The 136,269-nt window shown below is 52.3% G+C and overlaps 1 protein-coding gene across 5 annotated transcripts; it reads left to right on the top strand.

The window, feature by feature from the left end:
* Positions 1-18,221: 18,221 nt before the first annotated feature.
* On the top strand, positions 18,222-78,258 carry PCDH19 (protocadherin 19). Of its 5 annotated transcripts, none has more exons than XM_072877533.1 (5): positions 18,223-20,770; positions 23,808-24,135; positions 46,617-46,675; positions 49,790-49,962; positions 50,466-50,856. In XM_072877533.1, exons 1-5 carry the CDS (start codon positions 18,630-18,632, stop codon positions 50,510-50,512), a joined length of 2,748 nt encoding a protein of 915 aa, XP_072733634.1. In that variant the 5' UTR covers positions 18,223-18,629; the 3' UTR covers positions 50,513-50,856. The 5 variants fall into 5 exon arrangements, with proteins under 5 accessions (XP_072733632.1, XP_072733634.1, XP_072733633.1 ...); XM_072877532.1 differs by having other exon boundaries at positions 50,507-50,855; XM_072877529.1 differs by lacking the exon at positions 50,466-50,856 and adding an exon at positions 73,342-78,258 and having other exon boundaries at positions 18,225-20,770.
* The last annotated feature ends 58,011 nt before the right edge of the window (positions 78,259-136,269 follow it).

Genomic DNA, 136,269 nt, shown 5'->3' with positions numbered 1-136,269 from the left:
GCTTTTTTCCAAAGCATGAAGGATCTCTGGTGGAGGCTGCTGGGGGTCCTGCTGGGCTGGAGCACCTCAGGCTGGTGGGGTCTGGCCCTCCAACGCTGCACCCCAAAGCTTTTGGGGCTCCTTCACTGCTTTTCTAGCCTTGCCCTGACGGGGGGACGCTTTGGGCATGCCGGAGGGAGGGCTGCAAGGGGGCTCGGCTCCTGCCAGGCTCAGGCCCTGCGCTGGGTGTGCAGACATCAGGCAGCAGCACCCAGAGGTTCCCACTCCCCCATCTGACTTAATCCCACCATGCAAATGCTGAACGCGAGGCACAGGGAAAGCAGCTTAAATAGCACCTAAAGCTAGCTCAACTCCAACTGCTGTAAATAGATTAATTTAAAAAATCAATTGAGCTCTGCAGGGGTAGGTTTTCCAATAGAGATGCTGGCGCCTGCTCTAACCTCATGCCCTTACGTGTGCCCTGGGAGGGGGAAGAACCCCCTCCCTGCCCCCAGCTCAGCCTGCTGGGGGGGAAGCAGCTCCCCTGCCCGTATTGGGCCGCGCGTGAGGCTGCCCCTCCATCACCCTCGCCTCCTCCCGCCCATGGTGTCTGCTGAGATGGTGCAGGTGAGGAGTCATCTTGCTGAGGAAAGTGATGTTGCTCCTCCTCACCCTAATGAGGTGAGGGTGTGGGGGACTTACGGGCTGCTGGTGGGGTGTATAGGCAGCGCAGTGCGATGCTGATATCCCATGGCATTGCAAGTGCCACGGACCTGTCTGATGCTCGAGCGAGGGTGGGGAACCTGGGGCTCATGGTGGTGCCTGGCCTTGGCTCCAAACATTGCCTGACCATGGTGGCCCTGAGCTCTTGCTTTGTCTTGGTCCTTCTCGATGCTTGTGATGGTCCTGGGCAGTCAGCAACAGCTGCCCATGCGTCTGCTCCCTGGGCACGGCTCTTCCCCGCGGTTTGGACCCGGATCTGCATTTCAAAGCTACAAGTGTTGGGCTCTGGGCTTTCCATCAGTGCGTGGCAGCCGTCGGCTCTGCTGAGCCCAGGTCCGCGCTGCTCTGGGTCCGTCTGAGCCGAGAGCCAGCTCCGTCCTGCTGCAGGAACTGGGGCACCTTTCTAGCCCTGGATCAGACCCAGAGCGGGGCTTCATGCTGCTTCGAAGCCTGGGCTTGCAGGGTTTGATTTAGTTCACTCACCAGCAGCAGGAATTGAGCGCAAAAGGGAAAGAATAAAGCCTAGAAGAGAACGTGTTTTCTGTTAAATAATGCAGAGAAACACGGGGGAGGAGGTTGTACAAATGTGGTTTAGTCCTTTGCCCCTGTGTTATTTGCTGCTGGCCGCCAGCGTACCCCAGCTGTGTCTCACGGGGCCAAGGGAATTGCTTGCCCTCTGTAACGTGCGGATGCCCGCGCTGAGCCTTCTCTCCCAAGCCGCCAGCAAGGAGCTGGAGCTGCTTTTTTTTGTATCTTTAATATTTGGTTGGCAGCTGCTGTGTTTGATGCTACTCAATGTGAGAGCAAATTGGATTAACTGAAACATATTTACTGGGATAAGCAGGCAAAAAAAATGTGCGCAGGGGTTGTTTGCAGAAACCGGTGGCTGCAGAAGGTGGCTGATCCCCTCGAGGGGCTCCTGGGGCATGGGGCAGGGTGAGCCCTGGCCTTGCTCAGAGGCTGGGATGGAAAGGGGGAGATGGGGGTATTGGGGGGGACCACAAACCCAGCACCAGGTGCCCCCACAGCCCTTCTCCAGCAGGATCTCCCTGGCAGTGGCGGGACCCAGTGATTTATTGGTGTTATCTGCCACGCATGCGAGAATGCTTGTCTTCAGCAGATAATGCTTTCAATAGTGCAGTCAATAAGAAAGGGACATGGATACCTCAGGAAAATTTGCAGAGGAATTTTGGAGATGGCTTCTGTTTGGATAAAGGAGTCACAAGCAGTGTGTATTCATCACGCTGCAAACAAAGCAAGCCATGGTTTGGTGTTCCTGCACCAGCCATAACCGAGCAACATGTCGTCTCTGCACCTGGAAATGACCCTCCCTCGCCCAGGAGGGGACAAGGGCACAGGATAGATGCAGACAGAAGTCCTTGCTGCTGGAAGCAGAAGGCCGGCATCCGTGGTTTCCCCTGCCTGATGCTCAGCTAGCTGGCAAGAGCATTGCCAGGGCAATATCCTGCCCTGCTCAGCCCACAGAGCACTATTATTTCATTAATCTCATGCCATGTCCTCCTCGGTTGATCCAGTTGCAATATTGCAGAAATAACTTTTCGCTGCTCCCCGAGGAGGAGCAGACTTCAGAGGCCAGGAGAGCTCTTCCCTCTCCTCCCTGCTCACAGTGGGCTGCGATCCCTAAAGCTGCCAGAAGGTTTGCAAAGTCTTTGATTCCTTCTAACTCTTACAGTCAGGGATGCATAAAAAGCAGCTCACGCAAAAAAAACAACCAGTTATTATTATCATCAAACCCTTCAAAATCCCAGGGCAACTGAGCAAGGTCTAGATGAAGAAGTCACGTCCCCATCCCAGACACGAAAATGTCACATCGCATCGGCCGATGCCAGCAGATGCTGTCAAGCAAGTGGCGTTGCGGATCATTCCCCATTCTCTTTGTGTACCCGTCTTCCTTGGATGCTTGGCTTGCTTCTCCCCCGAGTTACTACCCAGACCACATGCTGCTCCCTCTGCTTGTGCCATCCCAGTGTCCTGGTCCCTCCGGCTCTTGTCCGGGCAGGAGCGTTCACGGGGCACTGATTTTTGGAGCCTCATTAGCTGCAGATAAATGAGGAGTCAGGTGAATTCTTACTCCAATTCCTAAAATACCATTTTAATGCATAATATATGTCTGGGGGTAAATCTCTGTTTCTATTTAAATGCGGGGAAGAGTGTGCTGCTGAATTTTAAGTACGTTATCACAGAAAACAATGACTGTGCCGAGTGAATGACATGTCTAATGAATATAGCGAGGGGAGCAGGGCTGGCATCTCCACTCCCTCGTGCTGGTGCAGCCTCCACTAGCTGCATGGGGGAATATTTTCCCAAGCATAGTAGTGACAAATTATACGATCAATGTGGAGGCTGATCTGTGGTCTAATCTTGCTTAGCCCTGGTAAGCCCGGGATTGATCCAGATCTAATCTTGCTTATCCTGGACAAACCCAGGAGCAGATCCAGATCCTAAGGTAACGCATCCTGTGCAAATCCAGAATTGCTCTATCGATTTGCTGGTATCGTTGCTCCAGTTTTGCCTTGCTGCGAAGGGGTTTATCGGCGTTATCTGCCCCTTGATGTGTAACACAATCAAAGCGGTCATCTTGATTAATTGGTGGCAGTGAGTGCCTGGTGTCTCTGGCTGCAGGACTGCGGAGCAATGGGGCTTCCTACGTAAGACTGGCACAACAGAGGGAGGAGGTTAAATGCTGGCTGGGAATCAAGGCACCCTCTGTTTGTGTTTCACCTGAGCTGCAAGAGCTTTTCTTTGCTGTCAAAGGCGGTCATGGAGCCGTGCATGCCTGCAGAAGGTGCAGTCTGTGTAGATGAGGCTCCTGCTCCCACCTAGAGCTGTCTTGGTCTCCTCTCGGGCCCTGGAGGTCCCCTGACCCTCCACCTGTGACTTCAGTGAGCAGAAGGCCCATGACATCCAATGGTCCCCTTACTTTGCTGCATTGCCCTGCAAAAGCTGGTCCCTGCAGCCCACCAGCCCCACCTGCAGCCCACAACAGTGGGCTCCAGGTCTGCTGCTCCTGCGACAGGGCTGAGTCAAGGGGCTTCTGCTTCAGGGCCTTCCCGCAACTCTAATAACTTCAGGAAGAAAAAAAAAAAAAGCAATTACCTTCTGGGGTGGAATTTCTCCAGCCTTTACTCAGCCCACCAGGGAGTTTGTCAGGAACATGGACTGCAGTTTTATTCAGCTATTCCTGAGTTATAACAGCACAGGGAAAATGGCATGTCTTGCCGCTTGATGTTTTTCTGATGTCTTTCTTTGCTCTCAGATTTAAAAAAAATACCAGACCCCAAAAATCTCTCTTCAAAACGTAAAACTTGCCCTTAGCTTAATTCAGTGGAGACTCTAGCAGCTGCTCCTGCATCTCAGAGAAAAGAGGCCTCGTGCTATTAACATGTCTAAAGAAATTGAATGTAGAAATATGAAGGTCCCCCGTCTTTTAAGAGCTGCACTCCGTGCCCGCGGCTCCTGGCTTTTGCACGCGCGGTGGGGCACCAAGGGATGCAAATACGTTGCAGGAGCTGACCCTGCTGGGCTTAAAGGGGGGACTTGTGCTCCGGCCCCTCGAGGAGAGGGTCCCCGGGTGGGGAGGAGGTGATGAGGGGCTCTCCCCCATCCTACAGCTTTTACAGCCCCGTGCAGGTGTATTGTCGGAGGCTGGGCTTAAGTGCTGGGGGACCAAATCCTGGGGGCTTAGTGCCAGAGCTGAGCTACAGCTGCATCTGCAGCCTGGACCTGTATTTTGCAGAGTGCTTTGAGCTGAAAAGTGCTTTAGCGGTGTAAATATAACCTAGAAGGTTCTCAAACACTCCAGAAATGTTCACAGAGAAAATACGCTGCCTTTCCCCCTCCCTTCCCTCAAACGGGAAATAATTCCAAATTCATCCAAATGTGCTTTTCTAATCAAAGGGGCCACTTTGTACTTCTGAATCCAAGGGGAGGGGATCAGAGCACGAACAAAACAAAACTCCTTCTCAGTGCTGCGTTTGCGAGATGGATCTCCCGTGGCTAAATCCATCTGTGTTTCTCCTTTGGCGCGAGCAGGAGGATCTTCCCACTGCAGCTGGGCACTTCACAGGCTTAGCTGCTGCACAGGGAGGAGGAGGAGGATGAAACGCTGGAGCAGCACAGGTTTCTATGGCAGTGTGTGCAGCAGCCGCTCCCCTTATCTTTCCAACTTGATCGGGAAAAATTGCTTTTGTCAATTTTAATTTCAGCTGAGCTGAGCAGGATAAACAAAGGGAGGTGCAGGCAAAGCAGATGGTTTGTCACAGAGCACGGAGCAGGCAGGGAGACTGTGCAGCTTTTTATAGTGTATAATGGCCTTTCCTTGCATCTAGCTATCCATCACCATATAATTCCCGAAATAAACTGGGCTTGTGCGATATATGTGAGATGCCCAAATGTTACAGCAGGTCTGGAATATTCAGGCCGCAGAAGTTTTGGCAGCGGTTGGGAGCATCCACACAAAAGCTTTCTGCTGCTCGGTGTCGGCTCCTTGTTTGGAAACCCCCGTGGTGGCTGCTCGTCCCGCGGCCGAGGCAGGGAAGCTCCACTATGCCCAGGGTGAGACTTTCTTCTGCAGCTTGGCAGATGTGGCAGTCACCGACGCTCCTTTGTGGTGTAACCAGGATCAACAAGGGGTTTGCGTCTTACCCCGCGGCTCTCCCTTCTGATTACACCAGCCAGGGCCACTTCAGACTCCCTGGCCCAGGTCAGGCAGGTGCCTGACGAAGCAGGGAAAGGAGACAACTCATAGCCCTGCTCTGCATTTCCTTGCCTGCATGGTGGTCCCACATGCATGGAGCTTTGCTATCCATGCAGGTGTTGATGGGAGCATGGAGAAGCTGTGCTTGGTGCCCACAATGACCTCCCACTCCATTGCCTACCCTGGCTTGGGTGCTTCTACCACATGGGACGTTTTGGTGATGGGGTGTCCTCTCACACCCTCCAGCTGCATTCACCTTCCCCCTTTCCCCCCAGCGCTGGCAGTGTGGTCCCGTCGCGGCTGCATGCCAGCCAGGAGGCCAGCCGGGATGCGTGCCCCTCGGCTAGGGCAGGGTTGGCAGGAGGCTGCGGCAGCCAAGCGGCTCTGACACCGCTGCCGTGGCACCATGTCCGAACCAGCTGGGGAGACCTGATCTTTCCAGGAGCTTGTGCTCTCAGAGCACGGTGCAGATTGGTGGATATTTGTTTCAATAAGAACCATGCTGGTGTTTGCAAACCCTTTTAAATTGCTCTCAGCAAGCGCTTCTGCGTCTGGAGCAAAGTCTGCTTGCAGAAAAGCCTGCAGAAAGAGGAGGTCTGGGGGGCGGCGGTAGGAGCCTGAATCCTTGCCAGGTTTCCGTCCCGCAGAGTGTGTCGGGCCGGAGCAGGGACGTGCTGCGGCTGCTGCCTGCCTGCCTTTGAACAGCGGGCAGGCAGTCCCTGCTCCCAAACATCCCCATTAAAGCATCCCTCTGCAATTTCAAATAATGAGCAAATATGAAGAAAATCAAAGTGTGTTTGAACTTCATTAATGAACAGAAAGAGGGCTAAATGTTTCCAATAAACTGTTTGCTGCAAATTTGCGGAATACCTAAACCAGCTCCGTCCGTTCCAGCTCAGGTTCTGCAGGTGCCCAAAGCCATGAAAACCTCAGCGCGTGAGTGATGGCAACAGCCAGACCCCGGTGGGCAGAGCTGCTGGTGGTGGCTGTGATTTCTGGAGATAGGTGACTTATTCAAAATCCGAGCAAGCGTGTTATATTTCCATGTGTGGGCAGGAATGTCCCCTTGGAGAGAGCAGCAGGGGACAGCCCGCCTGTGCTGCTGGCCTCGATAGCGGCGAGGAAAGGGAAGATATGGTCCAGGGCTTGGAAGAAAACAGAGTTCAAAGGAGGCTCCGGGGAGGGGGAAACGGTCTCGTGTTAAAGAGGATGGTCCCCGTGGCATTTGTGTGCACTGCAAAAGACTTATTTGGTATTTATTTCCCTGTGTTTGTTTAGAGGAGGCTGAGCAGCAGCCTTGAGGGCTACGTGGGGTCCCGGTCCGGGTGCAGGGCAAGCCCAAATTCCCATCCGCACGGGCAGGGCTGCGCGGGCAGGGCTGTGCGGGCAGGGCTGTGCGGGCAGGGCTGTGTGGGCAGGGCTGGGGCACCCAGCCCAGAGGCAGCCATGGGATTTGTTTGCGAAGGCAGGCAGAATTTCAACGAGCTGCGTTTTTATTCTTCAGGGCTGGAAACCTGATCTCGGTCACAGGCTGGTTGCTCAGGCCTTCCCCCATGGACGGACGGAAGGACGGACGGTTGACCCGGGCTCTGCGGTGCTGAGCCCCCCACCCGCACCCCTCCCAACTTAACGTAGGTTGAGGGATCCCCTGTGTGGGGTGCGGAGGGGCCGTGCGGGCAATGGGTCATGCCGGTGGCTTCCTCCATCAGGACCCTCAGCCATCCCCCAGTGCCAGCCCTGGCTCCACAGCGCCGTCAGCCGATTAGCTTGCTAATTAAAGTAAATCATAATGATAAGGTTAGGGTATATGTTAAAGCTCTACCAGGAAGGGTGTTTTTTCATGTAGCGTATCATGTCATCCTGCCACATGGTCTAGGCTGTAATTTCTGCTTTTCCCTTTGAATGTAGTACTTGCTGTAGCTTTAATGATTATTTATTCCCTGGCTGCAGGAGAGCTCGGTGCCCTGAGTCACAGCCTCGGGTCAGCTGCATGAGGGTCTTGGGCACCGCGTGGAGAACCAGGGAGGGGATATTTCAGGAGGATGTGCACCCAGAGTTACGCTCCGGGTGACCGCTTTCTCTGGGATCCCGGGGCATTCCCCATCGGTCCCCAAGCCTGGGTCTCTGGTCCCAGCTCTGCAGGCCGTCTGGGTGTCTGTCCCCGGGCTGCATGTCACCCGCTGCTCTTTAACCAGAGCTGGGGCGATGGCAACGGTGTGTCTTGTCATCGCAGAAGCTGGCTGGCAGTCTCAATGCAGCACGCTTTGCTGCTCCTGAGCGTGTCTTGCTTAAAAGGCAGCTCCTCTGTCAGGTAGGATGCCATCCCTCCCCAAGTGCCCTCCTCACTTTCAGGGGTTGCTCACAATTGTGGAAATATGGAATTTCCAAAAATGCCCTCAAATAGCAGACCAGTCCCTCGGGATCGCATCACCTGTAAACAAGATGAACCCAGAGAACAGATGCATCTTTCACTGTTAATAGATTAAACTTATAGATGATCACAAAATAGCAGTGTACAGAATAAATGCTTAGCTGATGTAAATTACTTTTTCCTCTATTTCCTTCCATTAGCCACCGACCATTTACCCCAGGCAGAGCTCTGTCCGCAGGAAACACCCAAGCTGGATGTGGAGCAGCGGGCTGGGTAAGTGCTGGGTAAGATAGCAATCCTGATGGACTGAGATGAGATGAAGTGTGAAAATCAGAGGGACTGTGAGATGGAGGATGCTACCTGTCATATTACCTCCAATTCTTAAAAAAAAAAAAGGCAGAAAGCTGTTCCTATCTGATTTGTCCTCTTTTGTTCTGGGCATCGCTTGCTCCAGGAAAGGATTTGGCCTGCAGACCAGCAAGGAAAGTTTGCAGCATTGGCAACAACGCTGTGTGATTCAGGAGCGATCCCTTAAACAAGATTATTACTCATTTTACCAGGCACAGCTATCCATTATGTTAATAAAACATCGCATAAGTGATTCTCAGCCTGATCCAAACAATATATCTTGTGGCCCAGCTGGACTCACTTTTATCCTTAGCCTCACATTGGAGGATATGTTGCCATCAGCAGACACTGAGATGTTGGTACCTGATCGCATGGACAGCCAAGATCTGCCTCTTACTTTCCAAGGGGATGAGCGACGTGAGCTGTTGGATGGGCACAGTTGCCACCTCCCCGCTGTGTCCTTCTCTGAAGGACAGGGTCCGTGTTGGCCATGGCACGTTGGCCTGGGGTCTCGGGGGGAAGGCAGCTCCATCCCGGGCTGGGTGCCCTGCCCACCCGCTCCACGGCAGGTGGGTGCCCTCTCGAGGGACCGCGCTTCATGCTTTTGCACCACCGGAGCTGCTGTTTCGGCTGCCTGGAGGGTGATGTCTCATCACCCTGGAGCAAATGAAGTCCGTGGGCTGGGGAAGGGGAGGAGGACCAGCCTGGGCTGTGGGAGGAAGGCTTCATCCTGGCACTCCTGCCAGAAGTGAGCTGCAGGAATTTGTTGTGGAGATGCACCTGATGCAAGGGTGGTGACAAGGCTGCCTTCACGTGCGGCTCAGCAGCCTCGGCCGGCGCTGCGGGAGGACGGGAGCCAGCCACCCTGCCTGCACGCTGGCCTTGCACCCGGCGTTACGCCTGTTCTGCAAGGCGTCGGCAACAGCTTGAGGAGCGCTGGGGCCCGGGGCAGCGGCAGGAGCCGGTCCCTGCCAGGACGCAGTTACCCCACAAATAAGGAGCAAGCACCGCGCGGCTCGGGGTGACCACCTGTGCCGGCACCAGCGTTGCCAGCACCTGCTCTGCGGCGTGCCGGCGGCTGGCTGGGGGGCTCTGCTCCATGCCGTCCATCTGGCATCTTTCTGAGACACCGCGCTCGGTTTTTTGCCATGCCAAAACAAATCCTAGCAGACTATTAATCACTGGCTTGGAACAGCATCCACCCCAGGTTCAGTTATGATAAGCTATGCCAGCCCTTTCCCCCGCGCCGTGTCTGACATCGTGTAGCCATTTGAAGAAGCCATAATTACAGCAATTGTTAGGCATTTTTCTAGCCTTTTCTCCCTTCTCTCGTAGGTAATGTTATGTGACAAATCGCTTTCCCTGACATTTGCATCTCCGAGTGCTCTGCTGAAACACCACTGGTAGCCTGGCTGTGTTGCGGTGCGGGAACATCAGGCTTGCCGCAGACAGCACAGGCTGGGTGCCATAACGTGTGAATCTCAGTTTGGTGGGTGAAAATGATCCACGCGGCGATGCTGGGGGAGAGCTGGGGTTTTGACGGGTATATTCTGCAATTTCCCTACATCTGCAGTTGCAGAAGTGGGAGGGGAGGAGGGAAGCACGCCGGGATCGGTGCCTGGACTGCTAATTGCCCGGTGTAGGATACAGGCAGGCAGTGCTTGAAACGCCAAACTGCGGGATGCTGCTAAGTCAATACCAACAAGGAACCGGAGCCAGATTCCCCGATGCAGGCACCTTGGTGGGCCGGAGCTGGAGCCTGGTCCCGGCCCCGCGGCTGCTCCTCAGCTGGTGCCACACATCTCCATCGGCTGCTCCGGAGCCGGGGCAAATCGTGCCAGCTGAGGAGCGCTGCCTAAATCTCCCAGCTGGCATTCAGTGCTGCGGCAGGAGGCTGTATATCCCAGAAATGCTCTCTCCTGCCTGTTGGCGTGCTGGGCAGGAGGCTTGTGGCTCGGGTGTGAAAGCAAGCGAATATTTGGGAGCTGTCAGCTCTCCGCCAGTGCCAGGTATCTAATTTCTGCTGAAAGAAGGAAGCATTGCAGTCTCTTTCCCATCCCACGGGGTCAGCAGCAGGCTAAGTAGCGTGCTGCAATAAAGGGGGGAGAAAAATAGAAAGAAAAATGTAGAATAAGTGATTTAGCTGTATTCGTGACTGTTTTGAAAGATGGAATGGATGTTGCTGGAGCAGCTGCGCAGAGTTTGCTAAGCTCTGTGCGTTAGCCATGTAGCCGTTCAGACCAGAGATATCGCACTGCCCTATTTCTCTAAATCACTGTCCTTCCCCAGGTGTCTATTACCCTGACCTTTGCAATCTGTCCATGTGAGGACCCGGAGACTGAATTAAGATGTGCTATTTGTAAGCAGGGTAGGAAGAGCAGAGATTCTCCCATCACCTAGGATAACCTTCGCCAGCAGGTGGATCTCCTGCAGAGAGAAGTTTGGTTGCCTCTTAATTCATCCATGGCATTGCTGTCTTGTAAACCCTAAGGCCGTCTGTTCTTCACCTGTGTGGGTAACAGCACGCACTGTTTGTAAATCCAGGCAGGCGTCCAACGCGCAGTCCTGAAGGTCCACCACGCAATTGTGCGCTGACCTGCATTGCAGCGCTCCCCCGGCTCTGCTCCTGCACACGCTGACGGCACAGATTGCAATTTCCTTGTGCTTCGTTTTCTGCCCTCCCTCTTCTCTCGTCCTCGCTTTTAATCTTTGCTTAACTTGTTGTGCAGGCAATTGTATGGCATTTAGTGCATGGTGATGTGTGTTTGGGGCCTGTGCTGGAAATACAGCTCATTATCTGGAGTGGATAATATTAAGCACTTTTCTCTGTTGGCCATTTGATCACAAGGTTATCCTGTTTGATGGTTTTATATGCTGGAATTGATTGCATGGAAAATATTTAGCCAGCACAGCTGAAACGCCTGTCTCCCCGCAGGCTGCCAGACGCAGGTGTGCTGCTGCACCCGAGGGGCTGGCGGAGCGTCTCGGAGGGTGAGCAGCAGCCCTTTTCAGACCCTCAGGTCAGCTTTTCTTGTAAGATAGGGGATTGAATCGATCAAGCCGCATAGTTTTTTGGTGTGATCCTGCAGCAGGCAGCGGGTCGGCTGTCAGTCACCTGTGAGAATGCTGCTTGGTGCTTGGTGCTGACCTCGGCCGCGGTGCGGCTGTGCCGGCTGTGGGACCGGCTTGCTCAGCAGCGTGCCCGGCTCTTGCTGCGGGTCTCCTGCCTGAGTGGGAACACCTCCCCACCCCGCTGGGTCCCGGCATCTCAGCTGACGCGGCCGGCAGAGATGCCGATTACAGCAGTAGCTTTCCATAACGTGCCCTCTGGGAAGTGGCCTGAGAACGAGCGCGCTCGTTTGCCACAGGCCATCGCGTAGCTGCTGGGTAATGAGCGCTGGCAGCAGCCAGCGGGACGTGGGCCAGCGAGGTGGGGGGAAAGGCTGCATCGCCTCTAATGGCCCCCCAAATCGCGCAGCACTTTTTGCATCACATCTTAATAGACCGTATTGGAAAGTGAGCGGTTGATGATGCTGGCTGCCGTTCGCCTTAACGTTGCCCTGTGCACGCTGCTGAGAGCCAGCCTCTGCCCAGCTCCTCGGCCGCCCGTCGCACACAGCAATGCTGTGCCCTGGCTGCCTTCGCACGGGGCTGCGCCTGCCTCGCTCCTCCGGTACCTCCAGAAAACACCATCCTATTATTTCTCCCCCCTCCCCACGTTTTGCTGCCAGGCAAGCTGTGTAAATCAGGAGCGGCTCCAGCGGGCTTCCTCTGGACTGACACCAGTGCGGGAGCGGAGAATTAGCCCTGCACCTGCCACTTTATTAAAATAGGCTTTAAATCTGATTATAACTGCCTGTCTGGCTCTGCATTATGTGCTTCATGATTATTCAGCATTATGTAATCTTTGATAAAAGATGCTGCATCAGTAAAAGTGAATTAAACTATTGAGTGATAGGAGTTTATCGAATTCCTCAGAGTGATGCTGTCCTCTCTTTGGCACTTTAACCTCTCCTGTGGAAGGAATGTGCCAGACGCTGCCCTTGCTAACAGCCAGGAAACCCTGCTGACTTGGGTGGAATTGCGGGAGTACAAATAAAGTTAGATTTCAGCTTAGAAAGACAGTTTTTTATAGTCTAAAGACTTGATATTTTACAGCAGTGGTCCCTTATCTGCATTATGTGCAAACTGCTAACAGAGTTACACGGACAGATGTCTGCAAGTCCCGCGGATGCTCGATGAAGTTTGGCTCTTAGAGGGCTGACGGGCAGAGCTGGCCAGGCTGTCCTCACTCCCAAACCTCTTGAGAGTGGACACGCACTGAACTCCCACATGATGGGGGCAAAAAAAAAGCGTGCTTAATTCTAAGCTGAATACTTTGTCTTATTTTCCAAACACCCTCCCCAAATATAAAATATTGTATTTTTCTCCTTTTTAGGTCTTCCCGTTCTCCACACACAGCAGATGTCTGATGGCTGAATGGTCTAGGGATTTTGCTCTGAGTTTTCCTAGTTCTTCATTTCCTTTTTCTATGCTACAGTTTTTTTCTACTTTGCTGTGGTATTAGAAACATTGCTAGGGGAAAAAAAGCACAAACCTAAACTGTAACTCCCGACACCCAGATGCTTTGAAAAGCTTTCAAGTTTTGCAGAACTGGATAAGCAAAGAAAGGAAAAAATAAACCTACATCATTTATTTTACTTCACCTAGTAGCTAAAAGGAAAAGGTGCCGGAAAGGGGAAAAACAACACTTCAGAAACTTGAAATTAAAAGAAAGGTTCTGAAAAATTAAAAAGATAAAGTTCCTCTTTGATGTTTAAAACAAATTTCAAAATTTCAAACTATTTTGTGCATGTTTTCTCCAGTTCTGCACCGCACCTGGAGAAATGGGGTGCCGGGGGAGCTGGGTCCAAGCGGGCTTCGCTCCCCTCTTGCTGTGGCAGAGGATGCGAGTGGTGGCTTCGGTACCAGCGTCCGGGCAGGGTACCAGCATCGTCCGGGCAGGGTACCAGCGTCCGGGCAGGGTACCAGCATCTGGGCAGGGTACCAGCGTCCGGGCAGGGTACCAGCGGGAAGCCTTTGCTGCAGGGGGAGGCAGGGCGTGCATGGAGCCCCTGAAGCCCGCTGGCCTCTGCAGCAATGTGCCCTGAGAGGGGCAGGGAGGAGAGGCAGGGGGGCGAGCAGGAGCTGCCCAGAGGAGCCGGCCAGGCAGGAGGTGAGTCCATCCTGCTGCCCCGGCTGCGGGCGATGGCGGAGGCCAGTTTGCCCACGAAGCAGGACAGCCTCTGCCTGCACGGTCTGGCCAGGTGTCGGGAGGCTGGTGGCTGCCTCGCTGCTTTGCTGGCCTTGCCCCGTGCTCGTCCTTTCCCCTCAGCCCCTGCACAAGGAATGTTTAATAAAAAGCCCCAGGCTTGACAGCCCGCTGATACTGTAGTTTTAAATATACATGTTTTAGATCCTGAGATTTACTTTTTGACAGGTACAAGAGAGACAGCTATAAATGCTGGGCTGGAAAGGAAAGTCATTCGCATTAGCGCTCAAACAAAGGGCTGCAAGCTGCACCACTTGCTTTTAATTAAAAGCTTTCCTTATTTTACAGCGTGGGCAGAACCAGTATCTTTGTTACATGCTGCCGGTACCCATCAATGAGCCGGCTGAGTGATGGGCCACGGTGCCGCCCTGTCATACCAGCCCCTCAGCTGCCAGGGGCTGGGCTGGCCCTGTGGTCCCCCCGGACGCCCAGCCTGATGCCGAGGGGCAGCAAGCTGGCACCAAGGGGGACGATGCAGCTCCCTAATGGCAGCATGACCGGAGGAGGGTGCTACGAAATGGGCTGCTGTCTTGCACGGAGAGCTCTTGCAGGGCGTTTGGCCAAGAGGGACACGGCGACCACCACGCCACCAGCTGCCTCCCTCCCAGCCAGGCCACCACACACTGGTACTGGGGCCATCGGCAGGCGCATTGCGACGGGAGTGTTGGGCTTTGGATAAACTAATTGTGTTGCAAGGAGTGGAGCAGAGCTTTTAGATTTCAGAGCCAACGTGTGGCATCTTTATTAATGTGCCTACTTGAGTTCCCTGGGACGCGATGTTTTCTCCTCACCCTGGCCATCCATCTGAACTGATAATAGGACTATTAATCCATTTTGTTGACAGCACTCACAGACCTCCAGCGAGGCAGGAGATGGGGAGGGGTGGGGCTGCAATCGATGCCTGTTTTGCTCCGAAGGGATCCCGTCACAGCCTCTGGCAAACTGAGCATTAGCTGGGGGTGAAAGGATGGAGCGTTAACCAAGGTTACGGGTGCCATGCAGCTGGCCAGCCATGGCCTGGCTTCTCCTTGGTCACCTGGAGAGCATCCTGCAGAAAGCCATTGAGATACGAGAGATACTCTACAGAAGCCAAACCTGCAGGAGACCTCGTGCTCCAGGGCACGTCACACTGTGCAGGGCCATCAACATCGGGTTCTGCCATGGACCTGCTCAGCAACCTCGTGCCAGTCACTTAACCACCCTCTAATCCCCCGCCATAACCATACAGAGGTGAAGTTTCTCCAATTTCAGGGCCTTTTCAGCCCTGCCCGGCTACAAGGTGCCTGGCACAGCATCCATCGTGTCAGTGATTTCCTTTACAGCAGCAGAAATGCATATATGCAATAAATAAAAAATGCAGATCTTTTATATATGTGATATATAAAGAAATATTTCAGAGGAAAAAGAGCTGGAAAATGAGGTGCGTCCCTGCCCAGCTCTCGCTCCTCCGCACATCCCCTGCCAGTGGCTCATCCCAGCCGCCTTTATATTCAGACTGATCCTGTCTGGTTTTAAATATCTCAAGCCACAGAACTTTCTTCCTCCAGGGAACCACGTCGCAGCCTCATAATTTTTGCTGTCAGCAGAGGGGATTTTTTCCCCTGTGACATTCAACCTAAATGCTCCATTTCTTTATTTCCTGTCATCCCTTCTGGTGATGCCCCTTGAACTCTATTAAATAATTCCTTCCCTCCCTCTCTATTTACACCAACCAGATCTGTAAGGCTCTTAGTTTGTCTCCCCATGGACAGCTCTTAGCCAAGCAATATATATATTTAAGCCTTTTAATCTTCCTCCAGAAATCATTCTCTCCACGCCTTTGATCATTTGTGTGGCTTCCCTCTGAACTGCGGCCAACGCATCTGTGCCGGGGGAGGCCCGCGCTCCGGCTGCAGCCACACCTGAGCCTCCCAGCACCTCCACGCCATCCTCGGACACCAGTGGCCGATCTGACCCTGCTGCCCTTATGCTCGGCAGCCTCCTGGGTCCCCCTCGCTGTCCCCCTCGCCGCAGGCCCTTCACTGGGGTGTCACTCCAGCTGCGGTGCGGTGCTGCCCGCTTGGCTCAGCCATCGTTGCCCCTTCTGCTGTCGGCTCGTACGTGCATTTGCCTCCCAGCTGCACTCCCTTACATTTGTCCAAGGCACAGCTCCTTTTGCTGTTTCCTGCCCATGTTTCTAATCTCACTAGGCCCTTTTTGTGTTAATTTTCTATGCTTGCTGGAGCTCACAGCACCTCCCAATATAGCATCATCTGCCAAATTCATTAATGTGTAGTTTACTCCCTCTTTCCAGGTCATTAATGAGGGTATTAAAGGAGAGCAGACCTAACCTAGATCCCTGCAGTACCCCATAAACACCTCCCCCTGTTTCTAATTACCCTTTGTTTATGAGCCTTCAGCCAGGTTTTCAATCCACATGGCACCGTTCAAGTCATCAGAATTAATTTTTCCAAGGAAGACTTCGCGAACGCGGGAGCGGAGGGTTTGCCCATTCGCACCGTCCCCACCTGCCGCCTCCCCGCGTCCCGCCCCCGCGGGTCACGGTGACCCACGCTGCTGCTTCCCGGAGAGGGGAAGAAAGGCCCGGCAAGGGCCCTTCTCTCCGGTGGCTTGTGCTCCCCCCGCTCCGGGACACGGCAGCCAGGAGCAGAGGGACCTGCGGCCCTCCCGTGTGCCGCGGGGAGGAGCGGGGATCCCCCCGGGTGTCCCGGGGCGCGGTGTCCCTGGAGGGGGTGGTGTCCCTGGCCGGACGTCGTCACGGGGGACAGTGTCCCTGGAGGGGGTGGTGTCCCTGGAGGGATGTCGTCACGGGGCTGGTGTCCCTGGAGGGGGTGGTGTCCCTGGAGGGATGTCGTCACGGGGCTGGTGTCCCTGGAGGGGGTGGTGTCCCTGGAGGGATGTCGTCACGGGGGACAGTGTCCCTGGAGGGGGTGGTGTCCCTGGCCGGACGTCGTCACGGGGGACAGTGTCCCTGGAGGGGGTGGTGTCCCTGGCCGGACGTCGTCACGGGGGACAGTGTCCCTGGAGGGGGTGGTGTCCCTGGAGGGATGTCGTCACGGGGGACAGTGTCCCTGGAGGGGGTGGTGTCCCTGGAGGGATGTCGTCACGGGGCTGGTGTCCCTGGAGGGGGTGGTGTCCCTGGACGGATGTCGTCACGGGGCTGGTGTCCCTGGAGGGTGGTGTCCCTGGACGGATGTCGTCACGGGGCTGGTGTCCCTGGAGGGGGTGGTGTCCCTGGCCGGACGTCGTCACGGGGGACAGTGTCCCTGGAGGGGGTGGTGTCCCTGGACGGATGTCGTCACGGGGGACAGTGTCCCTGGAGGGATGTCGTCACGGGGCTGGTGTCCCTGGAGGGGGTGGTGTCCCTGGACGGATGTCGTCACGGGGCTGGTGTCCCTGGAGGGGGTGGTGTCGCGGCCACCCTCCGCGGGCTGGCCCAGCCCGTGGCCGAGCCGTGCCGCCCCGGAGCCGCCGAGGCAGCGCACCGCGGGGCCGGCCCGGGGCCGGGCGGTTTCCCGGCTCCGCCGTGCGCGGTGCGGGCCGGTCCCGGCCGCTCCGCCTCCCCGCGGCGGCCGCTAGATGGCGCCCTTGTGCCTGGGAAGGCGCGGCGGGGCCCGACGGCGCGGCCGGGCCGGGCGGGGCGGGCCGGGCGGGGACGGAGCCGCGGCCGCGGGGCGCCGGGGCTGTGCCCGCGGGGCGGCTGCACCGGCGAGGCGTCGGCTCCCGCTGCCCACCGCCCCGACGGGTCCCCGTGCCGCGGCGGCTGCGGCCGAGCACCCCGTCCCGCTGCCTTCTCCGCGCGGCGCCGGCTGGCCGCTATCGATCGGCGGGCTCCCGGGGCGGTTTGCCGCAGGGACGCGCCGGCAGCCGACCGAGCCTCTTTTAACCTCGGGGCGGGGGGGCGGGACGGCGCGTCTGAGAGTTTGCAGCCGAAAGGCTCCGAGCGGAGCGCCGGAGCGCCCCGCCTGCACCGGCCGGCAGCGCGTCCGCAACCCGCCGGGGCAGCCCCGCCCCCGTGCCCGGGGCACGGTGACACCTTCCCCGCGCCCCCCTTAGTTACACCCCGGGAACTTGCGTGCCACGCGCGGACACCCGAGGTAAGGCACCGGCACACGGACAATGGAAGTTTTATTTCCTTTCTAAGAGAAGACGGTACCACGGTGCTCTCTCCAGTCATTAGCAGTGAGCAGCGAGCGCTGTCGGGGCTGGAGCCGCCCGGGAAAGCCTGGCGGTCCCGGCTCCCACGCCGGCTCCCGGGGGACCCTGCCCGGCGGGGTGGGGTAGGGTGCAGCCGGGGCGCGGCGGGCTCACTCCTGCCCCGGAGGGAAAGCGCCTGAAGGGGCCTGGGGGCGCTCAGCGCGGACCCGGCGGTCCCCTCGGCCCGGCCCACGCCGGTGCCCGCAGGGGCCCGGTGTCCGCAGGGGCCCGCCGCCGCCCTGTGCGCCTCCGCGCCGCTGAAGAAGGAACCGCCGGTGACCGCGGGCACGCAGCGGCTGCCGCGGCGCCCCAAAGCCCCGGTGCCGCCCGCAGCTCCCGGGCACCGGAGCGGGCTCGGCGCCGCGGGGCAACAGGCTCCCGGCGCGGCGGAGCCATCCGCGCCGCCCCGCGCGGCTCCGCGCCCCGCTCCCGCTCCCGGCCGCGCCGCTCCGCGGGCCCCGCCCCGGCCCCGCCCCGCCGGCCGGCAGCGCGGCTCGGCGCGGCCCCATTGGCGGCGGCGCGGCGCGCCGGCCCCGCCCCCGAGCGCCCATTGGCCGCAACTCACCGTCGCCCGCCCCCGCGCTGCCCGCCCCCGCGCCGCCCGCCGGCGCTCCGGACTGCGGGCAGTGGCGTGCGGCCGCCGCAGCGAGCGCCGGCGGGAGCGGGCTCGGCTCGGCTCGGCGCGGCTCGGCTCGGCGCGGCGCGGCACGGCTCGGCACCCCGCTCCAGCTCCAGCTCCAGCTCCCGCTCCCGCTCCCCCACGCCATGCCCGGCCCATCCGCGGCGCCGCCGGCTCGGAGCGCCTGAGCGGGCGGCGTTGGCGTGGGCGCGGGGGACCGCGGCTCCGGTGCCCGCACCCGCCCGCCGCCGCCGGGGCAGCCCGGCGGGCGCTGCCCGCATGAGGGCGGCGGGCCCCTGAGGCGGGCGGCCAGCGGCCGTCGGGGCGCGGCGCGGCGCGGCGGCCGGAGGGGGCGGCGGCGGCGATGGGGGCTCTCCCGGCGCTGCTGGGGGCCGCCTTGCTGTGGGCCGGCGCCGGGGCCCTCGTCAACCTCAAGTACTCGGTGGAGGAGGAGCAGCGGGCCGGCACGGTGATCGCCAACGTCGCCAAGGACGCCCGGGACGCCGGTTTCGTGCTGGACCCCCGGCAGCCCGCTGCCTTCCGGGTGGTCTCCAACTCGGCCCCCCACCTGGTGGACATCAGCCCCGGGTCGGGGCTGCTGGTGACCAAGCAGAAGATCGACCGGGACCTGCTGTGCCGGCAGAGCCCCAAGTGCGTCATCTCGCTGGAGGTGATGTCCAGCTCCATGGAGATCTGCGTGATCAAGCTGGAGATCAAGGACCTCAACGACAATGCGCCCAGCTTCCCCACCGACCAGATCGAGCTGGAAATCTCGGAGACGGCCAGCCCCGGCACCCGGGTGCCGCTGGAGAGTGCCTATGACCCGGACTCGGGCAGCTTTGGTGTGCAGAGCTATGAGATCACCCCCAACGACCTCTTCGGGCTGGAGACCAAGACACGGGGTGATGGGTCCCGCTTTGCTGAGCTGGTGGTGGAGAAGAGCCTGGATCGCGAGACACAGTCCCACTACAGCTACGTGATCACGGCGCTGGACGGTGGTGACCCGCCCAACTTCGGCACGGTGGAGCTCAGCATCCGCGTCATCGACTCCAATGACAACAACCCGCTCTTTGAGGAGCCGGCCTACACCGTCAGTGTGCCCGAAAACGCCCCGCCGGGTACGCCGGTCATCCGCCTCAACGCTTCCGACCCGGACGAGGGCACCAACGGCCAGGTCCTCTACTCTTTCCACAGCTACGTCTCTGAGCGGGCCCGGGAGCTCTTCCAAATCGACCCCCAGACTGGCCTCATCACGGTGAGCGGTGCCATTGACTACGAGGAGGGTCACGTCTACGAGCTGGACGTGCAGGCCAAGGACTTGGGGCCTAACTCCATCCCTGCCCATTGCAAAGTGACTATCAGCGTCCAGGATGCCAACGACAATCCGCCCCTCATCAACCTGCTCTCTGTCAACAGTGAGCTGGTGGAGGTGAGCGAGAACGCCCCACCAGGGTACGTCATTGCTCTGGTGCGGGTGTCGGACCGCGACTCTGGGGCCAACGGGCGGGTGCAGTGCAAGCTCCTGGGCAACGTGCCTTTTCGGCTCCAGGAGTACGAGAGCTTCTCCACCATCCTGGTGGACGGGCGGCTGGACCGGGAGCAGAGGGACCAGTACAACCTCACCATCCAGGCCAAGGACAATGGCGTCCCCTCCCTGCAGGCCACCAAGTCCTTCACTGTCAAGATCACCGATGAGAATGACAACCATCCCCACTTCTCCAAGCCCTATTACCAGGTCATCGTGCAGGAGAACAACACCCCGGGGGCCTACCTCCTCTCAGTCTCGGCCAGGGACCCTGACCTGGGCCTCAACGGCAGTGTCTCCTACCAGATTGTGCCCTCCCAAGTCAGGGACATGCCTGTCTTCACCTATGTCTCCATCAACCCCAACTCTGGAGATATCTATGCTTTGAGGTCTTTCAATCATGAACAGACGAAGGCCTTCGAGTTCAAGGTCTTGGCAAAAGATGGGGGTAATCCCTCTCTGCAGAGCAATGCCACTGTCAGGGTGATCGTCCTGGACGTCAATGACAACACCCCTGTGATCACGGCCCCGCCGCTTGTCAACGGGACCGCGGAGGTGTACATCCCCAGGAACGCGGGGGTCGGCTACTTGGTGACGGTGGTCAAGGCAGACGACTATGACGAGGGTGAAAATGGCAGACTTTCCTACGAAATGGTGGAAGGAGACAGAGGATTTTTTGAGATAGACCAAGTCAATGGAGAGATAAGGACCACCAGAGCCTTTGGGGAGAACGCAAAGACAGCCTACGAGCTGATCGTGGTGGCTCACGACCATGGAAAAACGTCTCTCTCGGCTTCCGCCTTGATTTTGATATACCTGTCTCCAGCCCTGGATGCCCAGGAGTCCATAGGATCTGTTAACCTCTCCCTGATTTTCATTATTGCCCTGGGGTCTATCGCAGCCATTCTTTTTGTCACCATGATCTTTGTGGCAGTCAAGTGCAAAAGGGATAACAAGGAAATCAGGACCTATAACTGCAGGTAAAGACATCTTTGTTTCTGTGCACCTGCCGGGTCTGCTTTGATTATTGCCGGCACAGTTACTTTTCCATTTGCTGCTGTATACCTGGGGGGGTGGTGTTAAATTTGCTTTGGGAACAAAAGTGAGGTTCATGGCCCTCTAAAGAAATTGCCTGCGAAGCGTTAAAAAATTGTTCTCTGGGAGGAGAGCAGAAATCCATGCCGAGTAACAAATCGACTTGATTGTGCGGCTTGACAATCTGTTGCAGCATCCCTGATTTTACGCGCTCCGTCGCAGGAAGGGGGGAGAACAGTTTTACAGCGGCATGGCTGGTTCCCGTGGGCAGCCCCCCGTCCCCAGTGCAGCTCCCCGGGCTCGCGAGGGGGGAAGGCCCCCCAGCCCACCGCAGCATCCCCGCAGCAGACGGGGCGAGCGGCCGCAGTGGCATCCGTAAGCCCTCGCTCGCCGTTCAAAAGAGCTATTGTGTGCCCGATGCGGCTCCTCGCCACGGCTGACGATGGGGCCAACTGGAGAAAATAGTGGTGAAAATCATCCGGTTCCCCCCGATGCGCCGCGCCAGCACCCGGCACGGCGGTTGGGCTGGGAGCGATGGGGTGAGGGAGGATTTTTGCAGCGCTGTGTTATTTTGCCCTGGCTGAATGCGTGCTCCTGGGTCCGAAATGCCGGAGGGGAGGTCAGCCCCGTGCCCGGAGCCGCTGAAAGGCTGATAGGGGAAATCCAGTCCCCTGAATATGTAACAGCCCGGCGATTATTGTCTCTCTTTTACTATTCTCTGTGTTACACAAGTTAGGAGACAAATGCTAACCACACATGAATATCAATCAGATGCCATAAAAGAGCAGCTGCAATGCCTCATAAATGGTTTAATCCTGTTACTAGTGAAATAGCCATGACTTCTCCATTCCTTCGGCACCGAGTCGTTTCGGAGGGGAGGGATGGAAATTAATTTTGCTCTACCTTGGAAACGCACGCTGGCCCCCGGCAATTCTGCGGCGCAGGGGGATGTGTGGTCTTTGAAGTTTTATTTACGCAGAAATAATGCCGGAGAGTTTGGTTTTTACACCCCGTTTTCACAGCGTAAAGTGCGTTTATAAGCCTTTTTGCTCGATGGGGGAAAAATCATCTGCAAATAAAGGTCAGTCTGTGCTGTATTATGGGATGTCTAGCTTCAAGTGAAAGCTCATATACCAGATTTCTTGCCAGCTTGGCCCATTAAACAAGAATAGGACCTGAATGGATAAAAATCACGTTGTGGTGGTGCCCCTAACCGCTTCACACATATGTATAAGCCCTGCGTTTACTGTGACGGCTTAGGCATTAATGAAGTGCAGTTTAATTAAATAATTGGTCAATAGAGAAAGGACAGCAAAATGAATGCCTGCAGGAAATAATTGGGCTCTCTCATTGCCAAACTTAAACATTTAGGTAAACAAAACAATTAAAGCTTCATCAAGCATTGTTAGACGAGTCAGCAGCATATAGATTGTTGGCACAACAGAAATCCTTGCCTTCCGCTGATTTATTTGCACGCTCAGGGGGATGCACGGGCTGTTATCAGTGTGCATCTGAGCAGGAGAAGTCAGCTGCAGGGGTAGAAAAGCACCAGGTAGGCTCAGCAGCAGCTGTGACCATGGGGCACCCTCTCCCCACACTGGGTGCGTGCCTTCAGGCTTTGCCAGTGCCTTATTTTAGAGGTTCTTCGCAACAGCTGCTGGAGAGTCTTCATAAAATGTGTTAATTTATGAGGCACATAAGGTTATATGAGAGCTGTTCGACTTGGTGGCATTTTCATGCTCAGGCAATTAGCTTTCTGGAACAAGAATATTTGTCCAATATTTGCCTTTCTAGATAAACTGTATTATTTATTCATCCCATTATTTCTGTTGCAGCTATTGGATTTTTTTTCTTTTTTTTCTTTTTTTTAATGCTGTTATCATAACAAGAAGAGGAGCAAAGTCCCGACTTGCAAATGTGTATTTCTGACTGTGGGTAGCATTCGATGTGCTTCCCTGGGAAATACCGAGCTGCCCAGCGCTGTGCATGCACAGATTCATCTGTGGGGCATTGGCTGGGGCTGTGTTGCTCCCTGTGGAAAGAGGGACTGTGGCCACAGTCACTCTGAGCCGAGCACACCCGGTTAATGCAAGGTGCAGTCATATTTGTCATTATTTGCTCGGGTGGTGTTTTACGATAACTTTTTTCCTCCGGTGTTTTGCAGAAGGCATTCAAGGCACTTCATCAGTTGATTCTTTTGGCAGGTGGGAAGCAAAAGGGAAAAGAAAGGCAGAGAAAAACAAGCTTGCAGTAAAAAAAAAAAGGTCAAAAAGGATCATTTCTCTTTGCAAAACACAGTTGTTGTTCTCCAATTTCTAGAAGACAAAAGCGTTTCCCAGCAGAAGGGGGTGTGCGTATTGGGGGGGCGAGGGAGGAATAGGATGCAGTTGGAGAAAAGATTTCGAGTTATCAGGTATTATCAGGAGATAGTCAAAATACCAGCAGTGTGGATAAAGCATTAATAAACAAACAGCCTTTGGAGTGTGAGAGAATAGAGCTTGCCAGCTAGGATTGCTTCTGGGTCTGCCTTATTTACTGCTATGGAAAATGAACTGGAAAAAAAATCCGCTATTCATTTTGAATTTTCATTACGGGGACCAAATTAAATCACTTTTAAAATCCTTATTATGCATGGAAATGAATGCAGGTACCCTTTTCAGTTCATGGATTTTAACATCTCCATTTTTCTCTTCTGCAGGCTGGACTTTACTCCTAGTAACTAAATATCAGCAATTATAAACACTAGAGAAAAACAGAGGCATTCTCCCTTCCCATTATTTTTCATATTTGACCTGAAAGCATTATACATATGAAAATAAGCTAAAGACCGTGTTGTGCCACCAGACCCAAAACATGACGTAATGTGCATGACTAAGAAGCCTACACAGAGATGGGGGCCAAGCCCTCCGGGTTTCTGCATGTGTATTTAGCGGGGCAGGGTTCGGGATGCTCTCAGCTAGTCATTTTCCTTCTGTCCCCCAGAATCGCAGAATACTCCTATGGGCACCAAAAGAAATCAAGCAAGAAGAAGAAAATCAGCAAGAATGATATCCGCTTGGTACCGCGGGATGTGGAAGAGACAGATAAAATGAACGTTGTGAGCTGCTCCTCTCTCACTTCATCCCTCAACTACTTCGACTACCACCAGCAGACCCTGCCGCTGGGCTGCCGCCGCTCCGAAAGCACCTTCCTCAACGTGGAGAGCCAGAACAACAGGAACGCCGGCTCCAACCACATTTACCATCACACCTTCACGGGGCAGAGCCCCCAGCAGCCCGACCTCATCATCAACGGGATGCCGCTGCCAGAGGTGAGTGCGGGTGGGCAGCCCGCGCCCCCGGGGCATCGGTAACAGGTTTGCACGTGGACCGCGGCGTGGGGGTCTCTTGGTATAAGCGCTGCTGAAACGAGTGTCGAGCAAACAGGCAGTGGTGGTCTCCGTGTGTCCAACACCCGGGGCGAGGGAGCAGCGGAGGATAGGCAGGGGGGAGCGGCGGGCACCCCGCTTGTGGGTTCTGGGGCAGCCCCGCCACGTGGATGTTTCACCCCCAGACACTGCAGAGACCCCCAGAAGCGCTCAGGCAGGGATTCCGGCATGGCCGGCCAGGCCAGGCTGCCTCCGTGCTGCCGGGAGGCTGGAGGTGGCTGCTTTGCAAGTGGATTTTGACTGTGGTGATGTCAAGGGAAGAGACACTCGTCGCCTTCACAGGAGTTTTTTAAAAGGTTGTGTTGGTGGCTGTTGCTCTGGAGGCAGCGGGCTGTGCTGGGGATGCAGGCAGCGCAGGATGCCCCGGTGTGACCGCCCATACGCCTGGCCCGGTGCTGTCCCCTCGCCGTGCAGGACGGGCACGCACCGGCCGGCGTGGAAGGGATGCGCGGTACCTGCCGAAGGCAGGGAAAGGGGCTGCTTCGATCCACGCCGTCCTCATCAGGTTCTTCTAATTCATCGGCTTTCCTGTACATCACAGGCATCATTTAATGTTGCTTGTTTGTCTCTCTTTGAATTATTGTTTGGTATTAAGGAAAACAATCAAAGGTTTGTCATGTTTCCTGCTTTGAACAGAATAACAAAGCTGAAAAAGCAGCTAAAATATTTATGGCTTGCTCTGTTTTGCGTTCAGTGTGCTGGTGTAAATGCAAAACGATGCTGCTGAAGACAGTGGAGCTGCTTCAGATTTATCCTTGCGCTATGGAGAGCAGAGCCTGGCCCTCTGCGAGAGTCTGCGGGGCTGCTGGAGAGGGCTGGTGCCGGCGGGCCCGATGCTGCAGCGTTTGTACTGGCAAAACGCTCGTTGAACCCTGGTGTTTAACCTCCGCTAAGGCTACAGAACCAGCTCCCGAGAGGTCGCATACCGGTGTCAGCCCAGTTCTGGGGTGCTCCCAGCCCAAATGCTGGTTGCTCAAAGCAGAGGCGCAGCTTTTAATGACCAGGCGGTCGGGAGGGGGTTGTCGGGATCTCCGTGACAGGTCGTGGGCACTTACCCGCTGTCTGCCCAGTCTGCGTTTTGAGCCTCTCCTGCCCTTGCGTGTGCAGGCTCCTTGCCGTACGGCGTTGCCTTTTCAAGGTTACCTGCTGAGATGCTGCGAGGAGGCAACTTCTGCATGGGTGCATCAGCACAGCCCAGTGCAGCCGCCTGTGGCTGCAGGGCCGGGAGCCTGTCTGCGTTTGGGAGGGTATGTCAGGGGCAAGCGAGCGCTGGTCCCGAGAATTAAAGCTCGATTTAACTTCTGGTGTAGGTTTAAAAGCTGTAATAGAGTTTCTTAGCAATAACTGAATGGGAATGACCTGGATATAGGCACTCATATATTATACTTGCATGTATCCAGCCATAGAGCTGAGCGGGCTCTGCTGCTCCCAAATGTCCCGATGAGGAGAGGCAGGGACTTTGCATCTGAGTCTGGATGGGAGCAGTTTGGGATAAGCCTGTCTCTGGTCAAGTAAGGCAGAAGAGCTGCTACCGAAGCCACCTGCTCCTTGTGCTGTGGCTGGGCAGGCCAGGGGTGGGAAACACCACCCTTCAGGTATTAGGGGATCGCCATTGATGCTCAGATTTGCCCCTGCTCTTTGCGGAGTACCAGCTGGGGCTCAGGGTGCCCAGCTGCCTGGGGGACGCATCCCAAGGTTGTGGGTGACCAAAGCTGTTGGGATGCTGGGGGCAGTGATCGATGAGGAATTCCTGCCTTCCTGGAGCTGTGTCATTTGGAGACGGGTCTCGGGCATGTTTCTGCCTGGTGCCTTGCTGAGGGCACCGAGCAGTGGAGCACTCTGTCAGCCTGTGATTCACTGCCACAGAAAAATTCAGTCATAAAATCCATCACACGTCGTCATTAGCCAGAAGTGCGTGCCGGCAGCGGGAGGTCTGCGGTGCTGGGGAGGAGGGAAGGACCATTGGGAACATCATAGCTCAGCTGATAGAGTTAACAGGCAGGTGCAGGCAGAAAGCAGTGCTGCCCACGTTCCTCCCTGACACAGCAGTTAGCCTGGGGTCCGGCAGGATGGGCTCTCCAAAGAGCCCCCCTGCCTTGTGCATCCTCGTGTGAGGGAGCCAGGACGCTTGTTGCTTCTCCCTGTGCCTCCAGCTCGCCCCATTTCCCCATCACTCGTGCAGGTGGGATGCACTGTGAAGAGCTGATACCTTGCCTGGAGAAATAAATTTGTCTCTTGTAACGAGTGCCATGGAGTGTCAGCTTAAAACGTGCTCTCCAGCAGCCCCACGAGCACACAGGAGGGCAGCTGGCGGCTTCCCAGTCCTGCTAAGGGACCAGCAGCTCTGGGGTGGGTGCTCTTGAGGAGAGCAGCATGTCCTGGCAGGGGTCTGCTCGCTCCCTGGGGATGCTTTTGGACAAAAGGGCAGGGTTAGGGCACGGGGAGGAGAAATCCCAACTGGAAGCTGCTTGGAAGTTTGGTTTAGGGTGGGAACTTTTCTTTTTTTTGGCAGAGAGCCTCTGTGTAATGCTTCCAGCTGTTGCAAGGGAAGTTATCCCGCTGGTGGTGTGGGTTCAACTGGCTCCTAAAAATCCTGAGTGTGAGGAGTCTCAGCAGTGACCAGAGTGACAGCCCTGGCCTGGCACGCAGGGTGACACCGAGAATCCCTAAAAGATGCTTCCACGGAGGAGCATCGCAGCCCTATACCCACTGTAGCCCATCGCTGCCTTAGGAGGTGCTATTGGTGCGATGATATGCTTATAAAGCCTGCTATTGGTACACCTCCAGGTTATGATGATTTAATAAATTAAATTCCTGCCCAAGTCTGGAGTTTCCAGAGCCAAACTGTTCCCTGCAGTGCATCCAGCGGGACTTTGTCTGGAATGGTTTGAAGCACCTCGAGTGACGAGGCCGCCGGCGTTTCCCCCGGGAGCCTTTACGAGGTGTCAGCATCGGGGAGATATCGCTGCTGCTTCACTTGGGAGTGACTTTTCCTAATGGGAAGGCAAAGCATCGGTTGATAAAAGATAAAATATGGAGGTAAACGTGTCGCTGGCGGTGTTGCTTAACGTATGATGGTTGTGTCTGGGAGTAAGCGATTGCCTCTGCAGATGCGCGCGGTCCTAGCAGCAGTGGATTTGCAATGTAGCTGGTCTTTAATGTGAGGCTCATTTACTTTAACAGTCAGGAACCTTGAAATAAAAGTCCCCAAGGATGGGTTGTTTGTGGAGCTTCAGGAGCTGTTTCCTCTGCACTGTGGCAGCGGTACATGCGGTGGCAGGTCTGGGGCTGGTGCTGCTGTGCCGTGCCAGAGGTAATTGGGTTCGTCAGTGCTCCCCACCTTTCCCCGCTGATCCAGAAAGGATTAAACAGCGGCATCTGCGGGGGCTGCAACCCCGCTCTGAGGATGCAAAAAAGTTTGAGACAACCCTTGAAAAGCTTTTTCCTTTGGGTGGGGGCCGGGATCGGCTGCCAGCTCTGCTTGTGCCAGGGCATGGCTGCCAAGAGAGCATCAGGAGGCAGCGGGGAATGTCCCGGGGGGATTCCGGCCCTGCTGGGGTTCGGTAGTCCCTTGGGTGCTAGGGTACCACTCGGGGACTCCTGCCCATGGCCTTTTAGCATCCTTGTGGCTCTAGGCAGCGATGGCAAAACGCGTTTGCGAGCAGCTCTGGTGATCGTGGCTGACAGCGGGAGGCTTGGCCCCCGTTAGTATTTTGGCTTGTTTTGCAGGAGGGAGAGTGGGACATGTTGGAGCTGCAAGGGCATTGCCGGTCAGAGGCTTTGCTGCTGCCAAGGGCTTTTTTTTTCTTCCTGCTGAGCCGGAGGAGAAGTCAGCTTTGAAACCAGAAGGGCTTGTTGTCAGGTTTTGCATGTATATTACTGGAAGTTGTACCAGGAGATTAAAAATCAAAATTAATAGGAGCCATTAGGCAGCTTCCTTGATAAAAATGCACGTTGCATTGGGGTGGTGTGGAAACCGGTCTGAATGCTGAGCTTTAGGATCCCTGGGACACGACTTGCATGTAGAGCAGCCACCCTTGGGTAACACTTACATGCCTGGATTTTGACTTCATGGTCTTAAAAGAAAACAATGTGCGTGTAATGGCTGCATCTGTGTTTCAGAGACAGTTTTACATCCAAAATCTGCTCCACTTTGGAAAACAGTGCCGAAGCATCGTGTGCTGCCCCGGGATGGGGAGCATCCCACGGGGCTCGGCTGCTTGCTCTGCCCCTCGGTCTCGCCTGGGGCCGCAGTGGTGGCCGGTCCCTGGCAGGACCCAGCACGGGAGAGGCGAGGAAGCGTGAAATGGGAGCGGGCGAGTCTTGTTTGAGAGGTTGGACGTCCAAAGGTGGAATTAGCATGGAGGTTCAGGACTGACTCTCTCTGGGGGTCTGGGATGGCTCCGTTGTGGCAGCGGCAGGGAAGGGAAGCAGCAGCGCTGCCGTTACACCGTAAGCAGGGTGTGGATCAGGCATGGCCTTGCTCTGGTGCTGCTTCGGTAGGTCCCACTGGAGAAGGTCAAGGTGGAGCAGCCACCGATGCAGCAGAACTCGAGTCCCCTGGGGACCCGCATGTCCCACAGCTCCCAGACCCGGGTCCAGCCCCGGGGGGGTCGTGCCCGTGGTGATCCGCCGCCTCCTGAGCTGGTGGCCGCCATCAGTAAGATGGGGAATTACTGGTTTTAGTGATAATCCTGGTCTAATCCCCCAACCTTGATACACTCCTGCGTAATCCTCACTCACACTGATTTCGTTTGGGCTCCTCGTGGCAGCAGGGATTATTTGAGTGAGCAACAGTTGCAGGATAAGGCCCTGTTGGTTTCAGATATGCTTTTTACTACCTGGAAAGCGTTCTCCGCACTGTAGGAAATGGTTTTCTAAGCACAATAGAGCAATTTTCGTTTCAGGCGGCACCGGCAGTTTTTGCTCTGGCTATCTGGCGGTGTTAACTAAAGCACATTTCTACAACACACAAAGATTTTTGTTTTGTAAGAAATGAAATCAGCGTGGCTGTTCCTCTTTCTCTGTCATTTCTCTACTTGTCAATTCTTTCTTCCCCTCCAGCTTATCCTCCTCTACTCCGCTAGCCTTAAAAAGCCCCCAAAGTGTCTGTTATAATCACATTTTGTGTGTTACAACCAGAATGAATGTGCTCACTTTAATATGCTGGGTTTGAGGAAATCAGTTTCTGTCTGGTATAACAGACAATTTGTTATAAACCATGCCATTTAGAAGTGAAGGGCCTTGCTCTAGTGTAACGCTGGGGAAACGTCATGATACATAATTGGAAGGGATTTGGCTTGCTTCTGAGTAATACCGTGTATAGAGCAGGGGGGGGGAAGAAAAAGGAGATAATTTCTAACCTGGAGAAAGTTTGCGGTGCTGAGACACGCCAGGCTGTTGAAATAAGGCTTATTTTCAGCAGAGATAATAATTAAAGCGTTATCAGCGATGATGCTCGACTAGTCGGAAGGCTGACTTCGCAGCGAGTGTTGCCAGTCTTGCTTTCTCCTTGGGAGGTCACTGTAACTCAGCACTTTTTTGTGCCTGCGATGCGCACCGCGATGGGTAGGCACAGGTCACGGCTCTCCTTAGTGCCTCTGCGCTTCTGTGCCTGTGCATCCCTGTCTGGGAGCTGGCGGCAGCCTTTATTCTCCCAGAGCCCACCAAAGAGGAGCGATGCTTTCAGCTTCAGATAGTGCCTGGTCATCCCCTCCCTGGGGAAAGCTCACCGGTCCCTGCCGGGCAGCCAGCGGGCACGCTGCACCTCCCGGGGGACCAGAGCCCGCGGGGCGGGAACCCCAAACCTCCCCGGATGCTCTCCCTGTTCCCTCCAAATCTGCCCCGACATCGCAAGTCCCAGCAAATCCCCCGGCTTAACTACTCCCAAACTGTTTTGTGTATCGTTGCACGTTCCCTGACCTCCCCGAGCGTCGGAGGCCGACGTTATGGAAATCAGCGGCTTTTTATTCCATTCCGAGGTCAGCCTAACCAAATTATACATCTCCTAATGTAATTGCTCCAAGCTCTCCGTTTGGAAAAATTCATCTGAATACCTTGCAACAGAGATAAATACGCCAGCTCCCATTCATGTTTAACCACGTCTCTCACTGATGGCCACGCTCGCTGCGCTGTGTCTTAGGCGAGCCTGTAGTTCAACATGCTTTGGCTTTTGTATCAGTGATACGGGGCTGTGACCCCGTCCCGGCGCTTCCGTGGGTTTTCCAAGGGTTTTCCAGCCTGCGGTGAGGTCCTGGCTGGGTGGGACCAAGGGGGTTTTGCTGCAGGGGTCCATGGAGGAATTGGGGCCGGTGTGGGATGTGGTGGCAGTAGCCAAGCTGTATTTAACAGTAAAACCCCTCTCCTCTGATGGCAAGACCTATAGGTAATGATATAATGATTATATCATTATATATTACATGCTGTATATTATATATCATATATTATCTATTATATACTATATGCTATATGGTATGTACGATATAAGGATATAAAAAGTGTGTATAGAATTATTATATATTGTACCTAATTATGTAAATAAGTGTATAATGTGCCATATAACCATGTATATATATCATTTGTTTTTATGCTACTGGTTTTGGTTTATGGTTCACTTTTACTGAAAGTAGAGAGGCTTGTCTTGTTTTCCTTTTAGTAAGTTTTAATTTCTGATGCATATTTCTGCTGCATGACTCTTACTTGTTGAGTCTATCAAAAAAAGCTCCTGCAACTATATTTACATGGCAGATAAGAATCTTCCCTTAAATTAGGAAAGATTTATAGTAAGGGTTTTTTTAAATTACATCAAAAGGGTGGTCTTGCATGCTATTTATGGCCCTTCTTGTAGCAGTTTCCAAGTTAGCTCCTGTTGTATTGAGTGATTTGAACTCTGTGGTTTCTCCCTGTCATTGACTTTGCATAAAGCACACGCTGCATGCAAAGGCATCGTTAAGGCCAAGCGGCACGTCACCTTTGAATAACCTTATCCGCATCTGCTCGGCTCTCTGGAAGAGCCGTATTTTCCAGCTGCCATCTCCTGAAGTCCCTCCTGCGGGCTTTGAGCCAGAGATGCTCCTCAGCCAGGTGGCCTCCCAGGTCCCCCGGCTCCTGCCCTCGCCGAGGGTGCCCCGCTCAGGTCTTTCCTAAATTCCCATCAGCCGGCAAGGGCAGAGCCCTGCCCACCCTTCGTCCCCTGCCCGCCTCCATCCACGGGCTCTGCCTGCAGGCTCTCCAGCGATCAGCCCCCATCTCTCCTGGCAGACCTCTCCTCTCGCCCCTCTGACAGCGGCTCCCACTGTCGTGTGAGGGCTCGGATGGGGGGACCCCAGCCCTGCCCGCTCCCCCTTCCCTGCCAGGCTGTCTACGGGGCTGGTCACGGCCTTGCTTCAATAAATGATTAGATATTGTTCCCAGTAGAGGCTATAGTTGAGTTCCAATAATTTTCTGTTAATTAAAATGCAGGATGGTCTTATTTGTAGCATAAATAGTTGTAATCTGTGTACTTATAAGTGTAATTTTAATTTAAATTAGAGCGTGCTCTGAATTGGCGATGGATGGGGTGCTCTGCAGGCAGCGCTGCCCTCGCAGGGCTGCAGTATGGGTTGTCTCCTGGAGTCCCCCACGGTCCCAGTCCCCACCGTCCCCAGGAGAGCATCGCCCAGGGCTTGGCAAAGGGACACTGAGCCCATTGACAGCTCCCAATTTCGCTGTTCCTGTTGGGGCAGAGCTTGCCCCTGGCACCCATTGGAGGGTTTGCCGGCGAAGAGACCGCAGCATCGTTGCTTCAGTGTCTCCCTCTAGTTTCTAGCCTAAATTTGGAGTGAAGTAATGGCTTATGTCAGCCAGACGAGTGATTAGTACTTAGCCTCGAAGCGACTCCCTGTTTAACACGGAATTACGGTGAGTTCTCATTAGGCTGGCGAAGGCTTGAGTTGGCTAATGCTGTGGCGGACAGACGTGCATCGCAGGTATTGCACTTCATACGCCCTCTGATGGAAACCCTCAGCACGCTGCGGGTAATGCCAGCCGCTCCTCCTCCTTACACCCAATACATCCTCTAGGTCTGTGATAAATAGCGTGGGTCTGCGTGTGTCGGAGCCGTGTGGATGAGGTCCTCGTCTCGACGCCCCGTTGGCCACCGGAGATCTGGACGTGAATCCTTCATGGTTCTCACGGGGATCTGGAGCTTGTTGGATTATACCATCTTTTGTAATGGCAGGTGTATGCCACAGGGCAGGTTTTAAAATTCCCGTGTTGGTGGATTGCATTAACCCATCCTAAGTCAGGTATGTAAAATTCCATTAAGCGAAAACCCTCTGGCATTTTCTCACCCATGCTTGAGCTCTGCAGGCTATGCTAATGCAGTGCGTTTGCTCATCTATTAGGAGGATGATGGCTTTAAAATAATAACATTTATCTTTGGCAGCGGACCTACAATAGTGCACGCTGAGTACAATTTTGTGAAAGGCTCTGCAGATGTTGCCTCATTCAATCTGGGTCAAAAAGAGTGCTTAGAATCATAAAGGTTAGAAAGAGATCAAATAATTTGGAGGTTTTATTGCTGAATAATGTACTTGGAAAATATCATTCACCATTATTAGACTAAGTGAGTACAGAAAACACAGGACTCAATAGTAATTTCTCAGTATTGGCTGATTTTACTGTTTTTATAATGTAGCTAAATTCCCTGTTATTGATTCTAGCATCGATTATCGATCTGGAAATCTAAATGTATGTGCTGGTGGGAGCACACAGGAGTTGGACAATTAGGGAATTAGGCTTCCGCAGCTCCCTGCAGCGCCTGGCAGCGGGCAGCACACCCGCGGGGCAGATTGATGCTACTTTTGGGGAGCTGTCGGGGTTTTGGGAGCCGGCTTCACAAACAAAGATGGAAAAACAGGAAAACACCCATTTTATGTGTGTTCTTTTCCATGCCTGCGAGCTTATGTAAACTTGGTCACGCAAACCCAGATGGGGTGGGACGCCGGCACCGGGATGGGGGCTCGGTGCCCGCGCCTGCGACTCCCATCACCTGCTCCCTCATGGACTTTTCATATTCAGATTCACATCTGGATGCTCTGGCAGGGACCCAGCTTCAGTGACATTTAGTAATCAAATCCACATGGCTGTCGGCTTAGCAACAGCATCCAAACCTGTCTGCCCAGTGAAACGCTTTTCCAAATGTTTGCAAGCGGTGCCCCTGCTTTCTTGTTCAGCCCCCACTGTGGCTGTGTCCCATGTCCAGGGAGAAATACCGGGCTTGGGCTGATATCTTTCCCTGTACATCAATTAATTGCAGGGGTTGGGTTAGTGAGAGACCAAAGCCGTGGTCCCATAAGGGCTCTGCATCCCGGGGTGAGCCCATGGACCAGAGCTGGCAGCATCGCTGTGGGAGCCGTGGGCTCCCGCCGGGCTGGGGCTCGCTCAGCCATGCGATGGCTTCCTTTGTTCAGAAAAAAAAGATGAATTTTGGAGTATGTTCATCTCTTGTTCTCCACACTTAGTTGTTGTCAGCATTAATATGCCATTAACACATGCTCATTAGAAGGAGAATGATTATACCCTGCAGAATATGGGGGAAACCTTCATTAGGCACTAACATATTGAACTGAGCTGCAAACTTCACGTGGGAAAACTGAGGAAGGTTCTGCTCAGCATCAGGTTTCCCTAATTTCTCCTCGTTGGTCTGATAAAAGCACCTCGTCTTCTAGCACGTGCTTTCAGCCAGGGCTGCGGGTGATGCGCAGGTGAGCCTGGGCTCAGGCTCCAGCACTAAAATCCTTCTCGGGACCTCAAACCCATCTTCCCACAGATTGAAGATGTCCTCATCAGAGCTTATTTTGGCACGCAAAGAGGACACAAGCCCCCTCCAAGGGCTATGCTGGCTCTTCAGGCTTAACGAGATGAAATCTCCGTGGAGCTGGGAGATGCTCCGGGAACAGATTTGTTGAGAAAGGAGGTGTCATTTCTACATCCTCGCTTTTCACACTGTAACGACGTTGTAAGAGTTCATCTGGCCTTGCTGCCTCCAGTCTGAAGCCATAACCTGCCATGTGTGACAGGGCAATTGCTCGCCCCGGTAATGATTACAGCGGAGCCCAGCGTTGCTCCCTTGTTTGCTCGGTGCGTGGCAGCTCAAGGCATGTGCACGGTGCTCTCTTAAAGTCAATCAATAAGAATAATTGCAAGTTCAGGTGGGGGTGAGGGAGGATAGTGCTGTAGCAGACAAATATTTGCAGATTAAGACCCTGTTTACATGCAGATGCCTCTTGTGATAGGTAACAGGGGACAGACAATAAGGACCATATGTGGTATTTAATCAGAATTTATTTTAAATGGGGTGATTTCATAGATTTCCATGGAGCTGACAGCTGTCCTCTATTAAATGTGATTGTGCTGCCTCCATCCCTGCCCTGCTGCCCTGTCTGCCCCGGGGTTTTGCAGGATTTTGCAGCATTGGCAGTGGGGCATTGCGTTCTCATACCCCTCTCCTCTGTATGGGTGCAGCCGGGGGAATCGCACGGATCAGTTTTCACCTACAAACCTCAGCAAAGGAAAGATGGCATTTGATGGGCCTGGGTTTCCCGTTGTGAAGGTGAATGAAAGCACAGCCACATCAGGAGCACAGGAAGGCGCTGGGGGAGGTAGCCCTTTCTTGTCGTGCCCGCAGCAGCCTCAGGAGCAGCAATGCTGGGCTGAGCGATGCCTGCTGCCTGCGAGATATGGGATGTGCTGGAGCTGCAGCTGATCATGGGGAGACCCAAACCACAGGTTGGAGGGTTTCTTCCTGCAGAGATGGAGACAGAGAGGGCTGGAGCTGCCCACCCCCAGCTCACGTTGCCTTCAACCCCTTTGACGTGGATCCTGAAACCTAATAATGGGGAATTATGCCAAAACCAGAGAGGTGAACTGTGGTTATCTGTCATTGAAGGGGAGGGAAACGAGGTGGTGAGGTGAGATACCAACATGCGACAGGTCAGGCTTGGAAGCTTTCCGGTGTCTACCAGTGCCTTCATTAGAAGTAGAGTACCATCTCCTGGCTTGTGGTGGCTGGACGGACGGATGGATGGACACCCCGGCTGTCGAGGAGGCAGGTTGGTGGCCGTCCCAGCTTCACCCAACTTCTTGGTTATTTCTCCTCCAACCTTAATGACTTCTCCATCTCAGCCTGCCGTGTTGTCCGCAGGCAGAGCAGCCAGAGGCTCCCATCTAATCGCATCTCGCCACGTTGGAAACGTGGCTGCGTCTGTTTGCTGGATGCTGTGTGACTCATGTAATCACCATGCGAAATGCATCATTCATAAACTGTTTAGCACGACCTTTTGTACAGTAGCACTAATTATTATTATCACAGAAGCCCAGTAAACTAGACTAGTAATTATCAGGGATTTATTTGAATGGACAGCTAAGCTATTCTTGGCAAGTTAGTCAAAGCAGTTGTCATGACAGCCACACAAATGTGTCTTATGAATTGGGTTAATTAGGGTAATTAATAACTGTTGTTTTGCCCTTTTTAACAAGGTATCGCCTAGACACTATCAAAAAATAGCAATTGTACCTAACGGAAATAGTCTTCTTCTAGCAGCAACCTTCAAATCACAAAATCAAAGTAGTAAATACCTGTTGGGTTGTCGTTTCACAAAGCAATGTGTCATCCTTCTCCTTGCGCAAAAGCAGGGAGTAAAAGGCTCTGTTGTAATTTTTCTGCTGAGCTTCCCCTGCTGTGCAGCGTTACCTAGAGATTGGTCATCATCATTATTGATATTATTATTATTTATTTTAATGCCGTGCTGCTCCGAGCCATTCTCGCAGGGGGATCTCTGCCGTGCCCGGCGCCGTGTGGGTGGCGAGGGCAGCCCCAAGGTGCTCCCATCGGTCGGAGCAGGCTCTGCAAGTGGCAGGGCTTAAAGCCAATTTTAAAGTCGTGACCGTAAATTATTGTTGTTTTGGTGGTGCATCGTCACCATCCTCATCAGGATGGCTGGTGCCAAGCCACCGAGTCCTCGCTCAGCAGAGCATCTGCTTCTTTCGGAAGGAGAGCTTTGCTGAATAAATGGATTTGGTTTTGTCGTGGTTGTTGTCGATATTGAGTAATGGTGGTAACTAAAGCTCTTAATAACCAAGTAGCACCAAAGAGCCTCAAAAGGAAAAAAACCCCATAGTCCCCATCCGAGGGAGCACCCTGGGCACCCCCGGCTGCCTCGTAGCAGGTTTGCAGCCTGCGAAGGGGCCGGGCCCCGTCCCACGCTGGTGGGCTGGGTGCTTGCCGGCACAGAGCACCGTCTCCCCGAGGACTGCGAGATTTGGTGCTGATTATTTAAAATGGCCCATGATTACAGATGCGACTGAGGAATATTATGTAAGTTTTGTAGAAAAATGACCTGAATAGATGAGTGAAGGCTCTGGCTGGTTCTCCAGCTGCACCGAGCCCTGTCTATTTATATCACCTCTGGGCTTTCGAAGCCCTCTTTTAACTAAAGCTTATTTGATAACACACATCTTTTAAAAAGAAAAGAATAAAAAAAAAAATGAAGAAGGAAAGGGGGAAAAAACCCTAAAGAAAAACACCTCTATGGAGAAGGTAGGGTTTTAATGAAGAAATATTTTACACCATTCTCCTACAACCTTAGGGCTAATAGCCTGGAACTGGTACTTTGGCTCCTTAAAAAGCCCAACAAGACAAGCCAATTACGGCCTCTGAAACATTTTTATTTTTAGTTCCTTGTAATAGCAATTCATCCTCGGCTATGGTACATTAACTGGAAGGAACAAGAAGTAGTAAGGTTTTGGCATCTTTGTAATAACCAAGGGGCTGTGTTTACCAGGCTGTTAATAATGTGGGGCGGCTGTCGGGCAGCGGGAGCGGGCAGCGTGGGGATGGAGAGGGGCATCGAGTTAGCGCCGGAGCAGAGATCCCCTAACCTGGTGAGTGCTTTATTATAATTTATTTCCCTACAGTTTATTCTGGGAGAAAACAGTCTCCTGTTGGGTGAAATTCTGGTGCGCCTGAACTGGCAGCATGGCTCAGAGGGGAAGAAGGGCTGACTGGAGGGTGCTGGTATGTCCCCAAGGATGCTGGAGCCAGAGTGGCACCTTTGGGAGCAGCGAGCTTCGAGGGGAGCCGGGCTGAGCTGAGCTGGGCTGAGCCGAGCCGGGCTTTGCATCCCGCTCCCCACCCAGGCTCTGCACATGGTGCTGTGGCCACCGCGGATGGCGATGGCAGCAAGGCCAGTCCTGCTTGGGCTTGCAGTCGGTCTCAAGGCTGCAGGATAATTTTGTGGGCTGGAGAGCTGCATTTTCCAGCCCAAGTAGGGAAAACAAAAAAAATTGTGCAAAAGTGGTTTTGATAAATAATTTTGTTGAGCAAAATCCCCTTGAGGCTTAGAGTGGGAGCTGGCTGAGGCTATCCTGATTGCAAGCCTTCCCGTGCAATTACAGATAAACAATGTAAATGATAACACGATGAGCACACGGGGCAGTGTTCGCCTCAGTTTTATTATCCACCATTGCCGGGGAATTTTAGCTGAAGCCAGGCGGGAGCTGCTGGCATGGAGGTTTCACTCCCAGAGCTGGGTGTGGATGCACATGGCCACATGCCGGGGGCACACGTGGGACAGGATCAGGCCTCCAGTGAAGCCGTAGGATGGAAAAATCTGCGGGGTATAAAGTGATATGTGAAGCGCTTGTTGCTTGCTCAGAAATCAGAAGAAATGGGGCTCGTACTGAGACACGGGGCAGGGACGAGGTGCCTGTGCGCCCATCCAGCCCTCCCTGGCTGCTCCTGGGGCTGCCGCCTGCCGTGGCACGGGTCTTGGCACCCCCCTGCCAAATTTCTCCCCGCTAAGCCATGAAGCGGGGAAATCCTCCGTCTGCTGCCGTGAGCCCCCTCGCCCGCCGCCCTGGGTGCCTCGGGGCGTCCCCGTCTCCTCCGGGATGCAGGAGCGGAGCGAGGTGCCCCCGTGGCGGCTGGGCACGAGCCGGGCCTGGCTGTCCCTTTGGGTGCCCGGCCCCGTTTCGGCGTGCCCCCATGCCGGGGCTTGTGCACTCTCAGGGATGCAGCCGGCGGGGCGGCCGCCCCGGCATCCCGTCACTCTGATGTGCCGAGCTGGCAGCGGCATCTCACGCCTTCGCTATTTTTAACTCATCTGCAGTGATTTTTGGTTTTTCTTTTTCTTTTTTTTTTCTTTTTTTTTGCAGTGACAAATCTGTGATTTCTCCTGTTCCCTACAAAACACATCGGTCTGACCTGCCGCTCCAGAAGGTGAATGACAAGGAGTTTTATTTAGCCCTAGCGATGGGAACATTTAAAAAAAGGTTCCTCTGTTATATTTGTTTTCATTCCTAATGGCAGGAGGCAGGGAAAGGACAGTTCTGAAAGGTTTTTTAACAAACCTGTAAGTCATGCCTCATTACCCTGGGGCTGCTGATTAGATCCAGATTGTTTCTCGCACCACTTAGGGAGGGGTGTAGTCCATGCTGGAAGCTGCATGCATGGATCCATTACATGTCTGAAAGTCCCAGGCATAGGTGATGGGAAAGAACCCTTGTATTAGGTTTATTGGCTATTATATCCCCGCAGGGAATTTCCCTCGGTGTGCCGAGGCAGCACCCCTGTGCAGAAGGCTGTGCCCCGGAGGGCCGGCGAGCTCGGCCCCGTGCCCGTTGGTGGGCACACGGGAGGGAGGCGTTGCCCCCCTGCCCCAAAATCCCAACTGTCCCAGCCCTGGGGGGGCATTGGGCAGCTGCCGGGGCATCGCCAGCCTCCTGGCTGCTCACAGTCCAGGGAAGGCATCTGTATCCTCTCCCCTAGAAAGTATGCCCCCCTTTTAGTCAGTATTTTGCTTTTTGATCGATTTTGGGGTGGTGGTGCCAAGCGGGTGCCTGCCCCGGCGGTGCTGCTGGAGGGACCCCTGTGCCACGGCCACCAAAGAGCTTTGGGTTATAGGTGCCATCTGAATGTAAGGCAGGTTTTTTATTATTGCATTTTTGCTCTTCATAACCATACTGTAGATTTCTGATATGTTGACAAATTCAACCGGGTGATGCTATTTGTGGCTTTCAGGAGTGTAATTATGGCTTTGTTGTGTGTTGCTGCTCTCGGGATTCAATCTGGGTTTCTAATCCTATACCCTTTTTCGAAATTACATCACAGCAGCTCCTTTCCTCCTGCCTCCGATCCGTTTTCAGACAAAAAATGACAAAGCCCGTATTTATTTGGGGAGGGGACAGGAGTTCAGTGCGGATTAGTGGGCATGCCTGCGCCATAATACAGTCTGGTTTGATACTTCTGCTCATTCTGATGAGCGGGGTGATGCTAAAGGATGAACTCGCCCAGTGATTTCTCTGCAATGCTTTTTATTTCATCAAGAGAAAATGGAGGCTGGACTCGGTTCCTTCGGTGTTTAATAATGTCCATCAGAACCAAATGCCCTTTATTTAAGCTGCAGTAATAATTAGAGGGTCGGTGGTGTTAAGCAGCCATGGAGTCTGGCTCTGAGCAATGTTCATTTTGCCTCATTAAATTTGGAATTAGTGCTTAAAAGGTCAGAAATAAATATTCTGTTTATATTTCGGGGATAGTAAATCTAAATGGATGCTGTGTTTGCACATCCTCGTCTCTGCTCGTTCCTGCTGAACTGAGCGAGGCACCGCTCCATTTGGTTTAGGCAGCAATCAGAGTGTCTGCAAAAAAGCTCAACCCCAAAACCAACCCTGGTTTCATTGATCAAGGGCAGGAAAATGATCTGCTGTATTACATCTAATTATAAAACATCAATATCAGATGCTAAATGCACTTACTCTTTCAGAGACGCTATGTTGCTAGTTTACAGTTTGCAATCTCCTGTATTACAGGCTTTAACAGCGAGCTGGGCTGTAGGGAGATGGCTGCAAAGGGAGATGCCAGAGGTCAGATCCTTTTAACCTTTATTGAGCTCCTCCAGGTGACTGGCTCTTAAATGCTCCTTAATAAGAGCCGAATTGCTTCACGTTTTCCTTCTGTCTTGCCCGGGGCTGTTGACACAGCAGAGGTGCATCCCTCTGCCCCTCTCCCCTGGCTTGTGCTCCAGCGCCCGTGGAGCGGCTGGAGCTGCTGATGGGGACCGGTGGCCAGCCGGGTCCTTTCCAAAGGCCCTGATCCCGTGGGGGTCTCCAAGCCACAGCACGGCTCGGCTGTCGGAGGAGAGGGTGGTGGGCTCCCTTGGGGCGATGCAGGCATCGCTCACCCCGCCGTGTCCATCAGCATTTGCTGAGTTTCCCCCAAGGTGGAAGCACCAGTAGCTATTCGGGTAGAGTTTGCATGGGGGTTTAACCCTAAGCCTTGGGCTGGTGCTGCTCTTGCATCTCTGATACCCACCATGCCGGGAGGTGTCGATGCTGAGGAACTGGGAAACATGGGTCTGTCTTCTGTTACGTCTTCCTAGGCTGTGGCCATGGTGCTCAGGACCCTCACCCATGGTTGCAGATGTTGCAGATGCCGTCAGCGCCTGAGCGGAGCCGGTGGCGAGCGCGGTGAAGGAGGAGCAGAGCTCCTCAAGTGGGTCATGCACCGCGGTGCTCGTCCAGGCTGGTCTCCAGCCACCGGTCCTGGCCTCTGACCGATGCTCCGAGGCAGCGGCATCCTCGTCAGCAGCTGGTAGCGCAGGGGCTAATTACGTGGCGTCACACACAAGGGGGGAAAATCGCTCCTGACGTCCTTTGTGATCCGCTCCCAGCCCGGAGCTGGGTCTGATGAGTCTCCTGCCGGTGTGCGGAGAGAGGCCAGCCGCCTTGCTGGGCCTGAGAGCGTCAGGTCGAGCCCGGCTGTTCCTCTTGGCGCGGTGGGGCTGGATTTTGGTGTTTGGTGGGGTTTTGTACCGTGCCTGCTCCCTGCGGGAAGGAATCTCAGACCGCTTATTTATTTCCCATGGGGTAAATAAGCAGCTTGCTAAATGATAATGACTTTCCCTCATTGCTGATCTGTACTTCGTTTGACCTGGTCCTTCCTTTGAAATTTTTCCTGTTTCCCAAGTGCAGCTGGAGTGTTTTTATTTAATTTTCATGAATTCTATATTACCCGCAATATAGCTCAAACCGTAAGAATTAAGTGCTGGTGAGATCTCCTAACAGGCAGCAACAGTTTTATTGCAGATGCTGGAGCCTGTGATGGAGTGGCCCGTGGAGAACAGGACCAAGGATACAGGAGGACGAGGAGAAGCGGTCTTACAAGCCCTGCCCTTCCCACTGGGGAGGCCCTGTGGATTTTTGGGAACTATTTGCCATTTCTGTGGTCCCCGACGATGCCTGCAGCACGGAGGGAAGGTCAGGAGACCGGTGCTCCTGGTGAAGACGTGCAGCTTGATGCAGAGAATGAGGAGCCGTTGTGTGTTTCGGGAGGATGTTCTGAAACCCAAAAGGAGAGATGCACATTGCAGCCTTGGAGAAAGGTCCGCTTTGTTTTTTAATAATAAAGGGTGACATGCAAGCTTTATTAACAAGGCACGTAGGGGAAAAAAAAAGGCTCAAGGGATAACCCTGAAAAGTGGCGCTAAATGTGTCATTTTTATGAAGCTGATTTCGTGAAGGGTCCCTACATGCTTTGGCAGGAGGTTGCAGCAGGTTTACAATAATCTGTAGAAAGATAGAAATGTTTTCACCCTGAAGTGAGAAGAAGGGCAAAAAAACCCGCGTTGAGATGCTTTAGAGTCGTCTTCCAAGGCGGAGGCTGGCAGAGGGACGGATACCTGTCACTTCGGGTGGGGAGAGATGGCTCCAGCTTTGAACAACCATGGACTTTGCTGGGGGGCTGATGTGCGGACTGAGGAGCCAGACCCTCCATCAAGAGCCTGGATCCGGACACAGCGGGGAAAGCTGGATTTTCACCTCCATGGAGTTTGGTTTGAAAAAAAACCCAACATTTGAAATAGCTGAAACGAGGGAAGAATGAGAAAGAGCCAGATCCTGGGCATCTGCCCCGAGGTGGGCAGGCTGGCAGGGACACGGCTGTGCTGGTCTGAGCCTTCTGGGGACACGTGTCCCCCACCCTGGGGACCGACCCCAGCCAGCATCCTCTATTTTTCCATCAGCCCACAGCAGTGGTCGTGCCTGGAGTCACCACAGCCCGCTGAACTTTCTGCTGGTACTTGCATTAATTCCCCTTAAACCGCCTTTGGATCCGCCGGGGTTTATTTCTGTTTCTAAGGCAGGGAGTGAGCAGTCGTTAGAGCAGCGCCCTGTTGCTAACGGACCTTTTGCTGATGGGAAGTCACCCCCCCCGATGTCCAGGTCAAGAAGAGTTGTACTGACGTTTGTACATCTTTTTTTTTTATTTATTTAATGAAATAGGCAGTCCTCAACAGAAAGCAACCGTGCGGGGGGGGGGGGGGGGGGAAGTTTAAAATTTCCCTGCTGATTGCTCAATTCCGAGTGTGTCTGTTGTTATATTTCTATTTGTGTTGCTAAGGCAGCAGTTAAAAGCATTTTTCAAATTAGGCACTGGTAAGCTGCGTGCCAAGCCAGGGCTCTCTCTTTGATGGCATTGACACCAACACGCCTGCATCTGGAAAGCAAATCGCGAGCCCGGAGGACAGCAGGGTTTCTCTCCTCTAAGAGAAACGCAGGCTGAGACCACAGACTTTATGCTAGGTGTTATTCAGCACTTCCCGATGTCTTGAATGTATCGTTTATTCATAGCACAGAGGCTGAGGGTCTGATCCTGACAAGCGTGAGCATCCTTTATTCGTGTTACGATGAGCAGGAGATAAGAATTGGCAGTGCCGTTTGGGAGGTCCTTGCCATACCCAGCTCTGGACGTGGAAAGGAGAGGCTGGGTTTGAGGCTGGGCTTCCCTTTGATTTCTACAGGAGCGATGCTGATCAGCGAGAAAGTAAGGGTTTGTTTGCTTTTGCCAAAATAATGAAGAAGATGAGGGCTGGCCTCTCGATGATGCACTTTGTGAAGAGCACACTTTCATCGGCGCCAGCCAGCCTTACCTTTTCCCTCTTTTTTGTGCTTTGACTTTGTTCTTTGGGCCTCATTAAGAGAGGGAGCGGATCCTTTCCTAATTAAAATGTTGACATGTCGGAGACGCTCTCCTTCCCTGTCGTTTTGCCTCTGTTTGTAAGTGATTGCACTTCGCAGGATGAACTAGAATTAAATCAAGTGAACTTCGATTGAATAATGCAAGCTATAAAGCAGCCCTTCTCCATGAAAAATCTCATTTCTTTTTTATTTTTCTGTTTTGATCCCCTAGCCTGCATGGAGATAACCTTGATGGATAATCCCATGGCTGAGGAGAGGCCTCGTAAACTGCTGGGCTGCCTTGTGCACCGGCGGGAGCGTGCCAGTGCGGGCAGGGCAGGCAGCCCATCCGTGTGCCGGTGCGGGCAGGGCAGGCAGCCCATCCGTGTGCTGGTGCAGGCAGGGCAGGCAGCCCATCCTTGTGCCGGTGTGGGCAGCTCTTGCTCAGGGTGCAAACCCCCAGCCCAGGGAAGCACACTTCCCATCCTTGTGGCCATGTCACTCCTTGTCTTGTCCAAAATCTGGAAGTAATTAGCATTAGTCATGCTGCTTTTGGTGGCGCGGGGGATTCGAAGCCTGGGAACGGATGCCGTGACCAACCCCGCGGGAACCCGGTTGCTTGTGTGTGGACTTGGGGGTTGTGTCTTCATTAGCAATGTGGTGCAGAGCATCCCGAGCAGGGGGGACGCACGGACACGTGGACCAGGGAGTCCACACATTACTCCCATCCATCAAACTTAAGTAATGGGGAATTTTCTCGTTGGTGAATGATTTCAGTTGGGCCAGGATTTGTTCTTTTTTTGGGTCAGAATCAATAGCAAAGCTCCAAGTGATGCTGGTCGGAGGGGGATTTAGTGCGAGGTATGCATCTAGGCTGTGGCAGGAGACGTGATGGCAGTACGTGCGGCATTTCCTCAGCCTGTGGTGGGGTTTCGGTGGCACCGGTCGAGCGTTTCCTGGGGATGGCCTTGGGTATCCCTTGGCCCCTGAAGCCTGGGCCGTGCAGCGTCAGTGCTCTGAGCATTTTAAAGCTCTGTGATGTACATGTATATATGGACATTTGCTCTCTGGGTCCTCCCACCCACCCGTTCCTCTCCCGGTTTTCCCAGGGCTGAGGTGCGCATACCTAGGGGTGAAGCTGACGGAGATAATGGTGGGTGCAGAGGGTCTCATGCTGCTGCTGCTGGGCACGGCGGCAGGGCTGGGAGGGAGCCAGCTGAGGCTCCAGGCTTGCTGGAGCTGTTCCCACGTCTGCCAGCGCTGGGTGATGGAGGGGGCTTCTCACCGAGCAGGGATTGCTCCGAAACTGGCTCCGATCCCTCCTGCCCTCCATCGCTCGGCTGCCCTCAGAGCCCGTTTGCAGGGCTGGGACCTCCCGCCTGCCCTGCGGGGCTGCCTGGGGGACACACCGTGGGGTAGCATCCCTCCCCCTGGGATGGCAGCGCCAGGATTGACGGATAAACACAGGATCAGGCATTTTCTGTGGCATTTAAAGTCTTGGACGTCGCATATTTTAAAAATACATGTGTCCGTTTGCTCCCGAGCTCCAACCATCAAAGTCGTCCTGCAGGACCGAGGATGCAGGAACTGCAGGGACCAGTAGTTTGTGCAGTAAATCTCCTGCGTGAATCTCCAGCAGTAATTACTATGTGAAAGTAATAACCGAGCTGTGCTGAGTGCTAGGCCAACTCCCCCGGCTCGCAGCTCCTTGCATGTTTCTCTCTGGGAGGCTCCTGTTTGGTAAATTAGATATTGTGCTGTATTTCAGAAAAAGTCACACTTAACCAATGCTGCTTTTGCTTTATTATCTTGGCAGAGCAGTGTAACCTCTGCCGGGGTACGATTGGATTTCACATTCGGCTCTGCTGCAGCGGCCCCGCTCCCTGCATCCTGCCGTTGTGATTACGTTAGCAGCAGACTCTGCTTTCCTTTATTTATTGAGACATTAAAGATGCATGCATTTATTTTTACCATGTTCATAATTGCCATAAAAACAGGCCATAGTATCCCAGAGCGGCTCTTTGGGAAGGAGCGCGGCCGCGAGGCCGGGGCGAGGAGGATCCGTGGCAGAGAGGAGGCAGGACAGGGCTGCTGGGGCAGGTGGCTGTCCCCGCTCCCGTCCCGGGGAGACACTGCTGCCAGCCCCGAGGAATGGCAGAGCAGAGTCTGCCCCTTCTGCTGCCCAGGGTGCCTGGCGGGGGCAAGGAGCATCCCCCGGGGCCAGGGGTGATGCTGGTGGGAGCCCAGGTGGGCTCCCTGCAGCTCTGGGGGGACTTTGGGTGGACAGACGGACTGGGGTGCCTGACTTACGCAAAGAGATCTGCATCCTCCAGGGTTCCCAAAGCCCAGGAAGGATCCTGGCCAGGCCGTGCAGATCCCACCATGTCCCACCACATGGCTTCCACTGTGACTCACCATGCATCTCCCACCACATCCTACCATGCATCTCCCACCACATCCCAGCATGCAGCTGCCTCCATGTCCTACCATGCAGCTCCCACCACATCCCACTGTGCAACAGCCACTGCATCCCACTGCACAGCTCCCACCACGTCCCACCGTGCATCTCCCACCATGTCCCACCACGCAGCACCCACCACGTCCCACCCCACGGCTCCCACCATGGCCTCCCGGGTGGTAACGCCCTGCTCTCTTCCCCACCTTCTGCCTGCTTTTTTTGGTTCCTTTGGTACCTGCTGCGAGCACCAGAAATCTGAGGGTTTGTAATCTGAGGTTAAAAGAGGGTGTTTCAAGTGCAGAGTGAGTTAGTGGGTTTTGCTTGCAGATGACAAATCCATTGACTTCCCCCCCCCCGGTTTCACTCCCCTCCAACTTTTAAGCATGTCACCCATTGTTTGCTTTTTTATTAATAACAGAGCCCACTGTCTCTGCAAATGAAATGATGTAAAACAAAGAAAAGTGCCCGCATTAAATTCTCTGGCAGGGGATTACCTTGCTGGCATTTACATATCTATGCAATAAATATTTTAACATGTTAATTATACACTAATAAGAAAAATACCTTTTGAACTTTCAGTCAAATTGACACACACAGAACGGAGTCCATCAGGGAATTAAAAGCAATTAGTTTTGTAACAGAGTGTAGTCACATTGTTTCTTCTCTGCAAATTGTTCTGTGGTCACCAGCCAGCCTTTTTTTTTGTGAAAGCTGGTGGAAAGACTGGCAGGGACTGGAGTTTTCCGCGCCCAGCTCCGTCCTGCTCGCTGCGGTCTGTCCCGTGCCGGGACACTCCTTCCCTCCCGCCGGGCTTGCTGGTGGCTTTCGTCCCGGCCCTGCAAACCCGGCTCTTCCCAGTCATGGGGGAATCAGACTTGTAACCGTCTCCCTTTTCTTTTCCTCCTTCCAGACTGAAAACTACTCCTTCGATTCCAACTACGTGAACAGCAGAGCTCATTTAATAAAAAGGTACGTAGGCTCACTTGAAAGCACTTGGGTTGGCCCCGCCAAATCCTGATTATTTAATGTTCTTCCTTACTGTGTTATATATTACTTGCTTTTTTTAATATGCAAAACGTTTCAAGAGTAATCATTTGATTTTAAAAACAGTATTTACTTCCTATTAAGTCCCATTGCTCTTGGTCGGCAGTAAAGGCAAGTCTTTTTTTCTTCTCTTTGGCTCCTTTGCATGGGGAAGTTGCAGAGAGTTAGGTGGAGTGCTGTTACCCTGACAACTTTCAAATTCATAGAGTTTATTCTATTTGAATGCACAGGAATAAAACGATAGATTTGGATGGTGAGATCTCCCTGCTGTGTGAGGCGGGGGAAAAGAAAAAAAAAAAATCTCGTTTGGGGGCAGGTAATTGCGTTGGATACACGCTCCCTGTTTTAGTTTGAATACCGAGGCAAAACAGCACTTTGCTCGGCTTTTTTCTTCCATGGGTAAAAAGGAAATCATCAGTTCAGTTGCAACCTGGCAATTACCCTTGGGGGAGTTTAACCCTTTGGATAAAATTCTGCCTCAGAGCTTAGCAGTGGCAAAGAAATGTCTGTGGGAGGTTAACGCTGGGGTTATCTGATTGAACCCCACCGGACTGTATTAAACGAGAGGTGAGCATCCCGCCGTGGGGAGGTGGCCAGGCTTGCCTCTGCCTCCCCGGCTGTTTCCCAGGCAGGGAAAGGCACTGACACAGCACAATCAATACTCATCAGGAGGCCGCCGCGCAGGGCTGCAGGGCCATCTCCCATCTCCCCACGCAGGATGTGGGCGCAGGAGGTGGCTGGCAGCTCTTTGCCCACCTCCCCTCTGCTCCCCAGGGACCGGCCGAGGCGAGCAGCGGGCAAGCCGGGGCCGTGCCCGTGCCCGCGCCCCGTGGGGTTGTACCCAGGGGCTCTGCAGAAGCCATCGTGGTAGCAGGGGTGTAACGGAGAGCAGGAGCCGGCCCTGAACTGTGGAGATCTGATCTGAGCAGTAAAAAAATCCAATTATCTGCCTGGCTGAGATCCCATTTGTTTACATCTTAAAAATATAAGGAGTAAGGGAGCTGCGAGCGCATTGTTTAAGCAGCTCAGGTTCGGCTCGCGAAGGGCAGGTGTATTTGCCTGCGTGGCTCGTGATGTTTAACGATGCTAATGTGATTGCGAGAGAGATGCCTCGCCTGAGCCACGCTGCTCCTCGCCAGAGAATCTGCAGGCATCCTGAAAAAACCCCAAATCTATTCATCTTTCCTCGTTCACACCTAAGATAAAGGCAAGCGGTGCTCCCGCCTGCCGCAGCAGGGCTTACTCCCAGGCTGTATTGTTTGGGAAATGCTGCTGCCGCCGATTCCCCCAGACCTGCCCATCCTTTAGAGAAGTGTCAGCCGCGGAAACATGTCGTGTGGCTGCTGCATTACGGTCTGGTTCACTGCGGGGAGGATAAATGCGTTGTAACACGGGTTGCCTGCCTATTATGAACAGCAGCTCCGTGTAGGACAGCGTTTCCCCTCGCTTTCTACCTTTGTCTTGTATCTTAAGTACAACGGGTGCCGGGAACGCTGTGCAGACATCTAAGAACAAAAAATATTTTCTGTAACATACCGTGGCATCATTTTCATCCTTTGCCTTTATGATGATGTTGTAGCTCTTCTATCTTTGGTAAGTGAATCTCCTCAAATCCAGCACTTTAATTAATCTATTTGTACTTTTCCTGTGTTGTCTGCCTGCCTCCCTCGCTCATCTACGTGCACACAAATGAACTGTAGATTTGTAGTGCTTTCTTAACTTAAAATTCTTTGATGTCGCCTGGAATCAAAGTCAGTGGCTTCAACAGGGACATCTTTATTTAAAAGGTAATGTTTGAAGGTTTACCAATTTATATGTATTTCAGAGCTCCCCCCTCGCGTGCTTTTGCAAAGCATCAGATGGTAGGTGGTCTGCTTGGTTTCCGTGGAGACGCAAAAGGGCTTTTCAAAGTAATGAAAATCTCCAGCTCTTTGGGGCTTTGAAGCACAGGCCGCGTCTTCCACCGACGGTTCACACCAAATCAGCCAGCGAGAAAGTTTGGGGCCGCGGGTGCAGGTGGATCCCCCCCGATGGGTGCAGATTTCCCATGCCAAGGCTGGGTGTGGAAGGAGGCACAGGGTGGGTGGCCCCAGGGACGCCCCGGTGGCCGTGCCACCCGGGGCAGTGCGTCTCAAGCCGTCCCTGCGGCTCACCGCAGCCGGGTGTCCTGGGCCATCGCCCCTCGCAGGGCAGCGGGGAGCAGCGGAAGGATCCCGAATGCAGCCAGAGATGAAACTCTTCCATCCCTCCAGCCTAGGGGCTGGGTGCCGTGGGGTGATGGAGCTGCCTCGCCCCATGGGGCAATCTGGGGGAAATCTGGGAGCAGATCAGCCCTCAGGTCCCTTGGGGGAAATCTGGGAGCAGCTCAGCCCTCAGGTCCCCCCAGCAGCGGCTGAGCTTGCACGGGATGTCAAGGAGTTTGACTGTGTATCAGATCTCCTTAAAGCTGTGTTAACTTCGACCCAGAATCACCGGCTTATTTTTAAAAATATGAATGGCGTCGTCATCATGAAAAGAACTTCCCGTTTCTAGGAAGACTTTTGTTTCCAAACTTTAAGCGATAAGGATTTGGCCTATAACCTAAAAAATTAGGGTTTAGATCCTGTGTAACTTCAATATGAGGTAACACGACTTGAGGGAGCCTAGTTATAGAAGCAGCTCATTTAGTGTATATTTTTAAAATTTTCTTTTCAAATCCTGCTTCGCTCTCAGCTTCCATAATACCCACAGCAGCCTGACCCGCAGGCTCACGCCATACCCATGGGCAGAAGCAGCCTGCGAGGCGGTGCAGCCTGGATGCTGTGTTTTGGGGTGCAGAGGTGCCGAGCAGGGGGTGCCTCCCCGCACCCCCCGCCCCAGCTCTCTGTGCTGGGGGAGCGGTCCCAGCCCTGCTGCTGGTGCTGGGGGTGACAGGGGACCTCCCCGTCCCTGCAGGCGCGGGGCTGAGCGGTGGCAGCCGTGCCAGCACCGCAGGTCTCACTGCGGGGTGGCGGGGGCCACCGTGTCCCACCCAGTAAGTCACGGCTCTGTCTCCCCCAGCAGCTCCACGTTCAAGGACTTGGAGGGGAACAGTCTGAAGGACAGCGGCCACGAGGAGAGCGACCAGACAGACAGCGAGCACGACGTGCAGCGGGGCCTCTACTGCGACACGGCCGTCAACGACGTGCTCAACACCAGCGTCCCCTCCATGGGGTCCCAGGGCCCTGAGCAAGGTGAGCCACCACCGTGCGCCCTGGGGGGCTGCCCCCCACACCCCATCCGGTGGCTCCGGTGCTGCCTCGGTGGGTGCACAGTAAGGATGCTTAGCGCTTGCTTAGCGCTAACACTGTACATTGTCAGAGCGCTGGGTAGATAGAAATTAATCTTCATGCCACGCCTGTCAGGTAAGCAAGCAGTTAGGATTATCCTCTATTGCACAGGCAGAAAACCTAAGGCCCTGAGCATCCACCTGACAGCGAGCAAGTGGTGGAGTTGGGATTAGGGCAGGAATTACCGGTGCCGCGCCCGCGGCTGGTCCCTGCCCGCGCTCCGCTCCGAGTGCAGATGCTGCACCCTTCCTGACGCGCTCCGCTCGCCGGCTCCGGAGCTCGCGCGCAGGCGCCGTCCAGGCAACTTTTCCAAAAGGTCAGCAGAGCATGTAGGCAATTAGTCAGGCATCCCACGAGGGATTAGCTCAGGCCAGTGGGCGAGGGTTTGTATCTTTTCCCCCGAATAGGCGTCGGCGGGGTTTCAGCTCTTATGCATCCCCACGTGCAGGGATGAAGTCCTGCTCCGAAACCAGACCGGTATTAGCTAGAGGAAAGAAGTCAGAGGAGTTCAGCTGAGCCCAAGCCGTCGTTTGTACTTGGGCATGAATGTCGCTTTTAATGTCTGACGGATGCAAACAACCTATGCAAACATCCTGTCTTTTTCAATTAAGAAGCCTGAATGCGGTTTGGTGCTCGGGCGCAGGGGAGCCTCAGGGCGCTTGGCTATATCTTGAGATAAGCGGTAGCTGAGGCTCAACTGGAAGCCCCACTGCTAAAAGACTTAAGGATATGAAAACAAAATGCTGTGATTATGAACTGGTCTTCAGCTGTTTAATTCAATTCATGGTAAACATCATTAAAAGCCTTTGTTTTGCTGTCATAAAAGAGTCAAACGGGGGAGAGAGAGTTCTTGCCATCTGCGCCGCCGAATGTTTTTTTTTTTTTCTGGAGAGAAGCTGATCTCTGTATTAATTCTCGATAGAGTCTGTTAAATGGCCGTAGTTAACCCTGTAAGACTCCATGAGGAGGGGAACGCGGAGGTCACCTACCCATTCCACGCTGCCAGCCACGCTAATTGGAGAGGGATGGCATCCGCAGCGATAATGTATTTCCAGACAACCCTACTGTGGCCAAAGATGAAAAAAATTAAACATTTATATAACTGTACAGTGGCAGTTTAATTCTCCGCGGACTGGTGCCGTGTCAGAGAATGCAGGCTGATAGCTATCATTTATTATTCTTCTATTACAAAGAAATGCTTTTTCATTTCGATCAGGAGAGGGTTTCCTAAAATGCATTTGCAGTAAGGGATGACTGTAGGAGCAAAAATGTTCATAATTGATTCCCGTCCTGTTGAATGGTCTGAGCAACATCTGTTAATTTTTTGTCACATTTCTTCGGAAAAAAAAACAATCTCAGTGGACTGCAGATAGGGTTTTACAGAGATTACATTTCTGATAAGTCTCCGTGCTGACTCTGTTGTGCACCAGATAACAATGCAAATAAGTTAAAGAGGATGAGTTGGAGGCAGAGCTCGTCAGAGGAGTCAGATGGAAATAAATATGGTCCAATCCTTTGTAACAAGAACTCCTTCTTGCATGTAAAATACCCCCCCAAAATCAAGAGTATTTCCAGAAGGCAACTTCCAAAGGCAACCCCTGTGTCTGGCTCCCGGTCCTGTGATGGCCAGGGGGTTGGTGCTCTTGGCTCTGGTTTATTTTGGGGAGGAAGCCGGCGTGCCGGCGCCGCGTTGCCATCCAGCTGGACCTGCAGGCAGGCAGGCAGGCGTGCCGGGGGGCCAGCTCTCCTGTCCTCCGGGACCCACGCTGCCTCGTGCGGAGGAGCAGGGGGTGCTCGCCTGCGAGGTTATCGGGGTGTTCGTGGAGCAATGAGCAGCGCGGGTGGGGAGGTTAACAGTTACTGTCACAGAAGCTGAAAAAAAGGTTAAAGAGAGTATTTTCTGAGCTGATTTGTCGAGCAGGGACTGCAGAAAATAATCAGGAAAATCAAGATGCTGAGATGATGGTGATAACAGCGGTTCCCGCATGATTAAAGCAATGGTTTTGGCATGGTAATTTTTACCCAATTTCGCGTCAGAGTGGCAGGGTGGGGAGGAAACACAACAAGTTCAATGCCAAGGATGCGCAGGACCAGCGGGCTGACCATCGCCCCGAGCGCGCAGTCTGCAGCCAAAGGGCAGCCTGGCAGCTCATGTCCCCATGCTTTGCCTTCGCTCGCCATCCCTGCCTGAACCACATCTCATGAAATCCCAGAGAAATGGGGTGGGAGAGTTGCTGGGGTTTGCTTGGCGATATTAATGATCCTGCCTGGGAGCCCGGCGAGGTGCCCCCATGGCCAGGCTCTGCTGGGCTTGGACCTTGGCTTGTAACACCACAAGTCCTTCACGAGCGGCCAGCTCTCAGACTTCATCAGATAATTTGGGAGTTTTTATCTGCTCAGTGGGTAATCCTGGATCTGCCAAGGCAAGACGCTGGTTAGCAGAAATCCTTGCAGCTTGGTGGTAGAGGACGATCCCTCTGTGGTGGCACTGGAGGGTTAGCGTGGACCTGTCTGGCCAGCCTTCACCTACTGAGATGCTGGATTTCCTGCAGAAAGAGGTAGGCATGGATGGGTCCAAGCGTCTTTAGTGTCCTTAAAGCAGTGCGTGAGCCTGGCACTGGTGGTGAGTACGTGGCCGTGGGAGTGTCAGGGACCTGCTGCAGATGCTCAGGTGGCCTCGGGGCCCTCTACCCCTTCAACGCCCTGGTGCCACTCTTGGATGGGAGTGACACCAGCTGCCAGTCCCCGTGGCAGGAGCCCCTGGTCTTCCTTTGGGAATGACCTAGATTTCCAGAAAAATGGCAAACTAGCGTGGAGGGGGTCGAGCTTTAGTGGGCAGCAGCAGGCCATCAGAAATACTGCCTGCAGCTCAGCCACGTCGCTTATTTTGGGAGTAGGACTTCTGCCCTGTCCCTCTTTACCTCAGGATCTTAATTATTGGTTATAAATTCATCAGTTGAAAAGATTGCTTTAATTGGTCTAATATGTACCCAATTTGGAGTTCATTATTGCCCAGAATTGTTTTTCTTCCCCTGCTAATTGATACCAAATGGGACGCTGAGGAAGGCGGGCACCGGCAGTGCTCCACCTTTCGTGATTGCCTCGATGCCGTTTAATTGTTTGTTTATTTGCGGAGGTGTTAAGTGCTGCTAGAAGTTTATATGCACTCCTTTCCTAATGGCGTCCTCAGCTGAACTTCCGAACGTATTTGTTTGAGAAAGGGAGGTTTTCAAGCAGCTGTTGGATCTCAGCGACATTTTGGGTTGGCTGGAGAAGTCTGCTGGAGGATGGGGGCAAATCCTGGGGTCCCCCTTCATATCTTGGCCTATTTCACTGCAATATGGGGTGGATTTTCTCCACGTCCTGGTGTAACCTTGACTCAAAGTCCAGCACTGGAGGAAACCGTGATTTCCAGCGAGGAGGTGAGGTGCGCAGTGGTGCCGGGCAGGAGACCCACCCCTGGCATCGCCTCTGTGGACAGCGGTGGTGATGCTGGCGGCCGCGGGAGCTTTGCTGTTGGGTTTGAAGCTCCTGACACCTGTTCCTCCCAGCAATGTGGGGAAATCTCAGCGTGAAATGTTTTCCAACACTGCAGAGCGTGGCAGTGCTTTTCCCAGGAAATGGCAGTGCGGACTAGATGTTTCGCAGGGTAATTGAAAATTCCATTTTATCAGAAAGCATTTGCTGTCAAAAAGTTTTATCTTTACTTCAACAAAGAGGTTGATTAGATCCCTCAGGACTTGAATTAGCATCTTTGAGGCTAGATACTCTGTTCTGTGATTCAGGTAGTTATTCCTCCCTTGGTTTTGCTCATACTGGGACTTTTTTTTTTTTTAATCCCTTTGCCCTCTTCCAAACATAGCATTTGGGCAGGTTTGGCTTGTTTTCTTTGTGTGGGTGTATATGGGCACGTAGATCTGCTTAAATGTTTTCTATTACCTTTTTCACCTTGCCTTGAGCTAGAGCCATACTTGTACTCTGGAAGTCATAGGAGCTCTTGCCAGCATAGAAATCAGAAAGGAACTATTTCAAATATATGTTTTCAATGTGAGAAGCAACAGATTTCAAACTTATCTTAATTCCCAGTGCTGACCAGTATTTTTACCATCAGTTGTAGAAGGAAAACCATTGGCCCAATGAAGCAGTGATTCACTGTTTAAGATAAAAATAGAATCCAAAAGAAAATATGAAAATAATAAACACTAATCATAAAAAAGCCAGTGTTAGAAATAGTCACCACAGCCACAAAATAGTGAAAAAGCTTTAAAATCAAAGTGAGAGGGTTTTTAAGCAATGTCAGTAATGTGTCTCTACAGAGAATTGCTTCTAAAAGCATCACTTCCATTTTTCTAGTGCCAGATCAGCAGTAAAGGTTGGTGTGAAATGTCATCTGGATAGACCTGATCCTGCATACATTTCCACATTTGAGTAACTTTGCTCACATAGGTGGTTTAATTGTGTCTGAGTCTCATAAACTCCAGCGAGACGAAGGGTTCTTTGAATAGAAATGGGTTATATTTAAAAGCTTACGCTAAGCCTTCTTCATGCTATTGCACAGTATAGAAATAGGCTTGGATGTAAAGGAGAGCCGGGCACATGATATTCACTGAAACTTTTCTCGCTGGTTGTATCCCAAATTATTCAGATACATCGTCATTTAGGGGATCAGCTTTTATCTAGAATATTCCAATTGGTTCTTATGCTCATCTCCATAGTATCTGAGTGCATTTCAATCGTGAATTGAGAACATGACTAATGGTATTAACTGGAGGCAAACACAGGTATTAGAAACTGTTGATTTTTTAAGCTGATTTCCAGCAGTCGTTCCACCTGCAACTCCCTTTTACTCTGCAGAAAAGCCTTTCCGTAGAGCTGTATGTACATGAAGACCTGAGTGACATATTCTAGGGCTTTGGAGGCTGGAAATACAGCTGCATTTCTCTGGAAGTTTCTCCAAATTAATAAAAATACCTACTTTCTTGTATTCGTATATGCAGCACAAGACATAAAGTGTAACATTCATATGTGAGTGACAGCACATCCCTTAAGATGGATAAACGCTGTAAGCTTTCTTTACGGGGCAATGTCAATTATTACAGCTCTTCTGATTTCTGTGTTATTGCATGGATCTCTCAGTAAAGCGGCCTCAGTCAGCTCAGTGGTGCTCCTGCAGTGGCCAGCCTGGAGGGAGCAGTCAGCTTCTCACAGTACTTTGAAACCCAGAGGATTTTTATGACGAGCAGGTAAGCTGGGCTTTGGGATGAGGAGTTGATTGTCTTATGATTCCTACACTTTTAAATGATTACCTATTGAGCGTCTAAGTCAGCTTATGGCTGGCTGGCGTGGTGCTTACTGATGCTTTTGTACACGCTCTCTCCATCCTCCCCAAGCACCCGCTCCTGCTAACGTTGCCCAGCCGGGCTCGCAGAGGGACGTAATATCTTTTATTAGACCAGTGACTGTAACTGGAAAAAAGCCGTCAAGCACTCAGACTAACAAGCCTCTCTTCAGGTTGACCCTTATTGTTGCCAGGTACGCGGTGCTTAACTCCATCTTCAGCAGGTGATCTGGGCAGGTAGACTTGGACACTGGGTCAGGCTGCCCGGCCGACGGGCTCAGCTTCCTTCACTGCCGCGTTGTGTCGCAGCAGAGAGGACAGCGGTCACTCGAGGAGGTTTAATCCACGCACGGACACTGTGGCTGGCACGGACAGGTCCCTCGCATTGCTTCTTCCTTGGGTTCGTAGCTCTGTAGCGTTGAGTGCAGCTTGGAGAGGTCCTCCCTGGAAACCGATGGTGGGGCAGGGGTGACACTGAAGTCATATCCACAGCAATAAATGAAGGCCAATCCCTTTCTGCAACAGCAGAACTAAATAACAAACAGATGTGTAACCTCCTTTGTTTGCATAAGAAGCATTATCATATATCCCACATTCCTGGCACTCTTTCTTCAGTTTTCAGGTTCCTTCCATCAAAGATAATTCTTGCAGTGTCTCCATCACTGAAGTTACCCAGTCCAGGGTCACAGCAGTTGTAACCTTTAGATCCTCAAGTCCTTTCTGTCTAAGCACAGAAAACACTCACCAGATGTGAACATTTTGGCAACTTTGAGAGGAAAATGAAAACTTGGATCCGTGCCCCGTTGTGTAGGTTTGTAATGGATGAATGATCAACCCAGAAAGTTGGAGGGTTTCTAGAGTTTTATTGTACTTTTTAATGAGATTTTGTCAAATTTAGTTATTGCTTACCCATATTTTTGCTGGGTGACTGGAGATAGCAATTTATAGGAGATATGAAGAAGTGATCTATTCTGATTAGAGAGTTTCAGCTTCTATTTGAGCTTGCTTTTGTTAACTGCTCCTAACCTCCAGCCCAAGCAGAAGGTTTGCGGAGAAGATCTTTGGCAGGGTTCAGCTGAAGGACGGGGCGGTGCTAACCCTGGCTCTCCCAAAGCATCCTTTTCCAAAACACCACACAATACTTGGTTTTTCAAATATTTCTAAGATAAATAAACAGTTCAGGCAAGCTTGCAGCTTCCTTTTCCCTTATAAACAAGCCAAAAAAAGGCTCACGTGGGCTTTTTTTTTTTTCTTTTGCCAGTAACCTCTAAGGAAACCATTAACACTTTCTGTCTCACAGCAGTTAAGACTAGCAAAATGGTCAAGGTAATGGCCATCATATTTAACAGTAGGGAAGGTATATGAATAAAACCTAACCTTCTGCTAACGCAGCAAGCCAGCACTTCCTGATCTCCTCCTGTAATCAATCTACATCGTTAATGACTCTGAAAACAGACTGAACTGCTGGGGCTGGCACCGGGAAACTTGCATTACAAACTAACCATCTCTTATTAACCTTTTGGTGTTTCCTTCACAACACTAATTAGAGCCAAATAAAACTACTGTTTGTGAAACTCTTAAGTTAAAATACAATTTTCAGAGGAAATATGGTAAACTCCAAAGCTCCTATTTGCTTGGCCTTTCTTTTTAATTATGATGGAGGATGGCTGTTACTTGTTTAACAGAGGCTTACATGATTAATGCTGCAATGTTACTGTAATTAAAACGGCAAAAAAAGATATGATTGGAGCCCGTATAATTTACAGACATCTCGGCTTTCTGGTGGCAGAGCAGCTCTAAGTGTTGCAAAGAGGAATCATAAAAATTTATTCTAATTAAAATTGCCAGATTGACTAAACAACAGGTGACTTATGTAACTTGAGCGACTTGCTCTTGGGGTGAGAAATCATCTGAAATCAGTGAATTATACAAAGCTGTCTATTATTCTACTGAATGGGAAAGTGTGTGCTTACCATGGCAACCTGCATCAATTTTGCAGCCACTGGAAAATACAGAGCCCTTTATTAAAGGAATAATCACCGCAAACAGCACGCTGACCCTCGGCTCCGTGGGCACGGGGTGCACGGCACGGCGAGTTTCAGAGCAGCCTTCTGGGCATGGGCGGTTGCCGTCAGGTTAAATCCCCTCCTGCTGTATCGAAACGTGCACCCGGCAGCTTGGGGTGATTCGGGTACGGCGCTGGACCAGCGTCTCCGAAAGGGTTGGTACAAGTTGGGTGCCTGGTTTTTTTCCCTCCAAAAGTGGTGCATATAACTTTGTAAGTGCAATAAAGATAAATCATTTGGACGTCTCTTAATTACGCTTGCATGCTGCAGAGCTGTAGGGCAGGGGACCGCATCTCCCCTGGGTGCAGAGGAAGGAGCCCACCCGTCTCTGAAATACGGTGTATATGGATGAGTGTCTAAACTGCTCTAGTTCCAGCAGATAACTGCTGAAAGGAGACATACCACTGGATTTGCACGTAGGTTGTTTTACTAAATGATCTATGTAATAATATATAAGTCAAAACTCTGTAATAATTGGCATCAAACAGCAAAGAGAACTTGCAGCTTTTATCCATCGAAGTGAAGTGCTGCCACTCAGAACTCACGAGCACTATATTTTATTTCTCATACAGCATATATGAATGTAAGAGAGCAGATATTTTTAAATGGGTCACAGAATTATTGAGAAGTTGGGCAGCCTTTCCTCATGGTAGACGCACAGGTATGCAGTGGAGCGGGCAGGGCTGGCAAGTAGGAGCGCGGGGCTGTGCCAGGCTCTGGCTGGGTTTGTGTTGCCTTTGCTCAGTGATTTCCCTTTCCATCCTGCACTTAACCCCTGTGTTTGTTTGGAAAATAAGTCTTTAGAGCAAGTATATTATAGATATATGCTAGCCACAATGTGAATAGTCACAGTAAGCATAATATGGCCCCATTTTTGCTGAGTATCTGTAATAGTAATGATCAGCTTCCCCACTCTCAGCATTAGCTCTCTTAGTGTTTTTATTTTTCAGCAGCAACCCTTTTTTGTTCCATTTTCCTTATCGTATTTTCACCCTTTTTCAGTCTTTCTCCAGTGTGGAGAACGACTTGCTTTGTAACCAGCTTCATTAGCTACTCGCACGTTGTGTTTCATTACTGATATCCACAGCTGGCTGCGGGTGACAGCACGTGGCAGCGGGTGACTGGCGGTCACCGCTATGTCACTGCACCTTCGGGCAGTGACAGTCACACTTGGGGCAGGGAAGCGGAGTCAGGTCGAGATGGCTTGGGCTGGAGGTCTGGGTGTAGTAAATAGGAGGACATCTGGATATGTGGAATGACTCGCTGTAGTGGAAGTGGAGCTTTATCCTGAAGAAATCCTGGGTTAACGTCAGGCCCTGTAGGAAAAGGAGAAAACTGAACCACAAAAAAAAAAAAAAAAAAAATGAAAAAAGCCCTCTCTGAATTGAAGCAATAGGAAATGAAAATTGCTGAGATATACTGTCATGTGGGTAGTGGTGCTACCAACCTTGTGCTGCAGTAATTACCTCTATGCATGCAATTTGTGCTCGGCTACGACTGATTTCCCACATCATCCGGTGCCCAGGCTATATTCAATCAGTCCCAGCTGGAGAAAACTATCTTGGATCATTTGGTGAGATTTCACCACAGATGCTACCTCGCATCTTACGGAAGCACTTGAGAGCTGTACGCCACAAAGCCGCCGTGGCACATGGGTGGAGGTACGGGGACAGTCACGGGAGGTTCTCGCGGCGGGGGGGGCTGGCTGCAAGGCAGGGGGTGCCACGTCCTGCGGGGTGCTGAGCACCCGCAGCTGGTGGGGGTTAAAGGCGAGGAGCTTCTGGTCCTTTCTGCGGAGAAGACTCTGCTCTGCTGGGCGCCTGCTGGAGAGAGTAGGTTTTGTGGTTGTTCTTGCACTGTTTTACGTGCAAAATGAAAGAGCGAAGAGCGTTGGTTGGAAATTTTTGCGAGAAGCCCGAGGAAGGTGCGTGTCCGCATCGCTTGCAAATCAAAACAGGTCGGGCACTTGATTTCCTCTGACTGCTTTGGAAGTGTCGGCTTCATTAAAGAGATAAGGCAGGAGAGTAGCTGGTGCGAGTACGGCAGACGGTGCTGCCTCGTCTGCCCAGGCATGTTCCCCAGTCAGCTGGCTTAACAGGCGAACCGCTCCTGATCCAGGCGAGGAGCCTCCGGATTTGCCCTGCGAGAGGAACGGCTTTCTCAATTCAACTAACTGCGCTTCTGGATTTGATACAGCTCAGTGACAGGTTATAAAGGGACATCTCCTGTTCGGGAAGAGGAATTTGGCTAGAAACCTGAAGTCAAAACCATGCATAGTAGTAATTCAGGAAAGGTCAGAGAGCCAGAAGTGTTTTTGGGAGCGGTAGGTGCGTTAGTGGAGGGTATAAATACCTTTGGGGAGGGTCTGGCACACTCAAGTGGGTCCCTGGGTGGGCCCTATCTATATACTGGACTTTCATTTGGTTTTCCCTCTCTGCATTTACCGGCCGAGTTATTTGTGCCGCTGACATTGCTGCTTGCCAGCATGTTTCAACAGGAGCCGTGTCTTCTTGACGCTCCACCCTGCCCGTCCTCGCTGCGTGTCCTACAGCAGGCTCCTGAGAAGCCATCCCTGGGAGCGCAGGGCTGCCTGCTGCCTCCTGGTCCTCGCCGGTTGACTTCCATGTCCTGCATCTGTTCTGACAGGCGGTGCTTTTGCAGCCGCTCGCTGATTAGTTTTGGTCCCTCAGATGCATTGATTTACAGACCTTTCCTCTGCAATACAGCTTTTCTCGATGACAGTCCATGAAGCGCATGATAACTCAGCAGCCTAAATTATTCAGGCAAATTGAATGTGTTTGCCTTGTTCCAAACTTTTGTTTCCTTTCAGTGCTGTCAGGAGAACAGGTAGCCGTGATGCTTGTATCCAACTCATTCCAGTGCCAGGGAGACACAAACAGCTCAAGTATAACCCATGTTTTACCTTGTTCATCACTTAGTTCCACCTTCAGCCATGCTTCTTCTGGGCACTTTTGGGCCTCGTAAAAATGTTTAACTTGCATCTAGGGTTGCTCCCCTCTGGTATGCTACTGGGCTCTGGGAAGTCACTTCATCTTGTGGTGGAAACACCCTTGTAAAATCCAAAGAAAATTCTGTATCTGTTCCACCCTTCAGCCCCGTGTTCTTTTGTGGAAGTATATTCACTCATGCAAATATTTTGACCCATTAGTCATCACTGTAGGATCCAGGAACCTCACATTAATGAAGAGAAGTAATTAAAATGAACAATTCCACCTGCAATTCCCTCATCGCCTGACCTCTGCTTTGTCAGTCTTCCTCCATCATATTGGGTAGATATGTCCAATTAATTCGCTATAAAATCCACGCAAGCCCTTCACTGGGCAGACCTGCCTTGCAGCGGCCAAAGAGCTGTGGCACGTCAGGTGGAGAGGAGATGCTTTGTCCGTGCAAAAATGTCCCCTTGCTTTCTGGAGACTGTTCTGCATCAGGAGCTTCTGCGTATAGCTGAAGACATTGGCTTTCATTCTCCAAACGTGCGTCTGGAGATTTAGGACCTGATTCAAAGCCCATTGAATCCAGCAGGACTCTTTCATCTGAGACCATTGGGCTTGAAATAGGTCCCAAGAGAGATGGCATCCTCAGGGGACGTGCTCTGGACTTTGCTTGAGACATCAGTCATCTCAGCCTGTGTTTGGAAGTGAACTCAGGGAGAAGATATCTGCTACTAAGCATCTCCCTGATTCAGCGAACAAGGCACAGCCGCTGCTGGAGGATGGAGGTTTGCCTTGGAAAATTCTAGCTGCAAATGAGATGCATGATTTTAGGAATTAGAATAATTACCCCCTGGAACAGGTTCCCAAGGGATGTGATATATTCTGTATCACTTAGAGTCTCTAAATCACATTTGCATGTTTTTCCTAAAAGCGTGCCTAGTCACTCAAAGTGAAGGGCTTTTGCTTGAGAAGCACAGCGTGACAAAGCTGAGCATCCCGTGGGTTGCAAGGGAGCAGAGAGTCACTGTGGTCCCACGTGGATTAAGCTCCGCAGATCCCTGGAGGAGTGGGTTTTGGCACGTCCTCGAGGAGAAGAGCTCACGACCGTCCCCTTGGCCAGTGCTGGCTGCCGTGCAGGAATGTGCAGAATTGAGCAAGTAACCACGCTGGGGATGATTCAGGAGTGAACTCCCCCAGCCGAAATCTGCCTTCCCTTTCCGAACACACGCAGTCCCTTCCTCGCTGAATCAGACGTCCCCAGGGGCTGAGCAATCCTGGCTGTATCAGTGTTTCCAGGACCTTCCCTCCCACCGCTCCCTAAATGATGAGAGTGTTTTTGAAGACCTCATTTCCTGGACTTTGCCTTTTATCTCTCCAAACAGCAAGTAAACGAGCAGCCCTTTAGTTTTTAGTTAATGCTTCTGCACCTGGTGAGCTATCAGAGGCTGTTGACGATGACTTTTCTCTTTTCCGTGCTCCTGCCTGCGGGATTTGGGGAGATAATTCATTTGGTCCTGGTGCTTTGTCAACTTTCAGCAGTTGTAATTGCCTAATGATCAGTGCTGATGCTGTTGTTAAGCCTGTTAAAACTTTGTCCTGCTGAACAGCCAGACTGCGGCTGTCTCATCATGTTGTGCCTGCTGTGTCGGCTGGGGCCGCCTTTGATGCTCCCTCCCCGGCCCCGGCTTTGGTTGCTGCTTCCCACCCCACCTCAGCTGCTGCCGGCAACCGCCGAGGGGGATGGATGCAGCAGGGTGCTGCCCACGCTAGGGAACCGTGCCCGGGGGTACAAGTAACTGGAGAATAACCCCACGGAGAGCCAGATGCTTTCCGGAATGAATCCCCTTGTGCCTGCCCCGATGCCCGTGCTGGCCCCGAGAGCCTGGTGCTGGGTGGTGAAGGTGGTCTGTCGCCCTGAGCCCTTGCGGGGTGTCGAGAGATGCTCTCTGGAGGAGGCTGTCACTGGTAGGGTATTGCTATTTAGCAACCTTCATGCCAGTTTTGCTTTTCCATCTCTCAGGTGCCTTTTCCACCTTTGTTATCATTTTTTTAGAGCTCTAATTGGCTGCATTTCGTGCTATCGCCTTCTTTGCTATGCATCCGAGGTGCCCAACTGGCTGGTGCCGTCTCTCGAAGTTCCCGTCGCTCATCCTCGCCTCTTCCAAGGCTGTTTCTTACTTAATGGCACACACTGAACATTAGTGCATTACCATCCCTTTTCCAAGAACAGTCTCCATCCACTCTTCTCTCGTCCCCCAGTGCCTCATCCAATTTAATTAATTATACTTAGTATATTACGCATCCTGTCAAAGTTTTTCCTTTCCGAGGTTTAATGGTTTTTTAATTCTAATGCATGCTGCATGTGTAAGTGTTTTAGAAATGAGGCGAGTGTGCAGTGGCAAAGAGGCAGCATTACATCTGTGTGCCGCAGACAGCCAGGGTGGATCCCTGTAGAGAGGCTCCAGCAGAATTACTGCAGGACCACGCTGCCTGCCTTCCTGTTGCATCCCCCTCCTTGTGCTCGGGGGGGAAAATCAGGCTGATTCCCACCGCAGAGGGACACATTTGGGTTAAACCTATCCGCTTATGGTGCATCTCGTGCTCCTGCCGCAGAAGCGGGTGCCCGGCCGGCAGCTTAGCCCCAGCACCGGCCGCATCTTCTCGGCTGCTGCAGCCCTGTGGTGAACTCCAGTGTAATGAACTCGACTCTTCTCCTCGTGCTAACTCTGTCTGAAAGCACCAAATTACATCAGTCATTTCCGCCTTGCTTTATCCCTTCGAAGAAAGGCCGCGTTAAGCATGCAGTAGGGACTACACTAATCAGGTAACACCGGCTGGGGCTGGTACCTATTGCTCTTTATTTCCCAGTGACAGTTAAAAGGTTCGGTCAGAAAAGTGGTTCAGGAGGAATGACTTTGTGGGGTCTTATACTTACTAGCTTTGGGTATTTCCAGATAAAACCTGCTCAGACTAAGAGGGTTGTGGGTTGGTGGGTTTTTTTTCTCGCCTGTCAGTGTTGCAAAGTGCTTAGGTTTTGAAAATCCAGCTGGGCTCTGTCTGTCTGTCACACCATCACCGGGAGTAACGATGCCATGGTGCAATTTAGCTGACAGCCCTGTGAACTGGGACCGGGAGCCAACACAATCCAGCCTGACCTTGGGGCAGCACTGCAGAAACGCACCTCGGAGAAATCAGAAATCATCGGAGGCTGCGCAGGCAGAGGTTGGGCCAGAAGTCTGCTGTGCTCGAGCAGCGCTGGAGCAGCCCACCTTGGGGAGCAGGAGCCTCCTGCCCCCCGCCTTGGAGCCACAGCAAGGGAGTGCGTGGCAGGACCCCAGTGTGGCGTCCAGACCCCCCACATCGGACTCGGCATCAGTGCCCGGCCGCCCATGGCTTGGCATCAGCTTGGCTGGAGCCACGGAGCCGACTGCTTTCCTTGCGGTACTTACACGGGTCATGAAAATACAGTTATTTTCCACTCCCATTGCTCAGCTGTCTCCCTGCAGCTCTTCAGTTTACAGCCCCAGACAAACTCGAGAGCTTGTTTTCCATCTCGCCCCCATAGCTGCAGGGCCGACGGGATGGGACAGGGTGGGATGGGATGGGACCCCACCTGCATTGCTGGTCCATGACTCACAGGTAATGAACTTTCCCTAGGCTTATAATGAGGTTTTAGATTTGACTCTTGACCTTACAGTAATTTTATGTGTATGTTTATACACTATGATCACTCTCTTAATTAATGAAGGTAAACTTAATTGCCAGAACGAAGTTTTGGCTGAATTAAATGGGCCAGATTCCCAGGCTTTGGCAATGCTGTGACCTCTTCTGGTGGCCATGGGGCCAGTCTAACCCACGGCTGGTGTTCCCCTGGCATCGCCGTTATCCCTCATCGGCCTGGAGCTGGAGCCTCATTTGAGCCCTCGGCGTAGATCCACGGCCGGGGCAGAGAGGAACAGGAGTGTCCTTGTGTCGCGGTGAGTCGTGGTGCTGGATCAGACCGTGGGTGCTGTTGGGTGCTGGACAATGTACAGCAGCTTTTGCAGACCTGTCCGCGTGGCCGTCCCAGTTCCCTGTGGGATTTTGCCACCCTGGGCCAGCATCTCATCATGGGACATCCCTGTGCTTCGGACAAGGGGATCCACCAGCATGGAAAAGCCATGTGTTCATCCGAAAACAAAGAGTTCGAGTAGAACACCAGGGAGGGGATAACGCTGGGTTCCATGGTGGTGGAGCGAGAGATCAATGTCACGATGAAGGATGGCCAGCGACCGCTGCTTTTGGTTTAAAAAAAAAAAAAGGGAAAAATTCCCTAGCTATCTCTCGATGGTGGGGAACGCCCCATCGCGCTGGGAAGCCTTCCAGCTCCCTCCGCTCTTCAGAGCTGCGCACTTTTCAAAAGTACAAAGAGCTTCTCATAATGTTTTGCCTTGTGGGTACGTCTATGATTAATTCCGTGCAAGCATTACTGGTGCAATAACAATACTGGAGGTCCTAAAACTGAAAAAGGAAACACATTTGGCTCGTACTTCATACACAATCACTTACACTTAAGCTATTGATAGTTGATTGGGATCTGTAGACTGCTGGGCTGGTGCCACTGGGTTTCTGAGCGCGTTCAATGGCTGGAACAGACAGCGAGGCTGTAGGTTTTGGCAAGCTGTAGGTCTCATTAGTCAGGCTGACTGTATCTGACACGAGAGATTCCCATCCACCAAGATGAAGCTCACTTCCCTAGGCTTTGGCTGACGTCCCAACAATATTTACATGAAGGACAACAGAGGATCAGTGTTAGATTAAGGCTGTGAGTTTCCAGTAGGCAGACAGTTAAATATTCTATTGAAATACTCTTTTGATTATTTAGATAATAATGAAGTTTATGCGTGTCCTTGAGAATTCTGGGGAAAGGCAGTTGTTTTATGCTAAGCATGCAAAGATGTGTTTAATCTTGATAATAGGAGTAAATTATGTATCAGCATTTATAACCTCAGCTCCTTTATTTCTCACTTCTTGTGTGGAAGTGCCAGAAACCTTGCAGGGATGGGAGAGCCGCATTGGGCGTGTGCGCAGGAGGAGGGGGCAGGCGGGGGTCTCGCCTGCATCCCCGCTCCTGCCGGCACCCTGGCCCTCCACATCCCTGCGGGGAGAGGATGAGGATGGGTTCTTCAGCTTCGTCCTGGCCGGGGGGTGCCGGTTGCGGTAACACATTTGCCGTGACCCCCCAAGGGGTGTACATCGGTACGGCTGCGGCGAGGGCAGGGATGCTGCTCCGACAGGCGCTGGGCTAGGAGCTGGCCCCGTGCAAGCGGCTGGGAATTGCTTCTTATCTCCCCCAACGGTAATTTCTGTTTTGTTGGATTTTTATCAGAATTGTCGAGTAGCTATTTTCTGAGCAACGCCTAATTTTGTATGGGACTTATTGCTGCCGTTGGAATGTGGCTGCCTGGCTGGTCCCACGTTACCCCGACAGAATATGTGAATTTGTCTGGTTCGGATTTGACAATAGTGGAGAAAAGTAACCTTTGGATTCATTTGTTTTAGTGACTAAAGTCCCATTAAACGGAAGGCAGCTGGTGTCAAAGGCATAAACGGAGACAAAGTTTTGCTCCCAATTGTGGGAAATGTGTTTAAACAGACTAGAAATGTTTCCATCTCTGCAGGGTATAATATACTCAAATGGTTACATTAACATGAAAAAAATATAAGAAAGAGTGTATTTAGGACAATCCCTCTGTATCCAGTGTTAATGAAATTGAATTCCAGTAATGAAGTCAAAGGGTTGTATTCTGCACTCATGCAGCAGCACAGTAACTGCCATTAGCATTAATGGGAGCTGTGCCTATGAATTACCGTGCCGTAATGGTTCGAGATGGAAAAGCTCTATCGGATCCCGGAGTGCTCTCCTCTCCGAGGACCGGATCCTGCATCCTAGCATCAGTTAGGATGCTAATGAGCCCTGTATCCAGGCGTGAGTAGCGGAGTTTCGGAGGTGAAATCCCCGCCGCTCAGGGGCCAGCCCGAGCTCTACAGACCACTTAAGAAAAGGATTAATTGGAGTTTAAATGGTGTGTTCTGCCGGCCCTCTGAAAGGGAATTAATTTTGCCATGTGAGTGAGGTGGGGATTGGCCCGTGGTCCCAGATAAAGGGGGGCAGCCAGCATTAAATTGCATTCCAGCCCATAATACCTTCTGGTCTGGCTCCGCTGTAGTGCACGGCATGCCCAAACACCAGCTCCTCTTGCTTCGGGTCATTGCCCTCCTTCCCACAGCCTTCTTCTCATCCCAAAGGCTTCGGCGTGCCTGGGAAGGCGTTTTTCCGGGAAGATCTTTTGCATCAAATCTATCCTTAGCCCTCCGGTGTGTAGTTAGCCAGGCACCCCAGATGTATCGGTGTGTCAGTCTTCATTCACGATACAGGGACTGTTCTGCAGAAGAAAGGACGTTATAAATGGTAATATAGAGCAGGGGAAGAGGTGAATGGGCCAACCCCCTGGCTGGTGTAAATCAGTGTGGGTCCTCGGCGCTTCTTGGGAGCTGTGTGTATCTGCAGCGGCTGGGAGCGAGCCCTGTCGCATCTCTCCATTGACCATTACAGAAGCGCTGCCGTGAGCTGCATTCAGCCATGGGTCCTTATCAGCAGTTGCCTGATAAATTAATCTAATTCACATCCCTTGTTTCATTAAAATAATTCCTCTCAGGCATTTGCTTTGTCCGAGCACTGTTGACCTCCTGTGTTGGGACAGACAATCCAGGATTAAAAATACAGCATTTTTTAGCTTGCATAAATCCCAAACAATTGCGAAAGAGAGGAAAAGAAAGGCTCCTCGTTGCTGTAAAGAGCATTTGTCACTGTCCCTGGTCATTAGTATCCTCTGAGCATTGTGCAAGGGAAGCCACGCCAGGATTACATTTCTGCATAGACTGGAGATTTCTTATTAGGAAAGGCGAAGAAGGCTCTGTAAAAGCCCATAGGTCAAAAATATAATACACTATTCCCCACCTCTTGTTTCCTGATATTATGCTATTAAGGGAGATAAGGGAGAGGTGCAGAGTCTTAATTTATAAGCAGATGATGAACCATGGCTGGGGACTGTTTGTGTTTTGCTCGAGCTTATTATTTGCGGTGGATCGCTGCTCCCGAGCTGGGAACAGCCGCTCCTGGTGGGGTGGAGGGGAGGTGGGCTCCACCGCATGCCGAGGGTGGTGGGTGCTGCACGGCGGCTCGGGGACACCCTCACACCTTGTGGTGTACATTCCCCAGAAAATTAAGGTGCCGGAGTTGAAAAGAAACCCTGAAGTAGCTGGAAGAGGAGTGTTAAATAATGCAGTTGCGCATTGTCCATGAAAGATGGCTAACCATGAGTAAACATCAACAGCAATGTTTGATCCCTTCATGTTTACTATTTATTCATATTTATTATTCATAAATTCTGTCACAAATGTTAGGCCCGCACCCCAGTGAGACATTTGTATTTTATTTTAAGTTTGATTCTCCCCCCGCTTATTTTCGTGAACTGAGATTTAATGATTTGCTTTTCCACATTGTTCCCGTGCTGGCTCTCCCTGGCTTTCCTCTTCTTCTTTCAGGAAGAGATTTCTAACATGGAAAAGTGATATTTGAATAGATTCCCCTAAGGCAATCAATTTACTTTTAATTTGTCTGGAACTAAGCTTTTCTTTGTTGCAATGAGAAAGGATTGAAACTGCTGTAAAATTTATTAGCTTCCAGGAAGATTTTGAAATGAATTTTTTAATGATCGTGCTGTTTGCTGTACCCAGGAGCAGTGTCATCGTGATTACAGTATAATCATACGGTTGCTGAAGAAACACCGAAATGTGGAGATAAAGCCAGGCTCCTGCACGAGGGTACCTGTGGTACCAGCCCGGGTACAGGCACGCGTGCCCTGCACCGGCACAGGGCTGGGGGCTTTGGGCTGGGCTGCTCAGCACGATGCTCACCCATGCACCCCCTGCCCCGTGCACGTCCCAGCCGGGCTGCGATTCTTCCAGTCGCCCTTTTTTTTTCTTATTTTTCATTTTCAAGCGACTCCTCCAGTCCTTTTCCTTGCTCCCCATGTAATAGCACAAATGAGCTCTACTTACTCACCTCGGCAAAGCTGCTCTGACATGGATTGGATTGAACTGAGCGGCTGTTTGAAAATGGAAACTCCAGGGACTATTGTCATCGCCCAAATTGCACCTTAGATTGTATAACAGCACATGTCATCTGGCCATTTATCAGGAATATTACATTCCCAGGCACTTGCACCTTGCTACGATTTAACTTTGTCTCTTTGGCCAGCGCTGCGATTCCTCTGGAGATAATTCAATTGCTCTGAAAGCTGAATTGGCGCCTTGCACACCGGCTTCATGTTGCTCTGCTGCAGGTATGCAGGCTTTGGATAGGAGACGGAAAGCACTTGTACACCCTGGATGCTCGTTAGTCCTTCCATTTAACGAGAGAAGGCCCCTTGCAGGGGGGAGCTGGAGGCTCCGTTGCTCCAGCGCCCACCCCGTGCCCTCTGCCAGCTCCTCCTTGGTTCCTGGCTCTTGGGCATCCCCATCCCATCTCCCTGCTCTTCCGGCCAAGAGCTTTCACAGTGAGATTGGGAAGTCTGAGGGTGCAGGCAGCAGGGTGCTCGGACCCCTTGGATGGGTGCTGTGCTGGGCCCAGCGCTGGGAATTAGGGCACTCCTGGCGTTTCATGTCACCTTCCTGCTTCTTGTGTCACTGCGCCATTGCCCCCGGCTCCCGTTCCCCACCGGCGATGATGGCCGCGCGTCTGTCCGCAGATAAGCCGTGGGTCTCGTCGTTTCTCCCACCAGGTCTTTCTGCAGGCGCTGGTTCTCGGCAGCCCGCTGCCTGGCTCAGAGCCCGCAGGCAGCGCAGGCAGCGCAGGCAGCGCGCGTGGCTGGCTGGGCTCGTTACTAGTTGCCTTTGTGCTGGTCCCTCGAGGTGCAAGTAGACAAGGTTTGAAATCTGGAGCTCAACATGGGTTTTGCTGTACTTGTTAAGGAAGATGTTTATTCCAGGGGTGGCTGTTGCTTTTATTTTATTTCATATTCGCTATGTGAGAGCTTATGTTTAGCAATGACACTTTTTTTTCTGTCAAGCCTGACTTCAAGATAACTCCTCACCTCTTCATGGCGAGGCTTCTGCCAGGGTGTTTTGCACCTGGGGGGAATAATTTTAAAAGCGACCCTGCCCTAAGGAGCTCTGAAACGAGATTCAGGATTTGTGCTGGGTGGAGGCAGACTGGCTGAAAAATGGACGCTGCTGCTGAGGGACCTGCGCACCTCGCGTGCCAGACTGGACGGCCGTCACCCATGCATGGCACCTGCCCCCGTGAGCTGCGCAGCGTCGCTCCGGACGGCCTGCGTGTGACGCAGCTATCCCTGCCGTCTGCTTTGCAATAGGACTCTCCCCCAGTGCGCGCGATGTGCTCGGCTCGTTAGAAAGCCCAGCCCAGCTCCCAGTGGCTTGCACAGCCCCGGGCCGTGGTGTTCTCCTTCCCTGGGCCGTATCGGCTGGCGGGTCCTTGCCAGCCTGGTGCATTGGGCTCCCTGGGGACTCCTGTCTGGGGTGAGGTGTTTGCTCGGTGGCTCGTGCAGAGCATCGCCGACGCCGCGGTGTTGCTCACCCAGCGTGCTCCTCCGTTGTTTCCTCCTCCCTTGGCTCCCACCAGGCCCCGGCGGGCAGTAGTTTCACGCCAGCTTGCTCAACCCCCTGTCATCGGTGCGCCGGGCACGGAGGCGGGAAGCTGCCTGTTTTGGCTGCCTGCCACTCGTCGTGTGGTGCGTGGTGCGGTGGTTATTACCTGGGCTTTGCTCCTTGCATTAAGAACATTTTTTAGTGCAGACAGTAACATATTGACTAGGGCAGGTCTAGGGCTGTAAAAGAATTTCCTGGTGTCCTGTTTCCGATTGTTGAAGTGGTAAAAAAAAAAGACAGAACAGTACAATAAAGAGCCCGTGAATGCGAACGACCGTCCTGGGTGCCGTTGGGGCTGGGCGAGTCAGACCTAGCTGCAAAGGGCAGCGCCGGGAGCGGTGCCCGGCAGCTCCGTGCCTGCCCCTGCTTTGGGGCAGCAGCTGCTCCTGCACAGGAGGAGGATGCGCGGCGACAGCCCTGGGATCAGCCCGCCGGAGGAGCCCAGAGCCCTCGGAGCTTGCCTTTGGACCTGGGACAGCAGAGGAGTGCTGGGGTGTTCGCGTGTATCAACAGGGCAGGCTCGTGGCATAAAAATAGAATTTTATGTCAGTGACAGGGTTAGAGAGCGATGGGTGGGTAGCTGAAGATCCTCATTCTGCCACGGAGAAGCGGCTGCTGCTCAGGGCCCCGTGCTGGTCCCTGGGTCTGCTGCCAGGTCAGGGCTGGTCTGGGCAGCCCGGACACGTGTCGTCCCCAAGACCAGGATGGTTTCTGGCTGCGGGACGTGGTCTCCGCAGAGCAAAGCTGAGACGTGCGGTGGGGACGGGAGCAGGGAGGCAGAATGTGCCGTGGAGCTACCTGTTGTCTTCAGGTCTGTGGATGGCTGGTGACATCCTGCCTGTCAGCCTGGTGTCTTTCATACTCGTTACATTCCCTTCATAAAATAAAAGACTGAAATGGTATAATTTAATGTAATGCTTTTCATCTCTTCTCCTGCCTGCATTTCAGCTGCTGCTGGCGCGACTTGCAGACAAGCATCTCGGTGTCCCAAGCGGATCATCTCCCCAGCAGATAGGCACTGCACCAGCAGTCTTTAGTAAACCTGCTCTTAAAGCACAGGTCTCTTTCTAGGGTTTGAGGAATATCCACTTGCAGTACAGTAATTGGTGAAGCCCTTGATTTGTTTTTAACCGTAAAACGTTCCAGCTTGGAAGAAATGGATCAAGGCAAGACAAAACTGCCTGTGCTCCGTCTGGAGTCAAGTGTGCCTTGGCTGCGGTGATCCCGTGGATGTGGGGCTGAGCCGTGGCGCTGGGCTGGGAAGGTAAGGAGCAGCAGCTCCCCCCGTGCCTTCCCGCGCTGGACCAGCCAGCCCAGCGCGTGCCCACGTCTGGCCTTTCATGTTTGCGGCGAGACTGAAGTGATGTGTGCTCCAGCAACACGCCCAAGGTCACACAGCACAATAAATCAGTGTCTCATCGGCGATGAGAACCCAAGATATTTCTGTAGCCCCTCCAGCCATCACCAAGTCCTCTGCTATCACAGCCAGACTACACAACTTTGTATGCCTGTAGCACCCTTTTGAAGTTAAGCTGTGGATAAATAGGCAGACAGCCACTTTCTGGGCAATTTTTCTTTTTTTTTTATTTTGCTCAAGTACTTGAAAGTAACAGAATCAAAGTATAAGAGCATGGGCTTTTAGATCTCAGTGCAGGTTGTTCTGCATGTAAGGCTCAGAGCATCCTCCTCTCAAACTGCTGTAAAGGTGGCTGCCGAAACCCAGACCTCCTACACAGCCACGCGGCACCATGCTCCGCACCACCGGGTAGTTGCTGTGATGTAGAGAAAAAGCTTATGTTTTACCCATAGATTTTTCAATTAATTGGCTTCTTCTCCTTTAAAAAAAATCCTTTTTCTTTTTTTTTTTTTTTGAGGTCTGCCTTTTACTCGTTTATTCTCTGTAAGTGTTAAGCTGCTCATATTTTGGTGCATTGTGTTATGTGCTGAGAATTTTTATCAGCTGCCCTAGTGCTCGAATGTGGTGGAAATACCAATGCGTCTGAGGAGCGGAGGTTATGCACACAGATGTACAAAGCATCAAAATGAACGGTTTGCAGACGGATGGGAAGCAAACCCAGGCTGAGTCTGCACCTTCGCAGGCTTCGATCCATCAAACCGGCACCGACCGAGCGCGGTCTTGTATGGGTACTGGCATCAGTGCTTTAACGCTGCTTTGCGTATATATAGGTTATGATAGGAAGGAGCTACGTCTTTGCGTAGGGAAAGGTTGTGCTTTATGAGGGCTAGTTGCAATTACAAGTTCTTATCAAATGAAGGAAAATTCGTAAGCTGAGACTGAAAAGCAGCCGGGAGCCTGCGGTGTTCAGCGGGAGCCACAGTCAGACGCTCAGCAAACGCTGGGGAAGCTGAGACTCCTGGATTTGCTTTCCAGCTTTGCACTTGGCTGAGCCCGGCTGCTTCCCTGGGCCCCAGTTTGTCCGTCCGTGATGGGAGGTGAGGCCCTGCAATCCCTTGGGGCTGGCTGGCAGCACGGGGATGTGTGCGAGCACTGGGCACGAGGGTTTGCACCCGCCTGGGAGCGCTCAGAGCTGGGCGTGGAAGGTCCTTGGAAAGGATTAAACCACCACTCCATATTTCAGCCCTGTAAAGTGGTGTCAGGACAGCCCTAAGTCGAGAGAAGGGATCTTTATTGCTCTCGTATGAATAAAGCCCCAGTGCTAGGAATGACACATTTAATCTTCAGTGGAGTGGGCAGTCTCGGAGATTTATAAAGCCTCTGTGGGAGGTCAGTGGGATTAAGCAAAAAGTTAAAACACAAATATACACCAAAAACCCAAAGAAAACCCCCTCCTCCCTCCGCTCCCTTCCCCCCCCTGCAAAAAGTCAAGCCTAAAAGTCACGTCAAACCAAGCTTAAAACACGGTGGCTTTTAGCGCTGGTTACTAAACCCAGAAAGTGCTGACTCGGAGCAGCTCGCCACGTGGGACAGACCCGCCGTGATGGATGCGCAGCTGTAACTCCTTTCCCCAGGTTGCAGGTCTGGTGGCGGCAGATGACACACAACCTGTTGGAAATTGAACTCCAGTCTTTAGAGCAGCAGAGAACTCACAGTAAAAAAATCCCTCTTCCGAGCCCTGCCTTAAAAATGGTTGCTGTTTGGGGTAGGATAACCGCTGCTGGGGTGGGAGTGATGGGCAGCGCCTGGCTTGGCGGGGCTCCCCCCTTCACCGTCCCTTGTGTTTTCTGCACGCAGATCAGAGCGAAGGATTTCATTGCAGGGAGGAGTGCCGCATCCTGGGCCACTCGGACAGGTGCTGGATGCCCCGCGGTGCCGTCCCCAGCCGCGCCAAGTCCCCCGAGCACGGGAGGAACGTCATCTCGCTCTCCATCGAGGCGACGGCGGTGGACGCGGAGCCTTACGCAGACTGCAGCACAAAAAGGACCTTCGCCACCTTCGGCAAGGAGGGCGGCGAGCCCCTCGCCGACGAGCGGCTCGCCAACCCCAAAGGCAAAAGAACGGTGGACCCGGCCGCCTGCAGCCCCAAGGTGAGCGGCGCCGTCCGCGAGGCGGGCAACGGCTGCGAGGCTGTCAGCCCCGTCACCTCGCCCCTCCACCTGAAGAGCCCTTTGTCCGGCAAGCCAGCGGCACCGTACGGTGCCGGGCACTGTGCCGGCAACCGGGAACGGGAGCCCTTTGGGAACAGTGGCCCTTCCCGGCCGACGGAGGCAGAGCCCCGGGGGGCGGACAGCGAGAGCGGCGGGCAGGAGGGCAACCTGCTCCTGCAGGAACGCCGGGAAAAGGACTCGCCCGGTGCCCGGAGACTAAAAGACATCGTCCTCTGAGCGGCACCCAGCGAGAGGAGGAGGAGGAGGAGGAGGAGGAGGAGGAGGATGAGGGACCGCACGATTCCCAGCGCAGATTGTTTTTATCGCTTACCAATGGTTCACAGATTGCTGTATTTAAAAGCTTTCCCTAAATGTATTGTTTATAAATTAAGCTATCGTTAATGTGACAATCCCACTTGTCTCAACAGGCGGCAGGGGTGTGCAGCCGGAGCAAAGTAGCTGGTGTTTTGCTTTTGCCGGGAGGCGGTGGGTGGCGGGGGCAGAGGCGAGGCCCCCCCGGTCCTCGGGAGCGCTCGGTATCCCCTCCTCGGAGTTTATATATTTTTATACCTCGAAACAAAGATCAGTTTCCATTCCTGGAAGTAATTGAATGGCAAATTCCTTATTCGGACATCTTTAGTAATCACCCCGGCGGTTTTGTAGTCTAGCCAAAATAGCGGCCATTTCTTGTGTGCGACTGTTCAAAATGACAGTCCGGTGAGTTTTAATATTCGCCCAACACGAGGTTGTTTGTATTTTAAGATGTTGCTATTTTGCTATTGACACCCCTGCATTTATGAATCCTTTTGCTGTCACATGCTTATCTGTACTATTATTGTATTTGATATTGCAAATTACTGTATGTCTGGTGATGGCAAAAGGCTTTCAAGCTTAAAAAAAAAAAAAAGAAAAATCACAATCATCTTACTTAAACCTTGGGGAACCTGCAGTTTTCAGACCCGGTGGAGCAAGCGCTTCTTCCAGCCCCCACCATCGCCTGCAGCCTCCCCCGGCTCTTGCAGGGCAGCGACAGGGCATTACGGGAAGACGTTTTGGGGAAAATTCTGCCTGGATTGCAATTGTCAGATGCACTGTGCTGAACTTTTTCCCTTACCTGTTTCTTTTGCATAATTTCAAGGCAACGCATGGAAAGTTTTCCCAGAAGTTGGTTGGGTTAGTTTTTTTTCCAGTTCCCGGATTTAGATACCCCGTCTCCAATCATTTCCAAGTCAAAGTGATGGAATTATTTAAGAGATCTAAATTACCTTCTCAATTAGACACACACTTCCACATCAGCATTTCCCAATCGTGATTATGCCAAGTATGTGTGTGTTTGTATGTCACCATGGCATGGATTTTAGACTGTTCTGATTTCTTTCTATCCCTGCATCATAAATAAGTACGGAATGAGCAATAGTGATGTTAATTTAGGGGCAGACAGGTGATACGTAACAACGCTACTAATTCAATTAATGTGCCTTCTTAATGGAGAAAAAATTAAAGCAATTCATTATTTTTTCTCCTAATTAAGGACTTTTTTGTGTGGGTACAAATTTACTCATATAAAATGGATTTAAAAATTGAGCTACTTTAATAGCCATTTTGTAGAGGGAGAGAGGGAAGGGGTTTCACAGCTCTCTGCTCTCTTGCAGTGATAATTCCTCAGTGAGGTATGAGTAAGGTAGGAGGATTTCAGTTAGTGTATTATTATTATTATTATTATTATTATTAACCCTTCACCGGACAGATTTTCCTACCCTAAATAATGTTTCCTAGAATTTAAAATTATGGAAGGGAAAATATATAGCTCTTGCCAATGTTTGCTGTACCAGCAAGTTGAAATTAGTGGTTTCTAGAGAAATAGTCTTTCTAGGTCTACATATCATGATAAAATATTTGTTACTTTGATTTATTTAAATTAAAAACATCAACAAGAAAACAAGCTCCAGTCATTATTATCCTCAAAATAAAATTAAGCTCCGGCCATTCATTTCTTCAGGGCACATTGATCCTGCCTGAAGTCGTAGCTGGTCCGACACAGGTCCGCAGTCAGTCTGTTCCCCCTGCCACTTGCCTAGGGCTAGGAATTGGGAAAGAACCGACAAAAAAAGGGTCATCTAATGAAATTTGTGACGCTTCCCTCGCTGGTGTTGATGACTACCTCATTCACCTCCCATCCCACGCATTAACGTGATGTCCTGCATCCTTCCGGAAAGCGAACCGGGGATTCTCCCTTCTGTTCTGGTGTTTGAGCCCATTTTTCAGGGATGTGTTATTTCTGTTCCTGCAGTGTTTCCTGCCTGTGTACTGTTACTGCTGTCATTTATTTCTGTTTTTTTTTCCCCAAATGTGTGTATTATTATAACACAAGCAAAGAAGAAAGGGGCTGGCTTGGGGCTGTTGAAGTAACTGGATTTTCTGTAACTGTTAGGCTGGGTTTATTCTGATGTTACCTGTTTTTGTCAGCTCTGGGTGGTTTTTTGGGGGAAGCTTCTCGTATGTGTTTGCTGAGTGACAGAGCCTGCGATGCCCCGTCTGTCAGATCCTCTTGGCTTCGCAGGGCCACGGCCCCACGTCGCCCCATTGTCCGCCCCCCACCTCCAGCAGGATGGGACCCGGCTCCCCCATTGCCATCGCAGGGATGGGGAGCGCGGGTACCCCCGTCCCCAGGCGCCCCGTCACCATCCCCAGCTGACCGAAAAGCGCTGGCCGTTAATTTCTGCTGAGCGTTGCCCTCTGCCTGTGGAGCTGCCACCACCAGCCCAGCGTTTTGGATGAAAAATGCTAACTGAAAAAGAAGAAAGAAAAAAAAAAATAAATAGAAACATTTCTCTAATTTACCCAGAGGAAATGTTCCTTGCCACTCTGAATAAAAGCGCAGCCGAGAAGGAATGTGAAATAATTCTGTATTAAAAGGGGGCATTAAAGAGGTCAGTAAACCCTTATGCCTCCAAGAAAATCGTTTAAACACCAGTTTTCTGGGCTGACCCGGGCTGCAGCCAGGGATGCTGAGCGAGGGGCCCTTCCCTGGCACGTCCTCGCTGCGTGGGGCCGAGGGGAGAGCCGGAGAGCGGCCCCGGCTCCGCCGCCTCGTCCATCTCCTGAATATGTTGCTACTCCTGTCACTGTCCCTCTGTGTCACTTCAGATGAGTTCAGGGCTCCTGGGCAAATCGCAGTCTGTCTTGGTTTTTTCCTAGTTGCATCAAAACTGGCCATGCAAAAACATTCAGAGCTGCAGGGCAGGCAGCGTTGGTTTTTTTTTGGGAGGGGGGGTCCAGATGTAATTATTGTGGTTTTTAATAACTTAAACCTGTCCTCAGATTTGGTTTGGGAAAAATCGCTGGGATCTGTTGGTTTCCTCCAGGCAAACTTGCTCTGCTCCCCCGTTATCCCCCGTTTATCCAGGAGAGCAGCAACCTCCTACGATTCTCCCCCGAGCGTGGCGAGGATGCCGTCTGGAGCAGCCCCGAGGCTGGGGACCAGGGGGGATGAGCCCACCCTGTGCTGGCCCCGGGACCCTTCCCTGCTCCCTGGGGAGCCCCCGGCCTTTCCCACCCTCGAGACTGCGCCAGGAGGGCTGATGGAGGGCTGGCAGGGACGACTGACGGCTGGAAAAATACCCCCCGAGCTCCGTCCTGCTGAGGTTGTTGCCGTTCCCTGTTTGTTGTGAAGCTGGAGGTGGCCTGTGGATCACACGTTGTGCAGAAGTGAATTCCTTTTTTTTTTTTTTTTTTCAAATAGGAAACAAGTTGCTTTTGTAAAGAACACACTGTCTGATGAATATGTTGAAATTATTCTTGGGGGAAAAAAAAGATCTAATTATGAATGGAAACACATTTGTCTGTCATTGGGGAAAATTGATGATCTTGTTGCCACAGCTGCTTTTGCAGCTATGGGTAATCTCTGATCCAACCTGTGAGTCGCGGTACCCGTCAGGGAGAAGCCCAGCCGACCACGCTGCAAGCGCTGCTGAGACGGATCCTCTGTCGGCATCAGCTGATGTTCAGCTGATCTAAGCTGGGATATAATCTTCAAACACATCTGACACAAACTGGTTTTCAGCAGCACGCGCCTCCTTGCAGCCTCGCAGGGCGGCAGGTACGAGCCGCGGGTCTCGCACCGTAACACCGGCGCCTTCCCGACGCGGGAAGAGCCAGCGGCGGCACGGTCGCTGCTCGCCTGCCGGCAGCGGGCAGGGCTGCCGCTGGACTGAGCGCGGTACGTCTCGTCATGGTGTCTCCGTTGCCGAGTATATGAAGAATAAATTGTTGTATATGCTGATATGTATGTTATGTACATTTTCACAGTGATTGAATCATTGTAAACAACAAAATGGAAAAAGGAAAAAAAAAAAGAATCACCATTCTGTCTATTTTATGAAGATGATGAAGCAGCTTTATTAAATTATTACGATTCTGTTTCAAAATGGTGTACCTGCCACATTGGGTTTTTTCATCTGATGAGAACTTTGTTTTCCACCTAAATGTGATTTTCTTTTCTCTGCTTTGAGCATCTAATGCATTTTAGTATTAAAGCAATTATTGAATAAAATGGAAAGTAAGTGTTTGGTTAAATAAGCCTAAGTGGGTTTGCTTTGACGGGCTCCAGGTGCTTGTCCTGCAGAAGCCAGCACACGGCTGGGCACCCGCGTGGTCTCCTGGGTGCCACCCCAGCCCCTTCCCCATCCGCTTCTCCCACAGCTGATCCGCTTTGGCACCCGAGAGGCTGCAAACCTCAGGCAGAGCTTTCCTGGCCCCGAGGGGGGGTCATCGATGTCCCCACGGGTGACCCGCTGGGGCGGGCAGGCTCTGAGCCCCGTCACGGCTCTGGCCGTGGCAGAGCCTCTCTCCTCGCCCCCGTGAAACCCGGCACGGTGCTGGTCCTTCACACCACCACCCCCTCACCCTCGGCGGAAACACAGCTCCGAGAGGGGTAAGCGTGGGCAGGAAACACCTCCAACACACGCCACTTCTCCACTGAAGCACGGTAGAGAAGAAAAGACTTATTTTCCCTAGGTTTTCAGGAGGGCACTTTGGAGGCTGTTGGGAGATGGTGAGGAGCGTTCATTGCCTCTGAATTAATGGTCTGTTCATGGACCGCTCTTACGCGTGGAGCATCCGAGCACTTTGTGGCTAGCAGGGGTAAATGCCCTCCCCTAACGGCCTCTGCTCATTCAGTGGCTCAGCCGGGGTGACACCGAGGTGGAACTGCAACAAGAGCAGCGGCACGGGGAGCCCCTTCCCTGGCGCGGGAAGATGCTTGAGCTGCACGCCCAAGCATCACCCGGCATGGCTGGGGCACACGGGGAGCAGCGGGCAGCCGGAGGTAGCCATGCCTGGATGGGTCCCCCACCGCTGTAACCCCACGGTAGAGGCTCCAGCAGTGCAGCGGGGTCTGGCCGACTGCCCTGGGGTCAGCTCCGGCACAGGCGTGTGTTGCACGGGGACCCCGGGCAATGGTTTGCAGCCAGCCCAGTGCCAGGACCCGGGGCCTCATGACACCCTTGTTAGTGAGTCGTTTGGCAGGTGGGTAAAAGGAGATAAAGCCAGGCTGTGGACGGGAGGCTGGTGGTTGTTTGGGGGTTTGCAGCCTGTCTGGGGAGCAGTGGTGCTGCTACAGACCGATGCCCACGCCTGAAGAGGCAGTGAGCTGTGTTGCAGCTTCCCCGAACCGTGCCCCCCGCCTGCTCCGGGGATCGAGCGCTGGAGCCACCATGGGCTCATCTCCCAGGTAGGGACTGACCCCGTTTGAGGGGGGAATGGCCCCGCTGAGCTGCCCTTGAACAGCAGCGGTGGGAGGCAGAGGAAGGAGGGCAGCGGCCGGGGGGGCTGCCCGGACTGCAGCGGGGCTCAGCGGGGAGCTGGCAGCGGGGCAATGCAGAGCCCCAGCCCGGGGGCCAGGCGTGGGCTGACCGCAGGCTGAGAGCCGAAACGGGGCTGAAACCTCCCCAGAGGGAGGACTCCCCTTGCGGCATCCCAGGCCAGCTCTCACCCAGAACCTGCCCGGACCCTGCGGGCGCTGGGCTCTCTCCTGATTTAATAAACCTCCTCTAATGCCAGTCAGCTCGCCGTGCTGGCTGCAGGCTCCTGCTCGCAGCGAGCTGGGGGCTCGGAGATGTCAGGTCGGTGACATGTCCCCGCCATGCTCCCCGGCCAGCTGTCGCCGTCCTCTGTCCCTGCCGGCACACCCCAAAGAGCTGCAGCATCTCCTCTGCTGAGACAGCAGCAGTAACGGCGGCATTGAAGTTTGCATAAATAACAGTGCCAGGAAGGGCCGAGGTGGGCGGCGGGAGGGAACGTGATTGAGAGTCTGCTGCAGATAAAAAAGGGATTCTTCTTTCAAGCGTGCCTGTCTGGAAGCGCTGCTGGCCCGTAGGGGTGTGCTAAATCTTACTGCTCGGCAGGCTTCCTCGCACTGGGGGACAGATCCTGAGCTGAAGCAAGCCCCGGCGAGGTCCCCGGGGCTGGGCTGGCTTTGGCCAGGCAGGTCTCTCCCCAGCACTGCTGGGCTGGAGGCTTTGGTCTGTGCCAGGCATGGCTGACAAGCAGGGGCAGTCGGTACGGAGAGCTGGGTGCTGCAGGCGGGCTGGGCTCTCCAGGGAGCTGCTGCCGCCCCAGGGCTGCCCCACACCAGGGGGGACCCAGCCTGCGGCCCCCGGAGCTCCCCGGCATCCCTAGGAGAGGCTCCCTGGGGCTGTGCCGGGGGCTGGCTGTCCCTGCCCTCCTGTGGGAGAGAGCTTCTAGGGGTGCTGTGCCGCACCCCAAGGTGCGGAGCCCCCCGCCTTGCCGTGCCCCCGGCTGCGGTGAGGGGCTCAGCCGCAAGGACCGGCTCGCTGAAGCCGGAGAGAGAGAATAAATTAGCAAAGAAAGCAGCCAGCCCTCACCGGGCAAGGTTCAGAGCTGGTTCACAGACACGGATCTCATTTCTGTTTCTTCTGGACATTATTTTATATTATATTTGATGTTAAACTAGAATGTCTAAATAGAGCCAAATTGGATTAACAAGCAATGAATTATCATACACTTTGACTGTTAAGCCCACAAAGACAAGAACAAATAAATTGGACGGATCAAAGGCCTGAAAGCACAGAGCGAAAATATATATAATATATTTCTGTTTAAAGCATGGCTCTGCAAACACAGAGTATTGCGGGCAGGGAAGGGGGGAGCGAAGGCCCCCGTCCTGCCTTTCTGTTGGTCCTGGATCTGGGCTCTGCTCCCATGGTGCTGGTGGGGAAAGGCACGGGACCGGCGGCCTGCCGTGTAGCTGCTGCCGTGTAGCTGCTGCCGTGTAGCTGCCTGCAGTCGCTTGCCTTGGGCAGAAACCAGAGTCCAACTTCACCGGCAGCCCCAGCGGGCCTTCCACTTGTTTAACTTGCATCTGTTTTTTGTTTTGTGTTGTTGTCCTTTTCTTTTGAACGTGATGTAACCGAGCGTCCCCAAAGAGCCATCAGAGAACAAACACAGGCAGGTGTACAATTATAGAGCTCACCTCTGCTGCCGTGCGTGGCCCTGCACAGCTCCCTCCTCTGCTCCCAGCCCTCGGTGATGGGAACGGGCTGCGACAGGAAGGATGGCTCTTTGGGGACAAACTCTGGGCTTTAGGGTAGACATCATGCCGTTGGCGGGGCAGCTTCTGCGGGGACGTGGTTGGTAGCTGCTGTGCTGCGGCGTGATCAGTCATTGCAACCCAGCATTGGTTGGGTTGCAAAAAAACCCACCCCAACAATGCACCACTGTAGGACTGCTGTAGAAAACCCTGCCGTGGCACTTTCCATTAATACAGATAAAAAATTGAGACACGTGCAAACAATATTAACCCCATCACTGATCAAGCTTAAAAGCTTTTCCCAAGAAAAATTGTCTCTGGATTGCAGTTAAATAGTGGGCAGGGGGATCGCTGCCTGCGGAAGCCTCTGCCGCGGGTCCCGTGCTGCTTGCAGGTGCTCTGGCGCGGGGCGAGTGAAGGCGGAGGGGATGGCAGCAGAGGCTCAAGGGCAAACACGAGGCTGATCCCTTGCAAAGCTTTAGGACAGAAGAAACTCAAAGTGGGCCCAGTGCTTTGGGGGGAACGTGGCACAGGATCAGAGCAGCAGCCTTGGCAGGGGCCAGTCTGTGCTGCCTGAGGATGATGAATTGTCTTCCGAGGCCAAAATGAAAAGGAATTATGATAATAAAACCTCCAAGAGAGAGAAGCTCAGCGCAAGGGTTTCCAGCTTCCCAGACAGGAGGGGTGGGGGTTGCTTGGTGGGAGCCCACGTCCCCCAAATGTGGACGTAGCTGGGGCAAGAGGCTCCCTGCACCCTTGGGGCAGGGGGCTCCAGCGCGGCCCCGCTCCCCTGCCGCGGCAGAGCTGGTTTCCCCTTTCCGGCCCAAAATCTCTGCCTTCCTCGCCCTCGCTCCCCTGCCCCTTGTGCAGGCGGCTCTCCCGCCCATGCGGACAGATGCCGTATCACCCGCGTATTTCGTCATCTCCATCGCTTGCGGCAGGCTTGGCAGACCTGGGCCCCAGCACGCTGGGCCCCTCCGGCCACCGCAGCGCCGGGGCAGCTCCGCGGGGCTGGGGCCGCCCGGGAAGGGCCGGGCCCGGGGAGCGGGGAGCGGGGCGGGGGGCTCCAGGGCCAGGGGGCTCCGGGGCCGGGGGGCTCCGGGGCCGGGCACCGCAGCGGCTCCATCCCGGCCCCACTGTGCGAAGCCCTCGGCTGCTCTGCTCCCTCGGTGCCCGTGCGGAGAGCAGACAGAGGCGGGGTTGTTTTGACTGGAAAAGGAAAAATGAGCAAACAACATTCTCCAGGTTCCTTTTTTTTTTTTTTTAACTTTCCTGATAAGGAAAGAACCTTTTTTGTAACTCCCCTTTCTGTCTCTGCTGCACACCGGCTCAAAGGCTGTTCTTTATCTGTTTGATTCTCTGTAAAATTGATCTTATTCTCTTTGGAGGAGTTAGGTTTAAATCACAGGATGAAATCCTGGCCCCAGGGAATCAATATCGAATCTCCTATCAACCTCAGCCTCGGCTGGAGATTTTGGCCATGGGGCTTTGGTTCCCCCATTCCCAGTGGGAAATGTCATCTGTTGACGGAGAACGCTTTTGTCCTCGGCCAGCAAGCCGTTCCCAAGGTCTCTGTTACAGCACGTTGCTTCTGCTGTCCTTCTGCTCCAGCCCCACCTGCCTGTGCTCGTGATGGAGGCAGGGGCTGAAGTCTCCTGCTCTAAATTTTGGTGGAAAGCCTCCAACCCACCTGCCAGTTACCTCCCCATCCCTCCTCTGGCTTGCTCACTGTCTGTCAGGAAGGTGCTCGCAGGCATGAAGGCATAGCGTGGCGATGGCCGGCCTGGCTGAGGCAGGAGATGTGCTCAGTGAGGAGCGAGCTTTGGCTGTCTGCAGTCTGCACCATCCCTCCTCCATCGTTTGTCCTGGCCTCCAAACCCCGACATGGCTCTGCACCCCCAGTGCCCCTTCCCTGGCCCATGGCTCCAGCACTGTGCCCCCCCGGGGACAAAAACCTGATTTTTTAAAAAATTTTTTTTTTCTTCCTGTTGCCGTAGCAACCACATCCCACCTCCTCAGGGGGCGATGGGGCTGGCTGGGCAGCCTGAGCACCCAGTGGACCACGGGCAGGATGCGGCCCCGGCAGGGGAAGGGCCGTGCTGGCTCCCTCCACCGCAGTGGGCGCAGCGGCCGCGGCGCTGGGGCTGGATGGCAGCAGGGTCCCCCTCTGCCGAGACGTCCCTGCAGTGGCTGCGTCTCCCCTTCCCGCTGCCGGCGGTGCGAGGTTCCCCTGAGGCAGATGGTACAGCAAAGCTGTTTCTTTATCGGAGGATACCGGTAGCATTCAGCCGCTTTTGAAGTCTCCAAAGAGAGTTGGGATATTTCTTGATCTGCTCTTAAATAAGTCATCACCACTGCTGTTAACTCACATTAAGCACCAAAGATGCTGGGTGCGTGGGGAGAGGCGTGCGCAGCTCGGCACACCGGGATGGGAACCTGCCTGCTCGGGGCATGCAGCCGTGGAGCGTAGCCTCGGGAAGAGACTTTGGGGTATTAAATATTTGATGTGCAAAGTTTATTTTAGCCTGAGCCAGACCGGAATTGCTGTGTCTCCAGAATGCCGTTGGCCGGAGGAACAAGCTCGGCTGGTTTTGTGTTGTTTTTGCGCCTTGATTTCTCTTGGTGCTGCTGCAGTTTCGGTTCCACGTCAGCCCCAGCCCCAGCACATCCACAGCCGCAGAGTCGGTGCCCGAGCCCTGCCTGCTGCCCGCTCTGCTGCTCCCCGGCAGCACGCCCTGCCTCCGTACACGCGGCTACACATACACGTTGGGGCATCTCATCCCTTTCAAAGGCACTGAAAAAGGCATGTCTTGCTGTTTTGGCTTGAACGTGCAACGGTTTGCACCCAGATACCCTTTTTTTCTGGTTCTTTGCTTATGCCTAGCTGCAGGAAGGAGGGAGTTTTGCAGGAGGCCGAAGCAGTGCCTGCTGTCCGGGAGGTATTTGGTGTTAACAGAAATGTTGACAGGTCAGACTGTGTTTTTTAAATGCTACTTTTTTGCTTTTGCCTGTTCCCCTTGGACTCTTTTCCCACCAGCAGCACCTTTAGCATTTATCTCATTTGAGTCCTCTAAGCAAATCTTATCTCTACATTTATTGCATCTTTGGGAATAGTAATTTTCAAGTCAGCTTTCACATTACTCCATATTTGTTACTACTCCTCTGTCAAGGGAAAACCTGGCTCGTTATTAGTTCTCTGCCTGATACAAAACATTTAATTTGAACAGAAACCACCAAGAGAGAGATACATATTGCTTTTCATAACCAAAGTGTCAACATCTTGACCAGACTGTAGCTGAAGCAATCTTTACCATATGGTGGATTTTTATACTTTAACGTCACATCTGCATCCCCGCTGCCTCTCCTTTCATTCCGGAGATGCCATGCTGGTGATAAAAGGCGCTGTCTGCATGTCCTTCCTCAACACAATCACAAAAGGACCCCTCAGCAGATAAGGAACTAAACCAGAGATATAATAGCTGTGGCTTCCCACTGGCTTTCTACTCAATAGCTTTCTGCTATGCAGTAAAAAAAAAAACCAACAAAAAAAGAAAACCAAAATAAAAAAAGAAGAAAAAGAATAGCAACGAGGGAGCATGTGTTGGGAAAATAAGCCCCTGTAAATCCCAGGGAGGGCACGGCTGCAGAACATGCTGGGAATAGCGACTAGAACCGGGCTGAAACAAGATGAAACTGTTTTTTCCAGATTCCTGGTAAATGGGATGCTATGGACAGCTTTGCTGAAGCTCAGGGGCCTTCAAAGCATCCAGACTTGGTTTTTAGGAAACAACTGGGGCTATATTAGTGTTGGGTTTTATTACAATGTATTGCAAAAATGTATTAAACTGTTGAATTCTGGTGGGGATGGGTTGTGCAAAGTTTCTAGTTTAAAAGCTTGTTCAAAGCCACAGTGCAGCGGAAAGCACCGGTACCTCCCACCAAGCAGCGGGCAAATGTTTGGCACAGACCGCGGCCGAGCTGGGGTCGGGGCCGTGCTGGTGGCGGCCGGGAGCACTCAGAGTGTTCTCTGTCTCATCGCCCCTGTTTTCTGCTTGCTCAGGCACTACCTGTCCCGGCTCCCAGCCGAGGCACTGGCTCAGTGCCGGTCCCAGACCCCTCCACTGCTTCTCCCTCTCCCTGGCTGGTCTCCGGAGGATGCCAGGAGCTTCATTCCTTGAAGTGTGCTGTGAGCATCAGTCCCCCTCCTGGCAGCTGAATTTCTTGACATGCCCTCAAAATTGGCTACAAATGCCCATTTTGATTGTACTGAGGTTGCAGAGTCTCTGCCACCAGCTCTTTCCTCTTCTCACCTGGGCTGGCCCAGAGCCCTGACCTGTGAAGAGGGGAAACAGGACCCCCATCCCACCTCCGCACCGCACTTCCATGATGGACATTTTAAGTCTTGCTTTTTCTTATACTCTTGCCTGTCCTTTTTTCTACCCCCTGGGCTACAGTCTCACGTGCCTGCCTTCCCACACCTCTTCCCACATCCCCGGCAGCTTTGCGGAGCCGGTGGACTTTGCTTGGGTGCAAGGAAGAATGGGGTTGGGCTCCATGCTTGGCACATGCCCTAAACTCCTGCCTCAGCATTTTGCACGCAGCATAGGATTTTATTGTATTGCTTTAATGGGAAGTCATGCAGCTCTGAACCCCAAATACACAGCTTTGTAAGAGTAGTGGCTAGAAGAATCCGCAGATAATTCAGTCCTGCCTCTCTTAAGTGAAATAGGATGTTAATACAATACAGTGGAGAATCGCTAATACAATCCTATTTTTATACTAGCACTTTCATGTCATATTAGAAGAAGATTCGACTTTTAGATCTTTTTTAGCAATTTAGCACAGTGAGGATTTCATTATACTGACAGAACTATTGACAAAAAGAAACACATTAGAATTGGGAGGATAATGGTCCTTGGGAAGAGGAAATTTTGCAAGGCTTTTCATTTAAAACTGGACTGGACAAAGTAACAGGCACTGTGCTGTAGGGAATAATCCTGCATTAGCAAAGAGGTGGACTAGATGACCTTTTAAGTCTTGTCACAGACTAATAGAACTCGGAGATGGAAGAGACTTTTAGGTCACATCAAACGCTTCTTCCAACCCAGTGCAAGATTATTTCTTGATATATTTGGTGGTGTTTTTTTCCACTTCTGAAAGTTCCAAGTCAGGAAGCTTTCTCTCCTAAGGAGCCTTTTTCACACTATTTCACCCAGTAAGCGTGCGCTTAACTTTGCGCGCTATCAATTCCCCTGAATTTAAGTCTCTGCGGGATTTAACAGCTTTAATTGGATTACTCACAGCCTGCAAAGTTAAGCACCTGCATAAGGCTTTGCAAGAGGGAGGTTCAACAGATCTTTGCATTAAGTTCTTCTCACTTTTCCACCTTAATCTTTATTTTGTTTCACAGTCCTCTCACCTTTCCCTTGCCTGGTTCAGCTCAACCTCTCCTCCTTCCTCCTCCTGACACGCAGACAGTTCTCACCTTCCCTGACGTTGGCGACGCAGACCACGCGAGCCTCTCCTCGGCAGACCGACTGCGACTCTGCAGGCATGCGAGAAGTGGAGAACTGCGTCACCACCAGCGGCATGGCTTCTGGCACCAGATCTAAATCGGGTTTGCTCTTGCTGCACCGAACAATTAAGGCGCTTCCCCCCCCCAACACACTCCCCGCCTGCTTTGGAGCAAGAAGAGAAGAAAGCGTGGGGACGCAGCCCGGGACGGCGGCACCACCCAGCAGGCAATCTGGCGAGGTGGTGAACCTCGCTCACCGCCGCTCTGCGACAAGAGGAGGAGAAACTTTCCCGTTCCATCTGCTCCCAGCCTTCTTGACTAGGTACCCGCTTTCCATGCCGAGAGCAGATGTTCCTGCTGGAAATAGGCTTCCCTTCTGAAGTTGGAGCCATCACTTTGCATTAGAGCCTGCAAGCCTGCTTTCTGCCTTATAGTGCTTTCCCTGCTGACAGGGTGTGAGGCACAAAACATTTTAAATGAAGATCTTTACAATTGTGAACATGCTGCAATAAATATTAATGCTAACTTGTTAAATGGCGAATCAGCAATTTATACAATGGCTGGGGATGCCTCTCCTTAAGTGACACATGGTGGTTGGGTGTTGCTCTGTGTTTCCCAGCCTTGGCTCACCGCTGCCTTTCGGAGAGGGGTGTTGCCTGTTCTCCAGCTGCCCGGGGGACATGGACCCTGACGATGCCATGCCACATTTGCCACCCTAGGAACTGCAGCACAAATGGTTTGCAGCGAGGGTTTGAAGCCCAAGCTACTCCGGCTGGCTCCGGCAGGATGTCAGGCGTGCCAGGCATTTCTCTCTATGAACCATCCATGGGAGTCCGAGGGCCACCCTGCAAAGCTCATTTCAGCCCGGCGTCCCGGGCGCGTTTGCAGCCCAGATTCCGTCTTCCTGTGTGTCACCGTCTCGAAGGGAGAGATGAGACCCTCGCGTACCTCGGTGCTGGGGGGTGTGGATGAGCATTGGTAGAGTTGTCTTGATTGTTGAATAAAAGGCAGCTCAGGAGCGTGACCTATTGCTATTAATTAACATATTACATTAATATGATGGAGATCTGAATAGGCCGATCAAAGCAAATGCTCAGGTTCTATTGTTTCCCTGGTGAGCTGGGGGGTTGTAAATAGAGCTTGACCAGGCTCCAGCCCAGCTCTCCGGCTGCCTCTTGCCTCCTGAACAGCCGTGTATTGTCCAGGCAGGAGGTGAATTTTCAGCAGAGACAAAAGCAAGACAAGTTCCTTTTTTAGATTTTAAGCTTGAGTTCATCCAGAGGAGACAATTTACTTCTCTTTGTTGTTTCCAGCATCATTCATCCCTTCTGTTTGTGCTCTGTAGAGCCTGAGCCTGGGATATCATCTGAAAGAAGTTTCTCTTTCAGGATCTTTGATGTTAGGTTTGTTATATGTATATTTGAAAAGTACTTCTGCGATGACAAAGCTCGGTACTACTCCTGCTGGGCTGATGTGTGTGTGAACTGTGCCAGTGAGTGGCAGTGATTAATCCAACAGCACCATGTGCTTTTGCTGCTGACCGGCTCGCGGTGTGGACAAAGCAGCAGCATGTTGGATTTAAATTGGTGACAAAGGGGATGGAGTAGTTTTCCTTGTCCTCAGGTGTGGAGGAGTTTGTGGGGGTCACTGGTGTGAGCCCCCCGACTGGCCAGGCTTTCCTGCCGGCAGTGCAAGGAGGGGTTCCCTGCCCGGGCTGTCGGGGATGGTCTCCTGCTGTGTTTTGCCAGGGGGGCTTCCAGCCCTCGGTGCCCAGCGGGGCCAGTCCAGCCAAGGCATGTGAAATTCATCCCCAGGGTCTGCTGCAGCACCCCAGATGAGCCTGGGAGGATGGACCGACTTGCTGCACATTATACTGATTTCAAAAAAAGCTCCACATCCTCTGCAGGTAGCTACCCCCAACCAGGAGGGCTTGGTTGATGCCTGGATCTAAACCATCACTCAAATGCCTGCCCTGCAGCCCACAGCGGGATCGCTTGCAGGCTCCTGCCAGGGTCCCACTGATTTCAGGTTTGCTCTTTAGCATCTTCCCACCCGCGAGCAGAGCACGAGGGTGGCTGTGCCAGCCCAGCTCAGGACTCAGCTCCATGCTCAGCCTCCGACACCGGCCAGCAGCAGACGCTGGGGAGAAGGTCTCAGAAGCAAGGGCTGAGCTTTCCCATGGCAGAGCCTGCCAGCTTCCAGCAGCGAGGGGCATGGGGACGCCCCGAGCCAGGGATGGCAGCCAGGCTGCCAGGCTCGGTAGCCAGCCGATCTGCTCCCCCGTTTATACGTCTGGTCTCTTTTGAAGCAGCTTGTGCTCTTGGCTGCCGCAACATCTGGTGGTAATAAACTGTCCCATGTAATTGTGTTCTGTGTGGAAAAGGGTTTCCTTTTTTTTCAGCTTAAATTTACTACCTAATAATTTCATATGCCCAAGGATGAGTTGGGAATGTCATTGTGGCACTGGCGGTAATTTGCAGGGTGTTCTTTTTGCCACAGTCTGTGGTGCTGTAAAAGACCCGACGCCCACGGGGACATGCTGAATGCACTGAGCAGGCCGAGGTGACCTGGTGTGTGGCCCTGCCAGCCTGTGCATCCCTGTTAGATAGGGCTGAAATCTGGTTTTGTTTGCTAGATGCTACATAAATAAAATCCAGATCTGTCACATTTGCTGCTAATTGGCTTGCAAGGGCTACTTGTTTGAATTGTGGAGCTCTCACAGAAATGGGTGACCTTTGGCAGTGCTAATGTTTCCCGTGAAATCCCCAAAGCTCCACACCTTCCCTCGCTCCTGCTGAGAAAACCTGCGGCGAGGAGCTGCTCCCTTGGTCTCCCACGCCTTCCCCCTGCTCCCCTGGTCTCCCATGCCTTCCCCCCCTGCACTCGGCTCCTCTTCCACAACAAATGACAGGAAAGCTGCTTCATCACAATGGGTTAATTAATGAGCAGCAAAAGTCCAGTGCTCAGAGTTGTTAAGGGAGGGCAAGTGAAGCAAAGCATCAGCTCTTTTGGTGGCTTCTGGCCTGTTTCTGAGGCAGCATTCAGGGCATGTGCAGGTGCTTCCCAGGCCGGGCTCTGTCCCGGAGAGGAGCAAACACTTCCCTGCAGGAGAAAATCCTGGCATGGCTGGGATGGTGATTTGCAAAGGATCCTGATGTGGCTGGCAGCCGGGACAGTGCTCTGCTCCATCACTTCTCAGCCTTGCGGCCGAGCCGGCTGCGCTGCTCGGCACGGGGACGGGGCTTGCTGCCTCCGGCGCAGCCCAGCCAGCCGTAAGCTGGCTCCTCTGCTCCGTCACCCGCACGGGGCTGGATTTTGCAGGTTTAGTTTTGCTGCTGGTTCAGCTGCTCGACCCGACTCAGCACCCACCAGCCAAGCACCGGTGCTGGGACCAGGGCAGGGTGGCGTGGCTGGGGTGAGGGGGGAAGCAGAACAGCACCCTAAACCTGCCCCGCAGGGAATGGCCTGGAGCGCAGCAGGATTTATGCTATTTCCCTAGCAGGATGCTTAGCGATTCCTTTCCCATCCATCCTCGCAGCATCTCTTCTTATTATTCCTTTATTCGTATTGATTTTAGTTCACTGGAACCTGAACCGCTTGCTGTGTAAATTGCTGGAGTCTGGCTCTCCCTTCTGTGTGGCTCTGTCTGATTTGGGGTGCGATCCCCAAAAGAAAATCCCCCCTGGGGGGCAGAGCCCCCTGCGCCAGCCCACCCGCCACCGGCCGTGCCCCGGCAGGGCTGCTCCCCTTCAGCCCTGCTCATCCTCGTGAAACGCCTCTGGGTTCTGCTGCTGGCAGGGAGTTCTGGGTGATGCATGCTCAGCCCCTGCTATTTGTGCTCTCAGTTACCCGCTTAACCATGGTGATTTACATGGCAACCCGATGAGGCCTGGCATTTCAGTGCCTTTATGCATTAAGCAGCATCAGCTCCCATGTAATTTAATTGTCTGTGTTTTAAACATAAATCAGCAAACTGTGGGCTGGAGCAGAGCAAACTCCTCACTGGGCACGGAGGCTGCTCGGGCCGACTGCTCCTCCAGCGAGAAGCGGCCCATCCTGGTGTCCCCGCTCCCCGGGGATGTGCCATGGAGGGAATTTAGGGTGTTTCACTTGGATGACCCTCCCCTTTGGGGTTCCCGATTTAGGTCGCAGCAGTCAGGGTGGAGCCAGGAGTCCTGCAAGCGATGTGATTGATGAGGTCCGGTTCCCGCATCCCCCTTTGGAGCAGGCTCTGCAGCCAGGGCTGCCGCCCCCAGAGCTCCTAGGAACGTGATACCTCGAGGACTCCCCTTTCAGTCAATTTTTTTCTGAAACTGGCCAAAGGGCTCAGAATTCATTAGGCACTGTGACTAATAGTTGTGACTCAACCAGCCTCATTTCCTGAGGAAATTGGGCTAAACGCTCCCCCCCCGGCCCCCCTGAATGTTTTCCGTCCCATCAGACCTTCCCGGATAAGCTCTCATGGAGAGCTGCTCCTCCGCAAGGCTTTGATCACCCAGAGCCAAGCGTCCGGGCGGGTGGTGAAAGGGTGTTTGGGTTTTGCTCCCTTTTCTTTGCGAGGCAGCTCCCTGGTTTGAATAAGGTGAGAGCACTCGCGCCCGCCGGCTGCTTCCCGAGGCCCTGGGATGTGGTGCGGGGATAATGCGCTAACAGTGTGAGAATGGGAACCGGGATGTGCTAATCGGATGGGGTTTGGGCTGGGGGAGAGGCTCCCCCTGCCCTCCCCTTCATGCAGCCTTGCTGACACGGGGGGATTTCTGCCGACAAATTCCCACCGCCGCAGCTGTGTCCCTGCTAGCGATGGTGGGAAGTGCATGCCAAAATCCTCGAGGGTGGTTAGCCCTGCTGTCCTTCCCATCCCCAGCAGGCAGCCTCCGTGCTGGCCAAGGCCACTTAGTTCCCGTCATGGCCAAGGCCAGGGACGAGCTGCATCTCCCCGCCAGGTCCCTGGGCTGCAGGGGGCAAACGGGGCGATGCGCCCACGGCGGGCAGGTCACAGCTGCAGGCTGAGCAAGCCAAGGTGATGCTTTTCCCAGACCTCCTGCTGCCCATCCCGTGGTCCCCTGCCTGTCCTGCCTGCAGTCCTGCCCCAGGCACTGCAAAGTTGGGCTTGGAGCTGCTTGTGTGGCCACCCCAGCAGCCCCTTCACTTCTCGCGTGCTCCCTTCCCGCGGCCCCGGCCAGCCGCCTCCAGCCCTCTAGCATGCGGGAGCAGCAAATATCGGTGCAGTGAATGCATGTTTGTTTCATCTTTGCTAAATGTTTTGCCCTTCTTTTGCACTCTTCCGCAAAGCATTTTGCAGGCTCTTTGGAGCGTACAAATCCTCCCATGCAGGGTTAATCAAGGACCAGAGGGAGGTAAAAAATAACTTAGGTAAAAAATAAACCTTACGCCGCCAGGTCTCACCAGATGTGTGCTTTGGTACACGTTATACTTCTACTAGGTTGGAGCTACAGCAGTAAGTAGCTTCCTTATACCAGCTTTTTGTAAGCCTTTTTGTATGCAAGTGCTCCTTGTAGTGTAAAGCAGCTTCCCAGCAGCAGTTGTCTCCTGCAGCAGTACAGCACCTACACAGACTTTCTGGGGTGGGAAGGGGCTGGAAAGGTCGTGCTGCAAGGCCAGCTGCAGCCCGGGCAGGAGCAGCCTGCCAGACAGGGCTATTTTGGCGTGGAGCCTGGCTCTGCAGGCAACAGGAGCTGTGCTGCCTGGGTTTGGTAGGAGAAATGTGTGCAGCTGATTACCATAGTTAATTCAGCTCTGTGATTTTCGCCTGAGGGGGTTGGTATTTTGGGATGCATCAGGTGAGGCAGGGTGAACCAGGCTGTGACCTGCAGGCATTCGCACAATCATGTTAGTGGGCTGGGGCCAGGAGGGCACAGGGTAGCTGGGAACAATTTATTCCCTTAACTACATTCACAGTCTGCAGGCTTGAATGGATAGTTATTTATTTTAGTATGCTGGTTTTACGCCCATGGAGAGACTTGTCTTCTGTCCTGAACATAGATCAGCGCGGGAGTACGTGGCTTGTGCCGAGCAGAGTCACTCTGTCTCCCAGAACGGGCTGGAGGTGGCTCCTGCGCGTGAGAACAGACCTGTGCTGCAAAACCTCTTCTTGCCGTGGCTCTGCTCTTCATGGCTGGTGCCAGGTCAGTCCCTCCTCGGCGGTGCCCAAGTGGCTGCTCCCCCTCCTCGGCAGGAGAGCCACAGGAAAGCAATGCAAACTGGGTCTGCTTCGCTCCCCGGCGGGGAGCAGGGGGTATGCCGGGCAGCTGGCCATGGCCGTGGCCAAGCAGGGTCCTGCTGGGGCACGTGGCCATGAGACGCTCGCTTACAGCAGAAGGATTATCCTTGCCGGCTGCGGGGCTGGAGTCCTGGCAGCCTCGTGGAGCCACCATTACGGCAGAAAGAGGTAGCGCTGAGTTTTGTACAGATGCTAATGCCTCCAGACGATGCAAGGGTGACACAGAAACTGCATCCCCCGACAGACACGTGCTGCCAGTTGTACTTATAGCAGGTCTCGCTTGGGCTCGGCCGCTGCTGAGCGATGCTGCGAGCCCACTCGGAGCTCCGACACGCAGCCTCTGCCTTGCCGCCCGCCCGGTCGGAGCCACCCCCCGGCTGCAGCCTGTGCTGCTCGCAGCAGGGCCCCGAGCAGCTCACGGCAGGGCGGCGAGCAGAGCCGCCGCGCGTGGTCCACCCGCTGCCCGGTGCCTGGGCATGGCGGCTGGGGCTGGTGAGGGAAGGCGCTAGCCAGGCTCGCCACCTTTCTCATCAAGAAGCTCCTGTATAATTTACGAGGAGCCTCGGCTGTATGAATATTTCCCATAATGAGCGGCGGGCTCACTTTCACGCTTTTCCTCTGCTGTGTTTGTCTTATTTTGTTTGCTTTTATCATGGGAGATCCACTCTTTGCCTACTACCTAGTCTTGCTCTTCCCCCCGCCCCGTGCCGCTGTGGTGCCCGGCCCGGGCAGGCTGCGTCCCTGTCTCTTTGTTGGCTCCTTTCGGAGGTCGGAGCCCGCCTCGCCTCGGCGCGGGCAGCTTGGGGCAGGGAGAACAACAAAGGGAAGCAAAGAATCCCTCTTCAAAAGGCCGGGGAGGAAGGCAGGTGGCCAGTGAGCGTCGGACGGGAAGACAAAGAGCGGGGAACAATGGGAGCTCCGTGGAGCACAAACACTCACCCCTCTCATTATCCACCCATCGCCCAGATGAGTCACACGCGGGGGCTGAACTCTGCATCTCCAGAGTCGGAACAGGGGGTGGACGGCTGGAGGTAAAGGGCTGTCGCTCCGAGTGCAGCACCTCGGGGTGATTATGGGCCAGTGCCAAGGGACAGGGCTGCTCCGGGGTGCAGACGCACGCCCAGGGACAGCCGCAGCCCGGCAGCCGTGTGAGCACTGGGGCCATCTCCGTCGGCAGCCAGAGAATGCTACAGGCTGCAAGGACGGGGCTAATCCTGATGGCCCGAAGCTCAGCAGCGAAGCCAAGAGCTAAGGAAGGGGCCCCTCAGGGACACCCTGTGGTTTCCAGAAGGGAGTTTTCAGCTCCCAGTGGCTCTTAAACGGTGTTGGTGGACACGTGCAGCCTGGGGAACAGGTCCCCAGCGAGAGGAGTCAAGGTGCACTTCAGGCATTTTACTTGGAAATCTTTCTGAGCATCTCCTGTCCTCAGAGGGACCATGCAAAGCTGCTTCTAGGATGGAGAGATGTGTGCCTTTTGAAAGATGACGCTGTCAGGAATAAAGTAGAGGAAAATAAACCTCTTAGCCAGATGAATTCAGCAGGTCAGGCATTGGCTGCCAGCAAATACAGAGCTAATGACTAGATTCTTGTCATGTACCAGGCATAACTATTCCAGGGACCTGCCGGTAAGCAGATGGAGGGCAGGGGCAAGTTTTATCTTAGCACACTCATACTCAAAGGTGCTACTCTGTGATTATGTCATTTTCTCCAGCTTTTTCCATTCATCTGTCTCTCTGTGATGAGCATCTGTTTGTGTCAGAACAAGGGGTTGTTGACTGCACTCGAGCTGAGCTGCTTTGACCTGCACTTCACAATTCACAAAGGCTTTTTTCTATGATGATTAGCTCTGTGGTGCAATATTAAGGCTCTTTCTTCCTCCTTAGGTGCCTTTTACAGAGTCTGTTAGGTAGGGAGCTTCAGAGGGCCTGCTGGAGGGTCCTGCCACCGTCTGACTCAGATCTGCTGCTGCCCTCCTTCTTCCTGGAGCAGGAAACCAGCCGAGACAGTATGACTCCATCAGAAATGTGCAAAGGGAGAAGAGGCACAGGGAAAGGTTATCACGTGAAACTAGGTGCCACAGACTGTTCAGTGCTGTTCTTGGTGAGAATTGACATGTATATGGGCAGCGGCAAAGCCCTGCAGTAGAGGAGCAGGTAAGCAAGGGTTCAGGAGGAGATCTGGGGGTGCCCGTAGGAGGCATGGGGTCACCGGGACTCTCCCTCTCTGCCTGTTCTCTGCTGCTCTCCTCTGTCCCGCAAAACAGCAACTGTTGGCCCTTCTCAGCGCTGAAGTGCTGAATTAGCTGGGGAAAAACCCAGAAGCTTCCAGATGGTGAAGGTAAACTGTTCACTGGTTGAAGGCCTTTCAGAGCTATTTCATGGACTCTCCCATAGATGGAGACAGTATTTTTCCTACATGCAAAACCCTCGATTTCACATTGTTTGGGACTCCAGCTTTCTGGAAACATTTGGGAAGTGTCCCAAACATCTTTGGGCTTTCCCATTGTCATCTTAGTTCCTGATGCCACATGGACCAGAGCACAGGCTGACCGTGGGCTGAGGTCCCGCTGGGCAAAAGCACTTGCTGAAGCTAGGCTTGAGCTTCAGCAGAGCTTTTGGACTTGCATAGCACATGGAGCAGATGTGTGGGCACAGTGACCTCTCAGGCACCACTCTTCCTCCACTTATGTGTGATAAGAAAATTAGTCTCTTTTCTTCCCAACTCTTTGGGCAGGATCTGAGAAAGAGGGCCTTCCCCCCGCCCCCTTTTCTTTGATAATTAATTAAATAAATAGAACCCTTGAGCAAATGAAATGTCATTTCACATTCAAGCAAATACATTTGGGTTAGAAATCTAGGTCAGAATGTAAATTATCTTGCTGCCTTCTTGAAGGTGAAGTCCCTGGAATGCTCTCAATTTAACTGAAATTGGGGATTTCCCAGTTTTTGCAAGCACTTTATTTTCCTTCTAATGAATACAAGGAAAAAACTTCCCTGAAACTGCCAGGGGATACAATCTATCTCGAATGGCTGTAATATTGTATAATAAAATAAACCTTAACAATAAATGCCTTATGCTCTTAGAGCCTGTATTTTGAGCACGACATATAGGGTGTTAAATTTTGTGGAAAATCTGTCCAGAAGTCAGAAAATCAATTGCATTTTTTCAAGATTGCTGCCCGACAAAGAGGCCTTTATTTTGGTGCCGTAGAGAAGAAGGACCCAAGGATGCTTCCCGCACGGGGCCGGGGATGCAACGGGGCACAGCACATTTCCTGGTGCTGGCGGCACCTCCCCATGCCAAGGCGCAAGGACCAGGGCCAAGTGCATGGAAAGGTGGAGGGAGAGGGATTTTTTTTCCCAGTGCCATCCTCCTGTCCCCTGGGCACTGCTTTCCCCTTGCCCTGCTGAAATGGTCCCAGCCTGCCTGGCTCAGCTGGACAAGAGCCACCGGTGGGAGCTGCGGCAGAGGCAGTGATGCCCTGCACGGGAGGGAAGACATGAATTCATTGGATAGGAAAAGAAAAAATTCCAGTATTACACTGGGGCTACAACCATTTGTGCAGCAAAAACTACATTAGCACTGTAAATTATTTGTAAGAAAGTACGACCAGGAACACAAGCTGCAATCGGGTCTGAGGAATTCAACGGCAGGAGCTCTCTGCTCTCACTGCCCCCTCCTTCTCTTACTCAGGGAATTAAATCCTTGAGTGTTTCTGTTTACCACACAGTCAGTGTTTGTTTGTCTCAGTGTTAACATTTCCTTTCTTTTTTGTCTTTAATCAGCTGCAATTATTCAGTTATATTCATGGTAGCACTAAAATAAAAATAGGTGCATTATGAATATTAAACTCCTGCAAACAAAGCCCTGAATTAGATGATTTGTGTGCTCTGTGAACATAGGTTTTTTTGCTTGGAGTATACAGAGAGCCATATATTTTTGCCCTTCCTTTCTCTTTCATTTTCTATACGCGCAGGATGAGAAGCAATGTGAGCCCTGGAGGGAATGGCCAGGGGAAAGGAGATGGGGAAATTCTGGGTGCCTTCGGAGCATCGCTGTGAGGTGCTGCTCACAGCAGAGTCTGCAGAGGGGAGCCTGCAAAGATGAGCTTTAAATTGCACATCTGGATTGCAACTGGGAGAGCGAGGGTGGGGGGAAGCACCTTCTGCTGCTCTTCCCAGAGAGGAGCCGTCCCGGTTAGCCCTGTGCCCGAGCCCTGCCCGGGGAGGGGGAGCCGGGCTCCCTCGCCACCCTGGAGCCATGGCAGAGGGGTCAGCCCCTCGGCATCCTGCCTGTATTTTCAGCAAGTCTAATTTTGAGGAGCCTCTCACAAGCAGGTCCTTTGGTGTGGTTGCCCATAGGGAACTTAAATCGTCTGTGGCTTTGGGCAGCTGTAGAGTATGGGGTGACACAGGGTGGATGTTTTTTTGCTCTAGATCACTAGAAAACAGAGTGGGATACCTGAGACTGGGCTTTGGGAGATGGGGGATCTCTCCCTGCTGCCATGATGCACACCATCATGTATCCCATTTTGTTGGCTGGACTGGGGAGAAGTTGGACCTGCTGCTGTAACCTCCTACCAGGGCTGCTGCCATCGCTCCTGTGGAAGTGCTTTTGTGGGCAAAGCCAGGATTAGACAGACTAGCTTTTCTTTTCTCTTCTTCTACCTCCAATTCCTTACGGTTTGTTGAAGGGAAGCTGGGAGTTGATGCCACAGCCTGACGAGCCTGCCATTGCTCATATCCTGCATCTTGTCTGGATGACTGGTTCTTTACATTTTTAATGGTATTTTGTATTGCTTTTCTTGTACTGCTCCTGGATATTTTGCAATACGCATCTTTGTGGATGGATGCAATGAATCAATAGCGAATAATCATCTAAGTCTAGAGGGAACAGAGTTTGCAAAGCAACTCACCATTCACACTTGCTGGAAGTGCGATGAGAAATCACCAGGGTAAGGCCAAGCAGAGAGAAAATGACCTGGGAGAAGGACAAGGAGGAAATTCAATCTCTGAAAATGAAAATAGATTTTTTTTTAAGTGCTGTGTAAAATTATACATTTAATTCTTTTTCTTTTAGCATCAAACCTTACAGCAAATTGTGCTATAGCAGCTTCCTTGCTGCTCCTGCTGGCTGACTCTCAGGAGCTGGGGTGTCTTAGCGACTTCTTTTTCTCGGTACTGCTATAGTTTTCCATTTTGTTACTTAAAGGATTGGATTTGGGAGTCTTTTAAGTCGCACCCGTCAGCCGGGGTGACTGGTGACTTCACCGTTTAAGCCCCGCAGGTTGTCCGAAGGGGAAGGCTGCCTTCCTTTCCTGGCTCTGCGCAGCCCTCGACACAGGCTCATTCCCAGGGCTGTGCCTCCTGCCGCCGTTCCCCCTTGAGCTGAAGATGGACTGTGCCTCTCAGGCTGCTGTGCCCTGATGAATGTCCCTGGCGTAAATAAAATCCGTTACCAGGGCTCGAGCCGATGTCCGTGCTCGTCCCCGCTCCCTCCTGCTGCCCACTCTACAGCTGGGACGAATTGTCTCAATCTATCACAATTACGAAGACGCTTGAACTAAATAACTTCGTAAAGATCCGCTGGGAAAATTCATTGGTTTGAGACTTTAGAAATGGATTTTATTTACAGTGGAATCACAGAAAAGAGGTGAGCTGGGCCGTGCTGGGGAGCAGGGCAGCCCCACCGTACGCCCTGCCTGCGCCCTGTCGCCCCAGCCCTCACCGCCCACCAGCCTGGGGAGACCTGCAAAGTCTTCGTGGAAGGGTATTAAATAACCAAGTACCAGTGCGCATAGGATCGTAGGGGGATGTTTAACCCCGCTTTTGCTGGGAATAAAGGGATAGGAGGGATTTTATGTCCTAGGGGAATCTGATGGTGGTGCCTCTGTCCCGGGCAAAGTTTTCCAACCCCCTTTCATGTCCGGACTGCCCACACCCATTTTCAAAACAAATGTTAGCATCTGAGGACTTGTCGAAGATAGGATCCAGTTAACAGCAGCATAACAAATTACCTCCTGTCAGCTGAACCGTGATAGCCGAGTACAGATGTGCGCTTACTCTGTGATCTTTCACTGACATTTAAACTAAGCTGTTTTAAGGATTTAAGAGCAGTCATAACAGGTCATAGCAAAGGACCAGCCAGCCTGAGCTGCTGGTCCTGGGAGGGGCTTTGGCCGAAGCCCTGGGAAGGGCGTAGGAAGAGGGAAAGCTGCCCCGCCGCCTCCCCAAGGGCTCTCGCCCCCCAGCACCGCGGTGGGGCTGGAGGAGCTGGGACGGGACAGGACGGGATGGGATGGGATGGGATGGGATGCCTCAGCCCATGAGGGAATTTTCTCCCACTCATTTCCTTTCTTTTCTTGAACTCAAGTAAATTTTTATCATCTGCAAAATCCTGTGGCAAGATATTTCAAAGCTTAACTCCATGTTGGGCTTAGGGAAGTTTTCTGGTTCAGTTTTTTATGTTCCACGGATCATTTCTACTGTGGTTTGGGGTGTACACATGTGAGAGTTGCTGTGGCCCCGTGTCCCAGCCCGCGCCTCTGGGCTCAGCAGGAGTGAGGCTCCTAAATCCCACGGATTTTGTTGCCTAAACCCTGTGCATCCCAGGAGTCTTTATTCAGCGGGTTAGGACCAGCAAGCACCCAGCAGGTACGGTGAGATGCCTGTTCCCTTCCCACCACGTGCATTTGGATGTATCGCCGCGTGCTGCCGCGGGCGTGCTGAGCAGCAAACAGGCTGACCCTGCTCCGGCCGTGTCTTTGCTGCTAAGCATCTGGGCAGAGGGGCACATTTAGGGAGTAATAATTTGTAAAAAATAATGTGAAGTGGTAGTAGATTAATAAATCGTGCTTATTTAGTGCTGTCTGAGGAAATGTGCCCTGCACGCCTGTGACTCGTCGTTCTCTGGAAGGCAGTCGTGCACACTCTGTCGGGGATAACGCTTGTTCCAAGTACTAAATGCCAATTTGGCTCCCTTCGTTTGTTCCCATTTTACTACAATTAACTGTCTCTCTGCTGAGTGTGACTGGGGCGGTGAGTCTGGGCGCTGCCTGGGTCCTGGTTCTGCAGAGAAGCGGCTGGGCTGCCAGGGAGCGGGCAGGGAGCAGGGCTCCGTTGCTGCTGGCGTTCGTGCAGACCGCTGCATTGGCCCTGCCGGATGGACCTTCCCTCCCTTGCTAATTTAAATATGATAATCTTCGTTTAGCTACCGCATGCAAATCCTTAAATATCGTAATTTTGATTGCCTCCCCGGCAGTTTAAAGGATTATATCTGGGTTATTTTTAGCCAGATCATTTCCTTGATCTGATTTACAGGCTATGCCCAGGAGGGGTTGTAGGCAGGTGGGCTTCGGGGAGGAGCCGTGGGGGCCGAGCATCCCAGGCCAAGGCTGCAGCCCACGCTGGGGGGTGAAGGAGGGACCTCGCAGGGCGTAGGCGCAATATTTCCATCTCATGGAGAGGGATGAGTTGCATCATTGCAGCACAGCTGGGCCTGCGGAGGTGGACTTAGTGCTGCAAAGCGGTCGCTCATCTTTTGATGGGTTTGGGGAAAAAACCTGTGATTTTCTTCACCTCCCTCTCCGAGCAGGTTTAGGACAGGCACGAGGTGCAGGGCACCCTTTCGCAGCTCTGTCTGCCTCTTTAGCACCTGTCCTCTCTCCTTCAGCTCCAGCCAGCCGGCACAAGGTCCCTGGGCTGCCTCCTCCCTCCCAGCCCGAGGAGGAGCATTATCTTCTATGCTTCAAAGACAGCATCAGCAGCACAGCAAGCCCCCTTGCTCCTTTCACTGGGGGATTTAGCTAATGCTCTCTCCAATCCATTTTGCTTCCCTGCAGCTTAGCGTGGATTTTCTTCCCCATCTCGTCAGCCCACTTGGGGTGTGCAGCCCTCTGCCAGCCTGGAGGCATTTCAACCCTGCCGGCAGCCAGCCCGCGCTGAGGGCTCCTTAGGGGCTGAGGCAGAACCGAGGGTGCTGAACACCAGGTGAGCACGTTGTGGAGCATCTCCAGAGCCAAGAGAAGGAGTTAAAAAAAAAAGAGAAGCCCGTTATGGCACGTTTAGGCTTCAGTGACCCTGCTTGTCCCTCCCTCGTGCCTGCACATCCTGGGGGGGCCCTGGATGGAGAGCCCACAGAGGAGCGGCAGCGCGGCAGCACCAGCTGCGCCATCGGTCCGAGCGATGGCTCTCAGGCTGGTGAGGCTTCCCTGGTGATGGAGCAGGAGGTCTGGATTCATCAGTCATGTCACATTACATTATGTGATGCAACGCAACATGGCATGACTGATGCAACCCAACGTTAAATGTCATAGAGCAATGGATCAGCTCAAGGCTACGGTAATTTTATGTGCCCATTTAATCTGGTATTTAAAAACAAACACTCATAGCAATCTGCATCACACGCTACATTTTGCAAAATTGAGCAGCAAATCTGTACCAAGCAAATTATATAATCCTGTCATCTCTCAGCCTTATGTACGTGTGTGTAAATACTGTAGTCGGGTGCTCTGACTTTCCTCTCGCACCACGAGCACCGCCGGGGAGGTCCTCGCGGAGCTGCTGCAGGCTGCCCAGTGATGAGGTCTCCGCTCTTCGGCTGGTGCTGGAGGCAGGTGTGGGGGCACGTCCCACCCTGGTGTTCACCACCGCCACCCGCAGACGGAGCAGCCCCTGCCACCGTCCGCCCCAGGTAAATCTGGTTTAGATCGGCCATTTACATTCTTAAGCTGAAGGCGAAGGGTTTTGCCTGAAGCTCGTTTTGGGCACGCTTGCCTAAGCTACGGCGGGCGCAGGCGCTGAGGCTCGGCCCCCCTGGCACAGCTGCACCCACAGCTGTCTGCAGCTGCACAGAAATTCGGTGCTTTCCTCTCCCTTGTGGCCTGCAAATGCACCTGCCGCATGTCCTCTCTCCGTGGCACGGGCTCTCCTGCAGACTCAGCCTTGCCGTGTCTTTCAAAGCATCTTGGTGTTTTGAACGGGAAAAGCCTCCACTGCTGTTCTTCCTCCCAGCCCTGTGTCTGTGTGGCCTTGGTCTGGCTCTGCTTGGGAAAAAAAAATCCCTTAAGCACTTGCTTACTCCAGCCCAAGTGAGGGTAGCAGTTCGACATGAGCTGAATTTTAAGCAGGTACATAAGGGCTGTCCTGGGATGCTTTCCCAGATCAGACCAGGGCAGACCTCTCCAGAGCAGAGACCATTCCTCCTTTTAATGGCCAGAGCAACAATAATGGTAATTAATGTTTCCCCAGCCTGTCATAGCACTGTCGAATTTTATGACCAAAAGAAGTGCTTCAGTCCTTTTGCCTTGTCGGGCTCCTCTCCTGTGTCCCCGTGCTTGGACAGGAGGTCAGCCGCTCTGTGTGTGCGGGTTCCCAGCCCGCTGCCTGCCCTGCCCAACCTGCTGGGCAGCGATCCACTGGCAGGGAACGCCGCTTTTCCTTAAAGAAGCAAAAAGAAGAAGAAAAAAAAATCAAACTGAACCAAAGGAGCAGAGCCCACACCACGCCATGGCCAGGTTTCCCCGCACGCGTGGGTGTTTTCTGGTGGCAGGTGCCTGGGAGCGGCCATCGGCGTCGATCCACACGGGTCTCTGCTCGCCCCATCCCCAACAGCTCTCACGGTTTCGGTGTTTGCCGTGCTTTGCAGGGCTCACGTCTCCGCATTTGCCAAAGGCACTCACGTCAGAGCATCCCCTTTCTGACCAAAAAGGCCCTGTTGAGGTCTGGAGGGGGGCAGGCCTGGGAGAGCAGGAACTTTCCCATCAAAAAGTCTCCTCTCCGTGGCTGGGTGCTCCCGAAGCGCTGTGGCTCAGTCAGGAGAGCTCACTGCAACAGCGACCAGAGCAAACGGCAGAGACCGTGGCCAGGCCGGGTACAGATGCTGCTCTGCATGCTGGCTGCCAGGCTGGGATTCTGTGTTTATGCGCACGGTTGTTGTTGTGCAGACCTTTCCAAGGGGGTCTGTGTTTTGCAGCATTTGCTAATATTGCAGTGTTGAGCCAGGATTTTTTTCCTTTAATTTCTAAAGCTGACTGTCAGCATGCAGCCAGGTAGGGATCCGGAGCAGGACTGGAGCGAGCCATTTCAGAGAGGCATTGCAGCAGCCGGCAGCGCAGTCAGACAGTGTAGCTGTCTGCAGGGTGTGTGCTCAGCAAACCCATCTCCAGGGCTCTGGAGGTGGGTGAAAACAGGTAGATGCTTGCAGCCTCGGAAGTCTGTTTTTACATCTTGGATCAGAAACATGCAATGAAAAATTCATATTTCGGTTCAGATCTTATTTTTGGCTCAAGATCAGAAAAAAAATGTTAAGTGGGGAATCTAATGTGCATTTATATTTGCGTAACTTGCTAGCAGTGGAACTGCTTTGTGTCTTATACAGCTCATGCCAAAGTGAAGGATTTGCTCTTTCATTTTCAGCCTGGGGTGAAATTTTACAGTTGAGATTATAGGATCCTGAAAATAATTGTTGCCCCAACCTTAGCTCTTACATTATAAATGAGGATGCATCATACTCAGCATGACTGGGAATTACAGAAATTAAGGATGAAAAAGACCTCATCTTCCAGCCAGTGTAGGATTATTTTGTACAGTGTGTTTGATTTTTTAAAGTCCCTTGTAGATGATGGCCATTTTCCTTACAGAGCAGCCCTGCTAATGAACGGCTCCATTTCAAGCGAGACGCAACAGCACTGTCCTCATGCCGCTCTTCTCCAAAAAGGAAAAAAGCTGATTCCTTGCCCCACCCTGGTGTTCTTATGGCCGAGGGAGCTCAAAGATATTCCGGGCTGAGATGGAGGCTGAGGTCTGTATTTCAGGGGACAGCTGGATACCAGGCCTGCCAGCCCGCGGCTGGCTGGGCGGTCGCTGCCCGTGCCCTGGAAGCGGAGGTGCCGGCACCCGGGCAGGCAGCCTGGGTGCTACGGAGGGTCTGGATCCATCCCCACCAGCGACCTCCTGCTCGCCCTGCCCCTGCTTGCCCAGCCGCCCTCCCTCTGCCATCCCCGTGCCCTGGGCTAGGGCGGCAGCGCTGGGGCCATCCCCACCGGGTCCCCGCCATCCTGCTGGGACAGCACCAGGGGAGAGGACAGATGCAGAGCCACAGCTCTAATGACATTGTTTTTTCCCCCTAAGTCCATCAGGCCAGATTTCCGTGGTGGAACGAATAACTGAAAGCCGTAAAAAGGGAGTTTTCTTTCTGTGCTTTCTTTTTCTCCCTCTTTGCCCATCCAGGCTGGCTCCTTTCCACTCTCCTTCCACTTCTCTTTGTTGTCACTAAAAAGATTAAACTTGTTTGACCAGGTTCTGAGTCAGCACAGTTGTAAGGGGAAGATGAATGAGGCTCTTTAACCCTGCTTATCCCTCCAAATGCCCCCCTCATGGAAAGAAACACACACACACACGTATGCTCCAGGAAACATCGGTTTTAATGTTCCTTTTATTTTTAAGTCATTCTTTCCCCCCAGTCTTATTTCTACTTCTGTCAGATAATGGGGCTGCTCTCACTCCTGCTGCTCTCTGTGCTGAACCTTTCTCTGCTTTTCCACGCTGAAAGGGCTCTCCCTTTCTTCTGGATCTTCTGCGGTAAGCCAGAGCAGGATGCGTGATCCTGAAAGGGCACAGCGGCTCTGTTCTCTTTTGTCCCCAAAACCTTTCCCCTCTCAGCCCGACTCTCGTATCTTGATCCTTTTTTCCACAGTCCTTGGAGGAGGCTGCTTTCAAAACCCTTTTATCCCAGTAGTAAAAATCAGAAGCGTGAAGAGAAATCTGAAAGATGATGCAGAGAGATGGGGCTTATACCTGGGGAGAGCAGGTTTGGGACGGGACGGGACAGGACGGGACGGGACGCTGCTGAGCGGTGAGGGGAACCCATTGGGGTACACACTGACCTTGGCGCTTGCATCTCCTCGTGAACCGCTCTGTGGTCAGACTTGGCATGTCCCGTTGGTCCATTCCCTGTGACCAGCCTCGTGGCGTGGCACCGAGCCCCACGCGCCCGCATCGTGGGGTTCCCCGCCGCAGCGAACACTGACAGCACCCGCCGGCACACCGGCGTCCCGGCGCTTGCAGCCTTTGCGCTGCAGGCAGCGTCCCGCTTTGCCAGCAGCTAGACCCAGCCAAAGAGCATCTTCCTGCCCGCCAAGACGGATCCCAAGGCAGAATGAAACCTCGGGGCAGGATTTCAATCCCCAGCTGTACTAATTGCTCCTGGCATTTCTCTTTTGTTTGACAGCCTGCCCCCAAAGCCCACAGAGCTCCAGGAAATTTCTTAAACTGAAGGCTTGGGCGAGGCAAATATTTCCCAGTTTTCTGTTTGGGGGATAAACAGAAGTAAATGGTGCATCCATAATCCTGGATTCTGCTTTACAAATGCCTTGTGGTGGTACTGTGTGTCATTCATGTAGGTGACTTTTACAATGAAAAATCCCATTTAAGCCTGACCTTTCACGTTCTGGAACATAATAGACTGTGCAACCAAATCGCATCCTCCTGGCAGGGACACCAGTGAACTGGAATATTAGTTTTGTAAGGGGACATTTGAATTCTGAAAATTTATTTGTCAGAAGTTGTGTTTCTAACTGTGGGTCCATTAAGGGGAGCGGGCAGGGGGAGCTTTGCGAGCAGTGCGGGGCAGGGAGGGTGGCCCCAGCCTGCCGACACCGCGGTCTGGTGCAGGTGAGCATCTCTTCAGGGGGACGGTGGTTTGAATTTGGGAATGGGTCTCCTGAGAGCCCTCTCTGCAGGGATGTCTGCTCGTCTCCCAGGGAGCAGGAGGAAGAAAGAGCAAAGATGGCAGACGAGGTAGAACCAAGATCTCCTGCTCTCCACAGCAAGCGCTGGGTGATGATGGAGCATTTTGCCTGGACCGGATGGGATGGGGTGGGATGGAGTGAGGTGGGATGAGATGAGATGGGATGAGACGGGGTGAGGTGGGATGAGATGGGGTGGGATGGGACAACATCTGGTTCTCTCTCTCCAGCGCCTGCTCCCTGTCCTGCCCCTGCCCGGGCTGCGGGGCAGGAGAGGCGGCTCACGCAGGTGGGCCTGTTTCCAGCCCTGCAATTAATTATCGCTGCCGCTTCCCTCGCGGGGCTCTTTGTGCAGCAGCTCCCCACGTCGGCTGACGAGGCTGCTAATTCCCACTGTTCCTGCTGACTCGTGAGGCCGCTGCGGCTGCTACTTGAAGCATTTATGTTAATACGCTATCAGGCAGCCACATCCCATGGCTTATCATTTTCATCAAGTCTTGGTTTTATGGTTGAAAGGAATTACTTTCAAAAGACCATTACCACCTCCCTGTTTCTCATGGCCTTATGCCTACCTGCTGTTAAGCTTTTATAAAGGCATAATTTTTTTGTGTAAAGCTCATAAAAGCTACTACTCAAGTCCCATGCTCAAGTCCACTTCCCTCAGTTGCTGCCTGGGACTCTGACTCGGGCAGCAGCGATCCTGGCTGATGCTGCTGGGAAGCCGGGCAGTGGAGGAGAGAGCAACCGCTTCTTCCCTGGTGAAGCCGCGGCTCTGCAGGGCTGCGTGATGGTGCTGGCACGGACTCAGACCAAGCATGCTTCCCATGAGGATGCCCCAGGTCCTTTTCAGGGAGGACAAGGGGAAAGGGGTACGCTTGGCCATCTCCAGGCACAGCATCAGGCAGGGAGAAGGCAGGGTGCCGGTGGCCCTGAGCCCCTGTGGTCCTGGTCATCCCAAGCACAAGTTTTGGCACCTGCTTTACCTGTGAGTCCTGTCTTCCCTTTGCAATCGAACTCCTTGCCGCTGTCGCAGGCAGATGGTTTCTGCCCCTTGGGCTGCACAGCAAGCCCTGGGCTGGGGCAGGCACCACTCTCCAGAGCCTGCCGTCAGGGCATTTTCTCCTTTAGCATTCCTGCCACATTCACTACTGCTTTATTTTTTTTTTTTTTGATGGTGAGTTGAAAAGGGGAACGCAGCTAGTCACACCGCCTGATAGTCACTTGCCAGTAACATAAAAACTCTTATGCACCAATATATCAATCAGCGTTATGTGTCAGCCTTGACTACTGCATTCAGCTTCCGTCACCCAAACAAAATCACGCTGTAGCAGTCAAGGAGGAGGCTAATACTGATGACTGGAGGCATGGCCGGGCATACAAAGCACGGGTGGGTAGCTGGGTGGCCAAGCCGGCTGCTGGAGCTGGGGAGAAGAGCAGGGTGCAGGCAGCGATGGGGTTTGCTGAGCCTGTGGTGCTCCCTGCCCCGCAGGGACACATGTGGTGGGCGAGGGTCCCCCCGCATGCTTCCTGCCGCTCAGAATCACAGAACCGTATAGGTTGGAAAAGAACTTTCAGATCATCGAGTCCAACTGTAAACCTAACACTGCCAAGTCCACCACTACACCATGTCCCTAAGCACCTCATCTGCACGGCTTTTAAATACCTCCAGGGATGGCGACTCCACCACTTCCCTGGGCAGCCTGTTCCAATGCTGGACAACCCTTTCGGTGAAGTAAAATTTCCTAATATCCAGTCTAGACCTCCCCTGGCACAACTTGAGGCCATTTCCTCTCGTCCTACCTCGAAGGGCTGCGGCACGCTGCAGCTTCACTCCACTCGGCAGCCGAAAGGTGCCCGCGGCCCCAGGCAGGAGCAGCTGGGGAGGTCAGTACCTGCAGCCCTAGCAGCTCCCCCAGCCTCCTGCTGCGAGCTTCCATGCCTGCTCCTCCTCTTTGCATCCAATTAGAATAATTGCAGCTAATTAAAAGGAGGTAATGGATTTCAAGAGCGGCACTGTGCGCTGTCCCAGTCTCTCTTTTCACCAAGGCTGCTGGAGCTGCCATCAGGCAGTTGCTTCTTGTTAGCATCTTATGCAAGCCCAGGTGCCTGTGGTTGCTCCTGGGCAGTGAGCATGGCCGTGCCCTGGCCCTGCTGGTCCTGGCAAGGGCAAACGCTGCCCCGCATGGGGCCGAGTGCCTGGGGAGCCCATGCAGCCTGTGCTGGGCCAGGCAGGCACGACCAGCAGCGAATGCTAAGGTCCAAGGTATGTTTTGGATTAAATGTGCGTGAAAACTTAAATGTGACTGGGGGGCAGTCCCCAGGCCCTTGGCAACCTGCTAATGCAACGCTCGGTGTCTGCATCCCTCTGGCTTTTGGAGAGGAGAAGAAATGCAGCGGGGGGCTCCCCGGGGACCCCCTGGCAGACCCCCTGTGGCCCAGGCTGCTGCAAGGCAGAGCGGTGCTGCGGAGGGGCCGGTACTGCCCCTTGGCTCCGGCAGCAACGGAGCTGCTGCTCGGGCTGTGCCCGTGCATGGTGTGCTGGATGCGGCCATTGGCACAGGGCTGGTGCTGTGCTCATGGCAATTCTCCTGGCTGGAGTGGCGCTGGCGTCGGCTCTCCCTGGTGTGGGCACGCCAGGGATGGAGAGGCTGCGATGTAGGCGGTCTCACAAAAGCAGAAACTCAGGGCTTTGCGTTTCTTCGTATTAAACATGCGAGTGGGCACTGTACCTCCTGATTATTTAATTTTACTTGGAATAAGAGGTATTTGTATTCATATCCAGAGATGATGTACAGGCCTGATCTTAAACTGATTTAGACAGTATTGTACATCAAGAAAAATGAGAATGGGAAAATCTAATGTATGGTGTTTTTTTAAAATAGGGCACTTCACAAACCTGCACGGAATTACAAGCGATAGGCAAATGCTGTCACAAAAGTCTCTCTTAAATGACAAAAGGACATGAAGAATAGTGCTGCTCAGCAGCACAATACAAGCTCCAATAATACGATCACATGCTTCCTTTTGAGTAGTTTGTAGTACGAGGGCTTTGACAGATGTCCTGTGTCAAATCTTCCCCTGGTAGCTGGAGATGTTACCGGTGTCTCCCGTGCCCTCTGCCAGCAGCCACCGACCTCTCGGGCAGGGAGCTGGTTTCTCCAGGTGCCTGCGTGTCCCCTGGGCATGTTCGCCCCTCCGTGTCCATGCCTCACGTCCGGACTCATCACCAGGACTCATTTTGTGTTTGCATTTTGGCTGGGCCAGGTACAACCCCATATCCCCGCCGTCTGTGTGTGGGGTGGATCGTGAGCCCGGAGGTTTCTGCAGCCTGGAGCTCTCTTTGGGATGGTTTTGTGAGGGATAGCCCAGGTTTAGGAGGGTGAGCAGGAGAAGTAAGCAAGCAGCAGGCAGAGCCAGGTGAGAAATCCTGTTCTGCACATGGGTAGGCAGCGCGTCCTCTCTTTGCACATATAGATATATGGAGATATAGGTGCTGCTCAGTCACACCCAGCCGCTGGAGCAGAACGCGCTCAGTGCTTGGGTGGGCTGCAAGCCATCCGCCGTGAGAGGTGACATCGGTGGCTTAATAACAGCACTCCGGATCAGAATTAAAGCACTGGCTGTGGCTTAGTGAGTGCTGTGATCTCTGCAAGGTCCGGATTTTAAACAGTCATTAAAGCTGATGTGATAAAGGGGGAGAGGCTCGAGCGGGTGCCCTGGCTGGGTCAGAGCACGCACACACACCTTGCAGTTTGGTTACCGTAGCATTCGCTCTCATCTTCCTTCCAAAATCATTGCAGAGCAATGCTGTGAACTGCTAGGAAACAGCTGTATTATCGGAGGTGGCTGTGTGCCTGTGGGAGGGATAGTGAACTGATCTTTTCTGGGAATCTCTTAGGATCAGTGCAAACCATTCCATGGAAGTAAATATGCATTGGACGAGGGCCATATTTTGACCTTGGCTGGATGTGAGGTTTTACTTATCAGAGCTGGCTGAATAACACACAACATTTTGCCATAAGCATTGCAATTTCTAGGAATTTATTTCAGCGTTGCTTACTCCTTTTGGGCTTCGTGTTTATGAACATACAAATAAACCCGCTCCAAAACAGGTATTTTCACCTAAGCAGCGTGCTGAGGGGGTTGTGATTTTATTTACATGCTCTTTATGCTGCTTCTTTACTGTGGGTATAAATATAACTTACACGTTACAAAATTGTTTTTCTTTGAAAAAATGTGTGAGATCCCAGCGCAAAGGAGTCGCAAACCTTCGGTAAGTGCTGCAGGGTGGTTTGGGGGTCAGACCTGAATTCTCAGCTCTCCGACGCCTGCTCCTGTGCAGTGTGAGAAGAGGAGCCATTGCAGGCAGCGTGGCTGTGCCAGGCATGGCCTCTCCCACCCCATCTCACTGCAGCAAGGTGCCTTCAAAGGTGTCGTGCTTCCTCCACAAAGCATCCCAAAGCGCTGCTCAGGCCCCAGGCAGGGTGTTTTTCCTGGGCTGGCCCTCCGGAAAACCAGGGGAGTATTGGCAGGCATGTAACTTTGAGCTTTAAGAGACGCTTGTTGCTGTTTAAATATATAATAATCAAACGAAAATGGTCTTTTGCCGACTCATGGGAGTGTTCCATCTTTGGAGTGGCATGAAGTGATTTAGCCATTAAGGTTAATGCTCGTCTTCCTGCTGTCTGTTGAAACTCTGGGCTAGGCAATGCAAATAGCTTAGCCAGTACTTTTAAAGGTCATTGTACATGAAAAAAATAAAGATCATACACCGCCCATGGAAATGTCCTTAGCAATCACTGCCTGCTCAGGGGAGGAGGGACGAGGCACTCCTGGAGCGTTTATCTCATCCCACTGATAGTGCGGTGACAGGCCTTGAATTTGTGGCAGCTTTAGCAGCAAGTTGGCATCCCCTTCAGTACCCCTGGCTTCCCGTGCAGTTTGTTTGCTGGGTGACGGTGGTGCTGGCAGTTACCGAATACGGGGGATGCCGACGCCCGGCAGGCTCCCCATCACCAAGGCACGCACTCCAGTGATGGGCACACAGGGCAGGTTTCACCTCCAGTCTCTTCTTTGGGTTTCCTGCGGGACTCCTTTGGGTTCAGATCTTCCCTTCTTTGCCTTCCCCACAGGACGTCTTGCTCCTGATTTATCTAGGAGGTAATTTTAATCCTCGCCTCCTCAGACAACTGGCTACCCCAGCGCATAATTAATTTATTAACACACTAACCTACTTTAAGGTGATAATCACTTCAGGGTCACAGCAGAGCTCAACGTGGCCTCGTGACAGGGGTTTTCAGAGAACCTAAACTCCTTAGCATCGGGAGACACCCGGCCAGATACCGGCCGCGGCATCCTCTTCCCGTCGGCCCAGCTCCCTGCAGCTGCCCTGTTCTGGCTCCTGGGGCTGAGCCCGTCCTCAGCCCCGCCGCCCGCAGCGAAACCTCGGCGCGAAGGGGACCTGCTTGCGCGTGGGACCGGGAGGAGTTAATCCTTTCGGCAGTGTCCTTTAGTAGTGCCTTCCTCTTTGTCTTTCCTGAGTGGAGCTGCCGGATTGTGACTTCCCAGAGGAGGAGAGGAGGGAGCCGCTGCTTTGCAGCCACTCTGATGTGGGTGTTTAGCACCAGCTCTAATAGCCTCCTCTCTGAGAGAAGTGAACTATATCCTCCGCTCATTACTGCAGCCCTTCAGAGGAAGAGGAGAGAAAAAGAAAAGACCCTATTCAGTCCCACTGTTTCCAAACAATACAAAGACGATGAGGACTCCTGTGTTTGTAGTGAGCTTATATAAGAAATAAGCAATAAATGAGGAAATCCTGGTGACCTGCAGCGTGCCCCGAGCCCTAACGTTTCTGGTGCTTGACTGTCTGTGTACAGAGCTGCAAAGTGAAATGAAAGCAGCTTTTAAAGTCTCTATTCTTCCCTTCTGCTGTGAAATTCCTGCCTCTCTTTGTTGAGTATGATCTTTGTTGGTGTTTTCTTTGTGCCTGGAGTAATTTCTGCGTTGAGAGTCTGTTGTGCCGCTTCCCAGCGCCGCCGTGCAGTCATTGTTCGTCCTGACACCGACCCTTCCCGGGAAGCGCCTGCTCCACGGCTGCCGCGCCGGCTGCCAGGCGGCTCTACCGGAGAGGCGGCAGCGGAGCCTCGAGTGCTGGCGCAGGGGACGTCCAAAAGGCTCCGCGACCCGTTCCCCCTGGAGTAAGCGCCCGCAAACTCCTGGGCTCCTTGGAGGCTTCGTGCAGCCAAAGGGAGTCATAAATCTTACAGAGATGGTCCCTGCCCTGGGAGATTCGGAGATGGTTGTGCTTCGGGTGAGGGTGGGAGGGCGAGCGGGAGATCGTCCAGCCCACCCTGTGGTTCTCCTGGTGCAGTCCTGTGAAGCGTGTGGGAAGAAACAATCCTGCCTTCTGAGAGAGAGCTCCTCAGGTTCCTGAGCCTTCATTCTACGCCGTGTAGAATGCATATTAATGAATATTAATAAATATTGATATTAATCATCTCAACCTGCTTGAAGCTCCTGAAAAGTACATGTATGGGGCTCTGCAAGATGTGAGCTGACCTTAATTCTGCTCGCACCGAGACGCGTGTGCTGACAGCCTGGCACGCGGGCCGATGTCTCTGCGTTATTGGTTGTCCATGGGGACAGCTGAGATTACACTCTGTGTGAGAAGTTAAACATGCCTCATGTGTCTGCACAAGAGCAGGGCTTGCACATTGTATTTTATAACTTTTTCCTGCTTCTCATCTGTAAACTTCACAGTCAGGGTAACAGATGGGGACAGCTTGGATGTTGCAGATACGGTTTGATGTATATGGGCTTGAGCCAATATCCTGTTGAAGCTGAGGGTTGTCTTCCAGTCTCTGGATCACGGGAAATGAATTAATGCAGGCTCTGGGGTCATCATAAATAGTCACCCTGTCCAAGGAGCGATGGTGTCTGGTGTGTGGCTGGAATACGGCACCTTGCGAAGGCAGGCTCCAGTCCAAAGCTATGCTGAGCTGTTTCATCCCTGATGCGACACTTGTTCTTGCCGGGAGGTTTTCAGGCCTGACTCAGGAAAGCAGGGGAGCACACGCAGGAAGACCACGAAGAGGTGGAGCTGAGAAGGAATATTCCTGGAGAAGTCTGCGTGGCTGCCGTGCAGTCGAAGTCAAGGTCCAGGCTGTGGCACTTTGCTGACCAGCTCCTCTCCAGAGAGCGGTCTGAGCGGAGCAGCGGGTCCATCCCCGCGGTGCAGGCTGAGGGCTGTTCACACCTGCCAGCGGGGCCGGCTGGATCCTGCCCCTCGGCCGGCAGCGTAGGGAGGCGAGGAGGCACCCAGCGCCTGCTTTGATCGACCCCCCAGAAGGGTCCCTGGGGACCCGGTGCAGATCCTCATCCTGGTTTAGCCCAGCTGGGTGATGAGTTCACCCTTCCGGACATCCGCGAGCCGCTCCGCGCCATCACAGACGTGGGACGTTTCCTTCTTTCTGGTACTGGCCTGTGTGCTTTAGTGCCTTGGCGTCACTCCAAGGTATTACAGCCTGGGCAGGTGACATGGTTTATTCTTTTTGTCCCTCTGTTAAAGGATGTCTCCTGGGTGTTTGGAGAGGCAAACCCGAGCTTGCACACAACTCGGCTGTGTGACTGCGAGCTGGTAAGTCATGCAGAGAGGCACGTCACCCTGGCTCGGGGTGCTGTGGTTGTCCCCGGCTCAGCTGAGGGTGCCCTCGCCGTCCCCGCTGGCTCTGGGGACGTGCTGCCGTGCCGTGCCCATAGTGAAACCTGGCCGTAAAACTTTGGGTCTCTCTGTCTGGAAGCAGAAATGAGGGATTCAGCCCTCCCCTTCTCCCCTCCCTCTCCATCAGGTTTCCTTGGAAAAAAGCTGCTTTCAACTTCTTCCCTGGCTTGTCCTGCCGAGGCAGAGCTCAGCGAGTTGCATCTGCCTGTCATGTCACGTTAGTGTTTGCTGTGAGCCACGCCATGACATCCCAAGCAGACTGGCGTACCATGGAAATAAAGTTGCTCTATGTGAAAATGGAAAAGTTGTTGCTTTCCAGAAAACAGGCTGGAGAACATCAGCTGCAAATGGGAAGGAAAAAAAAAAGGCTTGTCTGAGTGGATGAAGGGATAGCTTTTAAAAGGCAGACCCAGCTTCCACCGATGTCAATGGAAAGCCTTACACAAACGTTAATGGCTATGGAGTCATGCCCTAAAGCATTATATTTTTTGGGATGATGTCAAATCGTAGTATCTCAAACGAAGCTTTTGTGTTACTATAATAAGGTCTTTTTTGATTCAACTACTTAGGTTAGCTCTTTAGTGAAGTCACTTCACCTCTCCCTGCCCCTGAAAAATAGCTCTCGTGAAACCTGTGAAACTTTATCGAGTGCTTTGAGATCTATAGGTGGAGTTAGACTATCAGGGATGTATTGTTATCACTCTCACTAGAGAATGATTTGAGGGAGGAAAAATGTTTGTGATTCTTTGGGCAGATCTGCAGAGGGTGGAAAAAAAGAGTAATTTGTCCCCTATTAAAACGCTGTGAAATGCTCTGACTCTGGAAGAATTTCCCTTGTGCTTTTAGAAACCCCCTGAGTTCAAAGCATCCACCCCCTGATGCTCCAGCCTAAGCTGTATCTTGTAATCTCCGCTGTACCCTTTGGGAAATTTCCCCATGGCTTTGTGTACACAAGAGAGACTCTTCTAAGGAAATTTTATTAAAAAAGACATTTTTTAAAAGTGGGATTTAACTAGTAAGCTCAATTCCCTCAGTCAGCAGTTCTCTCCCTTCATGCATAGTGGATCCTGTTCTTGAATAGATACCCATCTCTTGTCGGGCACGTAGGTGTCTGTGATAACAAGGGCAAGTATCTGGCTGAAGAGATTGAAGTTAATAGTGGGCCTGCTGCTTCCCAGCTGGTCTGTGACCATCTGGAGTCGTCACTCGGTGCAGTTAGCCACCGGCGCTGGACGCCGGGAGAGGTGACTTTGCACTGAAGTGGAAGAGGAGCGCTCACAGAATGGCTCCACCAGCTCTGCCACGGGGACAAGCACTTGCAGGCGCTCGCTGTTTGCGAAGCAAGTGCATGTCTATAAGTTACGTATCCGTTCGAGAAAGCATCTTGGAGCAGGCTGATAGTTATTTTTTATTGTCTGTGGTGGTCGTTACGTGCGGTCCTTATGGGGGGGACACTGAAACTTGTTCAGGTGTTTCCCGGAACTGCCATCGTCATCTTACCATGGAGGTGGCAACAGGTGGCTGAATATTATGGATTCTTTTTGTGTTGCTCTGATAAATACTGTCTACAGAGTATGTTGCAATAAATGATACAAGTCACAAATACAGCACTTTCAGACAGTACACCACCTGATAATCTCATTATTTGCTACTCCTACACAATATAAGAGCAACATCAGATCAGCCTTAGGTGTTGCTGCAATAGAAATAATTAATAAAAATCAATCTGCCACCTATAATGTCTTTAAAAAGCAATAGAGAGCATGCACAAGCTACTTGGAACAGCTCTGCCTCCCAGGACTGGAGCTGGGGGTAACACCTTCTGCAACTTCTCACCTGAAAAAGGAAAGAATTGTTTTGCATTCAGGTTCATTTTGAATGTTGTGAATATTTTATAGTAGTTTACTGGCAAAAACCGGTGAATTTTTAAGGGCTTATTTGTAAAACATGAATTTTGAGCTTTTAGGAAGAACTGTTTACACCGAGTGCTCCTTCTAAGGGTTACAGGTAGCTGAGCAAGGCTGAGCACTGGTGATCCACTCAACAAAGCAGGTAGGGTGGATGAGGGAGGACTTTCGGGGAGTGCTTTGTGGGAAACATTTCTCAAGGTGCCCTCACACAGGCTACAACTCAACCAGGGAAGAACAACCATGGGATAATGTTGTGGGATGCAGAGCTCCATGGTCTTTGCCCACGTAGCGTGAATAGCGGTTGTCCCTGGAGGCCATCACCTCTATGTTTGGCCACAGTCTGGGCTAGCCTAACCCAAGTAGGAGTGTCTCCATCACAGTTTTCCCCATATGATGGCTCTGGGATTATTCCCCATCTGGAACAAAGCGTGGCCACTCTTTGACCTCCCTCCCATTACCAGCCCTCCACACCGGGTTGGAAGTGCCCAAGCATCAAGGGGGAGGCCCTGGCTCTGTCTGGGGGTACCCCGAGGGTTTCGCAGTACTAAGCACCATTTAAAAGCAGTAGCAGCAGCAGGAGCTCTGTATTCATAATGAAAAATTCTTCAGCAAGCAAAGCAGTATAAGGAGATAGAAGGGAGCCTGCCCAGTTGGGAGTCATTTGCAGATGGTTCTGGTTCATTTGTTGACTGCTTTTTCTCCGTCTTCATCAGCCATCACTTCCCTCAGCTTAGCAGCACACTCTGAGCACAGTCTTCGCTTTAAGCACCTGAGAAGTCCCATTGACTTCAATGGGGCGATTAATGTGCTTGATTAAAGGTAAGTACCTGCTTCAGTGCTTTGCTAAACCTGAGGTCTGGGAATAGAAATAAATGGAAGGATCCTGCCTGCAGAGGGGGGACCTTCTGGGGAAATATTTACTCTGGAGGTAGAAGAAACTGGTCCTAGGGCAAATTTCCTATCTACATCCCGGTGTCTCTGGCGATCTTTATTTGGGAAGTTATCCACACTGAACATATGGCTCCAAACTGAGCTTGGACCGTTTACTCTGATGGTTGCAGGAGGAGAAAATTTATTTCACTGCTGTGGCCTGGTATGGAAATGTAAGAAAACTATGAAAGTGAGTAACTCCCCTCTTGAGGGGAGGTAAAGAAGGCACTAGTCACCCTTTTAATCTTATATTAGGATTAATTTAAAGCTGGGAAGTATAAGCGCTGCAGAAAATCTGGGTTACATTCCCGGCTTGCTGCCTGACCTTGGTCAAGCCCCATCATACAGCTCCCTGCGTGTCCTGCCTGCCTCAGTTTCCCCGTCTGCAAGATGGGGATGATGATACAGATCTCACTAGTAAAGGGCTTCACAACCTGTTGACAGAAAATCTCTGCTTACGGTGGTAAGAGTGGACGGGCTGAACTTTTTGCTGGTGCGAAGTGCCCCAGCAGCAGTGCCCTGAGCTCCTGCAGCTGCTGCCCGGTCCGTGGGAGCCACGGCTGGAGATCCCTTGCTGCACCCATGCCCATACATGCAACAGATGCTGAACTTAATGGACTAACAGTCTGATGTGGTTTGGTAGTCTTTTGTCTCTAATAGTTATGCCTGCTAATTATTAGTATTAATTATGTACAGTGGTGTTTTATAGGCAAACGTAAGACAAGTTTCCTGTCCCATAGGATCCATAGTGTAAAGTCAACGATGAGAGAATCCGAGCAGACCCAAAATGTTTTGGAGGAGGGAGAGGAAGGTGAGGAAGCCCATCTCGCCTTTCAGAGTACAAAGAACACGGCAGAGTGACCCCGCTCGCACCAAGCTGGGGTGGCAGAGGTAAAACCAGCGCTCCCTGAGCACTCTGTTGGAGGCTGGCTTTGTAACGCTCCTGGCCCAGTCTCAGAAACCCGGGCTGGTCCCCTGCAAGGGCTCCTGGTTGGGGATGCCAGGTGGGAACCAGGTTGGCTATAAACGCTCTGCCCGGCGGTTTATAGCCTGCCGGGCTCTCTTTGAGAGCGTTAAGTGCTGGCGAGGACCAGGACAGAACTAATGGGCTACTAGCCTCGGGGGACTAATGGGCTGGGTAATAAGGACATGGATTTTGACATTGCAGAGCAAATAAGAATTGGCAGGCATTAACCTCAGACATGTCTGCTACCTAGAGAAATCCAAGCCCCTCTCTCAGTCTTCGTTCTGTTTAGCATATTAATGTTTAATTCCATTAGCATCAGCAGCGGTGGCTGCCGTTCAGCCCGGGAGCTGCTTTGGCGAGCCTTGGGAGGTGCCACTCTTGGAAGGGGGACCCCGCGGCTGGCCGGGAGCCAGGATCAGGCCCTGCCCCGGCTCATCAGCCGGCAGCAGTTGCCAACGCTGCCGCAGCTCCCAGCATCTGCCTCTTGTTTGCGCTCCCCGGCTAATTCAGCATCAACCACTGCTGCCCACTCCACAGGCTGTCTCCTTCCTGACACATGGCTTGTGCGTTTCATTTCTGCTCACCGGAGGGATTTTCTGTCTTTCTCTCTCTCTCCCCTCTGCTTTTACCCTTTTCCCTTTCATGTTTAGGGTGCAATTCCTATGTGCCTTCCAGGAGAAGCAAGGTTGCAGGGGCTGCTTCCAGGATGGAAATAGGACAGGGCAACAGCTCCTTACAAAGAAATGAACCACATTGATTCATCTTCTCCAGCCTCCCTGCTCTCCTCTCCTTGCTAAGTGGCAGTGGCAGCAGCAGCATGGTGTTCAGTGGTGCATTTCCCTGTGTTCGACCCAGCAGCCCTGCACCTCTGGAGAGAGGATTGATCGTGGGAGGACAGGAAAGAAGCAGACCTGATGTCTGGTGCGATTCCTTACAGAGTTTAGAAATCTAATCAGCGTGGTGGTGTTCTATTTTTCTCTCCTTTCTCCCCTTAATGTTTCCCTTTAAATGAGATATTAAAAATAGGAATATTAATTTGGCAGATGGTGCAATTGGGCTTTTGGCAGGAGCCTGCACACTGTGCTGCGGAGTCGCAGACCTCCGTCTCCACGCTGGAGCACTGAGCGATGCTCTGGCTCCTCTCCAGCACTGCCTTCCTCCAGCCCCTGCTCCTCCTCCCCGAGCAGCGCTGGGAGAGCTGACTGGGGCAGAGGGAGCTTCTGTGGGGCCTTCCTCCAGCTGCAGCCAAGTAGCTTTGATTTCTGTCAGTTCTGAGCCATCACCGAAGGGTGGAGGGCTCATTTCTGCTTTAATTGCAGCCAGGTTTGATGGCAGTGGGAGCTGCACATGTGTAGTGCATTACTTCTATAGGGGGTACCTGGGTCTCAGCCCTGAGTTTATGTGGGGCTCCTGCGTGCCGTGGGCTTTCTGCGGCGCGGGGAGGCCTCCCTCCTCAGGAGGGTCTGCGGGAGCTGGGCATGGTGGGGCTTGTTTCAGACATGGCAGGGAGGTAGGTAAATAATTTCCAACCAGAGTGATTTTACAGGCTTCTCAGGGCACTGCATGCTTTTTTCTTTTTCTTTTTTTTTTTGCCAGTGTTCTGGTTGGTCTCAGCTCCCATCCAAGAGGAGGGTCCTGGTCTTTTATTGCTTTTCATTGCCTGAATTTTCAGAAACACTACAGAGTCAAATTTCCCCTAAATTTTCTCTGCTGGAGCTTTGGCCCAATGCTGCAATTTCACCAAGGGCAAAATGAGCCCTAATTAATCTCTGCATCTCTGTTGCATGCCTTTTGCCCATCTGTAGCATCCAGTTATTTAGCATGTCTCTCCCCACGCTGTGTCTGAGACCAACCTCAGTTTCTCTGGGCTGTGACTCCTCCGGCCTCGGCAGGGTCCTGGGAACGGTAGGGAACAAAAGCAGAGTCAGGTCTCGCACTTGCGGTTCACTTTTCACACGCATACAAAGATTTTTGTTTTCCAAATCTTTTGGCATTTCTGCTATTCTTTGGACTCCTTCCAGCTTGTCTGTCTTTGTTACAACGTGATGCCCAGATCTGGGCGTGCTGCTTCAAACAGCAGCCTGACGAGCGCTGGGAAGAGCAGAATAATTACCTTGCTGGGTTGCAGCAGCCTGATGTTATTGACTTCTGTTCGATCAATCATCCCCCCAGACCACTCTCCGTTGTATAGCTGTTTGGCCAGATATCTCCATACAGCCCCTGTCCTTTTGTTTATTCCTTCCTATGTGTTAATCTTTTGCATTTGTCCTGCTGAATCTCTTTGTATTGATTGTAGGCCGCTTCTTTAATTTATCAAGCTCGTATTGTATTTTATTTCTGTCCTGCAAATTATTTGCTACCCTCCCATCCTGGTAAAATGTTCAGATTTGATTAGCATACCCCTGGTCCAGTTTCCAAGTTGTTAATAAAACTATTGAATTGTATTGACCTCGCAGGGCGCTCAGTGGGACCCCACTTAACATTTCTGCCCACTGGACTCTGAACTGTTGAAGTACACACACATGTATTTTTAATCAGCAGTACATCTTTGTTATTGTAGTTCATCTTCTTTATGCTCTGTAAAGAGCCATATGATGTTTTGATAATAAAAATGATGATCTGTGTAGCTCCAGCCACCCGCCTGAGGATCTTCCTAGTGATAGATATGGTATCTGACGTGATGGTCTGTGAGCCCTTGTCTGAGATGAGCTGCTGATACCAATGGGCAGGATTTGTGGAAAGTCTGTAGTTAAAATATATTGCGTTGTCAAAAAAACCTCTGCGGCCTTGATCCTGTAACAAGACTCCCCCGTTCCCCAGAGCTTTCCCACCCAATGCCCTGGCCAGTCTGGGCGTTTGGATTTGTAAATCCGAATTTGGATTGTGTTCAGCAGTTCTCTGGTCCTGCTCTGGGAAGGTGCATCAGCAAGCAACTTGCTCAGAGTCCTGTGGACTCTAATTAATCACGAGCATAAAAGTGGGCAGTTTTTGACACTGTGCAAAGCCCGTGTCAGGCGAGAGGCTGGTCCCTAGAGCGAGGGGATGACCCGAAGGGCCAAGTCCCCGGTGCCGGGATGGGTGGCAGCATCTCACACCTCCTCTGGCTGTTCCAGCCCCTGGCTCGTCTTGCCTTGCAACCAGACACTCTGCCCCACAACAGAGCCTATCTTTAGTAGGTTTTCCTTGCTCTGTTGGGGATAGAAGCTGCCTTTAAGAAGAAGGAGAGACGACAGAGAAAAAAAATCTCACTAATTCAGTTACATGCTTCTGTCTGCCAGAACCAGCCTGTGTTTCACACGCCTGCTTTAGGTGATTGCTGCTTGCCGGCGCTGGGTGCTGCTCCATTTGCCGTAGCGAGACAAGTCTCCAAGGCCAGAGCTTTCTGGGAGCATCCCCTTGGTTTTGGTCCTGGCTGATCCCTGGCTAGGTAATGTCAGCCTGTTCCTTGACCACTGATGAAAATATGTTCCCAGCACATGAGAAAATCAAGCCTTAATGAAAATTAATCCCACTGATCTGAGGTCGCTTTAGAAAAGTTGGGGCTAAATTGCTCTGGCAAGCTTTGTCCTGGATGGGGCTTGCCTGACTTTTAACATCATCTTTTTAGGTTTTTTGGTGGGTACTTCCCCTTCCATTTTAGCTGGCATTAAAAGGAAAGGGAAGCTGATCTGTGATTGTCCTGATTTCCCCCTTGCCCTCCTGAGAAACGGGATGTTTGCGCCTTTGCCCTCCCTCATCCTCCCCAAGGTCCTGGGGACAGGCCACGGGGTCACCTGGCCCCGCGCTGGTCCCTCCGGCCCTGAGGGCGAGCGTGGCTGTGCCTCGCCGCTCCATTCCTCCGCAGGGCATCTGGGTGCCGGTGCTCCTTCCTCTGCCTATGACAGCTCCTTTTCCTGCTAACTGTTATTGAATTACACAGCCTTTTAATTGTCTCCTTTTCCTTGAAGACTAAATCAAAGCAAATCTTTAGTTTATCAGTCTCCTTGCTGTCTGTCAGAACTGACTTTTTTGACTGCGCCTGTGTCAGGTGATGCTCCTCCTCCGCTCTCTCCCAGAGACTCTAAGGGGATTCACCCTCCGGTGGTGTTTTTATGCCTCAAAGTTGCATTCTGGGGAGCCCCCGTGGTCCTCAGTGAGAATCGCTCCCAGTTGCGTGAGGGGAATCAACCGAAGCGAGGGGAAGGGGTGGTCTGTCCTGTCCCAGCTGTCCTGTCCTGTCCTGCATCCTGGTGGACAACTGAGCTTCCAAAAGTGCTCATTCTGAAGCTGAAAATCTGTCTGAGTGACATGGTCTCTGGTCTATTGGGCAGAAACACGTCTTCCCGCTGCCTCCCCCTCCAGGCCTGGCTCCTCCCGGCTAGTGCCGTCACCCGCACTTCCCCACGAGCCTCCCCACGAGCCTCTTGCTCCTGCCGCACGCTTGTCTGAACCTCTCTGCGTCTCCCTGGATGTTGCACGTAACCTTCTGTCCTCCTCCCTCTGTCACCGCGCGTGGTGCCATGCTGACGGGTGCTGGTGGGCACCCGGGCAGGGGAGCCCTCTTCCCTACCTGCGCAGGGAGCGATGGCCATGCCTGGCTCAGGGCTTGGGCTTGGGTTCAGCTTTTCCTACAGATAAGTGGTTGGTGGGACTCCTGGCCCAGAAGCAGCTATCCGGTTGAGATGGCCGCGTACCCTCACAGGCTGCCTGTGCCAGCCCAGCTCTTCTGGGGCAGTCAAACTTCAGGAAACCAACAGCTTCTGCCAGCAAAATAATGAAGGGCCTTAAAGCCAAGGGGATTGAGATTCATTTAGTGAGGGCTAAATACTGCTGAAGAGCCAAATGCTGTTATTTTTACATCGTGTAAGAGCAGTCTCTCCAAACAGTCTGATTTGCCTCTTTGGGACTCCCTGCAGAATACAGCGGTGATCTCACAAGCTGCAGAGATGCCCTGGATCCAGCTACATCAGACCTCAGCTGCCAGGATCAGTCCCAAGCAACAGTAAGACCAGGGGCATGAAGGTAAGAAACACAGCTCCTCCCTGACGCCTTGCCTTACTGCTCAAGTAGCTCTGGCTCTTCTGGTGACTAATCTCTGGAGGCCCCTGGAAGAGGGTCCCCTGCCTTGCCAGCATCAGCCCCTGCCACCTCCTTACTCCCCACCGCAGGCAGTTTGCACTGTCTGTGCACTTGTCAGCTCTGGGGCTCCAGGACCCTCCTTAGAAAACGTGCTCTACAGCATAATTCTCCGTGCCGTAGCAAGAGCCCAGCCCTGGTGACAGTTACACAGGTGTGAACTTGTCTCCTCTCTCCCACGACAATAGATCATCCATCTGCGATGCAGAACCCAAATCCGTAGGCTTCCCCTTTGCCTACCCGATTTGGCCAGCCCTATATAAAATGAGTCATTGCTACTTGGGTGTTCCCACGGAAATCTGCAGGACTAGTCTTGTGTGAGAGTACAGCTGCGGTTGAGGAAGACTGGCAGAATCCGGCCCGCGGAGGCTGACATATGGTAAGGCAATATATGTTTCCTAGCATGTGAATCCAAAAATTATTCCTACAAGGTGCAGAGTTGCATTGATTGTACTACTGGATTATCAAATGATTAAAGCCATTAACAATCCACTCTTGAGCAATCAACGTAACAATGTTTAGTTGCCTTGCAGTAACAATTAAAAGATGAAGCAATTTGCAATAATTAGGTAGTATCTGGAAAAAGTAGTCCTCATTAACAGAAGTTAAAAAGACTTTTTCTTATGGTTGAGATGAACCTAGCAGGCCAATTTCGTTCCTCCTCGCCCTCGCTCCTCCCCCCCCCCGCATTTAAGGAAAACAATCTGTTCTTTTTTAGCCTTTTATTCCGGAAAAGATCAAAGGGGATCTAATGACTGGATGGCGCTCTCCGCACTCAGGGGGAGCTGGGAATCGTGGGACCACAGTGCTGGGGCTGGGAGCTCCTTTTCATGGGGAAGCTGTCCCAGGTCGGTGCTGAGTCGTCGGGCTCTTCTGCTGCCCGGTGGGATTTCAGACAGCAAAGTCTCAGCAGTTCCTCTAGCAGGGGAGGTTCTTGGCAGCGAGCACTTGTTCAGGCACACGCCTGACTCTTCCCCTCCCTCCGCCCCTCGCAGAGGACCATGCATCGCTTCCAGGCTTGTGTTGTCTCGGCAGCCCATCAGGTGTCAATGAGCAAAACATGAGGCAGACCAGGCTCGGGCACCTGCAGGTCAGTGGCAGCCCTGGCTGCTGGAGCAGATGATGTTGTGTTCTGCTCGTGGCACTGAAGAAGCCGCTTGCGAGGGTGTTGGAGCTGCCGTGACCTGCAGTCCCATCCATGGGGTGCTGCTGCACGCTCAGCTCCTGCACCAGGGGATAGCATGGTTACAACAAACACATGTAGATGGGCTCGCATGAGAAGCCTCTTGCACGTGAGAAGAAAATGCATCCTCAAGGCTCAGGAGTAGGAAAGCGAATGAGAGCCCAGTGTTTATCTTCTTTATACTTATTTAGCTGAACTCAAGCATTTTGAGGTCACGAGTCAGGATTCTGGAATACTTGATGCTGGTCATACCACTGTCCTCCTCTTGCAGCAGTCACTGTGCTGGTGACCGCTGGTATTTGCTTTAAAGGAAAGTTCATCTATGTACATATAATATTAACAGGCTTTGCTGGGTGCCGGTGGCTCAGAAGATGCTCAGTTTCCTCATGCAGCAAGCAAGTAGACAAGTCCCTCTTCTGCATCCGGCCTCCAGGCACATACTTTGTTGATACTCCTTTGTGTTTAGTGCCGTCAGCCGCAGGGAAGCGGAGGAAGAGTGATGTGGGATGTGCTTTGTAGCACAGGCTCTGTAAGAAACCATCGTGGAAGTGTACTGAGGACCTTCCAGTAGCAGGTTTGTCAGATCCATAGCTCATGCAGGGATGGGTGTGTTACTTCACTTAAAAATAATCTCCTTGGTGACAGTCCAATCATCCTTTCTGGACGATTCTGCTCCAGAATGTCAAACAGATTTTCCACCTGAAGGTATGAGTGAAGATGTTCAGGTCAATATGTAATTACAGAAACTGGGATCTGGCTAGTACCTTGGGATTCCCTCTTCTGTGCTGGCAGAACGAGCAGTGGCCAGGATCTCTCCTGGCTGGCAGCAGGCAGGGCTTTGATTTTTCTGCACCACCCAAATGGCAGCCAGTCTGTGGCCTCCAAACCATACCGGGACATGTGTGTCCTTGGAGAAATGCCATCTATCTCCACGTGGAGTTTATGACTATACTGACGCTGCTCAGGAGCTCGCAGGCGAAGTGGAAAGAGCGCAAGTCCAGCAAACCAGCTTGGGGAGAGTGCACACAAATAGGGTTGTCACACTTGCCTGCAACTCCTTGAAACAGAAAAATGCAGCAGGTGAAGTGGCCTCCACCAGGTTTTGAGTCTATGTAGCATGCAGAAATGAACGGAGAGCTTGGGCCGTATGATTCCCAACACCACGTACAGCCTTTAGAGAGAATATGGTGAGGGGGAAGGGCCTGCATTGCCACTGGTGATGCAGCATCAGTATGTCCTCCTCTGCTGTGTCCATATGGAGTACCATCTGGTGGCAGGATGCAGACTGTGCCTTCGCGCTTCCCTGGAACACGCAGCTGCTGGGATGCGCGTTGCCATTCGAGGCACAAAAATTAGAAATTATATCGGATACTGTAAAGTTGTCATGAACAATATGAACTGATAGGAGCCGATGTTCTTTAGCAAACTACTGCTGTCACGAATAGAAAATGAGAATGGATTGAGCTACATTAGGACTGCGAGAGTAAATCATCTGCAGTTTCTGGAATATTTAGAAATACGAGGATACCCTGAAGGTATCCTTTGCTGATGGGAAGACTGGAGTGAAAAAGGCATTTAAGTAGTGGATAGACAGGAAAGATGCGGTCACTATGATTATTTATATAGTCCTCAGAACCAGAGCAGTGTTTGAAATAAATGATCACAAATACTTCAGACAATAGGACTTAGGTTCTTTAAACCCAGGCAGCACTCTCGTACGTATTGCCCATAGCTTTTTTTTTTTGACCTTCAGTATCATGGCTGGAACAGGGCTGACACCAAACGGAGATTGTTCCACGTTCACTGTTGGGCGTGATAGATGTAGATCAGACAGGTTTGTTCTTGCACTCAGTGAAAGATGAACGTGGATTACAATGCAGGTGTAGCAGCGAGGACCTGACTCCATACATCATTGTCACTAGTCGACATTGTTGGGCGCTGCTTGGTTACATCATCCGTTTTGTGCCCAAAGCTCGTGCAAACCAGGGACCCCCAACAGCAATCAAAGCTGGGGGGTCTCTGGCATATGTGCGGCTGGAAGGAGCTGTTGGGCCAGCTGCGGTCAACGTGGTTACACCAAATCTCAGGGAAAGAGCTGGAGGCAGGCTCGGCAGCCTGGCCAGAGCTGCAACCCTGGGGTCTGAACGTGGCTGCTGCTGGGGTCCGTGGTGCTCTCGGGCCAGCCGGGAGCTTGCGTACGAGGGTGGCAGAGCGGTGGCTGGGCGGTGCGGGCAGCACGGCAGAGCCGCCTGAGACTTCTGCCTTGGGAGGTTTGGTGGGAACCCTGACTTGAGCAAGAAGGGATGTAACGTAAAAGCAGAGTGACTGAAGGATGTTTTGATGCTTCTCTTGATTATTATTTGGTATTATTTAAAGAATACTTCTGGTTGCATATTTAGATGAAAAAATTATTTTTCCAGCGCTGTCCTCCTTAACTCCTCCCCATGTTTTCTTCAAAAATACTAATGTTCTCCCTTGCCCTCAGGGAAGTATCTGCTACGAGTCCACCCTTCCCAGTGCTCGTCTGAGGTGTCCGTGGGGCTGTGTGTGCCCAGGCGTGCGACGAGATCGCTGGCGCTGGGTCTGCTGGGTGTTGGCATAACTCAGCATGCAGCAGCGCCTGTCTTGTGGCGATGGTTGGTGGGTTGAAACCCAAGTGTGAGGCTGCTGCTTAGCATGAGGCAGCAGATTGAGCCCCTCGGTGCTGGACCCAGGGCCTGCGGGCGGCAATGGGAGGACTCGCGCTGATGGTGCTTTGAGTTGGGCTCAGCAGAGGTAACTTGGGAGTCTGGGACAAATGTTGCAAATGCCAGTGATGGAATAGCGTTAGCCTTGGTCTTCATTTATGTTGCAGGCTTGGTATTCAGACTGCTTCCCAGAGTAATGGACTCTGCCGAAATAATTTATTCCTGATTCCAGTAGCGTGCGTGCATCTTTCTGCCTTTTATTCACAAATAAAAGTTATGTGGAATGCTGTCTTACAAGAACAGAAATATATTTAGTGATTCAGGCGGTGTTATAAAGCATGAAAATGAAGCTCATGTTGTCAGTCAGTGGTATGCTAAGACGTATTTATACCTTTGGTCATAATTTCCTTGCTTCAAAATACCCAGTTCTGGGTTTGAAGTTGCACAGGAAAAGCAATAGCACTTAAAGAAGAAATGTAACAGAGATGCTTTAAAGAAAAACTGTGTGTGTATATATATGTATGTATATATAACATATACTTTGTAACATCTATTTATCTGTCTATAATAGGTTTTAAACCAAATATACTGTCAGTGCAAGACAGCACCTTGTACTTTGCTGAATTTGTTAGGAATTTTCAAAGTCTGAGCATGTCATACAAGTCCTGCATTGACAACACTTATTAATGCTGAGGTTTTTATTCTAATGGGGCTAGACACCCTGTTGTACTGGGCAACGTACAGCTGCCTCCAGCAGCTTACGGTGCTGCTGCAAAATAACAGAAATAGGTTATTCCCATTTTGGAAATGGGGATAAATGATATATTTGGTACCATCCAGGAGATCTGCAGCAGGGTAAAAGATGGAGTCTCTGTCACTGAGTCCCCTCCAAGCGCTGCAGATATGAGCCCATCCCACCTCTTGTCTGTATCAAAGGTTTCCAAGTGTTTTTAAGTCCTGAGCTCAATTTGGCAGTTTTATGGTACTTTTATGCCAATCTTGAAAGCAGTAATTATGTAATTGCTTGCAAAATCACCTATAGGGAAAGATTATACAGTTCCTCACTCTGATTGCTATACAGTTAGATCTCCTGGAATGCCTTTCAGGCTGCTGCCTGCGCCCCTGGCCATACCCAGGTAGACATGAGGTGCTCCACACAGGTCCTCCCCTCCCATCATGAAGACCACCATACTTCTGGCTTCATCCCTGCGTGGGTTCCCATGTACAGCAAGCAGGAGAGGAAAGCTAAGCTCAGGGATTCACCGCAAAGGGTGCTGACTCCTGGCAAAAGGAGCTGTTGGGGGTGGACTGCCCTGACCAGCCCCCACATGCTGTTTGGCCACGGCTGCTGGGGAGCAAAGTGTTTTGGGTGCATGAAGCAGACCAAGCGCTTCCATGCTGTGATTTATGCTAGCACCACTGTCCCTTTCCCCTGGAGATGCAAAATGCATGCCTGCCCTCTCAGCAAGGGAAAAGCCCAGGTCCTGGTGCACGACCCATCCTCCGGCCCAGGCGAGCTTCCCTGGCTGGTGGCTTGTCATAAATTCTCATTAGGGCTGGTGTTGCCATGATGATGGGTGGCCGGGGGTTGGCGAAAGATAAGTCATCTCCTGCCTACTCAGTCATATTCACACTTGGACTAATTTCTGGTTGCAATGGTGGCTCCTCAGCAGCACATGCAGAGCACAGTACGTGGGGAATTAATTAGCTATGTAGTTCTCCGAGGGAGTTATTCTGCTGATGCCCTGGGCACCGCAGCGATAGCGTGCCTTCTCAAAGCATCAGGGTCAGCCCTGCCTTTCTGCTGCTGTAGCAGCTCTAGAGCTGCTGGGGCAGAGTTTTGCCTCCGTTTCTGCATTCTCCTCTGCTGAGGAGGTGAAGGCACCTCCCGGGCTGTCCCTCCAGAGGCAGGGGGTGCCGGGCTGGCGGCAGCCCTGGCTCCTGCGAGCGTGCTGCTCACCCCGCTGCGCTGGCGAGGAGGCTCGACCTGCCTGAGAGCTCTCTGCATCTGCAGCAGGAGATTATTATTTTTTTTTCCCCACTTGATCTTGTATTTTCACCTTGGGCTGCCGTGCAAACAAGCTGGGAGACGGGTTGTGTGGTGGAGTTGGACCAGAAGCTGGCCAGAGGCCCTTTGCATATGCAGTTGTTTGATGTCTGCTCCCCTGTCCTGATCTATATATAGCTGAGAACTTTCCGCAAATTTGAAATTGGTTTTATGAAAACTTACCGAAACTTTCTTTAAATGCTCCCTTGTCCCTGCAGTTCTTCTGGAAAGGTCAGGTTGTTCTCATCAATGTATCGATTATGCATTTCTCCTTCTATTGATCCTGGTTAAAGACTGTCATGATAGGTGCCCTGGATACTAATCCCTAAATGCGTGTTTTGAGGCTGCAGGAAAAGAGGAAGGATTTCCTAAAATTATTTTAAGGTTTCCTGGCTTTCTAGACATCAGCCAGTGATTCACCCCCATAAAACAGCCCTGAAAGCTTGGGGAAATGATAATGTCTCTGATTTCTGAATTTTTGATGTTAGGTATTTAAGGGAACAACAAAGCTTTAGTGACTGTGTGCAGCTTGAAAGGAGGAAGCATTTCTTCCCGTTGCAGCTTTGTAAAAGAGTATCTCTTTTGTACCAAAATACAGAAGGAAAAATATAATCCCGGCTGAGACCCGTCCACATGTAATTTAACAGAAGCCTTTATGGTTCAGCTTCAGCAGCCCCTTACAGCCAGGAGGAGCTGTATTTCTTGCTACCGATGCAAGGCTGTGGCTTATTGCTAAATCTTCATTTCTTTTACTATGGGGCAAAGGACCCATGGTGGCAGATGCATTTGGCTGAATTATATCCCGTGGTGTCGTCACGGCTCTGCTGACAGTCAAGTTTCACTTTCTTACTCGGTGTTCAGTCCAATTCTGTCAGCTTCATTGCGAATTCCTTTCAAGTTGCAGGACGTAATGCAGTAATTAGCATCATTCCCTGCACAAGAGCTGGAAAAGAGGCACCAGGGGATTGAATAATATCCCCTCTGTGGGGGTTTCTTGCAAAGCAGTGCACAGGAGCAGAGGAGAAGGAGCAAGCCTCAACCAAAGTCTGCGGCCGAACACGCTCCGAAGGGTTGGCACGGCGGGGGGAAGGAAACCCCTGGGCTGGGAAGCCAGGCCAAGCGGGGTAATCATGTTGGGGGGTGTGATGGAGAGGTTCACCTTCACTGTATGAAGCAGGTGATTTAGCAAGAGCCTGTGGCTGATTACGTTTGCGCACACGGATAGTTCCCAGCGGCACACCTGGCAGATTTCTGCTGTGCCCTATAAAGCAGGGGCTGGACCCACACTGTGCCAGCTCGGCACACAGGGCTCCGGGGATGAGGAGGAGGAGCGGAGCAGCCAAGGCGAGGCTGCTCCTGCAACGCGCAGGTGATGCGGCCGGCCGGCATGGTGCGGCCGTCTGACTTCACCGTGCAGAGAGGAAAGGGAAGCAGATGCCAACCACGTGCAGACCCACCCAAGCTACCCTGAGACTGTTTGGCTCTAGTTAATAAGTAGCCAAGAAGATGGTAATTGGAGCAGTCTTTGGTGTTGCCGGTAGAGGAATTTAATGTGCAATGTCCTTGTGCCATCCAGGACATCTGAGACCTTGAAGGCTGCAAGCAGAATTAACACGACAAGCGTCGAGAGGACGCTGTCAATAGCTGCCTGAATCGGAGAGATGCCAGCTCCAGCGCTGGCCTGGCACAGCCCCTCGCTACTGCTGCGTGGGGTTTGCTCAGCCATGTTTCAAGACAGAGCAGTTCTGCAAAGGCAACATTGATCTGAAATTTAAATCCGATGTAGTAACTTAAGCATTTTAAAATGCCTCTGAATCAATGAAAATGATTGAAGGCAAAATCCAGATGGCCACATAGCTGTATCATATAATACCGGCCAAAGGTTGTCTTTTTCTGAGCAAGGGTATCTTTTAACACAGACTTAGTCTTCAAAGAATTCTAAATGCTGCAAAATACTCATCCTAGCAAAAGTCTTTAATATGAGCCTTTTTTCTGCCCCTTTTAGTAATCGTCAGTGCTGTCACTGGGATTGTGATCTAATCCTTTATGGATGTTTTTCTGCTTCATGCTTCCTAACGTTCCGGGAGTGAGTCATGTGCATTGGTGAGCCCAGCCACCAGGAGCAGATCTGATTGAAAAATGCACGGAGATTGTCTGGGAATACTCTCAGGGTCTCCCATTATCTTCGCCACAGAAGACCATCATAGCAGCTCTGGCTGGATAAGCCCAGAAGATACTGGATGTGATGGGTATTTAGGATTTGTTTTCAGAGCATAATCCTACTAATACTTTGCTCTCCGTTTGTGGATGTCCTGGTTGGTGCAAACATCACTGGAGCAGGCTGACCAAAACCTGCTGCCTGATTAGGTGAAAGTCACTGCCTCCGATCAGACACAGGGACTTGGAGGGACAAGGAGTGAGGGGCCAGGATTTGTTATGGTACCTCGTAGGTCCTTGCACTGCTGTAATTGTGAATATATGGGATTTCCTCAGGGTACTGGACTTGATAGGGGGGCTATTGTGCTGTCTTCTGAAGGCTTGACTAAGCCCATGCCCACGTGTGCCTGGGGAATATTGTCTGACACATTTCTGTTTAATATAAAAAAGAACTTCCACCCTTTGGGCTTCAGTGACCGACAACACTGTCTGCTAGCAGAAGGCATTTTGGGTGCAGTTGTGCTTTAGCTTAACTATGTAGCATGGGAAAAAGTGCTTTCTCGAGTTTCTTTTGAACCTGCTGCTAATCATTTCCAGACAGTGATGTCTCCTACTTCTTGTATTGTGGGAAACAGTAAATAATTGTCCCCTTTATTTTTCCTACATGACATTCCTGATTTTATAGCCTTCTTGTGTATCTCTTTCCCAGGGGTAGGGAATCCCAGCCCAGGTAATGGCTTCTTGGATGGGAGCCCTTTCACAGCTGTGCTCACATCTGTACTCTTTCTGTACTGTTTCCAGTTGAACATGTCTAGAAGCTGCAGACCAAAACAGCACGTTTCCCATTTCAAATACAAAAATACGCTGGGCAGCGCTGAGCAGTGCAGATCCCTGCAGATAACCTCCTCCACTGTGAGTACTGACCATTTATTCCCCTTTTTAGTTTTGTTTCTATTGAACAGTTGTTATTTCAAGAGAAGTTCTTTACTGTTGCACCATGAATCCTTAGTTTCTTTAAAGCCCTTTGGCGAGAAGCATTGCCACCAGCGCTTTGAGGACTGCCATACGCTACATCAGCCGGATCCCCCTTATTCCCACACCAGTGATGCTGCAGAGTGTCTGTCCTGGGAGGTGACCCACGGAGAGTAGCCTGCTATCGAAACCAGCTAGATAGGGTGCTTACAAATGGGCGGCATCGATGCCTGTGTCTTAATCTCTGCCTCACATCCTAAATTTCCAGTTTTAACACGGGCTGTACAAGGACAAGAATCCAAGCGTGAGGCACTCAGCTATTCCAGTGGTGAAGACTATATGTGCACGCATGTATACATAAAGATTATTTCCACCTTTAAATTGGAGTAAAAATTCCACATGAGCCATTTGGGACTACCCAATCTATAGATATTATTGAGCTAGAATCCTGTCTTCTAAAAAATCCCTGTTGTAAGGTTTTGATTGCGTCTTAGAAACTGCTAGAGGAATTGTATTTTAATGTGGTTTATTTTCCTCTCACAGCTCTCTGTAGGCACACACCCACATGAGGCTATTCTAAATGATAGTGTCATTACATTTGAACCCTTAGTAAAAGGGTGTTTTTCAGCAATTGAATTCATATGTTTAATTTTGATTTTTTGTTTTGTTTCTGTATACAAATTAAGGTCTCTGCCGGTACAAATACAGCTTTCTAGTAAGCCTGGAGGTGTAAAGCAAATGTTGAAATGAAAATTAGAGCTGTGCAAAGCTTTTTTTAAATGAGCTCTGTAAGGCATGAGCTTGAGTTTGCTACAACCTGAAAGCTCAGTCCAGAGTCGCAGCAAACCCTGAATTACAGAGGGGTTCCCAGGCCCCGGCAGCGTGGGACGCTCATGAGCGGTACGTGACACGGGCGAGAGGAGCAAGCTCTCAGGGACAGCAGATTCGCTCTCAGATGCCAGCTGTCCTTTCACATGCCGTGCGGTCACACAGGATGGTGAAGTTGGGGGCTCAGCAAAAGCCAAAGTGAATTTGTGGTAGTCGTTGGGTCCTTTTGCAGGTACTAGGGATGTCTGGGTTAGGATACGCTCTCTGGGATGCTCCTAAGGACTGACCGTTGTCCTGATGTCCTGAAGCAAGTCACCAGGATGCCACTTTGTCCCTCAGCACACAAAAGCAGTGTTTATGTGTCTTTCCTCCGGAGATGGGATTTTGCCCCGCCCTGCTCCGCCACAGCAGGGCAGGAGCGATACAGACCCTGATCCTTCTGCTTGCATTAGGTCATGATCTGGAAAAGCAGCAAGTCCTGCTGTACTTCCCACATCTGGGTATGGTAATGAGATATCCATGTCTTGAATGATAATGTTTTAATACAGACACATAAAACTTCCTGCCTTAAGACACAGAATAATCTGTAACTATTAGGGATTACAGTTGAATGTTCCTGTTGGGGGAGTTTGAATCCTAAGGCTGCTCATGGGATTTTAATATTCTTGTCTGGAACAGCTGGTGCCAGTGGAAGTGTGCTGGATGAGACAGGCAATGGGTCTTGTCTTATCCCCCATTCCTCTTTTCATATATTTTGATTTCTGTCTGTGTGAGATGTGTCTGTGTTTCAAGAGATGAGCAGAGAGTGAGCGACGTGGACTATCAGCGGAAAGACCGAAGAGGGAGGCAGGAGAGCCCAGGGAAGTGGGAATGCAGCAGGGAGGCAGAGCAGGACGGGAGACGGCATAAACAAGTGGGGCTTTCGGTGAGCCACGAGTGATGGGAGCAAGGGGATTGAATGGTGGAAAGGCAGATGGACAAAAACTCCAGAGGGAGACAAAAAACTGGGGACAGGTGAAAACAGAGAAGGGAAGAAGATTGAAATGGAGGGCGGGCACTGGACAAGAAACAGACAGGGGTTGAACAGGAGGAGAAGCCAGCAGAAGACATCTGGGAGAGATGCCATCCCTGCACTGCATGGGAAACTGTGCACCCGAAGTGGGAAGAAGCAATTTTCCTATTACTGCTACAGCATCAGCCACAGATTCTAGGTGTGGAGCAGGACCATGATGTGCATGTCGCTGTACAAAAAAACTTGTCTCCGCCTTCCAAAACTTTTAACTTAAGAGATGAGACAAACAGAAATGCATAGTCTGGACATGCTAGTGACCTTTTTAGATGCTGTTTGCAACACATCAGCTGTTTAATCAATGTCTATCTTTTTGTAGACCAAACTGGCATCTTAAGGAAAGGTATGGGGAGAACAACAAAGACTGTCTATATAAGCATGAGGGGTAAGGAGAGAAAGTAAGAAAGCGTTTCCTGGGGAATATGACTGCAGAGGCTTGCAGCGTTGGGCTAAAAAAGTGTCAGCTTGGACTGGGAATGATGATCAGTGGTGTGGGGAACGTGCGCAGAGATGTACAGGTTATGTTTGGTGCAACAGGGATCAGGGCTGTGGGAAGGCTGTACAAAGTGGTGATGTGGTGAGGGAAGATGCTGATTTTGGTAGCAGGGCTTTAATTCCTCAAGATCCTTCCGTGAAACTCGAAAGATCCGAAAACTCCTTCTGTGAGCTTTAATTCCTCAAGATCAGGGAAGATGTTATGTTAATGGAGGTCCGAGATAATGAGAGCGCAGACAACAGCTCTGGTTGTGTAGCTGAATACGAAATGCAAGGAGACATAATGCAGAACTTTTAAAAATTCAGACATGCTCTGGATAAGAGGTTGTAAAGGCTCCAAGTGGAAGCTGGTGTCTGAGTGAGGTGCCATAATGACCAGCAGCACAGCGACAGTATGAGGGGAAGGGAATGACCATATGAGGGCAAGGGATGTCATTCCCATAGGGGCAAGATTGCTACCAAGTTGCTGACTGCGTGTGCCTTTCCACTGCGTCCCTGCACCCAGGCACGTGAGCTCTCACTCTTTGGAGCTAATGACTCGTGCAGACATTTGAAGTTCTCCCTGTGAAGGTTTTTGTGTGCACCACAGCAGGTGGGCAACCGGGTTTTGAGTGTGTGAAGAGATGCATCCTTCCCAGTGTTGGCACTGACTCTAGTTTGAGTCAGTCTCACCAGTCAGCGTGAACGATGGAGTTTCTAGCTGCTCCTGGGGAGGGTTTGTACCATGCGGTTGGTTGATCTGGGGCCCGGTGGGAAAGGACACCTGACATAGCTCTGGCACGCAGCATAGAAGATGTAGAAGATGCCCTAGCTCCGGCTGCTGGCCTGGCAGGTCTCACTGGGCTCCCAGGGAAGCAGGAATTGGGAAAAATGAGAGCATCGACTCCGTTCAGGCATGGTCCCTGGGACCCTGCGGGACTGAGGCATCTGAAAAAACCCATCGCTTTGAGGGGAGAAGCTGGATCCACTGTGCATGGGGAAAAACGAGGGCAGCATACAACGGAAAGAATAAGTTATCTGCCTACGTGTAAAAACCCATTCTTTTAGCACAGGAAAGATTCACTCGGGGCAAGAGAAGAAATAACTCTAATCACCACCCACCTGCTCCTCTCAGGCATCCTTACTAATGCTTCGCTTCGGCATGGTGCTTCACCAGCTGCGGCAGACTGAGATGAAGAACTGCAGTGCACAGCTCCTCCATTTACCCTTCTTTCATCCTCCCAGAAACCTCACAAACAGCCAAGCAGAGGAATATTGCAGGGTTACTGTTTATCCGTGGATACAGAGTGCAGGTGTGCAGTGCAGACTCACAGCTGCTGAGACAACCTGTGCTCATCCCCAGCTGGGCAAACATCTGCTTGGATGCTTGAAGATGATGATTCTGTTGGTCATTTCTGTTTAACTCATCCTGCGTATCCCAGGATATTATAGGGGAAGGGGAGAGAATCCTAAGCCCTTAACTGTGAGCATCAAAACCACAGCACTGGATTTTTATTCAGCATCTGCGTCTTCACTTTGGCAGCCAAAAGTCCGTACTTATCTCTAAGACAAAAACCCACTTGCCAGCGGCTGTGTTTGTATCACAGGCTCGCGGTGACTTTAAAGAGTGCTGTTCAGCAGTGCACTTTTTAGGGCTCGGAAATGGTTAATTTCTCATGTATTTCTCTGCATGCTTCCCATACTGCTCTACTTTATGCAGTGTCATTCATCACAGCATGAGAGGTGCTTAGCACAGGCGCCGGGCGATCACCCACGCCAGTCCAGGGATCGCCGTAATGCCACGGTCCGGCTCCGTTGGTGCCTCGCCACCCTCCTCGTGCCCATCCTCTGGGCTGCTCTGGGAAAAGGCATCTCAGCCTGCCTCAGGAGCACCATTAAGGGAGAAAACAAGCTGGCAGGTATCAGTTTTGAGCCTTTCTTATCTGATTTATTGTGAAAGTCACCTCTTTTGATTTAGGTGGCGCTGATAGTGAATGAGAAAACATGTGTTTCTGAAACAATGGCAATGAAAACATTTCTTGTCAGGGACTGTAGTTTATTGTCTTACTGCTTGAAAGGTAAAATATCCAGCAGGGAAGACACTGTGTCATCATAAAGCAAATGTGGATTATACAATATGACACTAACTTCCCAGGTAATGCTCAGAGCCGCTTCTGAGCACAAGTTATATCGAGTTGTTTGTGCTCGGTGATGGAACCGAACCCCCTTCATCACCCAGAGGTTTTCCAGACCCGCCTTTCTAGACCTGAAAATGTGGGCCCTCTGGCTGTGGCTCTTATTCTTCGTTTCATATTAGATCTTGGCCTGGAGCTTTTCTCCAGGGAAGGATCCCCATGGTTTTGTTCAACATCTCCTTGCTTTCCTGCATTAGGTGGCCCTCACAAACGCCATCTCCACTGAGACACGTCTCAGGGTACCTGAGCAGAAAAGCCTTTTCAGAATCAG

Source organism: Ciconia boyciana, chromosome 12 (genome assembly GCF_034638445.1).
Source record: "Ciconia boyciana chromosome 12, ASM3463844v1, whole genome shotgun sequence".
Lineage (NCBI taxonomy): Eukaryota > Metazoa > Chordata > Aves > Ciconiiformes > Ciconiidae > Ciconia > Ciconia boyciana.
This window is presented reverse-complemented; position numbering and strand designations above follow the sequence as displayed.

What these genes read in the sequence shown, in the direction of transcription:
- PCDH19 (XM_072877529.1), top strand. Translation starts at nt 18,630, where the DNA reads ATGGGGGCTCTCCCGGCGCTGCTGGGGGCCGCCTTGCTGTGGGCCGGC. An exon ending in ACGGGATGCCGCTGCCAGAG is followed by an intron (nt 24,136 to 46,616) that starts GTGAGTGCGGGT and finishes TCCTCCTTCCAG; the next exon opens with ACTGAAAACTACTCCTTCGA. An exon ending in GTCCCAGGGCCCTGAGCAAG is followed by an intron (nt 49,963 to 73,341) that starts GTGAGCCACCAC and finishes TTCTGCACGCAG; the next exon opens with ATCAGAGCGAAGGATTTCAT.